The sequence below is a fragment of the Rutidosis leptorrhynchoides genome, chromosome 1 (genome assembly GCF_046630445.1).
Source record: "Rutidosis leptorrhynchoides isolate AG116_Rl617_1_P2 chromosome 1, CSIRO_AGI_Rlap_v1, whole genome shotgun sequence".
In the NCBI taxonomy this organism is placed as follows: Eukaryota; Viridiplantae; Streptophyta; class Magnoliopsida; order Asterales; family Asteraceae; genus Rutidosis; species Rutidosis leptorrhynchoides.
In genome coordinates this window covers 695,929,961-696,074,139 of record NC_092333.1, presented here as the reverse complement: position 1 = coordinate 696,074,139, position 144,179 = coordinate 695,929,961, and the positions used below count along the sequence as shown (strand labels likewise).

General features: G+C 33.4%; 2 protein-coding genes, 2 long non-coding RNA genes and 1 pseudogene across 5 annotated transcripts; 2 read left to right on the top strand and 3 right to left on the bottom strand.

The window, feature by feature from the left end:
* The first annotated feature begins 10,158 nt into the window (after nt 1-10,158).
* LOC139886118 (uncharacterized) lies at nt 10,159-10,934 on the top strand. The gene is made up of 3 exons (XR_011772277.1): nt 10,159-10,270; nt 10,397-10,596; nt 10,759-10,934. It is a non-coding gene; the product is annotated as an uncharacterized lncRNA (long non-coding RNA).
* Nucleotides 10,935-35,334: 24,400 nt separating this feature from the next.
* LOC139886117 (uncharacterized) lies at nt 35,335-37,719 on the bottom strand. The gene is made up of 6 exons (XM_071869864.1): nt 37,588-37,719; nt 37,168-37,407; nt 36,763-37,007; nt 36,630-36,688; nt 35,750-35,778; nt 35,335-35,625 (listed from the first exon to the last, which is right to left on the bottom strand). Exons 1-6 carry the CDS (start codon nt 37,640-37,642, stop codon nt 35,594-35,596), a joined length of 660 nt encoding a protein of 219 aa, XP_071725965.1. The 5' UTR covers nt 37,643-37,719; the 3' UTR covers nt 35,335-35,593.
* Nucleotides 37,720-68,490: 30,771 nt separating this feature from the next.
* LOC139886116 (uncharacterized) lies at nt 68,491-74,871 on the bottom strand. Of its 2 annotated transcripts, XR_011772276.1 has the most exons (8): nt 74,595-74,871; nt 74,336-74,386; nt 73,970-74,105; nt 73,806-73,850; nt 71,274-71,429; nt 70,373-70,502; nt 70,208-70,281; nt 68,491-69,713 (listed from the first exon to the last, which is right to left on the bottom strand). It is a non-coding gene; the product is annotated as an uncharacterized lncRNA (long non-coding RNA). The 2 variants fall into 2 exon arrangements; XR_011772275.1 differs by having other exon boundaries at nt 68,491-70,281.
* An 8,267-nt stretch (nt 74,872-83,138) lies between these two features.
* On the top strand, nt 83,139-85,229 carry LOC139886115 (protein WHAT'S THIS FACTOR 1 homolog, chloroplastic-like). Its single transcript, XM_071869863.1, has 2 exons — nt 83,139-83,438; nt 83,742-85,229. Exon 2 carries the CDS (start codon nt 83,818-83,820, stop codon nt 85,138-85,140), a length of 1,323 nt encoding a protein of 440 aa, XP_071725964.1. The 5' UTR covers nt 83,139-83,438; nt 83,742-83,817; the 3' UTR covers nt 85,141-85,229.
* A 9,673-nt stretch (nt 85,230-94,902) lies between these two features.
* LOC139853030 (BTB/POZ domain-containing protein At5g48130-like) lies at nt 94,903-99,250 on the bottom strand (annotated as a pseudogene).
* Between the last annotated feature and the right edge of the window lie 44,929 nt (nt 99,251-144,179).

Sequence of the window (144,179 nt, the reverse complement as noted above, 5' to 3'; positions counted from 1 at the left end):
TATTATTATTATTATTATTATTATTATTATTATTATAATTTTTAGTATTTCCATTATTATTATTAACATAAGTATTATTATTATCATTAATATGATTATTATCATTATTAAGTATTGTTACCAAAAATTATAATTTTGATTATTCTTATTATTAAACTTTTCATTTTTATTAAAAACTGTTATCATTATTATTATTGTTATAAGTATTATTATTATTAAATCATTATTATTACCATTAAAGAAATCATAAACATTATTATCATTATTGAGTATTATTATTATCATTACAAATATTATTTTAGTATTATTATAATTACTAATCTTAACAAACAAATGATATATATATAAGAAAATATATTTAATACATATAAACAACACAAATTAATATTTTTATATATAAAAAATGAAAATATATGAAACATATAAAAATAAAAAGGATATAACTAATGAATTTATATATATATATATATATATATATATATATATATATATATATATATATATATATATATATATATATATATATATATATATATATATATAAACTTGTTCAATTTCGATTATATGTATTAATATATATAAAACTGATATAGGTTCGTGAATCCGAGGTCAACTCTGTACTTGTTCATGCCATCATACGCATAATTACTACAAACTATCATATCGTATCGTGAGTTCATCTGCTCCCTTTTTATATATATTTTTGGGCTGAGAATACATGCGCAACTTTTATAACTGTTTTACGTTTAGACACAAGTGCTCAAACTTTTATGCTATATACGTGCTTTGGCATGCTAAATCCCCACCGTAATATCGTTAATTGCTGAGGTATAAGATGCAAGCTTAGTTATTGTGAGTAGCGCTACTGAGAGTGACGTCTCTGTCCATTTGACCGTTGGTCTTTGGATACATAATAATGATTCAACGACACTGACAGTACAAGGTGTCACGGGGTAACTTTTTTTAGTCGCGATATTACAAACAGCAACTCTTTCGATTAATATATTTGGTATTAATCAACTTTAAACTGAAATCTTGTGGTCTAATGCTATACTGAACTATTGATTTATGATAAACCTATGAACTCACTCAACCTAGTGTTGACTTTTTAAAGCATGTTTATTCTCAGGTACTTAAATATTGCTTCCGCTGTATATCTGCTGCTTTGATGATGATTGCTTGCTATGCTTGGAGTCTTCATTACATATCATATCAATTAAAGACATTTAATGTTCTAAATACAATGTAATCTATTTATCTTCCACTGCAAAACTCAATAAAACATCTCATATAGAGTCGTTCTCGTTTATACAACTGTGATTTGATATAATTAGTCACAAATATCCCAGGCCCTATTTGGGGGTGTGACATTATACTTATCGTGTTGAAATCATATTAAGATCAAGTTTAAATTTGGTCGGAAATTTCCGGGTCGCCACAGTACCTACCCGGTAAAGAAATTTCGTCCCGAAATTTGAGTTAGGTGGTCATGGCTAACAATAAAAATGTTTTCATGACGTATATGAGTTGATAAATAGAGTTTTATCATCATTGAGTAATATGGATAAAACAATTCGATTATTCGAAGAGCACGAGTGAAATTATCACAAAAGAGTGAAATAAAAAAGTAAAGATTTGTCTTAACTTTTGACGTAGTCAGGTTGAATTCCGGAATTCAAGGGATATAAAGAAAATCTTTGAAATCTAAAAGATTTGATTCTTCGGCGAATAAGGAAATTTGATCTCTATAATTAAATATGGTGATCTGCCTTGATTACTCTGTCTGATATTTCCATTATAAATTAAACTCTTCCATTCCATTATTTTCAGCATTCCTATACTTTCTTTCTTAGTTCATACATCCAAAAGATTGTGAAAATGCTTAATCCAGTTCTAATCCTTGATATTTTTCTAATTATCATTTCTGTCATCCTTCTTTTCAATCTTCCACCAGAAAAGTCTGTTTACTTTTACTATTACCTTGGAGTGATACTATTCTTAGTTCGATCGTGTCTTTATATTGCTATTCGTATTAATATCCATGGTTTGTCATTTCTGAGTTGTTGTTGGGTTTTATATCTTCCCTTATATTTCGATGTCTCTGCTTCTGTCTCCTATAATCATTGTCATCCAAATGCTCTCTTCTATTGCTGCGATTTATACCCCCTTTCTGTTTCGGAGCTTCATGCTTTTGTTTTCTTTTCGCAAGTAATGGTCCAGAATTCATAGGTATGGAGTTTCGAATTATCATAATATACAAGGCAGAAAGGAAAGATAGTAGCACGATTTGATTTGTCAAATTACCAGAATATTCGGAAAAGACCGAATCATCAAGAAAATATTTTCTTGATATTTTTGAGGTTGAATAGAATACAAGAGTCGTGTAACATGGCACATAATGACGTTATGATATGTGAATCATCATGTTCCATTAGAAACTCAACATGACTTACTATAATATAATCACGTTGATCAAGTGTCATTATATTATACTAACTCATGCATCAATTTCCAACACTACTTCAAAACATTCATAATTCAAACTCTACGTTTTCAGAGATTTAGAGACTAAAATAGTTTTCTTTTATGATATAACACAGATAGCGCGGAGAGATTATTAATATCGAACAAGAATATTTATGAAGATATCTTCAGAAATATTGAGGAAATTTGTAAGGAAAAATACGATAGCATCGTAGGATTTTAGATTCAAAGTGTGATGAAGAAATTCATTCACAATGATTTAGAGCGATTAAGGAGTAAGGTATTCGCTAAAGATTTCATCAGAAACAGAATCATCGGGATTCTTTATGTACATGTTTAGTCCTTGTAATTTGTTCAGAGTTTCAGGATGAGAGATCATAATTCTAAGGGATAAATGTTATATGTATATTTAACTTTTGATGTAGAAATGCTGCGAGATTCAAAATACTGATTGCTGATTTCCCGATACTTGGTATGGCAATTCTCGTTACAAGATGCCGATGAGTTCATGATAAGACTTCAATAGATAAATATAGTGATTTGTCGAAGAGATTTAAGTCAAGGAGCAACGAGGTTGCTGGTACATCTGCTGGTAATATGATGGAATATAAAAGGTTCTCCGGTAACAATAAAAGAGCACGCATATATATCAAGGTTATGATAAGGTTGTTTCGAACAAAAAGTCGAAGTTGACTTGCTGGAGCTGTGACAAAATTGGCTAATTTGGAAAGAGATTGCAAAGTTATTTTCGGTAATAATGACGCTAAGGGAATTAGCATAGTTACGTGTTAAACGTTTTACTTAGTTTCCGAGAGTTTTTCAGGTGAATAACTATATGCATCAATATCTTCTTCTGTAGATGAAGTGCGGTTGGTTCATCCTCTCGATTGACGTGTTTTCAAGAATTATGAAAGGTTTGAACGCAGATTGTAATCGTCAAGATACAAATGAGGTTTAAGATGAACTCAAGTGGCAAACTTAAAGAAATGTTTAGTTTCATATGTTATAATCAATATTTTATTTCATTTTAATTGTCCAATGTTGGCAGTCCACAGTTAGCAGTCCACAATTAGAAATTCAATAATTCATATATATATAGTTTAATATATAATATTCGAATTAATTAATACGTATCGTGACCCGTGTACCTGTCTCAGACTCGATCACAACTCAAAGTATATATATTATTATTGAATCAACCTCAACCATGTATAGCTAACTCGATCATTACTGCATATAGAGTGTCTATGGTTATTCCAAATAATATATATAGATGCGTCGATATGATATGTCAAAACCTTGTATACGTGTCCCGATATTTTAAGTGCGTAAAATAAATAACATAAATTAAATGACGATAAATAAAATTGCGAGAATATAAATTGCGATAATTAAATTGTGATAAATAAATTGCGATAAATAAATATAATATGGAATTAACAGTTAGCTAGGAACAGTTAGCTAGGATTTTGTTAGCGTGGATTCTTAACAAAATTTCTCATAGTTAATTTGTTTGTTTCTAACAAATTTTATTTTGTTCAATGTTTTCTTCATTACACCACTTGTTGGATTCTGATAAGTCAAAATCCAAATATGAAATCAAATGGAAATGGTTATTCTGTAGTGAACGGATACGTATGTCTGTGGGTGTAAGTAGGATAGTAAATGACCGTTGAATCGAATTGGAAGAATGTACAGTGTATCTTATTAATGTGAAATCTAAATATTCCCCAGGTATTACCTACCCGTTAAAATATTTCCACCATTAACAGTTTGTACAAAAGAATTTTTAATTACAATCTTTATGAAAACATATATACATATGTATTTTCTTCAGATGTAATCATGGATTTAATGAGTCAATATGATATTAAACTCATTTGATTTACCGTTAGAACGAGAATATATAATCTCTAAAACATTAAAGATTACATAACTGCTATGTCGAACGAAGGTAATTGATGTAGAACGATTCGTAGAACGATGATTATACTCGAGGTACAGAATGAGATGTTGAGGCATGGATTGTTGAAAATTGGGTTGTTGGTGTTACTGGTTATGCTGCTGGTGCTGCTGCTGCTGCTGGTGTTTGTAACCTTTGCACCATATTCTCCAAAGCCACTACCCGAGCGCGAAGCTCGTTGACTTCTTCTATTACACCGGGGTGATTGTCAGTTCGGACGAGCGGATAAATATAATCAAAAATTTGGTATAGTATATAATCGTGACGAGATACTCTGGAAATAAGAGAGAAAATGGTGTTTCGGACAGGTTCGCAGGTAAGTGCTTCAGGTTCTTCGCCAAGAGGGCAATGTGGTGGATGAAAAGGATCACCTTCTTCTTGTCTCCAATGATTGAGGAGACTACGAACCCAGCCCCAATTCATCCAGAATAGATGATGGCAAATCGGTTGATCCATTTCAGTTACACTGCTTTCGGAGCTCGAGTGAAAATCCATATCGGAATAGTTATCAGAATTCGGCAAACTTGAACTGGTTGCGGAATTCATCTTGCACGGTTAGGTAAAGGATTTTATGAAATGATTTTCGGATATCGGATGATATTCGAATTACATAGAATATCTATGTATAGTACAGAAGATCCCGTAGATTACGGAGGAAATTAAGGAAACGTGTCAGACAAAGTCTACAGTAACAGATACGCTAAGATATGGATTAGCAGATACGCTAAGATATGAATTTTGTCTCTACACTATTCATGTAATCAATGCAATAAGAAGTGTCTAGACTAAGAATGATAAGAAGGTAATTTCCTAGGGATGATAAGTAGATGATTTTTGACACAAAATGATAAGCAAAACTTTTGACATGCAGACACGGTCGAAGTCCAGACTCACTAATGCATCTAAAGAACTATCAGTTAGACACACTAATGCAAGACCTGATTCGCTAAGACCACCGCTCTGATACCAACTCTAATGCCCCGTCCTAATCCATCTGGACGAATACATTACATTTGGTTACATCACGAGGTACTTGACCTCTATATGATACATTTTACAAACATTGCATTCGTTTTTAAAAGACAAACTTTCATTACATCGAAAGTTGACGGCATGCATACCATTTCATAATATATCCAACTAATAATTGACTTAATAATAATCTTGATGAACTCAATGACTCGGATGCAACGTCTTTTGAAATATGTCATGAATGACTCCAAGTAATATCTCTAAAATGAGCAAATGCACAACGGAAGACTTCTTTCATACCTGAGAATAAACATGCTTTCAAGTGTCAACCAAAAGGTTGATGAGTTCATTAGTTTATCGTAATCAATCATTTCCATAATTTTAATAGACCACAATATTTCCTTTATTCAATAATCATACACTCGCAAGTGTTTAAAAATCATTCATATGGATTGAACATCTGGTAACCGACATTAACATAATGCATATAGAATATCCCCAAAACAGAAATCCATCTGTATTAATAACTCGAAGTACTAAAGCATACCATTTTCTAGTATGGGGGGAGTCAGGGCCCGTAGATCTACCTTTAGGATTCGCGTCAATTAGGGTGTCTGTTCCCTAATTCTTAGGCTACCAAGCTAAAAGGGTGATATTCGATTCGATAATCCAACCATAGAATGTAAAGCATTTATTCGAGTACTTGTGTCTATTACGTAAAGCATTTATAAAAGCAGCGCATGTATTCTCAGTCCCAAAAATATATATTGCAAAAGCATTTAAAAAGGGAGCAAATGAAACTCACTATACTGTATTTTGTAGTAAAAATACATATGACGGCATTGAACAACTGAACAATGCAGGATTGGCCTCGGATTCACGAACCTATATCATTTATATATATATTAACACATATATTTGAAATCGAACGAAGTTTTATATTATTAGTGATATATTTGTTATTTTAGTATATTATATGTTATATGTATTAAATATAATTTTATGTAACTAATTGTTATTTAGTAAATTAATATTAATAAAAAGTTGTATTAGCTTATAATAATAATAATAATAATAATAATAATAGTAATAATTTTTAATAATAAAAATAATTACAATAATAATAATAATCATGATAATAATAATATTATTAATGGAAATCAAAATAATGATAATAAAAATATTGTTAGTAAAAATAATAATAATGATTGTAAAATAATGATACATATAATAATAATAGTAGTTTTTAATAAAATGATAAATTAATGATAATAACATTAATAATACTTATAAAAATAATAATATTTGTTATAATTCTTATAACTATAATAATAATAATAATAATAATAATAATAATAATAATAATAATAATAATAATAATAATAATAATAATAATAATAATAATTTTAGAATACAACCTTTGAAGAAAACAAGCTCCTAAAAATAAAACGCCATTGCTTGGGCTCGAACCCAAGACCTCTTGGTTAGACCAGATACTCGAACCACTCCTCTGCTGTTTACTTATCTTACAACCCAATTATTATTATCATTACCATGTATATCGGATCACATATTCATCAACATACATCATATATTCATCCCTATCTTTGTTATTTCATGTTTCATTGATTTTTATCCCTTCCGTCATCATAACAGTCCTTTAACCCAATTATACAACATATGCATAATATTATAAGTATCATCATAATCCTCATATTTGTCCCACCCATAACCAACTCGACCCAACAGGAACTTGACGAGCCCAAATCAGTTTAAAAGTCCACTAACCAATCCTAGTTCAAATGGCTATCGGTTGGGTTTTGAAGTCCAACAAAAAACCCGATAACAACTCAATCCTTTACGGCCCATTTCTATATGGAAGTTGTTGGTGTTTGACGATGGTGGTTAATTGATTGTTGATGATTGAAACAGAAACAAAACTCTTAACCTTAAAATGATGGTTCAATGTAACAAGGAAACTGAAGCTTTTGATGGGTGTGGTGGTGTTTATGGTGTCCTCAACTGAAACCGAATCAAGTTTATAGATGGTAGTATGGTGGTTTAGTGCAAGTGGGTTTCACGAGGGAGAACACAAGAAAGGAGTTGGTGTTTCAACGGTTGTGGTCATGGTGGTACGATGTAGGTGTTATGGTAGCGGTGAAAGAAGGGGTGTAGGAAGTGGGTGTGGTTTAAATGGAGAAGAAGAACATATATTGGTGATAGATTCATATACTGGTGTGTATATATATTAATACAATAACATATAATATGTAAGAGTTTCAAAAGGAAAACAGTGGAAAATAGTTAGCAGCCGGCTCCTTGTTTCTTTCCTACCGACGGTTTATCACGAATGGCTATATCGTGTCCATTGCTAAACAGTTAACTTATAAAAGTGTTCCTAACAATCCCAAATTTTTAAATTATGTCCATTTATTTATTTTGGTCATTACCTGTTTGAAACCTGATAAAAAAGATTCGATAATTATTTATTTTCTGTTCCAAATTATATGTACGGAGTACAAAAACTTAGATTGAAATGGTAAAAAAAATGTTTATCAAAACTATTATCTTTTTAATCAAATTTTGGAACAACTTTTATTTTAAAACTTCTTATATATATATTAGACCTATTTTAAAAAAAATTAAACGTCAACCGAAAGTTACAGACATTTACCATATAAGCTCAAAATTAATTATATTAATATACACTATGTATATATATAAACAGTTTTAATAACAAAATTTACTACGCAAATAAATATATATTAAATAATTAAATTAAATATAACAATATATATATATACAAGAAATATACATATAAAATAATAGTTTTTATTACAATGTATTTTATTTTACATATTTGTATATAACAATAAATGTATATAATAGTTTATTAATGTTCATGTTATTATATATATTATACATATATTTATATATACACATATTTATAAATATCCATATATTTACAAGCAATGGTTCGTGAATCATCGGGGATAGTCAAAGGGTTACATGAAAATAGTTCCAAAATTTTGTGATTCAACATTACAGACTATGCTTATCGTGTCGAAATCATATTAAGATCAAGTTTAAATTTGGTCAGAAATTTTCGGGTAACCATCATCTGATCTGATGCTTTACTTTCCTGGTCGCGGTGGTTTCGATTTATTCCTAGGGCTTTGGATTTTGTGACTTTTTGTTTGTGCGATTATCATCTAATCTTAGGGGTTCTGATTTTCTGCCAGCGATTCTACTTTACCCTTATTGTTTTGAACTTCATATGCTCACAGATAGCGATCATCATCTAACCCTAGGGTTTTAATTTCATGTCAGCTATTTGGGATTTGGAAGAGAATTTTGCAGCCCCGTCCACTCTATTACAAGTAAGTTTTTTTGCTTCGTTCTTTTTCTTTGTTGCTACAAAAATTGTATTTTTTTTGTTGGATGATTCTTGGAATTATAGTGATGTATGTATTTGTGGTTTCGGTTATGAATTGTTGGTTTCAATGTATTTTATGTGTTTTGAGTTTGTGATTTTTTATAATTGTTAGTTGGTATTGGTATTGGTAATCATGTTGCAAAGTTAATTACTAGGCCAAATGGGTTCAGGTCATATGGGTTTTGTGAATCTGGAACTACATTTTAGGTGACATTTGTTGCATTTTTTTGCTTATTGATAAGCTTAATTTGTTTTACCTGCTAGACTTAAAATATATCACGTCTTTACCCATTTGTATGAAATAGGTAGAAATTGCCATGTCTAAAGGATAAACAAATATCAATCTCAAAACATAAACGAAATCAAATGACCAAGGTGTATAATATATGAGACTTAACAAACAGTTTACAAGATGTGTAAAATAATATCCTCCTAAAATACATACCTTTTATTTTTAGTCCATCTGGCTCATGATTGAAGACTTCTTCCATGATATATATGTTTTGATCTCTATATGTAAAATTATGATGTTGAAGTCTTTAAACCAGTTGTTGCTCATGGCGGAGATTTGTATATAGAGACACCAGCCCAAAAGATTTGTATATAAATGTAGCTATATACATGGCAACTATATATAAATAACACTTTGTATATAAATGGCAACAAATACTTTCTTTTTCATGGCAGCGATTTGCATATAAATGTACAGCTTTATTGAAGTTATAAATTTTTATACAACATAGTAGATTGTAACTCAGGAGTTGAAGTAATGTTTTGCTGATATTTTATTTTTTGTTGCATTTTCACAGCTTGCTAAATTTGCAATGATGAAATATGTGTACCCTTGGTCACCATTTGGCAAGGCAACATATTAGTTGCAGCCATGGTGACTGATTACATATTTCTGATGCAAATATTCTACTTATGCTGCAGATGTTTTCGGAAATGCCCACAACAACACGGAGTTAGGTTGCCGTCTTAAGACATGGTAGCCTCTTTGTTGCTAAATATTGATTGTAGCAAAAAAAAAAAAAAAAAAAAAAAAAAAAAAAAAAACCTTTGCCATGATTTGCAACACCGTTTTTCAGTTGGATTTTCTATTAGTGACAACGCCTTTTGGTACTCACAACTCAAGAAGGTTTTAATAAGATAGGCTATGATGATTAATATGTAAGAGTTGGGTCGAGTAACGAGAAAAAATGAGTTCGTATCTTGGCGGGGCAATCTAAAGATTGCAGCCAGGGCGATTCATATTCTCTTGCTTGATTTTAAACATGGATCTGAGCCTAATTTTTTTTTCCCTCTGATTAAAAAGGCTGTGAGTTGTACAAAATAGTCATACTGAGGTGTCTGTGACATTCTTCGCTATTATACGACATTTCAGATTGCCACCGACCCTCGAATTAGGCCTCCAAGTAAGATTTTCCAAATGTTGTACGTTGTAACGGATACTTTTGCACACAAAACTCATAATAATACTTTCTGGACTTCATATACATGTGTTCTCAGGACCTAACTTTCATTTTCTATGTTTGTCTTAGGAGCATTATGAACGTATTATATATCTAAAAGCCTTTTTTGCTGTTTTGCTTAACGATCTCCTCATGATGTGTATATATTCTTTCACATGCTTTTCTTTTTTGTTTGGCTGGGAGGCGTCAACGTATTTTAGAAAGGATGGACATGACTAGAGGAATAAGAACAGCCGAAAACAATTGAGGAAGCTCAAGAAGGGCTTACAGTAAGTGTAGACTAAACCAAACTTTCAACTTATTATTCAATATTAACATATTTCCATTTTTACTGCTTTTTTTTTCTTAAATATTTAAGTTCTGAAGGCTTTTTCATTCTTAAAAATTTCATTTGGTCTCATAATAATGTATAATGACCAAATATTGTGCAGGTTGCAACTGACCGAAGCTCATTTGGGAAAATCCCGTGTTTCCATCTTAGATGTGATGTTAGGTTAATGCTAAACAAATCAAAAATTTAATGTTATATTATGAAACTTGCAAAGTGTTGGTTTGTGAACAATATGAATGTTTTAAGCAAATACTTATGAACGCTCTCCCTAGATGAAAGTTCCACTGCAATCAAGCAATCGATTAGTGATACTTCGGACCCTTTTTTTTCTTTTTCATAAAATAAAAGACATTAAAATGTTCCGCACCAATGCGCGGTAAAAATATTTTCTAGTTAAATCCAATAATGGCAAGCTCATTTTGCAAGTATTGAGATGGGTATGTGGTTATACAATTTGAAAAAATCGAAATAACAAAATATATCGAAATGACAAGTGGGGCATAGCAACAATTCTCAACGACATTCAAATTTATAGTTTTCTTGGATATCAAAACGATTTAGAAAAGCGGGCGTTGAATGACATCAATGGTTGATAAATCCAAGCTTCTTCGTTCTTCCTTCAAATCGTGTTGGTGTTAGCTAAATCTCCTTGCTATTTGTCTCAGTGAAACTCCATTAAAATTTTCATTCTCATTTGTTATATAGTTAATGCTTCATATTTATTTCGATTACAGTAGGTTTGGCTTGAATATTCGCTACCAACTGATACGAGTCCGATAATCGCTACTAAAAGAAACCAAGAGCAGCCCATCGGCCCAAAGTGAAGACGTCAAAACCGGTTAAGCTGACTCAAGGATAAACGTGGGATGGAAAGCAGTTTGCTAACACCCTTGATTTATGTCCATTATTTCCTTTATGTTAGAAGAGTGCAACTAGTTAAATATTTAGTGGTGTAACTTCCATTAGTAACTTGCATTTAGTTTACATTTCTTAGTATATAAATATGTACGTAGCCTACTTGTTTTGAGAATTTATGATGAATGAATATTTGGTTTAGTCCAAAGACTGTTTTTCACAAGTCTATTTCTTGAGAGATTAGCCATCTCGAATCGGTCTCTATCTTTGGAGTTCGCAGTGACTCAAATAGACCATATCACCAACCATGTAGCTTAACTATCATGTAAATTCTGTTAACATTCACTTTAAAAAAAAATTATTATTGTAATTGTATGCTTAAAAAATTATTTTTTTGTCACATGATATCAACGTTTAGTCTTTATACTAAGAGCACCAGGAGTCGAGCTTATTTTTCAGCGTTAAGGAGATTTAACGGTGGGGACGGTGGGATCCACGACCCCCGACCACCGTTAAATCGGCGTTAAACCTCGGCGTTGGACACCACCGTTAACTAGGCAACGCTGTGTTTCTTTTTCTTTTTTCCCTTCTTTTGATTCTATTTGTAATTTTTCTTACTTTTGGACTAGATATAGAGGAAAATGTAATATTTCTTGGGCCTCTTGGCTCATGAATCCTTTGTAATTGGTTGGTTGCGGCTTCTCTAGTTTCTTTCTAGAGAGTCGGTGTGTTTTTATAAAATTTTGGCCGTTAAAAAAAAAATATAAACAATTAAATAATGATTTAATAATGATATTTAACATTGAACGTTTTCCCCTATTTTGGCCTCAGTGAAGATTTCCAGCCTACAATCTAGAAGCCCACCTTCTAGATATTCAAAGTAGGCAACCTTGACAACTCATATGAAAGTGGCAAAGTTGATAACGATGACGGCCGCCAACCTTCTCCGTTCACACCATTCCACCGCCATAGAATTTTTACTATAAATAGAGGTGCAAACCTCAGTTGTAAATCATCCAAAATCACTCAGAGAAGTGTAATCACAACCTAGAGAGTGTGTGTGAGTTTGAGAGTTTTTTTTGTAAGAGTTTTGTAATACTCTGTAAATCTATTCTTGTAAGTAATAGAGTTATTTTCTCTCAAATTTGTATCTCCCAACGTCCAGGCGATCCTCTCTTCCTAACAAGTGGTATCAAGAGCTTGGTTAGAGACGTTGGTTGAGTTTTTGGGTCTTCTGAAGTTTTCTCAAAATTCAATTTTGAGTGTACCATTGGATTCGTCTCGTCGAACCGAGTCCAACGCAAAAAACGGCGACTTAAACGGAGTTATAACGAGCCCATAAAACGCGGTCAAACTGTAGCAGTCCTGTAGCAATTCACTGTAGCAGTCCTGTAGCAATTCATTGTAGCAGCTGGCGGTACTGTAGCAGTTCTGAAATTTTACAATTTGGTCCCTGAAATTTTTAGAATTTCATTTTTGGTCCCTAAAGTTTATAACAAATTATAATTTTGCCCCATAAGTGGAATTTAAGCCGCGAAGTGTCTATTTCACCATTTTCAACCGTTCCGGACGTAACGGTGATCTCTGTTTTCTACAATTCAACCCCGTTTATGTTGCAAAAATTATTTGTAAGGTGATAATGTCCACAGAAGACTCAATATCATCTTTCGGAGCTATGATTATGCTCACAACCACAAACTACACGCTGTGGAAACCTCGGATAGAAGATCTCCTCAGCTGTAAGGATTTGTTTGATCATATTGAATTGAAGGGTATAAACCCTGATTCTGCCAAAGAGAAAGAGTGGAAGAAATCAAACCGAAAAACTATTGATCAGATCCGTCAATGGATTGATCATGGTGTCTTCCACCATGTTGCACAAGAGACAGACGCATATGTCCTCTGGAAAAAGTTGAAGGACATGTACCAGGCCAAGACTGCTCGGAATAAAGCCCTGCTGATGAGGCGTTTAGTCAACATGAAGCTCAAAAGTGGAACTTCAGTTGCCGAGCATACTAGTGAGTTCCAGAGCTTGGTCAACCAGTTATTGTCTGTAGAGATACCGCTTGGCGATGAAGTTCAGGCGCTACTGCTACTTAGTTCCCTTCCAGATAGTTGGAAAACGCTGGTAGTAACACTCAGCAACTCAGCACCGAATGTCAAACTTACCATGTCAATGGTCAAGGATGCCCTATTCAGTGAAGAGGCAAGGAGAAAGGACATGGGCACAGATTAGACTCATGCCTTTGTCACAGAGAATCGGGAGAGACAGCGAATGAGTAGCAAAAATCAATGGAGAGGCAGAAGCAAGAGCAGGGGCAGGTCAGCTGATGGCAGAAAACCAACATATAAATGCCATCATTGTGGATTAGAGGGATATATGAAGAAGAACTGCTACAGATTGAAAGAGGAACAAGATCAAAGCAGTTTACAGTCGAAGAACAAGGGTGGAGAAACATTAGTTACTATCACTGGTGATGTAGCTTATTGTTCAACCCATGATGAGACATGCCTTCACGTCTCACGAGAAGATACGAAATGGGTTGTAGATACTGCAGCTTCCTACCACGTGACTCCATACAAGGAATACTTCACAACATACAAAGCTGGAGACTTTGGAGCTGTGAAGATGGAAAATTCCAGTTCCGCTGAGATTTTCGGAATTAGTGATGTCAAGATAAAGACAAGTTCCGGGAGCACAATCACTTTGAAGGATGTCCGCCATGTGCCAGATCTTCGGTTGAATTTACTTTCTGGGATAGCTCTAGACAAACAGGGCTATGATAGTCATTTCAGTAGAGGCACATGGAAATTGTCAAGAGGCGCTATGATAGTCACTCGAGGACACATTTGTGGCACACTGTACAAGACTCATGTGAAGATCTACACAGACATCATTAATGTTGCAGAAAAGGAGGCTTCACAAAATTTATGGCACCAGAGACTCGGTCACATGAGTGAGAAAGGGTTGTCTACCCTAATAATGAAGAAGCTTATCAATGTAGACAAGGACGCTGCACTAGATCCTTGCAATCATTGTCTGTTTGGTAAGCAGCATAGAGTCTCGTTTAATTCATCTTCAACGAGAAAATCAGAGTTACTCAGTATGGTACACTCTGATGTTTGCGGTCCCTTAGAGGTTGAATCAACTGGCGGCAATTGTGATGACCAGGAAATTTTTGACCAAATTTAAACTCAATCTTTAACGTTTCCGACACGATAAGCAAAGTCTGTAAAGTTGAATCTCAAAATTTTTGAACTATTCAATTACCTTTCTATTGTTCTCAACGATTCGCGAACAATTATAGGTAAATAGATACATATATATACCATAACTTGAAAACGTAACAAAGTGTTGAGTATATGATACTGTGCATTAAACTTATTGGTTTGATTATCTGATTGATATATTTAGATACAGAGTTAAAAGATTATGCCAAACGATTGAATTAAAAGATAATTATTGAGTCCCTTAAGGATTATGATATTATTACGGGTCTCTGTTGTAAGGTCCACGTTGATTTGGGAAATCATTCATTCTTAACGGTATTCGGAATAAATGGTAAAGTGTTTGTTTAAATAACGTAATTTGGACACATACAATAATAAGGAATATCAACTGTTGGAATTAGATATATGAATAACTTGCGATATGTATTTTAAAACGTGTTTATTAATATCGAAAATATATATTTAACAATACGATAAAATATAATATTAACTTGGTCATAAAAACGAATTGTTATTATATATATATTAACAAATAGCGAGACGATGATTTATAGAAGTAAATGATCAAAATACTCGAAAGTTTAAGATATACTTTGAGTGGTATAGTTTAGGGATAATTTAAGGTTATATTTTGACAAAGGTACGTGACACGAAATGTAAAATACAAGTTTTCTCAGCGTACGAAAGGACATTTGAAAAACCGGAACCGGGACATAAGTCGAGTGATGACGTACGACTTATAGGAACAAAAATTACAAGTCAACTATGCATGTGAATTTAATATAATATATAATTAATTATATAAATTAAATATATTATATATATTATATAAAATTATATATATTATATAAAATTATGTCGACAAACAAAAAGTTAAAAGTTTGTGAGCTGGATCAGAGGGCCATGCGATCGCATGGCCTTGAAGCACAAATCCCATGCGATCGCATGGGGTGCTTTTTCAGAAAATGTACTATAAATTCAATTGTTTTGCTCGAACATCACACACACTTACACAGATATAGATATATACTCCGTAATATTTATATTATTTATATTATTATATTATTATTATTAATATTATTATTATAATTATTATAATTATTATTATTAAAGATTAATATTAATATTAATCTTATTATTATCAGTAGTATTAATATTATTTTTATTAGTATTATACATAAAATACTACGACGAGGTCATGTTCAAACGATTTCAAAAATGATTTTCGAGTGAATTAAAGCTAAGGAAATTATGGGTTATTGCCAAGGAGGTTATGGGTCATGTTCGGGGGTATAATTGTGAATCAAACTTAGTGTTTATCATCTCCGTTACGTCTACGTACTTTTCTACAATATTGAATCTCAATATTAATACGTAAGCATTTATATTTTATATTTTATAAATTAATAGTGTATACATACTAGTGCTCGAGTGTATATATTTATACATGCTTGTATGCTAAATTTCGTCGTTAAACAGTTTATAATAAATCACGAATTAAATACATATATTACGGGTAAAAGGTATATGATATACATGTTTTCGGAAAGCTGGCGAAAAATCAATAACTTTTCATTTAGATATCGAATAGTTTCGAGGAACGAATCAAAAGATATGGTCAACTGAATTATAATTGACATTAATTGGAATTGCTTTTTGAATCTGCAATTAATACTTAAACAACTTGTTTACGAGATTGATAAAATGGATTTTTGAATATTACCAACCGAGTAAATGAATCCTTATATAAGGTACGTCTCGTTTGTTGAACTATTGTCAAAATTGACTTTTTGAAACAACTTTAAGTAACTTTTGTATGTCAATTTCGAGCATTAGGATTGTGATACACTATGACCTGACCTAGCTTGATAGACATTTATTGACCAACATATGTTCTCTAGGTTGAGATCTACGATTATTTGATATACCGAGTTTCGGTCACATTACGATGAACAACTTTATGTGCTGCTAAGGTGAGTTTCATTGATCCCTTTTTAAATGCTTTTGCAATATATATTTTTGGACTGAGAATACATGCAATTTATTTTAAACACAATGGATAAAAGTACATACTAAATTCTACACTGAGTTTGAACCAAAAATCCCTTAGCTTTGGTAACTAGTAACTGCCAGTTATAAGAACTGGTGGGCGCGAGTAGTAGTATATGGATCCATAGGGCTTGATATCCCAGTCTGAGCTATAGCGCTAGCCTTTTAACGGACGTATGCTATTTGAGAAGCGTACACGTTGGTTTGCGTGTATTATTAAGATGATTATACAAAGGGTATAAAATATATATACGTTAAGTTTAGTTACCAGGGTGTAGTGTTGTAAATCTCCTTATTTCTCCCCGAGATCTCTCTGAGATCTCTTTTTTGGAAGGCCACCGAGACGAGATGTCCTTCTCCCGAGATTTCATGGTCAACAAGGCAAAACTTGGTCATAGCCACGATTTCTAGATTTTACTCGCTCATTTATCGAATATTCTCATAAAATCTCGTGATTTTTCAGATTTTCTCGTTCATTTCTTGAAATTTTCTTGTAAGATCTCGTAAATTATAGATAAATATACATATATTTATTTATATATATTTATAGTATAAAAACTAAAAAGTCAACATAAGTCAACATCCGAGATCTCCCCGAGATTTTTCCGAGATGCCGAGATCTCCCAAAAAATGTCTAAACGAGATCTCCCCGAGATCCGAGATCTCCAACCTTGCCAGGGTGCTCAATTTCGTAGAATATTTTGATAAACGTTTCTGGATGAAACAACTGAAATCTTGTGATCCATCTTTATATACAGATTATGCGAAACATACAAACTATGAACTCACCAACCTTTGTGTTGACACTTGTTAGCATGTTTATTCTCAGGTTCCCAAGAAGTCTTCCGCTGTTTGCTTATATGATAGACAAGCTATGTGCATGGAGTCTTACATGGCATATTTTTCAAGGAAACGTTGCATTCACCAAATCATCACCATGTATCTTATTTTGACTGCTTTGTCAACGCAAGTACTGTTGTAAACTATTATTTATGGTGATTGTCTATATGTAGAAATCATCAGATGTCGAAAACCTTTGATTTAAATATTCATTTATGGTGTGCCTTTTCAAAAGAATGCAATGTTTACAAAACGTATCATATAGAGGTCAAATACCTCGCAATGAAATCGATGAATGACGTGTTCGGCCATATGGATTTGGAGCGATTGTCACAGTTGGTATCAGAGCTGGTTTAATGCCGTTTATTAGCGGGTTAATCATAGAGGGGGTTCTCACAGTGTTACCTGTGACGAAGCATTGGCTCTTACTCCTCGCGGTCCTTATTAGGGTTGGCTGTCGTTGCCGAGAGGCGAGCCGTAAAATCAGTGTCTGAAGTACGCTCCGTGGTCACCAGGCGGTTAGTTGGGAAGGCACTGAGTGGGATGCATCCCCACTATTATCACAGTTGGTATCAGAGCGTTGGTCCTAGCGAACCAGGTCTTGCATGAATGTGTCTAACTGATAGTTGTTAAGATGCATTAGTAAGTCTGGACTTCGACCGTGTCTGCATGTTAAAAGTTTTGCTTATCATTTCTTGTCAGAAATTACATGCTTATCATTCTTAAGTCTAGACACGTTTTCCTGCATTTATTGCATAAATAGTGTATAGACAAAAATTCATATCTTAGCGTATCTGTTACTGTAAACTTTTCCTGACATCTTCCGAAAATTTCTCCGTGATTTATGGAATTTGGTATTATATATACATATGTAAATTATGTATTGAAAAATACCAAACTAAATTCTATAATCTAATTCATATCAAAAATCATCTCCCTAATTATACAAGATGAATCCCGTATCTAGTTCAAATTCCTTAAACTCTGACAGTTATTCCGATATGGATATTCACCTGAATTCCGAAGACAGTGTAACTGGAATGGATCAACCAATTAGCCATCATCTATTCTGGATGAAATGGGGATGGGTTTATAGCCTACTTAATTATTGGAGACAAGAAGAAGGCGATCCCTTCCATCCACCACATTGCCCTCTTGGTGAAGAACCTGAAGCACTTACCGGCGAACCTGTTCGTAATACCATTTTCTCTCTCATTTTCAGAGTTTCTCGTCATGACTATATACTATCTCGAATTTTAGATCTTATTTATCCGCTCGTCCGAACCGATCATCCCGGTATAACAGAAGAAGTCAATGAGCTTCGTGCTCGGGTAGTGGCTTTGGAGAATATGGTGCGAAGGTTACAAACACCAGCAGCAGCACCAGCAGCATAACCAGTATCACCATCATCAACACCAACAGGATCATTACCACCACCAACAACATCCGCACCACAAGCCTCAACATCACAATATGTACCTTGAACATCAACGTCATACGCATCGTAGTTACCAAGAATTACCAGCAACAATAACTGATGAAGTATTAACTCATTTCCCCTGAAGAAATTTTATGTATATATAATATATATGAAATTTGAAATCAAAATAAATCTTTTCGTACTAAGCTATTACATGTGAATCTTAACTGGTAGGTACTACTCGATTAGTTCATATTACTAATATGCAATGATGTACATCATTCCTTAACAACTTAACCATTGTTAACTACAATCTATGTTTCAACCCAATAAATTCCATTTCATAATAAACCAAGTTTATTAATCAATTACATAATTGATTTTACATTTTCAATTTCGATATACTCGAAACTTTTCAGAAAATATCATCTGTGCCTTGTAAGGTTGACAAAAATTCCACGAGCACCAACATCCTTCACCGAGGAATATCAATAAGAATAAATAATGAAGTGTTAATTTCATTAGTGAAAAACTCCGCAAAGATTATGTAATCTTTAATGTTTTAGCGATTAATCATTTCTAAGTCAAGCCGAAAATCAAATGAGCTTAATATGATATTAACTCATTAAATCCGTATTACATCTGAAGAAATATACATACATATATTTTCATAAAGACTGTAATGAAAATTCTTTTGTTCAAAATATTACTTGTGAAATCTTTAACGGGTAGGTAAATCTCGGGAAATATATAAGTTCACAATTAATATGTTATACTGTACATTCTTCAACTTTGATTCAAAAAAAAAAAAATTTATTAACTATGCTCACAGCGATATACAATCGTTTCCATACAAATTCAATTACATATTCTGATATTGACAGAGCAGAATCCAAGTTAAGATTTAACAAGTGACATCATTCTTAGATCTCTACATCTTTCAAAGCTATACTTTGACTTCAAAATGGTGAAAGATACTTTAGCATTGTTATTACCGAAAATAATCTTGCAATTTTTTTTCAAAGTATCCAGTTTTATCACACTTCCAACCAGTCAACTTCAACTTTTCAGATTAAGCCTTATTGTAACCTTGATATATACGTTTTGTTACTGGGGAACCTTTCATGTTCCGCCACATTAGTAGTAAATTTACCAAACAACTTTATTAATCCTTGACCTTTCGAAAAATTCTTATACTCATTGAAACCCTATCATGTACTCATCCACATCTTGTAACAATAATTTCCATACCAACCACCGGGAATTAGCAATCAGTATTTTGAATCCCGCAGCATTTTCTACGACAACAGTTATATATATATAACATCTATCTTCTAGACTTACATACTTCGAATGTGAAGTTTCTGAAAAACACCCCAAACTACGAAACTAGTTCTACGAATTTTGGAAAAATGCTGATGAAGCAGCAAAAACTGTAAACGACCTTAACAGTAAAAAGTTTGATGATAAAGGATAGTGTGCTAGCAAAGCTCAGAAAAAGAGAAAGTTTGGAACTGGAAAACGGATTGAGCAAAGTATGAAAGAGGCTGTGGATAAATCACAAGGACGAAACCTGTCTTCAAAGAATCCAAATGATTCAGTATCTGCTGAAGCCATTAACGAATACATTGCTTCCGAATCTAAACCCGTGCGGACAATATTCTTCATCATCCTCTGATATTAGAAATTCTAAGATATCATCGTATCTTTCATTATAAATATCCTCCATATTTCTGGAGATAATTCCATAATCATTCTTATCAGAAATCAATTTTCTCCTTACGATATCTGTGTTACACCATAAAAGAAACTATTTTAGTTTCTAAATTCTGAAACTTTCAAGTTTAAAATATGAATGTTTTGATGTAGTGTTGGGAACTGAAGCATAAATTAGTATAATATAATGACACTTGATTAACGTGATTATATTACAGTAAGTCATGCTGAGTTTCTAATGGAACGTGATAAAGGTTCACAGATTCCACCCTCATCATGAACCATGTTACATAACTCTTCCATTCTATATAATCTCTAAATATATCAAGAAAATATATTTCTTGATGATTCGGTCTTTTCCGAGTATTCTGGTAATTTGACAAATCAAGATCGTGCCATTACAATTTCTTTCTTAGAACATTAGTATTGTTCATCCAAAACTTCATACCTACAAATTCTGGACTATTATTCGCTTGACTTAAAGTCGGGAAGAGAAAACGAAAGCATGAAGCTCCGAAATATAATGGAAAATATAAAGCCCGAAAACAACCCCGAAATTACAAACCGTGTATATCAATGCGTATAGCAATATAAAGACACGGGAGAATGAAAAACAATATAACCCCAAGGTAATAGTAGAAGAAAATAACCTCCTCTGGTGGCAGATGAAAAAGAAGAATGAATGATATGATAGCCAAGAAAATATCAAGAATCAGAACTGGATGAAGCATTTTCACAAATCTTTTGTAAGTATGAAATAAGAAAGAAGATTATAGGAGTGGTGAAAATAAATGAAACGGAAGAGGTTAATTTATAGCAAAATATCAGACATAGAAATCGAGGCAGATTACGCATTTAATCAAAGGAAATCCTAATTTCCTTAAATTCCGAAGAATCAAATCTTATTTAAATTATGAAGATTTTCTATTCCTTAAATTCCGGAAAACAATCGTTACTACATCAAGAGATAAGACGAATCTCTATTCTCCATTTCACTCTATTACGATAACTTCTCTCATACGCTTCGAGTAATCGGATTGTTTTATCCGTATTATTCAATGGTGATAAAATTCTATTTACCAACTCATATTCGTCATGAAAACATTTTTATTGTCAGCCATGACGACCTCACTCAAATTTCGGGACGAAATTTCTTTAACGGGTAGGTACTGTGATGACCAGGAAATTTTTGACCAAATTTAAACTTAATCTTTAACGTTTCCGACACGATAAGCAAAGTCTGTAAAGTTGAATCTCAAAATTTTTGAACTATTCAATTACCTTTCTATTGTTCTCAACGATTCGCGAACAATTATAGGTAAATAGATACATATATATACCATAACTTGAAAACGTAACAAAGTGTTGAGTATATGATACTGTGCATTAAACTTATTGGTTTGATTATCTGATTGATATATTTAGATACAGAGTTAAAAGATTATGCCAAACGATTGAATTAAAAGATAATTATTGAGTCCCTTAAGGATTATGATATTATTACAGGTCTCTGTTGTAAGGTCCACGTTGATTTGGGAAATCATTCATTCTTAACGGTATTCGGAATAAATGGTAAAGTGTTTGTTTAAATAGCGTAATTTGGACACATACAATAATAAGGAATATCAACTGTTGGAATTAGATATATGAATAACTTGCGATATGTATTTTAAAACGTGTTTATTAATATCGAAAATATATATTTAACAATACGATAAAATATAATATTAACTTGGTCATAAAAACGAATTGTTATTATATATATATTAACAAATAGCGAGACGATGATTTATAGAAGTAAATGATCAAAATACTCGAAAGTTTAATATATACTTTGAATGGTATAGTTTAGGGATAATTTAAGGCTATATTTTGACAAAGGTACGTGACACGAAATGTAAAATACAAGTTTTCTCAGCGTACGAAAGGACATTTGAAAAACTGGAACCGGGACATAACTCGAGTGATGACGTACGACTTATCGGAACAAAAATTACAAGTCAACTATGCATGTGAATTTAATATAATATATAATTAATTATATAAATTAAATATATTATATATATATTATATAAAATTATGTCGACAAACAAAAAGTTAAAAGTTTGTGAGCTGGATCAGAGGGCCATGCGATCGCATGGCCTTGAAGCACAAATCCCATGCGATCGCATGGGGTGCTTTTTCAGAAAAGGTACTATAAATTCAATTGTTTTGCTCGAACATCACACGCACTTACACAGATATAGATATATACTCCGTAATATTTATATTATTTATATTATTATTATTATTATTATTAATATTATTATTATAATTATTATAATTATTATTATTATTAAAGATTAATATTAATATTAATCTTATTATTATCAGTAGTATTAATATTATTTTTATTAGTATTATACATAAAATACTACGACGAGGTCATGTTCAAACGATTTCAAAAATGATTTTCGAGTGAATTAAAGCTAAGGAAATTATGGGTTATTGCCAAGGAGGTTATGGGTAATGTTCGGAGGTATAATTGTGAATCAAACTTAGTGTTTATCATCTCCGTTACGTCTACGTACTTTTCTACAATATTGAATCTCAATATTAATACGTAAGCATTTATATTTTATATTTTATAAATTAATAGTGTATACATACTAGTGCTCGAGTGTATATATTTATACATGCTTGTATGCTAAATTTCGTCGTTAAACAGTTTATAATAAATCACGAATTAAATACATATATTACGGGTAAAAGGTATATGATATACATGTTTTCGGAAAGCTGGCAAAAAATCAATAACTTTTCATTTAGATATCGAATAGTTTCGAGGAACGAATCAAAAGATATGGTCAACTGAATTATAATTGACATTAATTGGAATTGCTTTTTGAATCTGCAATTAATACTTAAACAACTTGTTTACGAGATTGATAAAATAGATTTTTGAATATTACCAACCGAGTAAATGAATCCTTATAAAAGGTACGTCTCGTTTGTTGAACTATTGTCAAAATTGACTTTTTGAAACAACTTTGAATAACTTTTGTATGTCAATTTCGAGCATTAGGATTGTGATACACTATGACCTGACCTAGCTTGATAGACATTTATTGACCAACATATGTTCTCTAGGTTGAGATCTACGATTATTTGATATACCGAGTTTCGGTCACATTACGATGAACAACTTTATGTGTTGCTAAGGTGAGTTTCATTGATCCCTTTTTAATTGCTTTTGCAATATATATTTTTGGACTGAGAATACGTGCAATTTATTTTAAACACAATGGATACAAGTACATACTAAATTCTACACTGAGTTTGAACCGAAAATCCCTTAGCTTTGGTAACTAGTAACTGCCGGTTATAAGAACTGGTGGGTGCGAGTAGTAGTATATGGATCCATAGGGCTTGATATCCCCATCCGAGCTAGAGCGCTAGCCTTTTAACGGACGTATGCTATTTGAGAAGCGTACACGTTGGTTTGCGTGTATTATTAAGATGATTATACAAAGGGTATAAAATATATATACGTTAAGTTTAGTTACCAGGGTGCTCAATTTCGTAGAATATTTTGATAAACGTTTCTGGATGAAACAACTGAAATCTTGTGATCCATCTTTATATACAGATTATGCGAAACATACAAACTATGAACTCACCAACCTTTGTGTTGACACTTGTTAGCATGTTTATTCTCAGGTTCCCTAGAAGTCTTCCGCTGTTTGCTTATATGATAGACAAGCTATGTGCATGGAGTCTTACATGGCATATTTTTCAATGAAACGTTGCATTCACCAAATCATCACCATGTATCTTATTTTGACTGCATTGTCAACAGAAGTACTGTTGTAAACTATTATTTATGGTGATTGTCTATATGTAGAAATCATCAGATGTCGAAACCTTTGATTTAAATATTCATTTATGGTGTGCCTTTTCAAAAGAATGCAATGTTTATAAAACGTATCATATAGAGATCAAATACCTCGCAATGAAATCGATGAATGACGTGTTCGTCCATATGGATTTGGAGCGATCGTCACAGCAATCGATACTTTCTGAAGTTTATCGATGATACTTCTCGAAAGGTGTGGGTATATTTCTTACGGACGAAGGACCAGGTGTTCGATTACTTCAAACAGTTCCATGTCACGGTAGAACGTGAGACAGGAAAGAAGTTAAAGTGTCTTCGATCCGACAACGACGGTGAATACTCTTCCAAGTAGTTCGATGCGTATTGCAGATCATATGGCATCCGACATGAGAAGACGGTCCCACGTACCCCTCAACACAATGGTATAGCAGAAAGAATGAACCGAACAATCATGGAATGTGTTCGGAGCATGCTCAGTATGGCTAAGCTGCCAAAGCCAATATGGGGAGAAGCAGTCAGAGCCGCATGTTACTTGATCAACCGATCTCCATCAGTACCACTGAATTTTGAAGTTTCAGAGAAACTTTGGTCTGGAAAGGATCCATCATACTTTCACTTAAGAGTATTTGGATGTTTGGCATACGCACATGTATCCAAGGAGCTCAGGCAGAAGCTGGATGCAAGAACGTGCTTTCATTCGCAAAAGACGAAGACGAATCTCTTGTTTAAGAATCCCCCGCCCGATTGTTCAATGGGATCGATCGGAGAGACTTCTTTGATCGGAGGAGAAATTCTTCAGGGACTGGGGTCGTTGCGCTCCTACCACCTCTTGGCAAAGTAGACTACTGGGAAAGCCCCCTCCTGTCGCAACGGTGTGGGGCGTCAGAGACTGTTGCCCCGTGGCCAACTCGGAGGGGCTGAAGTTCGACGTTGTATCCGAAGAACAGGGGAATACAAAAAAGTAATAAGAGAGGCGCACAGACCAATCAATCGTATCGGTCGTATTCTTGAATTTGGAATGAAAAGAGGAGTAATGCTTCCTAGCACGGGACACATAATAAGACCACTTAGATCAGAATAAGAAATCTTTAGTTCAATTACAATAGACATGGGTGCTAGCTAGTATGTTTGAAAATATCTTAAACTTATGTTTCGGGATGTCTAAGGGTATGTTTGATAAAACTGAATGATTTAACGTTGAATGGTTTCTAATCAGTATGATTTAAAGGTTCCGAATGAAGTTGCTTGTGAATGAAAATAACCTGTTTGCTAATCATTTTGAACGAATAATCTGAATAATGTAAAAAGTTACCCTTTTAACCGTTAACATGAATATGAACTACAATATAACTATAAACCTATACTTTTTCTGTTTAGATTCATAAAATAGAGTTCAATATGAAACCATAGCAATTTGATTCACTCAGAACGGATTTAAAATGAAGAAGTTATGGGTAAAACAAGATTGGATAATTTTTCTCATTTTAGCTATGTGAAAATTGGTAACAAATTTATTCCAACCATAACTTAATCAACTTGTATTGTATATTATGTAATCTTGAGATACCATAGACACGTATACAATGTTTCGACCTATCATGTCGACACATCTATATATATTTCGGAACAACCATAGACACTCTATATGTGAATGTTGGAGTTAGCTATACAGGGTTGAGGTTGATTCCAAAATATATATAGTTTGAGTTGTGATCAATACTGAGATACGTATACACTGGGTCGTGGATTGATTCAAGATAATATTTATCGATTTATTTCTGTACATCTAACTGTGAACAACTAGTTGTAGGTTACTAACGAGGACAGCTGACTTAATAAACTTAAAACATCAAAATATATTAAAAGTGTTGTAAATATATTTTGAACATTCTTTGATATATATGTATATATTGTTATAGGTTCGTGAATCAACCAGTGGTCAAGTCTTACTTCCCGACGAAGTAAAAATCTGTGAAAGTGAGTTATAGTCCCACTTTTAAAATCTAATATTTTTGGGATGAGAATACATGCAGGTTTTATAAATGATTTACAAAATAGACACAAGTACGTGAAACTACATTCTATGGTTGAATTATTGAAATCGAATATGCCCCTTTTTATTAAGTCTGGTAATCTAAGAATTAGGGAACAGACACCCTAATTGACGCGAATCCTAAAGATAGATCTATTGGGCCTAACAAACCCCATCCAAAGTACCAGATGCTTTAGTACTTCGAAATTTATATCATATCCGAAGGGCTTATTCAAGAACACGACTCTTGTATTCTATTTAATCTCTAAAATATTAAGAAAATATTTCTTGATGATTCGGTCTTTTCCAGGGTATTCTAGTAATTTAACAAATCAAGACCGTGCCATTACCATTTCCTTCTTAGAATATTAACAATGTTCATTCCGAAATTTATATCTGCGAATTATGGACCATTACAAGCGATGCTTAATATTTCTTGATGATTCGGTCTAAAATATTAAGAAAATATTTCTTGATGATTCGGTCTTTTCCAGGGTATTCTGGTAATTTAACAAATCAAGACCGTGCCATTACCATTTCCTTCTTAGAACATTAACAATGTTCATTCCGAAATTTATATCTGCGAATTATGGACCATTACAAGCGAATACTTCGAAATTTGTACAAAGTCACTTCTCAATTCGCATTTGGTATACGAAAGTGCGGAAGGCAAGCCCTTCTATCTGACTTTGGCTTCTCAATTGCTTACTTAGTGTCTTTCCACTTCCGTCGTTCAGGAACAAACACTTCGCCTAATTCTTTTGAATCCCGGCCCGCTTTTTCCCCACTAACTAATAGCGGAGATCGAAGAACCGCCAGGTTGTCGAGGACACGTCTGAAGAGGAGGCCGAGAGGGAACGAGGAATTCTCAACGAAAAAAGTGCTCTCTGAACCGAACGTGAACCACTCCATGTATATTCATAGGCTATGGAGATGAAGAATTTGGATACAGATTATGGGATCCAAAGGAGAAAAAGGTGATCAGAAGTAGGGACGTGGTGTTCCATGAAAGCCAGACAATAGAAGATATTGAAAAGCCCACAATATCTCATAAATCAAATGTTGCTGTTCAAGTGCCAGAGGCAACAACGGAATCATTCATGAGAAATGAATATACAGTGCAAGATGAAATACCAGAAGTAGAAGATAATGAGGAAAATGATGGTGCTGAGCAGGGGGAGTCACAACCCCATCTGCCAGAAGTTCCAGAACCATCACAAGGCCAAGATGATGGTGGATCTCCTCAGAATATTCCAGAAGTTCATAGATCTGAACGAAGTCGGATTCCATCGAGTAGATATCCAGAATTCGAGTACCTTCTATTTACTGAAGATGGAGAACCAGAGAGTTTTCATGAAGCAGTAACTCATAAGGATAAAGAAAAATGGTTGCTCGCAATGCAGGATGAAATGGATTCTCTGCAGAAAAATCAAACTTATGAGATTGTAGAACTTCCACGCGGGAAGAAGGCACTGAAAAATAAATGGGTGTTCAAGCTGAAAAAGGATGGCAGCGGAAAAGTTGTGAAATACAAAGCACGACTTGTAGTCAAAAGATTCCAACATAAGAAAGGGATTGATTTTGACGAGATATTTTCACCAGTAGTCAAGATGACTTCAATTAGAGTCATACTTGGATTGGTCGCAAGTATGAACTTGGAGCTTGAACAGATGGATGTAAAGACAGCTTTTCTTCATGGAGATTTACATGAAGAAATTTACATGGAGCAGCCGGAAGGTTTTGAGGTTTCAGGAGATAACCTCGTATGCAAGCTGAAGAAAAGTTTATATGGTTTGAAGCAGGCACCTAGACAGTGGTACAAAAAGTTTGACTCGTGCATGGTGAGTCACGGGTACAAGAAAACTGCAGCAGATGAGTGTGTCTACATTCAGAAGTTTTCTGAAGGAGATTTCGTTGCTCTTCTACTATATGTAGACGATATTTTAATCGTAGGGAAAGATGCAACGAAGATCAACCAGCTGAAGAAGGAACTCTCTAAGTCTTTTGACATGAAAGACTTAGGACATGCTCAACAGATTTTGGGAATGCATATAACCCGAGACAGGAAGAATAAAAGGTTATGGCTATCTCAAGAGAAGTATATTGAACGAGTGCTTTCACGTTTCAATATGAACAATGCCAAACCTGTTAGCATTCCGTTAGTCAACCATTTCAAGTTAAGCAAGAGTTCTTGTCCCTCATCCAAGGAAGAGATCGGGGAGATGTCTTCAGTACCGTATTCTTCAGCAGTTGGAAGTTTGATGTATGCGATGGTGTGTACAAGGCCCGATATTGCTCATGCTGTGGGAACGGTGAGTCGTTTTCTCTCTAACTCCGGGAAAGAGCATTGGAATGCGGTAAAATGGATTCTCAGATATCTTAAAGGTACAAAGAATCTATGTCTTTGTTACGGGGGAGCTGATCCAATCTTGGAAGGCTATACAGATGCGGATATGGCCGGAGATCCTGATAGTAGGAAATCTACTTCAGAATTCATTTACACTTTTGCAGGAGGAGCTGTTTCATGGCAGTCAAGACTACAGAAGTGTGTTGCATTATCCACAACTGAAGCAGAGTATATTGCTGCCGCAGAAGCTGGAAAAGAAATGTTGTGGTTAAAGCGTTATCTTCAAGAATTTGGAATCAAGCAAAAGGAGTACATGGTACATTGTGACAGTCAGAGTGCTCTAGATTTGAGCAAGAACTCCATGTACCATTCCCGTACAAAACATATTGATATTCGCTATCATTGGATACGCGAGGTAATTGATCGACAACTGTTGAGACTAGTGAAGATCCATACAAAGGAGAATCCTGCGGATATGTTAACAAAGGTGGTGACTCGAGAGAAGTTGGAGTTATGCAGAGACATAACTGGAATGTTTGTGGATTAGGCTGGAGGGGGAGAATTGAAGATTTTCAGCCTACAATCTAGAAGCCCACCTTCTAGATATTCAAAGTAGGCAACCTTGACAACTCATATGGAAGTAGCAAAGTTGATAACGATGACGGCCGCCAACCTTCTCCGTTCACACCATTCCACCACCATAGAATTTTTACTATAAATAGAGGTGCAAACCTCAGTTGTAAATCATCCAAAATCACTCAGAGAAGTATAATCACAACCTAGAGAGTGTGTGTGAGTTTGAGAATTTTTTTTGTAAGAGTTTTGTAATACTCTGTAAATCTATTCTTGTAAGTAATAGAGTTATTTTCTCTCAAATTTGTATCTCCCAACGTCCAGCGATCATCTCTTCCTAATACTCAGTGTTAAGCTTAACACTGAGATTTAACGCTAAACGACTCCTAGTGCTCTAAAGTTCTTAGTGGGATTTTACCTGGACTAACTACTTGTAACGATAGTCGATAAATTTGATTTCATTTAACTGGTTACCTATGAATGGTGATGTAAAAAACAACGTTATGTTAGCAAAAGAGATAAAAGGAAATTGAAAATGTCGACTATTTTGTTTCCTAAAATAGAGATTAGAGACAACTCAATAGTAGCCAACTACACTACACGATGCGCCAAAAAATGCGGTTCATTATTCCATAATTATTGCAAAACAAGGAAGCATCTCAGAAAGCAATGGTCCAAGTAGCATATCACACATGCATGGGGCATATCCTCAATTACAACAAAAGTTGCTTCCTATTGGATGTTACGTACTCCGTATTATCTATTTTATAATTCAAAAATGATTTAATTGAAGATACGATTACAAAACATTTTTTTCTTCTTTTTAATAAAGAAATAAATTTGCTTCTTGTAATTGATACGGTCAAAGAATATCATTTGTTTCGAAAGATAAACAATTATTCTATAACTCTATATATTACAATCCGTCATAGTTAAAGATAATTTTTACTTAGTACTTTTTTTGGGTTAGGGAGTAAACTCCTTAGAGCACTGGGAGTGGTGACTGAGGTCACTTGGCATGTCAGGCGTGAGTTGTTGAGTCAGAAAAAATGGGGAGTGGTGACCTATGTCAGTTAGTGTGTTAAAATAATATTTTATTATATTTAATAATTTATCTATTTGAAGAAAAAAAGCAAAAATGGAAATAAATGGGGTAAGGTCCGTCGCCCATGAGACTGACCAAGGGGGGACTAGACTAAGTGACTAGCAAGGGGAGTGGGGGACTCAGTCACATTGTGTGGGACGAGGTGGTGACATACCACCACTCCCAGCATTCTTATGAACAAGCACAATGATTCCCCCATAAAGAGTAAAACCTCGGGTAATCAAGCTTTTCGAGCGCGAGATCTGATACCGGGTAAATTGCGCATTATGCGCACCCTTTGGTCACACTCTTTCTGAACAATTTGACATAGCCAGGAATTGAACCCGGGTGGTGTGCTTCATTGGGCAAATAGGTGGCCACTCAGTCAAACCTGCGTGGTTAAGTAGCACTTTTTCAACAAACTTTATTATTACTGATCATATCTCTAACGACTAAAACAACGACAACAACAACAAAACTCAATACCACATAAGTGGTGTATAGGGGAGATGAGATGTAGACAATCATTTCCCTATTCAAGAATAAAATTAAGTCATTTCTCCATCCAGAGTGAAAACACTCTCAAAAGTAGAGAAAGTCATCAATCTCTCTATTCGACGGATAGAGAGATTGCTTCCGAGTGGACCTCCGGTCAATAAATAGGAAAAAGTTTTTAAAAAAATAAAATAACATTAAAAATAAAATTGGGATGCTTTGAAAATGGTAAAATTAAATTATCATGGATTTAAATCATGTCTAAAATTTAATTTAGACTTTAAAGTCATTTAAATCGCCTATAAATGGATGGTTCATGTCGACTCAATAATTAGAGCCGACTCAAACTAATAATAACGTGAACATTTATAGAGAGATTAGATACTCTTATTGTGAAATTTAAATAAAATATTGGGATAAAGGTAATGTAATTTTGTATATTTTATTTTACAGTCGGATAAAGAATAGACTTGAAATTGAAAATTAAGGAGTGCACATGGCGTGGGTGGGTTTTGTATATTTTTGCCAAATAAGTACACCAACAGCACATGTTGGGTGAGGTCGGTTTGTACATCTTTGCATATACAAATAGCCAACCCACATCCAAAACCATGTGGACTTCCGCACCAATTTCATATTTATGACGTTTTTTCTTTAGGTGTGTTTGCCATACAAGCTTATTGAAGTTTATGAAAGCTTATTGGAGTTTAAGCTTATGATTTTAGTAAACTTCAAGTTATAAGCTTTGTTTGGTAGATATAAACAGTGTTGTAAAAATTCCGATTACTCGCCGATTAATCTCCTATTAATCATTTTTAAGAGCAATCCGTTCCGATTTTCAAAAATCCGTTTAATTAAACGGTCAACGTCAAGTCATAATGTTAAAGTTTATTTTTATATTTATGGTTTTTTCTATATTTACACACATAATTTTTAAAATTTAACATTTAAATGTATAAAGTACAATCCGATTAGTCCCCGATTAATCTCCGAATTACCGATTAATCCTTCTAAAGTCCCGACCGATAAATCTCCGAATAGCGAATTCTGCAACCTTGGATATAAAAGTAGAACTTATAGAAGTCATAAACTCTTAAAAAATAAGCTACTTCTAATAGCTTCTGAAAAAAAGTGGAGCTTATGAATTAAAAAATAAGCTCCAGCTAGTTTACCAAACACTTATAGAAAGTAATAAGCTGTACCTACCAGTTTTAAAAATAAGCTTCAGCTCCAGCTAGTTTCATCCAAACAAACCCTTAAATTGTATGTCTCTAACTTAATCAAATGTTCCAGCGAATATTTTAACAACTCTTTGATTAGTTCGTTTATACTCGTTCGTAATTAGTCAAATGATTATTATATTATTCTCGTTTATATATGAAAAATTCGTTTATATGTTTTCGGCTATATTAATTATTAATTATAATTTAATTGTTAATTATATTTTATTTATTAAAAGACACAAGTATAACTACGTGTTACAAATATAACATTTTAAACGATAAAATTTGTTCATTTAAAAAAAAAAAAAAAAACAATGATGTTAACACCAAAAAAAGAGTACAGACTACCAAACACGAAAAAAAACAAGAGACCTGACAAAACTGTAGGAAATACAGTACCCGAAATAATATTTGATTACCAAATAAACAAGTTATCATAGAAATACATATGATTAAACATTTAAACATATTCATACCTGAGCTAAAACAAAAGGATATTCATCGATACTTCAATACATGAGATGAGTCGAGATCCGTGTTTAACACGGTTCCCTTAAAACAGTTCAGCCGTCTACACATCGTATGTTTCCCAAGATACAACGGCCGAAGCAGTAGTACTGCCGAACTTGAATACTTGCTTGAAAAAGTTGTCGCATTTGTTTTCTATAAGCTAACTCAAAGATGTGATCCTAGATATACACTCTCTCCACTAAAGCTTACAAACACAACCTGTGAATTTTTGTGTGTAATTCTGTTTAGAGTCATAGCTTCATATATATATATATATATATATATATATATATATATATATATATATATATATATATATATATATATATATATATATATATATAGTAGAGGGATCAAATGAGAACATTTTAGGAATGAGAACCCTGAGAACTAGGTATTCGAGCAAAAAAAATTACGCGGCCGAACAAAAAATTGCCATAGTCGAGCAATTTTTATTTTTAGGGTTTAGATGCATTGTTTGCTTTTATGTAGAACATGATGTAGAACAGCATGTAGAACATGCTGTTCTACACTTGTTCTACATCAATTTTCATCAAATTAAGTTAGGGTTTAGATTTATGGTTTAGATTTTAGGGTTTAGATTTTAGGGTTTAGGGTTTAGATTTAGGGTTTAGAATGAGTTTTTTACACGAACGGTTTAGAGTTTAGGGTTTAGGGTTGAGGGTTTACGGAGTAAACCCGAAAACCCTAAACCCTAAACCCTAAACTCTAAATCGGGCTAAATCAAAAAAAAAATGTTGATTTTTGAAAAAAAAAAAAAAAAAAAAAACAGGTGAAAGTGTGTAGAACAAAAATGTAGAACCAAATTTGATTTTGTGCTTGTAGAATATGGTGATATTCGAACAAAAACACTAGCGGCCGAACAAAAATAGATGAATTCGAGCAATTTTTGGCTAATTCGAACATGTTCTACAATTTGTTGTTCTACAATTATTTGTTCTACAAAATAAAGATGCAGCTCAAATTTGTTCTAATACAACAAAATTGTTCGTCCATGTTCAACAAAATTGTTCGGCCGCGTACTTTTTTGCTCGACTATGAGTTCTCAGGTTCTCACAAAGATTGGAGTTCTCAGGGGATCCCTTCCCTAATATATATATATATATATATATATATATATATATATATATATATATATATATATATATATATATATATATATATATATATATATATATATATATTTGCTTCCCTCCGCTTCCCCCCGAATGGTTACTTCCCTCTTGATCCTACCACTATATATATATATATATATATATATATATATATATATATATATATATATATATATATATATATATATATATAGTGGTAGGATCAAGAGGGAAGTAACCATTCGGGGGAAGCGGGGGGAAGCAAAAACTTTTTTTTTTTTTCATTTTTTGAAAAAACTTTGTTCACGAACATTATAGATGAGATGAAAATATAAATATTTAGTAGAGACACTTTGTGATAAATGTTTTTTTTTTTGCGTGAAAACGCTCAAAGAAGTAATATATAACAATTATCGTGTTTTTCGAGCGTATTTTGAAGTTTTAGCTATTGGGGTTTAGATATTAGGGTTTAGATATTAGGGTTTATAGGGTTTAGATATTAGGGTTTAGAAATTTAGGGTTTATGGTTTAGATTTATGGTTTAGATTTAGGATTTAGATTGAGTTTTTAACACGAACGGTTTAGAGTTTAGGGTTTAGGGTTTGGCGTTTTGGGTTTATTTCATAAACCCAAAACGCCAAACCCTAAACCCTAAACTCTAAATCGGGCTAAATTTTACTTCACAAAACATGAAAAAAAAACGTTCATATTCTTCACGAACAATATTATCTTGAATGTTATTTTTGTCGATCGTTTTTCCGCCTAAATAATAACATTCATCAGGAAGTGTCTCTTCTAAATGTTCATATTTTCGTGTGATCTTGATGCCGGAAAAAAAAATTTCAAAAAAACGAAAAAAAAAAAAATTTGCTTCCCCCCGATTGGTTACTTCCCCATTGATCCTGCCCCTGTATATATATATATATCATCATTGAGAACGAACTAGACAACGAGGACATGAAAAATGCACCAAGATCATGGGTTGATGAGGTAAAACAGAGCAAGATAAGGATCAAGCTGTGGCTCTCTAGCTGGCTGATGCAAAAAGGCAAAAAAATGATAGGAAAGGAAATGAAAATAAGAAATGAAAATAAGTAGTAGAGAAGAAGACAAGTTCATGGGCCATTTTTTTCAAGGCATAACTAACTAGTCATATTTATCGCCATGATGCATCTAATCGGAATCCAAATGTTCTATGAATCTGGGATTCTAATTAAACTCGATTATACTGCAAACACGACTGATATAAGAATTTATTTATGCAAAGATTCTATCAACAACTAGTTTGTAGAACAAAAAATATACTCCGTCCTATAAGATAAGAAAAATATATAAAAGGCATTCATCATATCATATGATATAATATTTCTAATCCATAAGAAACATCTAGAACCATGGATTTTAATACACATCTCAGTCAAAGTCGATAACAGTTCACTAATAAGATACCCTTAGTTAAAATGTAGTCCTGATTCATAAACTTTAAAAAGATAAAAGTTAATAAACGAAGTCATCCTTGGACACCACCACCAAGTATTAATTAATTACACTAATAGCTGTGCTCATCAACATCACCTGCGGCTGCGGTTCCTGCGAGTGCCTCCTGTCATTTATTACGATCGCAACAACATATACTATTAGTTTAAAGGTAATAAATAAATACAATTAAATGAATAGGGATACGGTTATTATGTAACCATTTCAATTGTTTGGTGCTGTAACATTACCTGTTGCTCCTCCAGTTTGACGTGCATTCCTGCATACAAAAACGGCAAAGTCATATCAGCATAAACTAAACCCAATTTATATACTTCATAATATCATCATCAAAGACAAGAGTCAATGATAGTTAAAAAAAAAAAGAGAGGTGAATAATGATCCCAGTAATGCTAATCTGAACAGTGATAGTAAAAGTTTACTGGACAAAGTCAAAGCAAAAGTCAACTGGTGGAGAAACAAAAGAATCAATTTAGAGTGGTCTAGGGGTAATATAAGAGAAGATTCTATTAAGAGGTCTAGAAGATGATTAGAAAATATTATTAGCACCAAACTGATGTCCAAAAAAAAGAAGAAAATATTATTAGCACCAAACTGATGTCCAAAAAAAAAAATATATATATATTATTAGCAAGCTCGTTCGATACCCATTCATTATAAACATTTGGAATGTCACTAATAGAATGGTGATTGCAGCCATGGTCTATTTTATAAGGCAAGAAATGAATTTCAGAGTATTTAGAGAAAGGAAGAGGTCTACTTATTCAAAATTATTATGTTAAAATGAAATTGATGACTTTTAAAGTCGAACAAAGCAAAGATGTGGTCAAAGCTGCAGGAATATGGGGTATGGGATGAGAAAATCAAACGCTATAGTGCTATACTATAACTGAAGTCGAGTAATAGATGTTTTGGCCTTTATTATGTTGGGTCATGTTGTTTTGGGTGATTTTTGTTTCGGGTTGAATCAACGTTGTTTGTTCTTTAAGGGCACGTCAATAAACCCGTGCCTATGTTTGTATCTTTGTTTACTGTTTATCTGATACTATAATAGAGTTTTTTTGCAAAAGAATAAAAAAAAAAAAAAGAATGACGAATAAGGTGGTTTACCCTGTGGTTTGTTGCTGACGGACTCCCGATGCAAGAGATAGGTGTATTTCCAACATTTCCTGTAATAGCAATAAACATCATGTTAAAGTTAAGAAAATAAAACAAAAGTAAAAAGGTAAAAATAAGGATTTACCTCCTCGGTCATGGGCGTGGGTGAACAGAATCGACGAAATAAGGCGGGACTTTTCATCATCTCTCTATAAAAAGGATCTGAATCATACATGCCTTGTATTATATGAGCAGGAGAAGCACCCGAGTGTAGAGAGTATTCAGCGAGTCTAGCAATTCTATGGTTAGCTGTTCTGGGGGGGTTAGCTGCCTGATTTCGGAAAGGGCCCCCAAGAACAATCAGGTAAACATTCTGTCCTCCCCCTACCCCTGTAGCCAGCCAGATAAAATAACACATTTGCACAATTAATTTAACTATCAAGTTTATAATAAATCATAGTATTACATTTATTTATATGTATATATTTTATATGAGTTATAAAATAAATAAATTATAATAATAAAACAAATTGGGAGTAGTAATTAATACCGTAGCTCTCAAGAGTTCGATTGTCCTCCATAATTGATCCATTATAAATCAGACATTGTCGGGCTGTAGGTATTTCAAACTTGTCTTCGACAAGAGACTTAAATGATTCAACAGATGCATAGAGGTCAGTCTTAATGTCGAACTCTGCTTGTGAAGACTGTACATGAACAAACACATTGAAAATACCCTTTTCTTTTAGTTCGGGGAGTAAGGCAGCATACAATTCTTCTGGAGTCATCACTGTTATTCAATTTAAAACCATTAATCAATCTATACAAGGTTTATAATTAACAAATACACAACGATATATACACATCTGGATCTGGATAATAATAATAATAATAATAATAATAATAATAATAATAATAATAATAATAATAATAATAAGACTCATAAAGTTACAGACATAAGTAAAATTACCTGTTGCTCCTCCAGTATTGCTTGAATCGCCAGTCAAAGCACGATCACCGTCCATAGCAAATTGATGAAGACAACTGTAGAATATTGTAAACGGGTAACGTATATTTTATTATTATACTCCGTATTACTACTATATTACTGAGCTATTTATACCTAAATTACATAATACATTCTAAACACTAATTTGAACCTAATGAGCCGAGCCCCTTTTATACAATTGACTTGGACCAAAATTAATATTCTAATCTCTACAAACGCTTCAACATTAATACAGAGTAATAAATATAAAATACATAATACTAACTAACAATGAGAAACTCTGTTCATACATTACTAGCATATATATATATATATATATAACTTAGAGAGAAAATAACAGTATATCATTCAACAACCACAAAACTATAAATATTGCAAACAACAAAAACAAGATGAACAAATTATTAAACAAAACATTAAACTGATCAGGTAGTCACTTTATTTTTTGACATAGCAATGTGTATTTAAAACTGTTTATTAGACATTAGCCAGATAAATTAACAGATTTAAAACTCAAATCAACACTACCAACTTACTGAGCATCCTATTATCCTATTATATAAGACTATAAATCTAAAACAAACAGAACCAAATAGATATATAACAAACAGATTTGCAATAACATAGCACACATAAAATAGAAATCAGAAAAAGAAGTTATAACGGAGAAAAAACACTCAAAGTCAATAACAACAAGATATTTTACCGAAAACAGCAGTCGTGAATTTGGAGTGTAAATGCTACCTACTCTGCACACAACCTGAAAAAAAAAAAAAAAAAAAATCATTAACATCTTTAAACATACATTAACTTCATGAAATATCAATGAAAAGTTGAAAACACAAAACTATTTAACTACTAAAAAACAAACAACAAATGAATGAAATGGTGTGATTCTATCAAAACACACATACAACCAACAACATGGATCAAAATGCAATTAAAAAGTGATTCTCACACACACAAAAATTACAAATAAAACGTAGACATGCAGAATCATTTTAAAAATCAACACCACCAAACACACAATTTAAAAATTCCAGAAAAAAAAAAATCTACATCAAAACCTAAAAACAAATCTCGAATCATAAAAAACCTAGCTCCAAAAAAACACACAAAAAACGACTAGCTGTGTAAATTAAAGCACAGATGTAAAATTTCTCCTTAATTTAATGATATTATCAGTATCGCATTACGAACAGCTTGCAGATGTTCATCAATAAGACGCACAGCCCACATACATCCGTAATTTTATATACAACAAAATCAGCACAAATAAACACACGGAGACAACGAAAACACAAATTTAATTAATTTAAAATTAAATGAACTAACCACCTTCGAATGTCACGGGATTCGCAAGAGAGTATCTGGAACGAATATTGAGGAGATTTTATTGTTACTTTATGACTGAACTATTTATATTACATTACACTACAAAATCATTCTAAACCCTAATCTAAACCTTATGTGCCAAGCCCATTTCATACAATCGAGTTGGATCAAAACTTTTTTAAACCCTATTCTAAATTTAGTGGGTCGAGCTCATTTATACAACCGTGTTATTCTAATCTCTCCACTATTAGAGCACAAGGTGTCCGTGTCCATTTTTCAGTGTTAATTTCAGTGTCCATTTTTGACACTGAAATTGACTGACAGTGTGTAAGGTGGAGGTGTCCACAGTGTCCATTTTAGTGTCAATTTCAGTGTCCATTTTTTATTTTTTATTTTTTAAATTGATTTTTAAATATTGTATTTAACTAATTTAATATAAAAACAAAATAATTAATTAAATACGTTTTAATATTTATGATAAAAATATTACGGAGTAAATTAAAAATGGTTTGGCCCATGTAAAACAAAATAAGCCCAACTTTTACAAAAACCTAAATATCTTCTTCTTCACCTTTAATGTCAACAGCAGCAGCAGTAGAGCTTCAACTTGAAAAAAAAATAGATTAAAAATACGAGTACCAAAATTAACAAGAAGAAAAAAGAAACAAATTCAAAAAAAAAAAAAAAAACCCTCCAACGGTCAAAAAGCCACCGTCGAATTTGGGAGGCTGGAAATCGATGGCGAGGTCGACGCCGTGCCGGTGTCGACCGACCGTCGATCCCGGCGTCGATTTTAGGGGGACGGTCGATTTTTGTACGGATACCGAGTGCTCTTAGACTATTTTAATCGTGCGTTTTCGTCTTTGATCCAGCACGGCGGCGGCATGCCTATAGTGCGGCGTGCCACTGGGTGTCGGTCGTTTTTGTGCTGGCTCCAGGCACTGGTTCAAGTTTGCGTGTTGGTGTTTTTGGACGACGTGGCTCAGTATGATTCGAGGGTATCAAAATTTCAACGAGAATACTATTAAATAAATACAATATTTAATATTTAATAATAATAAAATTATAAAATTTCATCTATAAAAACACTTTCAAACACAAATTTTATACACTTCATCTATCTTTTCTTCTATTTTTATAATTTCTAACTCTCGTTTCAATTTCATCCAAATTCTCCAACTTCATCATGATTTCATTTACGTTCTACATTACTGAACGCGAAACTAAAAACTGAAATGCAAAACATGAAACTAATAACTGAAACTCAAAACTAAAAATTGAAAACTAAAACATAAAACAAAAATATAAAAATGAAACACGATTTTGAAAACTGAAAACTAAGATGCGAAATGCGAAACGATTTCATTTACATATATTTATATATCCGTTGCCATCCCTCCAACCACAAGCCTCCACGTCGCCAAATTCACCCTTGCACGCCTTCATCTTTTCGGTGCTGGTTCCAGCACACCGTCACCTCAAACCACCAGCACGCCGCATTAGCAGCGTGCTTCCGGCGTGTTGGGTGCACATAGGGTGTATGCCAGGCGCGTTAAAGAGGGTCTAAGTATTACTTCTAATAAATTGTACAGTTTTTCTAATCATATTTCACAGTAATTGGCATTGGTATTTAGACTAAAATTGTTCCTAGTAGACATTACACTTTGATTGTGTACCAGAATGACCTATTTTGAACCTGCATTGGTATCTGACCAACCCGTTGTAATTTTTTTTATTTTTTTTGGGACAGAGATTGGGATCATCCGAGGGGGACTAAACCACCAACCCGTTGTAATTTATTATCACCTACACAAAAGTATTCTCCAAACCCTTTGATCATACAGTCATCAACATGGCACTGCATTTGCACCTTTCCCTGCAAATAAGAACCAAATTTCTAAAGTTTTATTAGTGACCAACACTATAATTGTTCTTACCACCTGGTATGTAACACCATCATGCTTCATTCTAAAAAAAAAAAAAAATCTTGCAAGATCCAAATGATCCAAAGGCACGACCAAGTAAAACTCCCCCCACCCCCCAAATGATATGGGAAATGTGCCATGGGTGAATACTTCATGGCAGGGATGAAATTGTGTTTTTTAAAATGTAGCTAACGGGGTCGAACTCCTGACCTCCCCTAAAGGAGGCATGCCACCAACCACTGGACCATATCACAGTATGTGGACATTGTCACAAGGGTGACTTGAATTCACAATTCCTCATGGTTGCTAGATCTAAAGTCCTTTGATTGTCAAACAAACACCAACCAATTTGCTCTATTTTAAAAAAATATAACAGCACAACAGTTCAAGCCATGAACGCTCAATCTACAAAATCCACAACCCTATATATCAATGAAAACAATTTTCTTAAAAGAACGTATGAGGCAATGATAAGTAAAAAGATGTCGGTACAAATATGACAAAACTGAACATGCTATTAATACCCATGAGCTGTCCATCTAATTTACATACTGATCTTTAGATACAAGATATAGATAAACGGGCTCAGCAATACACTAGTCAACGGGTTAAACAAGATGATAATCAATATACAACATAAAATTATGCCATACAACGTATTTCAAAGTTTGATCAGTTAACTCAGAATAACAGAAATTCATCATCACAACCCGTATTTATATAAATCAGTTCCCTTTAGACAAAGAAAGCATGTATATTACCAGTAGCCTCCCCTACGTATGTATATTACCTGATCATCAAATGTTATAAATTACCTCAATGAAAGCATGCGGTGTTTCACTTGAACTTAACCACTTCACAAGATAAATGAGCTCTTGTCGCGCAGCCTGCCTAATACCCCAAAAGATATGGGGGTTACATCAGCTACTGTTGGAAACTTCGACGAGCCCAACACACCCACTATTGAGGATCTAGACTATACTAGACTCACTACACCAACACTTTGACGTTGGTTAGCCTTTAATTTTATAAATCCTTAGTGCACAATGTACTTAGGCGACAGTGTCGACCATATATCTTTAGGCGGTATAACCGACCATGTATTACTTAGGCGGCAGAGCCGACCATATAATAAGAACAACAAAAGTGCACTAAGAACTTAAACACAAACTAAGGCTTGACCGGGAAACTTAACAAAGAACACTTTTATTAATACAAAAATATAATTACAGTATTACTTACTTATAAGTTTTCTTTTCTCTACTTATAAGCTCTCTCTAACTCACACTCTTCTTATTTCACACCTTACTTCACACCTTTTCACACCTTACTTCACACCTTTTCACAACTTCACACACCACAAATGAAATCTCCTCCCATATTTATACTACTCCATGGAACATTCTAGAACCTAGATATTTCCATGGATATATAAATATCTAGATATTTCTACAACCTACAAATATCTAGATTTTTCTTTTACATTTCAATTTCTAGATTTTTCTCTCATATTCTAATATCCAGATATTTTCTTATACATATTAATATCTAGATATTTTACCCATATACATTTACTAATTCCATATTATTCTAAATTTGCATTGTATTTTAACACTCCCCCTCAATGCAAATTTTCTTCCAACGATGTCTTGCAGACCATTCCAAGTGCTTCTCTGAATTTTGTAAACTTCGGTTTACTTAGGCTCTTGGTGAATATATCTGCAACCTGTTCATCTGTCTTTGTTGGCACCATCTTGATCTCCCCTTCAAGGACCTTCTCGCGAACATAGTGATAGTGTACTTCTATATGTTTTGTTCTTGCTTGAAAGACTGGATTCTCTGCTAGACGTATAGCTGATAGGTTATCGCAGAAAAGCTCTACTTGATAGTCTGTTGATTGATGAAGATCTTCCATTAGTTGTTTCAACCATGTCATTTCTTGTGTTGCTGACGATGCCGATCGATATTCTGCTTCAGTGCTTGACAAGGATACTGTTGGTTGTCTCTTGCTGCACCATGATATTACTCCTGATCCAAGACTAAACATGTAGTTGACCGTCGTGTATCATAGTCTCCAGCGTAATCGGCGTCACAATATCCAGTCACGTGACATTCTTTTGTTTTCTTGTACAAAATGCCAAAGTTAATAGTGCCTTTAACATACCTTAAGATGCGTCGTACAACATCAAGGTGAGGTTTCTTCGGATTGCTCATGTATCGACTAACCACTCCAACTGCATAAGATATGTCTGGCCGGCTTAGTGTGAGATAAATAAGACTTCCGACCATCTTTCGATACATGGTAACATCTTGAAGACTTTTTCCTTCATCTGCTCGTAGTTTTGTATTCGGATCCATCGGAGTTGAGATAGGTTTGCAATTAAGCATTCCGTACTTTTGTAAAAGATCTCGCACATATTTCTGTTGTCCCAGAAATAATCCTTCTCTTTTCTGCTCTATTTCGAGTCCAAGAAAATGTTTGAGTTCTCCAAGCTCCTTCATATGAAATCTGATAGACAGATTCTCTCTTGTTCTTTGGATCTCCTCATAGTGATCTCCCGTGATGATTAAGTCATCCACATATACTAGCACTATGGCTAGTTTTCCTTGATCTTGTTTCACAAATAAACTAGAATCTGAAGGAGCAACTGTGAAACCACTTTGTACTAAGAACTCGCCAATCTTCCCGTACCAAACTCTTGGAGCCTGCTTCAAGCCATATAGTGCCTTCTTTAATTTGCAGACATGCTCAGGATGGATCTTGTTCTCAAAGCCTCTTGGTTGCTCCATATAGATGTTTTTGTCAAGTTCTCCATGTAAGAAAGCGTTCTTGACATCCATCTACCACAGCTTCCAAGATTTGCTGGCGGCTAAAGCTAGTAGATCTCGAATTGTTGTGATCTTCGCCACTGGACTAAACGTTTCTTCATAATTCAGCCCATATTGTTGAGAAAAACCTCTAGCAACAAGTCGAGCTTTATACCTTTCAATGGAGCCATCTGATCGAGTCTTCACCTTGTAAACCCATTTACAAAATATTGGTTTTACATCTTTTGGCTTTGGAACTAAACTCCATGTCTGGTTTTCTTTTAGTGCATTAATTTCTTCTTCCATCGCTTTCTGCCATTCTTGACTTTGTGCTGCTTCTTCATAAGTGGAAGGCTCAATAGGTATTGATTCATCCACATGAGCAGCATTGGCATACCTCGGATTAGGTTGCCTCGGCCTTGTTGATCTCCGTAATTCTTGCACATGCTCCTCGGCATCAATTTGGCTTGGACGAACCTCTTCGGATGTAGATTGATGTACCTCAGTTTTCCATGGACTCGTTTCCTTAGAGTACGATCCATCTCCTTCTTTAATTGGATCCGTTATGTGCTCTTTATGTTCTTCTTTCTCTTTTGGAACTTCTTCTAATCCATGAGATTCTGGAAGCTCTATCTTTTGAGGTGACCACCATGAAGAAGCTTCATCAAATACCACATTTCTTGAAGTATAACACTTTCCAGTATTTGGATCACAACATCTCCATCCTTTTCTTGATTCATCATAACCGACAAAAATGCATCGAATTGCCTTCTTATCAAATTTGCTTCGTAGATGATCTGGTACGAAGACGTAGCATACACATCCAAAAACCTTGAGATGGTTGACGGTTGGCTTGATCTTCCATAATCTTTCATATGGTGAAATATATCCCAACTTTGTTTGTGGGAGTCTGTTAATCACGTATGAAGCCGTCCTCATACATTCGGCCCAAAATCTTCCTGGTACATTCTTACCATGAAGCATACTTCGACAGGTTTCAGCAAGATGACGATTCTTACGTTCTGCCACTCCATTCTGTTGTGGAGTATTAGGGCAAGTTAATTGCCTTTTGATCTTGTGCTTCTCAAGATAGATATTGAACTCGGTTGATAAATATTCTCCTCCATTATCTCCAAGTGATGTTTGTTTCACTGGGCCGAAGACATCTGAGTGTATTAGCTCTAGTGGTGTCTTGGACTGATGCACTGACTCCTTGAATGGCAATTGGTGAGCTTTGCCAAATTGACATCCAGCACATATTGTATCTGTTCGGATATCAATTTGAGGAAGCCCATTTACTATGCGTTTCACCATCATCTCCTTTAACTTATTGTATCCCACATGCCCAAGACGTTCATGCCACAGATCAGCCGTCTCATTCTTTCGAGTCTTATCCACATATGCTGTTTCAGCAGATAGTACATAGACCGACTCTATTCTTTTTCCTTGCATAATTGGATTGCCAACCACCTTCACTCTCTTGAATACAGACACATCTTCTGGTCCAAAGAGCACATAATTCCCTTCTACTGTCAATTGTGGTGCTGACAGTAAATTCTTCTTTAGGCCAGGGACAAGATACACCTTCTCGAGTTGGAGCTTATGAGAGTCGCCTTCATTTGGAATTATTGTCTTTCCAATGTGAGAAATAGATAACCTTGAATTGTCGGCTGTCAACATGACTCTCTTTCCTTTGTAATCCTCCATTTCTTGCAGCTTTGTCCCATCGTTGGTCATATGATTTGAGCATCCAGAATCGATGATCCAATCATCTTTGTAGTTTATTTTTGACTTTAAAGTTGTTGTAAGAGCTTGATCATCTATGTCAGCTTCAACAGAGAGTCCAGCTTCTGCATCCCATGTTTCCTCATTAATGGTTGCTTCGAATGTGACCTCTTTCTTCTCATCTCTTGTGGCGGCCACATTTCCTTCGAAAGTTCGCCTTTTGGGGAATCTACAATCTCGAGCAAAATGACCCTTCTTGCCACAATTGAAGCATTCACCATTCTCTTATCATTTTCCCCGTATTGTTGGCGATGATCTCTTCTTCCTTGTTGAGCTCCCCGAGCTCCCCCTGAAGTGTTGCCTTTTGACTTTGGGTGACTCTTCCATCCATATGTCTGACTTTCTTTCATCGCATCTTGTCTTCGAGATGTTGCTTTCTTCTTATTGGTGAAGAGTGCATCTTCTCCATCTTTTATGGTTACTTCATTCATCTGCTTGGCTAATGCCTCTTGATTAGCCAATAAATTCTCCAGCTCTATTAATGATGGTTGAGTAGGCCATCCTCTTACAGCGGCTATAAATCCATTATACTCTGATCTTAAGCCATGGATGATAATTCTCTTCATCCTTGCATCACTCACTTTCTCTTCAGGAGCAAGTTGAGATATCTCACGACAAATAGATTTCACCTTGGTAAAATACTGAGAAATAGATAGACTTCCTTGTGAGATACCTGCGAGCTCATTTTCCAAGAGCTGGAGTCGTGCTTCATTCTTCTTTGAAAATAATTTTTCAAAAGTTTCCCAAGCTGCCTTTGGTGTTTTCTCGTCACGGATGTGCTCCAATAGATCCTCCTCGATTGTAGTCTTCAGTATAAATAAAGCCTTCCCAGCCTTGATGTTCCATTTTCTCAAGCCTTCGGCATTTTCTTTCGGTGGAGGCGTTGTGTCACTGCCAGCAACTATTTCCCATAAATCCTGTCCTTGTAGGTAGGATTCTATACAAGTCCGCCAATAACCATAGTTGTGGTTATTGAGACTCTCGATTCCACTGCTCGTACTTGCAAGATCTGCCATCATGACGTCCAACGTCCAATAAGCTTGGTCCCAGACCGATGAGCTTTCACAGTTCCTAACTGTGCTCCGGCAGAATCTCCCTTAGAGCCTTGGTGAAAACAAGTCGATGTAAACGTCCAACGTTTACTGATTTCCTCCACTAGAAATGGTCCCGAACGACCCGCTCTGATACCAATTGTTGGAAACTTCGACGAGCCCAACACACCCACTATAGAGGATCTAGACTATACTAGACTCACTACACCAACACTTTGACGTTGGTTAGCCTTTAATTTTATAAATCCTTAGTGCACAATGTACTTAGGCGACATTGTCGACCATATATCTTTAGGCGGTATAACCGACCATGTATTACTTATGCGGCAGAGCTGACCATATAATAAGAACAACAAAAGTGCACTAAGAACTTAAACACAAACTAAGGCTTGACCGGGAAACTTAACAAAGAACACTTTTATTAATACAAAAATATAATTACAGTATTACTTACTTATAAGTTTTCTTTTCTCTACTTATAAGCTCTCTCTAACTCACACTCTTCTTATTTCACACCTTACTTCACACCTTTTCACAACTTCACACACCACAAATGAAATCTCCTCCCATATTTATACTACTCCATGGAACATTCTAGAACCTAGATATTTCCATGGATATATAAATATCTAGATATTTCTACAACCTACAAATATCTAGATTTTTCTTTTACATTTCAATTTCTAGATTTTTCTCTCATATTCTAATATCTAGATATTTTCTTATACATATTAATATCTAGATATTTTACCCATATACATTTACTAATTCCATATTATTCTAAATTTACATTGTATTTTAACAACTTAACAACAGAGGATAAATATCATACAAAAATGACATGGAGTGAAATCCAATCGTTAGTTTACCAGTCATACGTCTAGAACTTACAATTTAAGGTCTCTAGTTACATTTCCAACATTTTAGGTACACACTCTTAATATTACCTTTGTCATGCTAAGAGATAAAGATATATTAGTAGTACTTATATACTTGCTTTGAATGTACGGTCCTTGAAATAATGATTTGATGATATAAAGCATAAAATTTGAACAGTTTATTTGCAATTGTTTGTAATTGCATATCTCAAGTACATAAAGCTTACATCACCTTTAAACACGAATAAAACCTTCAAGTATTTCATGACTCCTAGGTTTTAACTCAAGATATTATTCATAAAGAAAAAAGTCATTTTTAGGCTGCTTATGTGACGCTTATTTAAAGCCATGAGCACTTAATGTTACACAATCTCAAACAGCAACCAATTTTCCTAGAACTTGAAAAGCGTATGTAGGACGACACAACTACTAACGTCTTATGCACGGAAGTATATTTTAGCTCATCCTAATCAGTAACAACAGAAATATAGCATAAACTTAAAGTAAATATCAATGTAACATGATCAAATACATACCTTTTTCGCAACTCACAATCATAATTTCAAACCATAGCCCTTGTGACCATTCGTATTAATAATTTCATACCATATAATGAAACTGATCAATATACAATGGCCCAAGAATATGTTGTTCTCCACGCAATCCCTTAATGCAGAATCATCCAAGTTTGACTAGTTGGCTTCTTTCTTTGACGAGGTTTTAACGAAAGTTGGATCTTCTTAAAATGCATCGATAGTCAAATATATCGTTATAAAACGTCGCTGCAATTAATAATATGAAACAGACCACAGTTCTCTTATTTCAAAAAACTAACTAGAAAATCAATCCACTAAAGAAGTAGGAGCAAAAGACGAGAAATTCAAACCACGACATGAAACTGGTCGAACTTCTATGACCCAAGAATATGTTGATCTTCAGAAAGACGTGAAACGATCACACAGAAATAAAGATTAAGTAGGTACAACCTGTAGCAAATGACCTTAAATTTGACTAATTGGGGGCTTATTTCCTTCTGAGTGTTTAACGAAAGACTGATCTTCTTGTAATGCATCAACAGTCAAATATATCTTCAATAAAGTCACTTGAATTAAATCAAACAGTACACATTTATCTTATTTCTTAATAATATGAAACAGACCACAGTTCTCTTATTTCAAAAAACTAACTAGAAAATCAATCCACTAAAGAAGTAGGAGCAAAAGACGAGAAATTCAAACCACGACATGAAACTGGTCGAACTTCTATGACCCAAGAATATGTTGATCTTCAGAAAGACGTGAAACGATCACACAGAAATAAAGATCAAGTAGGTACAACCTGTAGCAAATGACCTTAAATTTGACTAATTGGGGGCTTATTTCCTTCTGAGTGTTTAACGAAAGACTGATCTTCTTGTAATGCATCAACAGTCAAATATATCTTCAATAAAGTCACTTGAATTAAATCAAACAGTACACATTTATCTTATTTATTTCAGAAACCTAACTAGGTTCTAAAGAGGTGGGAGCAAAAAACGAGAATTCTTTAAAACTATATCTTTAAAAAAGTCAACAGTTCGTCTTGAAATGCATCAACGGTCAAATATATATTTTTTTAAAAGTCACTTGAAATAAATCAAACAGAACACATTTATCTTATTTCAGAAACCTAACTTGAAATTCAGTCCATCAAAGAGGTGGGAGTAATAAACGAGAATTCCATACCTCGGCATGAAACTGATCGAATTAAAATGGCCCAAAAATGTACATGAATGTTGCCCTGCCAAGATACTATATGAGTTTGACCGAACCGAAACTTAAACTCGAACTTACCACTTCACGAGATCAACGGGTTCATGACAAGCAGTCAAGGAAGGCAGGCAACCTAATATCCAAAGGTATGGGGTTTCAATCTGTTACAGATAAGATTTCAGTACATTTTTTGCATACAATAGTTTTTTAAATGTACAACACAGATGATATATACAAAAGTGAATAGAATAAGAGTATGCATTACCCATTGATTGTAATAGAGCATGTCATGTCATGTGCTGGCTACTTATCCGTGGATATTCAAAACTGTCTTCTGACCTTCAACTATTTCGGCATCCATGTCATTAAAAAGAAGCAGCTTCTTTCCATAACAAATTTTTAACTAAAGACGGATCCTCTTGAACACCATCGACAATCATCATATATAACTTTATAAAAATCACTTAAATTATTTCAAACAGATCACAGACCTAGCCTGAAATTCAGTCCAATAACGAAGAAGGAGCAAAGACCTAGAATTTCATACCACGGCATAAAACTGATCAAACTGCAATGGTCCAAGAATATGTTAATGTAAACCTATTACCTTTAATGCATAATCATCAAAAATCACATACCAACACAAAAAAAGGTGACTTTAAACACAATTAAAATGAAAGTCAGATCTTCTTGAAATGCATCAAGAGTCAAACATATCTTTAAATAAATTAACTTTAATTAAACCAAACAGAAGACGTTTATCTTATTTCAGAAACCTAACTTGCAATTCAGTCAACTAAAGAAGTGAGAGCAAACACTTGAACTTACCACTTTGCGAGATCAACGGATTCATGTCAAGCAGCCAAGGAAGGGCAACCTAACACCCAAAGGTACGGATTCAAGTTACAGATAAGATTTCATTTTCTGCAATCTGATCATTTTTATAAATGCAGAACACACACAGATGATATGCACAATAGTGAATAGAGTGTGTGTTACCCATTAAAGGTTATATCGCCTGTAAACACAATTAAAACCTTCAAGTATTTGATGACTCCTACGTTTTAACTCAACATATCATTATTAGAGAAATAAGTCATTTGTAGGCTGCCTACGTGATGCTTATTTAAAGCCATGAGCACTTAATGTTACACAATCCCAAACATGCCCCAATTTTCCTATAACTTGAAAAGTGTATGCAAGACGGCACAACTACTAATGCTTTATGCACGGCACTATATTTTAGCTCATCCTAATCAGTAACAACAGAAATATATAGCATAAACTTAAGTAAACAACATTGTAACAACATAAAATTCATACCTTTTTTGTATTTTGGTTGGTAATCTCCAACATAAGAAAATCAGCTTTATCCCCAACTCACAATCATAATTTCAAACCATCACCCTTGTGACCATATGCACAAAGATTATAATAATATAGCTGGTAAATATTATACAGTTTTTGTAATCATAGTTCACACTAACTAGTATTAAATTGACCGGTAATTAAGTAGGTACAAACTTGCATTTATACAACTAGGAAATGGCTGTCTGACCGTCCCTAATCGACGTTTGACTTGTTGGCTTCTTTCTTTGACCAGGTATAATGAAAGCATCGACAGTAAAGAAGGAAATTGAAGTCTAGATCGTCATCTTCTCGAAGTTTGACTTTCTTGATTCTTTCCTTGAACGGGTTTCGAGAAAAGAGTTATCTTGAAAATCATCGAAAATCAGATGTATTTTTAAAAAGTCATTGCAATTAATATCAGAAAGGACACAGTTCTCTTATTTCAGAAAGCTAACTTCAAATTTAGTCCAATAAAGAAGGAGTAAAAAACGATAATTTCATACCACATCATAACTAATCCAAATGCAATTGCCCAATAATATGTTGTTCTCCATGCAATCCCTTAATGCATAATTATCAAACATCACATATCAGCACACACAAAAATATGACTTTATACAAAGAAAGGTTTAAGTAGGTACAAACCTGAAGTAATAAAAGTAGAATATTGCTGCTAGACCATCCCCTCTATTTAAAATTTGGCTAGTCGGCTTCTTTCCTTGACCTGGTTTAACGAACTACAGATCTTCTTGAACACCTTGACGGTCAAATATAACTTGATAATAACAACCTTAACGAAGACGAAAGAAAGAACTTGATATTGGACAACCATAACGAAGACGAAAGAAAAAACTTGATATAACTTAATAGATTTCAAAAATCTGTGAACCTTAACGAGAAAGAAACAACTTGATATTGGACAACCTTAACGAAGACGGAAGATATGAAGAAAAGAAAAAAAAACGAGAAAGAAAAAAAGACGATTACTGAAGAAATGTAAGATTGAACTTGATATTGGAGAAACTTAACGAAGAAGAACAGATATGAAGATTATTTGATTTGATGAACTTAGAAAAGCCCAAAAACATTCAATCCAAGCATAGGCATTCTTAGAACTATCTGCCAAAGAACAAAAAAGATGTCAGAGCAAAGAACAAGAACTTTAGACCACAACATGAAACTAATCGAACTCCAGTGGCCAAATAATATGTTGTTCTTCAAGCAAGACCTTAAAGCAGAATCATCAAACAACACACGTATCATTAAAAATAAATAAAATGACACTAAACAAAAAAAAAAAAAAAATAAGCAGGTACAAACCTGCATTCATGAGACAAGTGTTGCCTAGATCGTCCTCTTCTCGAAGTTTGACTTGTTGGATTCTTTCCTTGAACGGGTTTAAGGAAAGACAGATCTTCTTGAAAAGCATCAACAACCAAACGTATCTTTAAAAAGTCTTTGCAATTAATATCAAACAGATCACAGTTCTCTTATTACTATAAACAAAGAAACACTTGAGTAGGTACAACCTGCATTTATAAGACTAGAGAATTGCTACCTAGACTGCCCACTACTCGAAGTTTGACAGTTGAATTCTTTCTTTGACGGGGTTTAACGAATGAAAAATCTTTATAAAACATTAAAACGTCACTGCAATTAATACAAAGCAAAGCACGGTTATCTTATTTCAAAAAACTAACTTGAAATTCAAACCAATCCACCATAGAAGTAGCAGCAAACTACGAGAATTACAAACCACAAACACGAAACTGATCGAAATGCAATGACCCATGAAATATGATGTTCTTCACGCAAGACCTTAATGCAGAACCATCAAACACCACATATCATCAAAAGAGAAATAAATTATTTCAAACAACGAAAAATTGAAGTACAACCTGCATTTATAAGACTGGAAAATTTCTGCCAAGACCGCCCTCTACTCGAAGTTTGACTAGTTGGCTTCTTTCTTTAACGAAAGTCAGATCTTCATGAAATGCATTGGCAGTCAAATATATCTTTATAAAATGCCACTGCAATTAAAATGAAACAGAGCACAATTCTCTTAATTCAAAAAGCTAACTTGAAAATTAATCCACTAAAGAAGTATGAGCAAAAGACAAGAATTTCAAACCACGGCATAAAACCGATAGAACTGCTATGGCCCATGAATATGTTGATCTTCACGCATGACCTCAAACACCACATAAACAAAGAAAGATTAAGTATGTACAAGACTAGAAAATGACCTACTAGACCGTCCTCTACTCAAATTTGACTAAATGGCTTCTTCCCTTGACAGGGTTTAACGAAAAACGAATCTTCTTGAAATGCATGCATCAGGAGTCAAATATATATTTAAAAAAAGTCACTTTAAAATCAAACAGAACATGTTTATCTTATTTCAAGAATTATAAATCAAAAGGCTAAAGAACCACGACCCACATTAAGTTGCATTGATGGTATCAATTATAAAATTAAACTATTAATTCTGAAAGTAGATACCTTGAGAAGTGATTTAATGGTATTAATCATAAAATATAACTGTTTCTTTGTGATTGTTTGTGATTGCATATCTCAAGTGCATTGCTTATTATCGTCATTAAACATAAGAAGAAGCTTCAAGAATGTGTTGGATCTTCAAGCAAGACCTCAATGCAGACAACAAACACCACATATCATCAAAAGAAATAAAATAACTCCAAACAAACAAAGAAAAGTTTAATTAGGTACAAACCTGCATCTATAAGACTACCAAGTTGCAGCCTAGACCATTCCATTCTCTACTCGAAGTTTGACTAGTTGGCTTCTTTCCTTGACCTGGTTTAACGAAAGACTTCTTGAACACCATGGACAGTCTAAATCAAATAATGAAAACCAAGAATCTTTAACTCATTTGAACATATATGAATTTCTGAGGCCTTTCTTAAAGCCAAATAGAAATACAAATAATTCTTTCCCTTCTGTTACGATCTGAGAGTTCATCTTATCCCATTATATATAAATTTTAAATTAATATTTTTCGTAATATTGTGTTTATCTGTTTGATAGAGTATTGAAAGAAGTGAGGAAAGGGGTGTATAATTGAATGTAAGAAGAAAGTTAAGATGGAACTGATACTTAACGGTCCAAATCTAACAATTGCTAAATCCAGGGTCATCCAAGGGAAAACTTGCAAGATCGGAGTCAACGAAGCCAAAAAATTAGTTTAAGGTCACCTACAATGTTTAGTAATAGAGTCTGCATTACCCATTGATTGTAATAGAGCATGTCATGTCATGTCATGTCATGTCATGTGATGGCTACTTATCCATAGATATTCAAAACTGTCTTCTGACCTTCAACTCTTTTGGCATCCATGTATGCAACTTTTTCTTAAGAAACACAAACCTGAAGTAAACTGATTTAACAGTTTGAATCATAAAAATAAACTTTGGAGTTAGAAATTACGGACCTTGAAATGTTGATTTGATGGTATCAATCACAACATTAAACACTTTCTTTGCGATTACATATCTCACGTGCATATAGCTTATTATCGCCTTTAAACAGAAGAAGAAGAAGCTTCGAAATTTAACGAAAGACAGATCCCTCTTAAACACCGTCGACAAACATCAAATATAACTCTAAAAAAGTCAATTCAATTATTTCAAATAGATAACAAACCTAACTTGAAATTCAGTCCAATAAAGAAGAAGTAGCAAAGACCGAGAATTTCATACTACGGCATGAAACTGATCAAACTGCAATGGCAAAAGAATATGTTGATGTAAACACATTACCTTTAATGCATAATCATCAAACATCACATATCAGTACAAAAAAAAAAATGTGACTTTAAACAAAGAAAGGTTTTAAGTAGTAGTAGGTACAAACCTGAATTTATAAGACTAGAAAATTGCTTCTAGACAGTCCTCTACTTAGAGTCAAATACGGAGTATATTTTTTATAAAGTCACTTGAATTAAATCAAACAGAACACATTTATCTTATTTCAGAAACATAACTTAAAATTCAGTCAACTAAATTAGTGAGAGCAAAAACTTAAACTTACCACTTTGCGAGATCAATGGATTATGTCAGGCAGCCAGCCAAGGAAAGGCAACCTAACATCCAAAGGTATGAGGTTACAATCTGTTGCAGATAAGATTTCATTTTTATAAATGCACAACACACAGATGATATACACAATAGTTAGAAATAGTGTGTGTGTGTGTGTGTGTGTTACCCATTACTTGTAAAGTTGGAATAGAGCATGTCATGTGATGTCTCTATGTCTACTTATTCATACATAGATATTCATAACTGTATTCTGACCTTAATGCAGACATCAAACACCACATATCATTAAAAGAAAAAGAAAGAATGACTCCAATCAAAGAAAGATTTATTAATTAGGTACAAACCTGCATTTATTTATAAGATTAGTTGGCTTCTTTCCTTGACCTGGATTAAGGAAAGACAGATCTTCTTGAATCTTGAACAACATTGACAGTCAAATATAACTTTAAAAACTGTGATTTATAATATCAATATCGAATTATGAAAACCAAAGATCATTAACTCATTTGATAATTTATGAAATTTTGAGGCCTTTCTTAAAGCCAAATAGAAATACAAATCATTCCCTCCCTTCTGTTACGATCTGAGTTAATCTTATCCCATATATATATAATTTTAAATTAATCTTTTTCAAACAAAAATCAAGAACTTGTGTTAGTGAAAGAAGTAAGGAAGGGGGTGGATAATTGAACGTGACCGAAGAAAGTTAAGATGGAACTGGTATTTGAAAACCAAACGAAAATTGATACTAATAGATTGATTTCAACAATCTGTGAACCTTAACAAGAAAGACAGAGAGACGATTACGGATAAAGTTAAGTTCCAATTGATATTTATAAACCCTAACGAAAATTGATAGATCTTTGACGAGAAAGAAACAGAGACGATTACAGAAACAAGTTAAGATCGAACTGTTATTTGAAAACCCTAAATAAAAATTGACAGATTCCAACAATCTGTGAACCTTTATTTACAAGAAAAACAGAGAGACGATTACCGGAGAAAGTTAAGATCGATCTTTTGGCATTTGAAAACCCTAACGAGAATTGATGGATTTTTGACGAGAAACAAAGAGAGAAGATGACGATTACGGAAGAAAGTTAAGATCGAACTGATATTTGAAAACCCTATAAGAAAATTGACATATTTCAACAATCCGTGAACCGCAACGAGAAAGAAAGAGAGATAATTACCGAAGAAATTGAAGATGAAAGTGATATTCGAAAAGAAGATGATGAAGAAGAGATGATATGAAGATTATTTGATTTGATGTGCTGATTGAAAGAATTCACTGGTATTTATAGGGTGTGTGGGGTATACTGATTCACCGACTCATGTCTGCGTAATTTATACGCAACTAACGGTAACCCACCAAACTAATTTTAGTAAACTTTTCTTCGGTTAACAAAAAAAAAAAAAAAAAAAAAAAACACAAATTTGTAAGCATATCATCGAAATATTTTATTTTACTTTATTTTTATTTTATTTTTAGTTTCAACTTTCAAATAACATTTTTAAACTTTTAATTTATAATCAAAAAATTAAACTTTTATTTGTCACCACAAAATATTTGTCATAAACTGAATTCGAACTTGAGACATATAGCATTGAACTCAATTACTGGACTATCTTGTGATAATTTTTTTAATTTTAATGTTATTTTTTAAAATGTTTAGCTGTTATTTTTTTTATTTATATAATTTATTTTTTATATATAAGAAAATGGTAGTAATATTTCCACACTCAAATTTTATAAATCCACCGCATTTTCAACACATTTTCGAAAATACCCGTATATCCTAATTCCTAATTGTTTATTATATGTCTCCGTTAGTGTAGCCTAGTGGTTGGAGCTGCTAAAGGGTAGGTTTATCCCTTTTTTTTAGTTGTTTATTATACACAATTTTATTTTACAATACTTCTTATTGTGTCGTATGAATATTTATGAATCTTAACCACATCGTTAAGCAATAGCAAAAATGTAAATAATAATTAAAAAGATTAACTAAGTTAAATCCAAAGGTAAATCTACAATACACCAAATAAACAGACATGAGTTCACTTCAATACATTAGATTTTAAATTAATTAAGTAGGTACATAATGGAATTAAAGGATGGAAGTTCACTAACCTCTCGAATTTATTTTTGCCGGAAAAAAAAAAAAAAAAAAAAAGGAAATAAAAAAAGGCGTTCAAACTTTCTAAGCCAAAAGATGACATAATATAGCTCAATAACATAATACTCAAAATCTTAGTGATAATAATAATCTCACTCAAATGAAAAGCATTTCACATATTTACAACCGGTTAACCAGAACTACAAATTACAACTCTTGTAACGTCTTAGTTCACAACTACTTAAACAAAGAATGAGTTACATGCAAGGTTGCAAAATTCGATATTCGAGAATAATCGATCGGGACTTTAGAAGGAGTAATCGGCAATTCGAAGATTAATCGGATTATACTTTTTTTATACATTTAAATGTTATATTTCAAAATTATCTGTGTAAATATAAAAAAAAATCATGTACATAAAACTAGATTTTAACATAGTTATCTATAATCGTTCATTTTATTCAAACATTTATAATCCTAGTTGAAATTCACGTTAAAAAGTTGACTAATTTGACTTTGACCGATTTTGATCAACAAATCCAATTTTAACCATTTAAGCGACATTGACCGATTAATTAATCGGATTTTGAAAAATCGGAACGGAATGTTCTTAAAAAGGGAGTAATAGGAGTTTTTATCCAACAGTAGTTGCATGCAATGAATGTAAAATAGAGAACTTTTCAATAAGTTACTCTTGAAAAGTTGAAATTGGTTACTATTAATAAACCTCAGGAACTCAACACATATCATATACTCCGACAAACGTACCATAAGGTCCCAAAACTTGTAAAACCGAACACTATGATTCAAGTTGACTATGTCTTCTAATAAATTGTTAAACTGAACTAGACATTAGAAATCACCATCAATGTTGTCATGTATCCTTGTACCATAAAACCTTATCTTGCTGACCTTCTGAATCAGATAGTAAACATGCTTACAAAATGTTCATGAACATGCTTCTTTTAATCTAAACCTCCTGTCAAATTGTATGCATTTGATAAATATCTAAGGCAAACTTATGCACCTCATTACCTCATCCAAACTTCAGTCTCTAAATCCTACAAATTACGATATAAAAGAGATGAAAACAAATGATAAAAGAGATACAAACACAAGCATGAATGTTTTTTGCAACAATAAAAATAAAAAGTTGTACTGTAAATATGCAATCTCTTATAAGTTGAGAATAACTTAAAGCCCAAACAATAGTTGGCCAATAGTCTACATTCTACATTGGGGCCTCAACTTAAACGTTGTAACATTTCCACAATCCGAATTTAAGATTTAAGCACTTAAAATTCGCATCTATGGCCGAGAGGGCTCACAAAAAAAAAAAAAAACACATTATCATACCAACAAACAATGAACCCTCAACTAGATTTTAAATAGATGCTCAAAGCAGGGTGAATCAACAAAATAATCATATAAAGATTCATATAAAGTTATACATACTAACTAAAATCTTAACAAAAGAGAAAATCTCACATAAAGACCATTCACATAAGCATGGAGATTTCTCAAAACAATACAATTCTTTGTTTCATAACAGCGGATAATCAACTTGTGTTTCGCTGATGACCTTTTTATATTTTCGTATGCGGATGTACCTTCAATCAAGACAATTAGCGAATCTTTAGACCATTATAAAGAGTGGTCGGGCCTTGTTCCTAGTATGCCAAAAAGTAAAGCCTATTTTGCAAATGTCCGCCAAACGCTTAAGGATCAAATTATGGATATTCTACCTTTTGAGGAAGGTACACTTCCGGTTAAATACCTTGGAATTCCATTGATTTCATCACGGTTGTACTATAGGGACTGTAAAGTCCTTGTAGATAATGTTCGTAACAGGGTTGAAAATTGGAAAAATCGTTCTCTGTCATTTGCCGGTAGATCACAATTATTATGTTCGGTGCTATCATCTATGCAAGTTTATTGGCAGTCTGTTTTCATCCTACCAAGTGCTACTCTAAATGATATAGAAGCTTTGATGATGAAGGTTTCCTATGGTGTCAAGGAACTGTTAAAAAAGGTAAAGCAAAAGTCAAGTGGAAGGATGTGTGTTTACCGAAATTTGAAGGAGGGTTGGGAATTAAAAACCTTACTGAATGGAACACAACCCTTATCTCGTCCGATATATGGCGATTGTTATCTCGTGTAGTTACTTATGGGGGAAAAGCTTAAGACACAAGACAAGTTAAAGCAGTGGGAAGTCACGAATAACACACCGTTACTTTGCGCTCTTTGTGACCAAGTTTTTGATTCCCATGATCACTTGTTCTTCGCTTGTCCTTTTTCATTGCACGTATGGAATCGTATTAAGGCCCATATGGAATTTCCAATTTTTAGTGACTCGTGGAGCGATTTTACGCTGTTGGTTAGCCCATTTGCTAACCGTAGGACAGCTCGTATCATCGTTGTTAAGCTGCTTTTGCGGCTACGGTTTATAGCTTATGGCAGGAACGAAATAACAGGTTGTTTAAGAAGAAGAAAATATTGGTGGATCAAGTCTATAAAGTTATATACGCTACGGTTCGATTGAAAATTATGTCTATCAAATGGAAGATGAATCCCTAAACGCTTAGACTAAAGTCAGATTGGAAGATTTCTTAATTTGTACTTTAGTTGTCTTTATATGTGAGCTATGAGCTCGTGTAGTTTGCTAATTTGGTTAGCTTGGTCGTTTTGTGAGGCATTAGGACCCTCCTAGTGTCGTTTGGGCTTCATAACATTCTTTATTCTTTTTAATAAAGTTCGCCGGGTAACCCCCATTACCCAAAAAAAAAAAAAAAACAATTCTTCGTTTCACGCATAGATGTCCCGGTTTATTTTAAGAGTCATAAATTTGCATAACATAAAAGTTTGAAAAACTTTATTTTACAGACTTGAACTCCACAAAAGTGTTACGAAATTCTTTTTCCAAATCTTTAATGCCCTTCAAAGGAAGCCTTAATCTCTTGAGTCAACAATACGAAATGTCGAAACTAAGCCCAAAATATGCCTATGAACACAACAGCTTTAGAAGTTGATATTTGGTAGTACTCTTCAGTTGTTTATAGAACGGCTGGCAAATTTTTGGTCAAAATATAAAGAGAATAGTCAAATCTATAACAAAATTCAGAAGGTGAGCACAATTAGTCAAAATATTAGACATAAAACATAAAACCTTAACTAAAGTTCGCTTACTTGAAGGAAACATATAGTAATACACTCATTGATCGGGGCTTTACACAAAGTATATACCGATGATATATCAGAGGTGTCTTCGACTATAGGCAAGATAGACAACCGCTTAGGGTCCAAAATTTTTGAAGGGCCCAAAATTTTTGAAGGGGCCAAAATTTTGAATATGTAAATATTTTTCTCAATATATATTTAATTAAATCAAATAAAAAATTGTCAATTAAAGTTAAGATACTTTATTTTTAATAGTTAAATACAATGTAAGTAAATATATAGATAAATTTGTGTATAATTTTTTTATGCATAGAAAAAAAATTAACGTATATGTGGGCCCATTTTTATTTTCGTCTAGGGCCTTAAAATTGTTGAGACGTCCTGGATATCTATATAGTCATATAAAGCTCTAAAATGATGATGTCATCATTAAACTAATTACTCTTTAATTTTCATAATGATGAGGTCATAACTATATATTAATTTAATTTAAAAAATAATATTAAATTTTTTATAAAAGAAAATACTAATCTCTCATAAATTGTAATTTTAATTTTCTAAGAAAATTTAAAAGGTATTTATATAATAATTATTATTATTATTATCAAAAATATAAATACTCAACTTTGAGCGAACTTTATTATTATTATTTACTCTTAATATAATAATTATAATTATAATTTTTAAATTATTAATATTCAAATATGGATTCTTTTTACGAAATTAATTACGTTACATATGTATGCAAAAATACATGTTTCTATATATTTGTAAAAACAACGACAAGTTTATTAGTCAAACGGGTCATTAAAATAAATGATTTCAGCATTTACATTCACTTAATACCTAAAACATGTCATTAAATTGTTTCGTTTAAACAAACCCGTGATTTCACGGGTCATTTTACTAGTAATATACTAAAAAGGTGAAATACTAAATTACAATGGATATTATGTGAAATCAAAAAGATGGGGCGAGTGATTACATACACAAGGGCTTTCATATCTCTGAATTTAACTTCCCTTTAATTGGTAAAAGTTTTTTTTAACCTTCGCATCAGTAGCCACATATTAAATTTCCTTAGTATCAAGACTAGACTGCAACACCCTCTAATCAACAACTCGATCTATATTTCATCTTATTATTATCAACACTATACACACCTTCCCCTGGACCCACAACAACGCCTAGATAATAGAATAGGAGGATATTGGCAAATGTAACAATCAACAATATCAAGAACGACGATATAATTACTACATTAACATTGAACAACCACACTGAACTTTGAGATAACAGAAGATATAGAGTTTCATAAAACCAACAGAAGCCTACTAAACAAAATTAAAAGAACCTTTAAGAAACGTGAACAGAAGAAATAAAATGACAAAATTGCACCGTTGGTACGGTATCTTTGTATCAAAAAGCACGAATAACATTTATCTATTTTTTTGACGTCGTTGACCCTCATCTATCGTTATTTAGCACCGATGACCCCATCCATAAACGCTGTTAGTTTTATCACGTTAAGTTTCTTCACATGATAAGCACGTGAGGACAATATAGTTAACTACATTTTTTCTTTGTTGGATACTAGTCATGTACCTGGCACGTGAGTTTAAGTCTTTTTAAACTTTCCCTATTCCATTTGAGTCCTCCGTCCCCAATCTTTGAACCCTAATTTTCAATAACAGGCATAATCATCTCAATCAAAATCCAAATTAAAATGGTTTGTGCATTGAACAGATTACATATTATTAATTTATGTATCTACATTTCAAACTTAGTTAATATACGGCAACTGTGACAACCCGAAAATTTCCGACCAAATTTAAACTTTATTTTTATATTATTCCGACACGATAAGCAAAGTTTGTAAAGTTAAATCTCAAGAATTTTAAACTGTGTTTATACATTCATTTAACCTCGACCAAACTCCGACGATTCATGAACCATTATATAAATGAATATGATTATATATATATATATATATATATATATATATATATATATATATATATATATATATATATATATATATATATATATATATATATATATATATATATATATATATATATATATATATATATATATATATATATACATTATAACTTGAAAATGTTAACAAAGTATTAAATGTATAATACTTTACATGAACGTATTTGTTTCAATATGTTTATCGATGGAATTAGAAGATGATATCAAATAATTGAATTATCAGATTCATTGTGCTATGATTACGGGCCTTTGTAGTGAGGTCCACTATGATTTAAGAAATCTTTCACTTTTTAACGATATTCAAAATTATTAGTAAAGTGTCAATTAACGGAAACTAGACAAGGGTTAGTGGAGTTTCCTGTTCGATTTTCCTATATAGCTATTAACTAGTTAACTTTCACATTATTTAAGGTGACAGTGAAATTGGGAGTGTAGATAATTAAGAAAATAGATATCGACGTTTTACCTTAAATGATTTTATACGTTCATATAACTTTGGACTTTATCTCACGCTTCATCAATATTTGGTAATTTAAAAACTTGAAATATATTATATATAATTTTACTTTTCAAATACGTTTTATGATATAATGATTTCCATTATTTTTACCTTTTAAATGATTCTTAATTATATTTAGTTTTATAAAACAAAATTATCATATTTATTTGATTTAGTTTCAAACGTACGAAACGTTTTCAGTTTAAAAAGAACTTTATTATTAAAACGTTTTATAAGATGAATTGTTTATGAATTTTGAAGAATTTAATTAAAGCTTTGTATTATAAATTTGCAAATATATTTTTTATTGTTTCAAAAAGGTAAAAGTAACACTAAATAATAAATTCGAAAATATTTTAAATCAATAAATATTGAAATATAATTAGTTTTGAAAAACTAAATATTATTAAATAAATATTTTAATAATATGTACAGATTTATATTTTTAAATGAAGATGTATATATATAAATATATATAGATATATATATATATATTACAAAGTGATTAATTATAATATTAACTAGATATAAAACGTTTCGATTTCAAAGAATACCATTATATATATATATATATATATATATATATATATATATATATATTATAATATTAACGAGACGATGATTTAATGAAGCAAATGACCAAAACACTCAATTGTATAAATTACATTTCTTGTAAGATGAATTATTGGCTAATATGTCTAATTATTAATACGGTACATTACACGAAACATAAAGTACCAGTTTTCTAAACGTACGAAAATGCGTTTGAGGAACCGGAACCAGGACATTGGTCGAGTGTCAACGTGCGAATCATCGGAACTAAATTTACAGGTTAACTATGCAAGTAAATATAATATAATATTTAATTAATTATATAAATTAAATCTATTATATATTAAAATATAAAAACCGTCGGCCGCCCACGTTTAATTCGAGTGTGAGCTGGAAAGAGGGGTGCCGCAATTGCGAACCTTGTGTGTATAAACCCCCCGCAATCGCGGAGCTTGTGGATCCCAGGTTGGTGTATAAAGCTCGATCACTTCGGCAGAACGAATTCACAATTCAATATCTTTCTATCTCTCTCGATATATAATATATATTTATATATTATTATTATTATTATTAATATTAAGATTAATATTATTATTAATCGCATTATTATTAGTAGTATTATTATTAGTATATACATAAAATACTACGACGAGGTCATGAGCAAGTTATTTCAAAACGGGTTATTCGAGTGGAATAGAGCTAAGGAAATTATGAGTTATAGCTATGGAGATTATGGGTATGGTTCGAGGGTATGCTCGTGAGGTCAACCTAGTGTTTATCATCTCCGTTGCGTCTACGTACTTTCCTGCAATATTGAATCTCAATATTGATATGTGAGCATTCATATCTTATCGTTTATGTATTAATAGTGTATCCCTGACTAGTGATCGAGTATATATGATTATGCATGCTTGAATGATTAATTTCGTCGTTAGATAGTTTACGGTGAATCATGAATTTAATACATATGCTACTGAGATAAGATATATGATATGCTTGTCATTGGAAAGATGGCAAAAAATTAATAACTTTTCATTTAGAAAGCGTATAGTTTCGATGAACGGATTAAAAGATATAGTCAACTGAATTATCATTAATTTTAGTATTATTATTAAAATGATTATTATTATTACGATCGTCGTTATCGTTATCGTTATCGTTATCGTTATCATTATCGTCGTTATTGTCATTATTATTATTATCATCTAATAATTAATATTATTATTATTATCATTATCGTTATTAATATAAGTATTATCATTAAAAATTGTTATTGTTATTATTATTACTATCGTTTTTATAATTAAGGTTATTATTAATATTATCAACATTATTATTATTATTATTATTATTATTATTATTATTATTATTAAAATAAATAATATATTTATCAAAACTATCATTTTATTATTTTTATCGTTATTATTATTATTAAAAGTATCATTAATATTAAAACTATCATTTTTATTAAAATTATGATAGAAATATCATTGTTATTATTAAATATCATTATTATTATCATTTTAGTATTATTATTATTAAAAATTATCATTTTGAATAGAATTATCATTTTTATAAAATATTATTATTATTACAGTTAATAGTAAAAAGTATCGCTATTATTAAAAATATCATGATTAGAATAATCATTTTATTATAATTAATATCATCAGTAGTAAATATAAATTTTGTTATTGTTATTATTAGTAGAATAATAATAATTATTATTATTATTACAAAATAATACAACTTTTACTCATTATTATTATTATCAATATTATTTTATCAAATAAATATGTGATACAAAGACATTTTTACCACACGTAACATAATTACATTAATAATACATATCACTATATTTTTATGATATTAAGTGAACTTAATAAATTTTATTACTTGAGATATATAAAAATATATTTTTATCATATATAAATTTTAATATAATTTTTATTAATAAATGACTTGTATTAATTACTCTAATAAAATCTGATAAATATATGTAAATACATATAACGACTATATTTAAATTATATAATAAACATGTATAGATTTTGGATGCCATTTTGGGTCAAGTTGACTTTTGTTGACTTTTGCATGATAATCTTGAGCATTAGGATTGTGATACACTATGACTTGACCTAAATTATTAGACAGATATTGACCAACATATAAATATATACAATTTGTGATGACCCGAAAATTTCTGACCAAATTTAAACTTAATCTTTGTATGATTAACATTTCCGACACGATAAGCAAAGTCTGTAAAACTGAATCTCAAAATTTTTGAACTACTTTTATATATTTAAATACCCTTCGGTTATTTTCGACGATTCGCGAACAATTATATGTAAATAGATACATATATACTATAACTTGAAAAGGTAATAATGTATTAATTATTTGATACCGTACATTAAACTTATTGGTTTAAATATCTATTTGAATATATATGATAAGTTGAAATATTTATTATTAAAATTTATTTATAAATAACTTCCAATGTGTATTTAAAAACTGATTTATGTATATTAAAAAGATATATACATATATAATTTCAAGTTATTTAGTAAACGATAGTAACATTTTCAAATTGCTACAGTACCCAAAATGCTACATTGTTTTCGAAAATCACTATTTGCTACTGTGAAATTGACTTTGCTACAGTAAAAATTGACTTTGCTACAGTAACTTTGCTACAGTGTATAGTTTATGGATGATTTAAGACTATATTTTGACAAAGGTACGATTCACGAAACGTAAAGTACAAGTTTTCTCAGTATACGATAGGACGTTCGAAAAATCGAAACCCGGACATAAGTCGAGTGACGACGTACGACTTATCGGAACGAAAATTACAAGTCAACTATGCACGTGAATATAATATATTATATATATAATTAATATAAATTATATATAATATATATTATTTTTAAAATATGTCGACAAGTTTGATGACAAACAATATGTGAGCTGGAAGGGGAGGCCATGCGATCGCATGGCCACAGGCCTTCAAACCCATGCGATCGCATGGCAGTGTTTGTCAGGCCACATCTATAAATTCCAGTGTTTTCGCTCGATTAAAATCACACACATACACAAATATATATACTCCGTAATATTATTTATTTATTTATTTATTATTATTATTATTATTATTATTATTATTATTATTATTATTATTATTATTATTATTATTATTATTATTATTATTATTATTAATAATAAGATTATTATTAATCGTATTATTTTTTTATTATTAGTGTTATTATTTTTGCGATACAAAAATAATAATGTACATAAAATATTACGACGGAGTGCTGTCCAAGTAATTTTCAAAACGAGTTTCCGAGCGAGCTAGAGTTAAGGAAAATACGGGTTATTGCCATGGAAATTATGGGTAATGTTCGGGGGTATTTTTGTGAATCAAACCTCGTGTTTATCATCTCCGATGCGTCTACGTACTTTCCTGCAATATTGTATATCAATATTAAACTGTGAGTTTCATTTGCTCCCTTTTTAATTGCTTTTGCAATATACATTTTTGGGCTGAGAATACATGCAATTTATTTTAAATGCAATGGATACAAGTACATACTTAATTCTACACTGAGTTTAAACCGAAAATCCCTTAGCTTTGGTAACTAGTAACTGCCAGTACATAGGATGTGGACTGGTGGGCGCGAATAATAGTATATGGATCCATAGGGCTTGACATCCCCGTCCGAGCTAGAGCGCTAGCCTTTTAACGGACGTGTGTTATTTGAGTTTAGGACACGTTGGTTTGCGTGTATTAAAACGAATGGGGTATTTATCATTATAACGTTAAAGTTTAGTTACCAGGGTGCTCTGTTATGTAGAATCTATTGATAAACGTTTTTGGATGAAACAACTGAAATCTTGTGATCCACTTTTATATACAGATTATGCGAAACACTAAAACTATGAACTCACTAACCTTTGTGTTGACACTTGTTAGCATGTTTATTCTCAGGTTTCCTAGAAGTTTTCCGCTGTTTGCTTATATGTTAGACAAGCTATGTGCATGGAGTCATACATGGCATATTTTTCAAGGAAACGTTGCATTCACCAAATCATCACCATGTATCTTATTTTGACTGCATTGCCAATGGAAGTACTATTGTAAACTATTATTTACAGTGATTGTCTATATGTAGAAATCATCAGATGTCGAAAACCTTTGATTTATATATTCATTTATGGTGTACCTTTTCAAAAGAATGCAATGTTTACAAAACGTATCATATAGAGGTCAAATACCTCGCAATGAAATCAATGAATGACGTGTTCGTCCATATGAATTTGGAGCGATCGTCACACAATTAATATAGGTTCGTGAATCCGAGGCCAAACCTGCACTTGTTCAGTGCCGTCATTTGCATTATTGCTACGAAATACTGTATTGTGAGTTTCATTTGCTCCCTTTTTAAATGCTTTTGCAATATATATTTTGGGACTGAGAATACATGCGCTGCTTTTATAACTGTTTTACGAAATAGACACAAGTACTTGAAACTACATTCTATGGTTGAATTATTATACCGGATATCACCCTTTTTAGCTTGGTAGCCTAAGAATTTGGGAACAGACCCCCAAATTGACGCGAATCCTGAAGATAGATCTATGGACTTTGACACGTCCCATCCAGGTTATGGATGCTTTAGTACTTCGATTTTTATATACAGATGAGTGTACCTGTATATTTGAGGATATTCTAGATGCATTTTGTTAATGTCGGTTACCAGGTGTTCACCATATGAATAATTTTTGCAGATGAGTGTTCCTGTAGTTAACTATGAAAATGAAATCTTGTGGTCTATTAAAACTATGGAATGATTGATTACGATAAACTAATGAACTCACCAAAATTTGGTTGACACTTCTACGCATGTTTATTCTCAGGTATTAAAGAAACCTTCCGCTGTGCATTTGCTCATTTTAAAGATATTACTTGGAGTCATTCATGACATATTTCAAAAGACGTTGCATTCGAGTCGTTAAAGTTAACAAGATTATTATTAAGTCATTTATAGTTTGGATATATTATGAAATGATATGCATGCCTGTCAACTTTCGATGTAATGAAAGTTTGTCGTTTAAAAACGAATGACATGTTTGTAAAATTTATCATATAGATGTCAAATGTCTCGCGATGTAACCATATGTTATTGTATTCGTCCTTATGGATTAGGACGGGTCGCTTTAGCAACACATAGAATACTGAGTATATTTGATATCATGTGTTACCAAATTAAGTCACTTGACAAATGAACCATTAAAATGGGTCAAAAATGCAACTCAATGACACACTGAAGACATGATACTCTTTAATGTTGCTTTTGGTCATGACGCAGTGAAGACATGACACATGATACTCTTTAGACTTTGTGTAGTTCTGACTTTATATTCAACAATAGGCATCTTTTACCTTAACACAGATAAAGTCAATTAATCAGCAGAAGTGCAGAACCATGGTTGTTAAATGAGGACAGTTTTTGCTCGATAGCACTGTTTTGACTCATTTTATATCAAAATATAACTGTGTTGACCCATATATAACTGTTAAACGAAGAGTTTTGACTCATTTTATATCAAAATATAACTGTTTTGACCCAAATTGAGCATATGAGCACTGTTTTGACCCAAATTGACCATATAATTCCATCAATTTTTCGATTCCATATTCGGTTCTGATAGAATAGTATGAATCAATCATCTTACTTATTTTAGATCGTAGTTTTTTTTTTTTTGGTTATAAAAGTCGTAGAGTTTATTGCCATGAAACAGTTGTCTGGCAAAGGCATGGCAAACGAGACTTACATCATTTAATCCAATAGTGACTGGACGATTTTGCCCTTACATGGCAATCACCTGACTTAACGGTCACTAAACTAACATAAATTAGGCTGAAGATCATCGGTGCTAAATAACGATAGATGAGGGTCAACGACGTCAAAAAAATAGATAAAGGTTATCCGTGCTTTTTGAAACAAAGATAACGGACCAACGGCGCAATTTTGTCAAATAAAACTGTAAAAACTTACCGGACATATTCTTATGTCAGTTATCAGATCCTCTTAAAGCAACACCAAACAGTCTATCTGCAGCTTTGACATCTAATAAACGAGTCAGTTTTTGGAACATTCAATTTAGTGACATATTTTGTTGTTGACGAATCATAAGCACCGTTGATTTACACCGTTGAAATGCTGTCTATAAGCTTCATAAGTATTCATTTTGCTTCGTCGATCAGAAACTAAGTACTGTAAGTGATTGAAGGACCAATAAGAAAATGTAGACTTCAATAGTGTTTAGTTCATATATATAGTAGAATTCAGAAGAATAAGCGAAGGTTCAAGAGCTAGACAACAGAATATCTTCTCATTATACAAACGGAATAGTGATAAAATATAATAAGCAGTTGTCATTTCAACTACAGCTCATTTCAAACCTACAAACTAGAAGTATCACAACCATAGATAGAAATAGAAATGATTATGATTATTTATGACATATATATTAGTGAAGAATAAACCTTGTTTCACACTATTCATTGAATTAACCCAGTATTTGCACCATTTTAAAAACTGTCAAACAAGTAGGAGTTAGCAAATAGGGAACAACTTTATAATGAACTGTACTAAAGAATACCACAACGAGTTTGAGCAAATTCGTATCTGTTGAAACACATATATTGATTGTTCCATGTGAGTCACTAATTTAGTAAACGAAACTGGAACATACTTGCTCATCCACATCTGTGCAACAATCATCCCTGCAATTATGCTCAAGAGCTAGGTAAAAGAAAATTCTCTCATTAGTAGAACTATACTTGGCAATTGAGACTCATACTCTAAAATTTGGATCAATTGGGTCAAGCTTTTGGGTCGATTGGGTCTTGAACAAAAAAGCTAGCAATGTAAACAACAAACCTTATAAAAATAAGGTCCAATGGGTTTCCCTCAAACCTATTGGGTCCTATAGAAAATATAAATAAACGGGTCTAATGGTATCAATTCCTAAAACTCAATAAATAGAGATATGTTTAATGGGTCTTGTGAATGGGTCAAACTAAGAAACACGTTTGATCATTTTATAAGTCAAACCTGCTCAACTGATAAAAACAAACGATGTACTATTACATAAAACTTTGAATCATGCGAACCAGCGAACATCATAAAGTTGGTAAAATCTCTAAACCTCTATTTCAAAGAGTACTTGCAAGCAAGTTAGATAGTTGTCATACACCATGTAATATGCAGTTACTACCTTTTATTTTGTACAGACAGGTTGCATAATGCTTCTCTAATGCTTTTGCTATCGATGGCAAACAATCTTTCTACCTGCACAACCATACTTCATATACATCACAAGGGAAACATATACATCAAATGGCAGGTCCATTTATAAAGGGTAAAACCGCCAATTTAATACCTGAAGAGTTCGACCATTAACTTTCTTGTCTGTTTGAATTCGGTTGCTATAAGAGTTACAAATGTGAGCATATATTATTCTATTGATCTATTATTATATTATGGTAAATGACTTCCGCTGCAGCATTTACCTGCAGAGTGACATTTTAAACTATATATATCAGTGGTAGAACAAACAAATCAAAAACATATATATTTATTGTATTGATCTTTTATTATATTATGGTAGCAGCTTTTATCATATTGTTACAATGAATTGGTATTTGTATCAAGAGTAGCCCCTCAATTCAATTATATTTACTAGTTACTCCATGAAAAGTGCAACAAGTGTTTTACGGCCCCTATCAAGATAAAAGCATTTGACAAGTCAAAGGGAATCAGAACGACACCTTGTTGCAAAATCATAGTCATTCTTGTATTGTTTTCATTTGTAAATAACATTAGGGTTGGGCCGGTTACGAGACAAAAGTGATGCCATTTGTCCGTGTATTGTGTACACAAAATTGGCATCCACTTTAAGTTTGTTTGCTGCATTATGTACACAAAAATGTCCTTGATTCATTCCAATATCGTCTAAGAAGAATGTTAGAGGTGGATGGATGTGCAGTGGGATAACGGGTAAAATGGGTTTGGATGGAAACTGGGCTTACCAGCCAAAACCTTTTTGTGGCATTATAAACTCATTTAATGATGATAGAATTACAATTTCGTGAACAAAAACGCGTTATGTTTTCGTTTGTTTTAAAAATAAACTTTGTACAATCTTCAATCCGTTTGACTTTTACCAGTTTGACCCGTTAGAAATACACCACAACCTGGAATCGACCCATTTATCGGTAAACAGGTCGAAATTATCAGTTCTAAATAACTAAATGTAAAACGAATCAAGAAACTTGGTATACCCATTTTGTCCTGCACAGTTGCAGATCTGTTCGGCTATTCGATCTGGCAACGACACTCCCAGTCAGTCGAGGAAGAACTCTTTGTTGGTTCCATTGCTGACTCACCAGATAGCATCAGTACACTATCTAACTGCCTAGGAGACATCAGCTACCTTACTGCACATATATGGAATGTATTATTTTAATACGAAAAACCACCATTAAGTTTAAATTAAAAAATCAATATAACTGGGCCAAATATAACTGCAAAACCTAACAAAAACTTGTTACAAAATTGGAATGACGCACTGAAGTATAAAACCTTCAGAAGCATAAGTGAATGGATAACCTACTTGCAGTTTATTAAAGTAAACAACTGCTGCTAAGTGAATGAACTTCTGAATGCAAACAGAAAAAACTAGTTTAGTGACCCGAAATTTTACGGGTTTTTTAAAGTAATCTTTTAAAAGATATTATCGTTAAATTTGTTAGATTATATACATCATGTATCATATGTTACATCATAATCGTAATCATAATAACTACTCCGTATAATTTAAAAGTTAAGAAATGATTAAATCAAATTACAAACATGGCTACTAAAGAAAACAATATCAAAATTTTGTTTACGACATTAAGGTTTTGTATAAATAGAATACAAAGCAAATATACCATATAATGCAAATTAAAAATCAACTACTAATGTATATCCTCATAAACTACACATTCATTACTTTTAGCTTCATGACAGTATCAACGAATCCAATCGACAACCATAAGCTAACTTGAAGATAAATGCAAGCATGACATACATAAGGAAAATAAAGACTACTTAGCAATCATCCAATAGTATAATAGTTATATATTATAGTTATAACTATAATTATTCATTAGAAGATTGAGAAACGGAAATATGAAAGAAAGCAATAGAAAAATAAAAAGCAAACACAAGGCTAGTGGGGGTTTCATTTATGTAACACTCTGGTACATCATTCATTACACACAAATGATAATCCAGAACTCATATATCTTTTTTATTTCTTCAAACGAATATCATAGGCACCATACTTTCAAGACATAATAACAAAAAAGATAAAAGGGATATATCCATAAGCAAAATACATTTGTGTTCAAAATGTCAGCATAAACCCATGAGTATACAAAATGAGAGAGAAACGTACAAAATAATTTAAGCATAACTTAATATCATCTTCTTCATTATTTAGACTATTGACGTCCAGGCAAATTGTGTACTTTTTGGCCAAAAAGTAAAATTTGTCTATGACGTGGAAATGTCAAGTTTTGACCTCCATTAACCCCCATGTCAGATTTTTGTCGATAAACTATCAAAAAATAAAAAAACTAATGCATAGTGCGAAATCTCAATAAAATAATTAGACTTAAAAAATAAAAATAAATGGAAAACGGATATATATATATATATATATATATATATATATATATATATGTATATATATATATATATATGTATATATATATATATATGTATATATATATATGTTGCCAAATGGCTATAATGCCTTGATCAAATCAGATATCGCCACGATGCATTTGACCTTTTTCCCGTCAGTTTTTTAACTGATGCCCCGGTTTGGTCAAATCTGACGCCCCGTTAATGGCGTCGAGGGCGTCAGATTTCGCCAACCCAGTTGACAGATCCATTTTGACACCGCGATGCAGATAATCTTAAGAATTTACCATCATAAATAGATGTGGTACATGTCTAGTAAAATAAAAATCAGTGCATTACAAAGATGATAAAATTCTACATGTAAAAGAAAAGAAGTTGATTGAGAAAATCGAAGAATAAAATCTAACTTTTCATCTTAATAAATACACCAACAGAAAGAATAAACCATGTCAAGTTAACAAAGGCGTTGATTCATTTAACTTTTTAATAAGAATCAACCAATAAAACAAAAGCTTCAAACTTTGACTTTTTGAGATACTTAAATCAAACATATGAATGAAAACAAATAGTTTATTTATGACCTTGGCTGGCCAAAGAAAAAAGAATTTAAATTATAAATAAAAATTGTTTATAAATAACGAATTTGATAGAATATATCACAGAATGGATTTGAGAACGGATTCAATGAATGAAATGCCCAAATTGGCAGATTGGGCATTAGGTCCAAATGGGCAAACTTTTGTAAATATGAATTTAGAAATGCAGTAATTAGTTAAAGTGCCACTGGCCGTGCTTCCTTTTAGTTTAAACTAATTACTTATTGGAAAATACAAGCAAGTATCAAACTATCAACTATCAAAGCAATTAGTTAAAGTACACTTTTCTCTCAAATCAACTGTAAACCCACAACACTCACTAACACTTAAATCTTTGGTCTGGACTAAAACTAAGCAATACATGTATAAATCTAATAAACAAAATGATTATCAAAATGTTGCATTTGTCATAGACATATAAAAAATATCATTTTCCAGTCAAGCAACTTTAAATATTTGGCTAATGATGTAGATTATAAAGCATATCAATACCATAAAACGATTTCATAGAAAATAGAATTTTACCTTGAGCCAATTTGTTTGAAGGACCAGTTATCTTACAATGAACATCTGCAACAAAAAAAATCAGAATGCAGATGGGTTAAGTTTTTCAAAACACCAAAAATCCATCTAAAGAACACCTACAGTTCAGTTCTTTACATATAAAACGGAAAAGATCAGAGACTTACCTTACTTATTTCAGTCAGCCGATGCTAAAAAGACGTTGCTTGAAAAATTTTCCCCACAACCACAACTATTACTGCCCACGAGACGAAATCTCTTTCAGTCATTTCATCAAACACCATGTGTGCGTTCAGCATACACCTACACGCCAAGAAGATGATCAATACATGATTTAAGCTAAAATTTACTATAAAGACTAACTTCATGAATCAATATCCCGATGTCTTGAAAGAAGCTTTTAATATGTATAAACCACAATCAAAAATCCAAGTTAGCGATAAAAGAAACCACAATTATCAACATCCAATAAAAGCATAATTGAAAAACAACCAAAAATCATTAAAATTAATGCGATGAAAAAAGATACTTACCATATTTGGGACTAAAGCTGAACTCCCCTCCATCATTTATTCGAACACCATCTGTATATAAAACAAGAGACACATCATTCTCCTAAATTCCAAAGACACATATTATTGCAATTATTTAAGAATAACATAAACAGAACATTCTTCAACTTTCAAAAAAGCTAATAACTGACGAAATGATTTATAATCTATGAACATAACTGCAAGCCTCATATTTAAAAAAACCCTAAATCAATGTTGACTATGAAATTGAAATTATTACCTGTTGAAGCTTAAAACAATCGCGATATAATCGCACCTTCTGATTGAATCTGGTGGTGGTGCCTGTTTGCGGTGCTGGTGGTGATGCATGTTCTTGAACCCGGAGATGGTGGCGGCTATAGATAGAGGGAGTGGTTGTTTAGGCGATGGTGATGGTCTGAGTGTTTTCTTTAGGGTTTTGATTTTGAATTCAAATGTAAGAAAGAAAGTTACGGAGTATTGAGTATTGAGCAGAAAAAGAAAAAGTGATTGTGAAAGATGGAGATGATTCAATTATAGTTCCAAGGCAATTTTAAATTATCAAGAAATTGGCACTGATAGCAGATAAAGGCGATCAGTTTTTAATAAAAAAAATTTATATATTTTTTTTTTTTTTACAGATTATGGATGGATTTTTTTTTTTTGTGTAATGTATTATTATTTTTAATTCAAATTTAATTTGATATATGACATCATGCAAATATCTTAGAATTTTTTCTTTATCTTTTTTTATTTTTTTTAACAAAGGAAAAGAGCTATTTATGATGTCATCTAAATATTGCTTTATAAAATACTAATAGACACAGAGGATATCCCAACCAATGCACATTTAAAAACAACTTTGATCCTACATTTTTTAATCGAAATGCTCACACATATAAAATAGACCAATAGTATAGAGGAAGAGAAAGAAGATAGCGGAAAACCTTGAAATTGGGTGATTTTTACTGTGAAATTTGAGTGGGGCGCTATCATTGCTTTTTTAATTTGTCACATCACAGATAAACAAAACCCAAAGCAGTTCATCAGCTCGGCAGACGTATTTTAAGTGCAAAAGAAATTTTAACATAAGAAAGTTTTTTACAATAAATACTAAACGACCAAATTATTCATTCCATAATTCATGTGGAAGCAGCAAAAATAATAAAAATAAACGCTATCATTGCTTTTTTAATTTATCACATCACAGATAAACAAAACCCAAAGCAGTTCATCGGCTCGGCAGACGTATCTTAAGTGCAAAAGAAATTTTAACATAAGAAAGTTTTTTACAATAAATACTAAACGACCAAATTATTCATTCCATAATTCATGTGGCAGCAGCAAAAATAATAAAAATAAAAAGATAATAAAAAAATTAATAAGACATCTTCTTTAGCATTTAGAATTCCATAGGATGTCCAAATTGTTCATTCTTGCAAACTATAGTATATTCTTATTCAACATTTAGACCATCTTTATCCCTGAAGGGGCATGTTGGCGTGTTGCTGGGTGGGGATGGGGTGCTTGATGAGCGTGCTAGTAAACTGGTAAATAATGGGGTGGAGTGTTAAGTGGCGTGTTGGGTGATGTGTTAAAATCTGATTGGAAGTTAGGTGAAATAGTGGATAAAAAATAATTAAAAATAAAAAACTAACCAATAAAAAAAAGGAAAACCGTGGCACGCTGCTTGCTTCTACGTGCAAGTTTGACGCATGCCAGAAGCACACAAACAAACACGCTAGGGCTATTAGGCGTATTAGGCAAGCACGGGTGCAGCACGCTTGCGTTAAACTCGGTCTGAAAGTTGTCATTTTGCAAACTATATTAGAATGAAATAATATTGTTACAAAGATGAGTGTTGGTGGCACTACAGACAAGCAAATAAATTATGAATATAAAACTTGGCCACTTATTGAAGGATCAAAGACCGCTCCAAAAATCAAGTTAGCACTTGGATTCACATAATCGTATATGACATCCGCTGCAGCATTCACCTGCAGTGGTCGAACAAACAAATCATAGGCATATATATTTATTACTAGTGAAATGACTCGTGAAATCACGGGTTTGGTTAAACGAAACAGTGATATATTTTAGGAATTAAGTGAATGTAAATGCTAAAGTCGTTTAGTTTAGTGACCTGTAAAACCACGAATTCTGACTAAAAAACTTGTCGTTGTTTTTACAAACATATAGAGACGTGTATTGTAATGACCCAGAAATTTCTGACCAAATTTAAACTTAATCTTTGTATGATTAACATTTCCGACACGATAAGCAAAGTCTGTAAAACTGAATCTCAAAATTTTTGAACTACTTTCATATATTCAAATACCTTTCGGTTATTCTTGACGATTCGCGAACAATTATATGTATATAGATACATATATATATACTATAACTTGAAAATGTAGCAATGTATTAATTGTTTGATACCGTACATTAAACTTGTTGGTTTAAATATTTATTTGAATATATATGATAAGTTGGAATATTAATTATATGAATAACTTGCGACGTATATTTAAAACGTGTTTATGAATGTTGAAAATATATATTAACTTGGTCATAAAACGATTTGTTATTATATATATATTAACAAATAGCGAGGCAATGATTTATAGAAGTAAATGATCAAAACACTCGAAAGTTTAAGATACACTTTGAATGATATAGTTTATTGATAATTTAAGACTATATTTTGACAAAGGTACGAGTCACAAAACGTAAATTGCGAGTTTTCTAAGCGTACGAAAATGCGTTCGAGAAACCGGAACCGGGACATAAGTTGAGTGACAACGTACGAGTCATCGGAACAAAAATTACAAGTCAACTATGCACATGAATTTAATATAATATATAATTAATTATTTAAATTACATATATTATATATTATAAAATAATATGTCGACAAACAAGAAAACGAAAACATTTTGAGCTGGATCAGGCGGCCATGCGATCGCATGAAAAATACACTAAAAACCCATGTGATCGCATGGGCATCAGATTCCAAAAAGTTGCCTATAAAAGTTCAGTTTTTGCTCGAGTTTTGTTTACACATACAACTCCTTCTGTAATATTATTATTATTTATTATTTATATTAATATTATTAATATTATTATTATTATTATTATTATTATTATTATTATTATTATTATTATTATTAAGATTATTATTATTATTTATTTTATTATTAGTAGTAGTATTATTATTATTACTAATTATATCACTTAAAATACTACGACGAGGTCATGAGTTCAAAATGGGTTTTCAAGCGGGATAGAGCTAAGGAAACTATGGGTTATTACTAAGGAGGTTTTGGGTATTGTTCAAGTGTTTTGCTCGTGAGTTAAACTAGTATTTATCATCTCCGTTGCGTCTACGTACTTTTCTACAATATTGAATCACAATATTGATACGTAAGCATTTATATCTTATCTATTATATATTAATAGTGTATCCCTGACTAGTGCTCGAGTATATAGGATTATGCATGCTAGTACGATTAATTTTGTCGTTAAATAGTTTATAATAGATCACGAATTTAATACATATATTACTGATATAAGGTATATGATATGCATGTTTTTGGAAAGCTGGCGAAAAATCAATAACTTTTCATTTAGAGATCGCGTAATTTCGATGAACGAATTAAAAGATATGGACAATTGAATTATGATTAACATTAATTGAAATTGCTTTTGAATCTGCAATTGATATTTAAACAACTTGTTTATAAGATTGATAATTTGGATTTTCAAATATTACTAATCGAGTAAATGAATTTCTATATAAGGCACGTCTCGATTTGTTGAACAATTGTCAAAATTGACTGTTTTATCATATTTTAAAGCTTTATAAAACTATAGTCTAATTATTCAAGAATTGGGAAACCATGTGAAATGTTAAACTATTTTCAATTACCATGATTGATGTCAAAGCTAAGGTATACGAAATAGTTTATATTTTACTAGGAAAAACTATTAAATACGATACAATTTTACACAAGATATTTATTTATTTATAGAATGGATATACTTAAACCTTGCTACAACACTTATAGGCAGTGTACCTAATCGTACAGTAGTGTAGTTTTTAGTAAGTCCGGTTCGTTCCACAGGGAAATCTTTAAACAAAGCGTAACGCTATATTAGTTTACTTTTATAAAAATACAAACATATATATAAGTAATATTATTATTATAAAGGGGGGGTTTTACCGTTTAATGACCGGTTTGTCGATTTTAAAACTTTAGTCGCAGTTAAAACCTAATGTAAAATATTAAATAAATAAAAGACTTAATTTAAAGCGTAAAGTAAATAACGATAATGAAATTGCGAATAATAAAAGTGCGATAAAATAAACTTGCGATAATTAAAAAGTACGATAATTAAAAATGCAATTAAATATAATAACAATAAAAATGCGATAATTAGAAGTGCAATTAAATATAAAATAAAGGAAATTAAATATGAAATAAAAGAATTATGCTTATTTAAACTTCCGTAATCATGATGTTTGACGTGTTGATTTTAGTTTTATGCCCATGGGTTAATTGTCCTTTGTCCTGGATTATTTAATATGTCCGTCTGGTTTTTGTCCATAACAGTCCATCAGTCATAAATATAAAGTGCGAGTGTCCTCATCAAATTATTCTTATACCCGAAGTTAAATATTCCAACTAATTGGGGATTCGAATTGTAACAAGGTTTTAATACTTTGTTTAATGAATACACCAGGTTATCGACTGCGTGTAAACCAAGGTTTTACTACTTTGTTAACAATTACACCAATTACCCTTGAATGTAATTTCACCCCTGTTTTAATTATTCTAGTGGCTATTAATCCATTCCCGTGTCCGGTTAAATGAACAATTATTCGTACATATAAATACCCCGCCCATCGTGTCCGATTGAGTGTATATGGTAATTTATAGGGACGCCCAATTGTAAATCTTTATATTAACATTAACAAACTATCATTTAGTTAAACAAATATAAAGCCCATTAATAGCCCATAGTCTAATTTCCACAAGTGTCGTTCTTTTGTCCAAACCCCAATTATGGTACAAAGCCCAATTACCCAATTTTAGTAATTAGCCCAACATCATGATTACTTCGTTTTAAATAAGCATAATAATAACTTAGCTACGAGACATTAATATAAAAAGGTTGAACATAACTTACAATGATTAAAAATAGCGTAGCGTTACACGGACAGAATTTCGACTTACACCCTTACAATATTCGCTAACATACCCTTATTATTAGAATTATAATTAAAATTAAAATATAAATTATATATATATATATCGTTTACATATGATAAGAGAAGAAAAAGATTATATTTTGCGATCAGAATTCGGTTGGCTTTATAGGGATTTTCGATTTTTGGGGCTCCGCGACTCGCGGTGAATTTTGCCTTCAAACTCCGCGAGTCGCGGAGGTTACTTTTACAGCTCAGAGGAGTTTGGCTCTTTGTTTACCGACGGTTTATAATATATATATAATATATATATAATTAATATAATTAATTATATATTATATTATATTTATATATATAGTTAACTTGTAATTTTTAGTCCGTTGCGTCGAGCGTTAAGAGTTGACTCTGGTCCCGGTTCCGGATTTTCGAACGTCCTTGCGTACAATTTTATATTTTGTACTTTGCGTTTTGAATCTTGTACTCTTGTAATTTCGAGACGTTTCTTATCAATAATTGGAACCTCTTTGATTGTCTTTTGTTCTTTTGAGCTTTTTGGTCGTTTGCGTCTTCAATTCGTCGAATCTGTCTTTTGTCTTCACCTTTTATTATTTAAACGAATATCACTTGTAAATAGAACAATTGCAACTAAAAGCTTGTCTTTCTTGAGGAATAATGCTATGAAATATATGTTCGTTTTTAGCATTATCAATGATCATTCAAACTATAGTATAGATTTTAAAAGATCATATTGGGTCAGGTTGACTTTTTGAAATGACTTTTGATAACTTTTGTATGTCAATATCGAGCATTAGGATTGTGTTACACTATGACCCAACCTAGCTTATTAGACATGTATTGATCAACATATGTTCTATAGGTTGAGATCTACGGTTAATTTTGCATTCCGAGTTTCGGTCACTTTTTGGTAAATGACCTTATGTGCTGCTAAGGTGAGTTTCATTTGCTCCATTTTTAATTGCTTTTGCAATATATATTTTTGGGCTAAGAATACATGCACTTTATTTTAAACGCAATGGATACAAGTACATACTAAATTCTACACTGAGTCTGAACCGAAAATCCCTTAGCTTTGGTAACTAGTAACTGCCAGTTATAAGAACTGGTGGGCGCGAGTAGTAGTATATGGATCCATAGGGCTTGATATCCCCGTCCGAGCTAGAGCACTAGCCTTTTAACGGACGTATGCTATTTGAGCAGCGTACACGTTGGTTTGCGTGTATTATTAAGATGATTATACAAAGGGTATAAAATATATATACGTTAAGTTTAGTTACCAGGGTGCTCAATTTCGTAGAATATTTTGATAAACGTTTATGGATGGAACAACTGAAATCTTGTGATCCACTTTTATATACAGATTATGCGCAACATTAAAACTATGAACTCACCAACCTTTGTATTGACACTTTTAAACATGTTTATTCTCAGGTTTCTAGAAGTCTTCCGCTGTTTGTTTATACGTTATACAAGCTATGTGCATGGAGTCATAGATGCTTTATTCAAGAAAACTTTGCATTCACAAAATCATCACCATGTATCTTATTTTGACTGCATTGTCAACGAATGTAGTATTGTAAACTATTATATACGGTGATTGTCTATACGTAGAAATCATCATACATCGAAAACCTTGGATTTATATATTCATTTATGGTGTGCCTTTTCAAAAGAATGCAATGTTTACAAAACGTATCATATAGAGGTCAAAACCTCACTATGAAATCAATGAATAATGTATTCGTCCAAAGGGATTTGGAAGGATCATCACATGTATTTTCGCATACATATGTAACGTAATAAATCCCGTAAAGAGAATATGAATATTAATATAATAATAATAATTATAATTATTATAATAATAATAATTACATTTAATAATAATAATAATAATAATAATAATAATAATAATAATAATAATAATAATAAAGTTTTCTTAAATATTGAGTATTTATATTTTTAATATGAGTGTTCTACTATTGCACATACCTGTATATTCTGGATTCATAACCTTACGAATAACGACTCATGTTAATGAAAATAAAATTCATTCCTGTCATTTTATCGAACATGTGGTATGCATCCAATAAATTAAGATAAGTAAAAAACTATAAATAAAAAAATTTATGATGAAATACATTTATTCAAATTCAAAAATATCATGAACCAATAATTGGTAGGAGCCCAAAACTCATAACCAAGAATTAAACAAAGATAATCTAGTTGATAAACTCTTTAATCAAAAGATTGATTCACCTAAAAAGATTTGTGATGAATCTTAGAGTAGATGAAAAGATCCATTAAAATATGATGTACAAGACGAATAAAACTATTTTTTGAGGAGATAAATTTGAATTCTTTGTAAAAGAGAGTAAGTAAAGGCGTACAATTCGTTTGATTTTTCTAGTGTTTTAATTTGATTTGGGAAAATGGAGATATTTTGAGGACGGTGATTTGTATCCGTACATGCTTTTTAATTTAGCGAAGATATTGAGGAGCATGGGGGTAATTTTATTTACCATATAAAAAAACAAATACTCCGTAAATTACAAAAGGAATAAAGGCTACATCTTTGTTAATTTATATCTTAATCATAATTAATTGTAAAGATTAAATTTTAATTGTAAATTAAATTAATTTATGATGTCATTCAAGTGGGTTAGATTTTTTTCTATTTTCTTTTTGATTTTTTTCAATGAAAGAAAATAACTATTTATGATGTCATCATTATAGCATTTTAATATTAACTAGTGAAATGACCCGTGAAACTACGGGCTTGTTTAAACGAAACAGTTTAATAATATGTTTTAAGTATTAAGTGAACGTTTATGCTAAAGTTATTTAGTTTAATGACCCATGGGAGCACAAAGTCCGACTAAGAAACTCCTTAACTGAACATTTCATAAAACACCTAAAATGTATATTAAACAATCAACATCCAATCATAAGATATAATATTGGTTGTCATTTCATTTTAAATGAGTAAATTAAAATATAACTTTAGAATTAGTTTCCTTCTGCTTAGATTTTATACATTCTCGTACTCAATTCAAAATAATTCAAAATTATTTAATTTTAATAATTAAAATAATTTAAAATTATTTAATTTTAATAATTAAAATAATTATTAATAAGATCTAATAATAATAATTAATTAATAAGATTTAATTTTAATTTAAAATTATTTAGATTAATAACATCATCCACTATGCTTAGATTTTTTTTTTTTTTTTAATAAAGAAATTAGTCTAATAATGACATAATCATTATATGATTTTAATATTAAAATAGACTAGATAAATGGATCAGATACATATTAATCTATTAATCTATCATAATTATTACGGAGTATTATGGTACCAGCTGTTTCAATTAGCTATAGAATAATTGGTATTTACATCAAGTGTAGCCCTCAATTCCATAATATTTACTATGTTACTCCATTATAAGTGCAACAAGTGTTTTACGGCCCCCTTATCTAGATAAAAGCATTTGTTCATAATATTGGAGTATGTTACTCCATAATATTTACTATGTTAAGAGAAAAAAAGATAGATACCCTACACTACACATAATATAACCAAATTCATCCAGCATGAGTTTTGACTTTTGAGTCATGATTCATGAAACAAACATCGTATCGTGAAGAGAAAACAGATAAATTATAAAAAGTTCCTTACAATAATTGAGCATTGAGAACGATTCGTCTCCAAGCATCCTAGAATTCAATCGTCGATAATACTGATTGTTCCCAAAGAGTTCTATCTGGTGGTTGCAAGTTACTACTTTGAATATTACCTTCATCTATTTGTATCTTTTTATTTAGTGCACCATTTGAGGCCCATGTCCACTTCCATACATCACTCCTACTATTTGCAGGTACAATGTTTTGAATGCACCATTTTGTGTTTTCTGTAACGATTTAAAGACTGGAGAACAAGGAGACTTTCAAAATTCGATTTTTTTTTTTTCATCTTGATACATGAAGGTATCGTTTCTTGTAAATAAAATGAAGATATCGTTTCTATGTATGGGCTTCGTATGTGAAATGAGATGATAATTTGTACCTCTGCTGTTTATGCACACCAAGTGTTTGATAAAATTCCCATTAAGAACATTACGATTTACTATACTAGATTCTTTAGTTGTTATTAGAACCTGAATTCATTGCTACGTGTTTAGGGTTCCCCTTGGTCAGTTCATCAGTTAGGCATTTCTACAAACACCTAATCAACTCCCTCATGTTTTTCTGATTACAATGGCGAACCACCTTTTTAAACCAATTTCTTCTGCAACCAACATCACCAAATCATTCGAAAATCCTTACTACCTAGCATCTCATTTACGGTTAATGACAACGAGCAAACGAGTTCAAGACCGAAGCCAGCAGAAACGAGTGCACGCTCTGGAAGTTGCTGTCGAAAAGCAGAAAATTGCCTCGAAAATATTGTTTTTGTTGGAACTGTTAAAGCATGAACCTGAACATATCATACCAATTAGGTCCCTTGATCAACACAGACGTCCACTTAACTTACCAAAACCTCACAAGATATCAGACTTCATCCGAAAGTCGCCAAAGTTGTATAAGGATCAAAGAGGTACAACGTGGGTTGGATTAACGGAAAAAGGTGAAGAATTGATTGAAGAAGAAGAAAAATTAATAGCAGAAAATGAAGAAAAAGCCTCTGAACATGTAACAAGGTTGTTAATGATGTCACTGGATAAGGTTCTACAATTGGATAAAATTGCTCATTTTAGAAGGGATTTAGGGTTTCCATACGATTTTAGGAAGAACTGGGTGCATAAATATCCAGACGTTTTTCGGGTTTTCAAAAATGAAGATGAAGTTGAGTTCTTGAAGCTTGTTTCATGGAACCCATCTTGGTCGGTTACTGAAGTCGAAAAAAAGGTTTTGGGTATCAAAAAACAAGCCGATCATGTTCCTGGTATGCTCGCATTACCGTTTCCTATGAATTTTCCTCCCGATTATAAGAAAATGTATAGATACAGTGGGCAAATTGAAAATTTCCAAAAAAGGGAATATCTTTCTCCTTATGCAGATGCTAAGGAGCTTAAGGCAGGATCTGTAGAGTTTGATAAACGAGCAATCGCGGTTATGCATGAGGTGTTAAGTTTTATGAACGAGAAACGATTGGTTACTGATCATTTAACTCACTTTAGGAGGGAATTTGTAATGCCTCAAAAGCTAATGAGGATATTATTGATGCATTTTGGGATTTTTTATGTTTCTGAAAGAGGGAAGAGATTTAGTGTTTTCTTAACCGAAGCTTATGAAGGTTGTGAGTTGATTGATAAATCTCCGTTGGTAATTTGGAAGGAGAAAGTTTTGAGTCTTACTGGTTATAGAGGAAGGAAGAAAAAGATTGAAACTTTTGATGATCTGTCTGATTTGGATGATGATGATTATTTGTATGAGACTGATTCTGAGGATGAAAACACCTTTCAAATCGATCCATTTTTTAAAGAAGAGGACACAATGAGTAATGTTTTAGATGATTTGAGTCCAAAATACTCTGAAATGGAGATTGGAGATATTCAGAACGCATATAAAGATGCATAACACTTGGAAAGGTTACAAATCTTGTATTTGTTAGCACTTGAACTCATCTTTTACTTATTTTTGGATGGATTATTAAGTAGTATTTCAATTTCAATAGTAATAAGCACTTAGAAGCATAGTTATTCATAATTGTTTGAAGCTTTGATGCATTATGTCATATATATACCTTCTTGCTTTCTGTTAGTAGTCTTACTTCGGCTTTTACCATAGAAAAAGTATTATGGTTATAAATCGATTTATGAGAGAAAATTCAGTAACTGAATGAATTTAGAATTTGTGGAATCCATGTTGAAATTGTTAAAGATAAATTAGTTATATAGTAATATTTAAACATATTTAACTATCAAAAAACAGTGCACTAATGAAGACAAGTGGGAGTTCAATACAATGATACAAAGGTTGAAACTTGATTATCTTTTACAATATTGGTTATTTAATCCAGATTATCATTTTTAAATTTACCGATAGCTATCATCATCTCTATATATTTAATATGAATATAAATATATAAGAAATAAGATTTCTCTTTGTCTTAGTTTTGCAACTTCAAGAATCCCTCCTATTCCTCAAAATCTTTCTGAATTTAACTTATCATCTTGCTTCAGTTTTTACACAAAATGAAAATTGTCTATATCATATTCTCTTCATTTGCCAGTATACTAATACTAATCACCCTAGTCTTCTTTTTACTAATCATTTTAAAAATCTATGTCGGAAAGTCAACCCGAAAACCAAAATACGCCCCAGTTGTTGGGACCGTATTCGGTCAACTCTACTACTTCAGTACCCTTCATGACTACTTATCTGATATTGCTCAAAAACATCGTACGTTTAGGCTTCTTGCCCCTGATCAAAGCGAATTATACACAACTGATGTTCGAAATATCGAATATATACTTAAAAACAATAGACATAATTAGAGACTTGTTTGGCAACGGGATATTTGCTGTCGATGGTTCTAAGTGGAAGCAATAGAGAAAGCTTGTAAGTCTTGAATTCTCTACACGAGTTTTAAAAGACTTTAGTTGTTCAGTTTTTAACGCAACAAAACTGGTTCGAATTGTTTCTCAATTTGCCAAAACGAACGAAGTCTTTGATGTTAAAGTAAGTCAACTACAAAGTTTAGTTTCTCAATTTCAAGAAAATTATGTTGTTGCTTTATCAGATTTTTTAAATGAGTTTTTGAATTTAAAGAATGTGTTTGTTGGACAGAGTCCAAATTGTTGATAAACATTTATGTTGTCAAATTGAATTTTGCATGTTGTTAGCAAAGTCAAATTTGTTAGTTACATTTACATGGAAATTTCAAAGAAAAAGAAAAGTTTGATTTTTGCATTGGAAAAGTCATAAGGTGGCTATAACTTATTTATTGGTTTCACATGGATGTAGCAAATTGTGACTTTTCATGTTAGGCGCATGATGAATGGTATGGTTGTAGTTGTTGGCCGATGCTTTCATATATGCCATTCACAAAGGAAAATATCTATAAATACATGAGTATGTAGAAGGTGAAAGGCATCCAAATGGATCCAATCTAGAAGGATCATATCACAAAGGGAAAACACGGTTGATCGATAATATCAACGGAGAGTGTATTTGTGAGGTTGAGAGTTTTATTCTTGTAAGAAGTGTAAAAGAGTGTACGGGAAACTTAGATTTTATACTAAAATTTAAGGGGCTTGGGTTTGAGTTTAACTCATAGTGTACTTTTTTTGTACCGGGTTCTTTTATATTATAAGAATAAAGGAGACTCTTGGGGTGGACGTAGGCAGGGTTTTGCCGAACCATGTTAAATCGTCGTGTTATCAGTTACTTTATTTGCTTTCTATTATTTCTCGCAAGTTTGTCTCAAACAAATTATATCCTCGCTTCCGCTGATGTGGGTGCGCTAGGCAAATTGTCATAGCAAGTGGTATCAGAGCGTATCCAGGTTTATCGGATAGTTTTTTGTTTGGAGATGGTGGGAAATAGCAGTATGCAGTTTAAGGTTGAGCCATTTGATAGAACCGGGAATCTCGCCTTGTGGCAAGCAAGGGTGAAGGATGTCCTGGTTCAATGGGGCTTGGCAGAGCTGTTAAAGGGTACAAAGGACGGCATGCCTGAAAATATGACGGATGATGATTGGAATATTATTAAACACATGAACGTGTTTAATGGTCTGGTGGATCAACTTGAAAAGTTGAGGTTTATGTTGAGGAAGAAGATAAGATCCTTATTCTTCTTGCCTCTTTTCCCAGTTCGTATGATATTTTGGTCACTACTATTCTTTACGAAAAGGCTACTATAAAGATGGAGGATGTAGTACCGGTAATCTTATCACATGATTAGAGACGAAGATCCAGTGACCATTTTGAGCATGGGTTTGCTATGGTTGGTCATGGAAGGGGAAGGTTTGCCGAGAAGAGATCTAGTGATAACGGTAGGTCTATATCTGGAGACGGCGTGAAGGGTGTCCAGTGCTTCAAATGTCAAGAGTGGGGTCACTACAAGAAGGGTTGTTCACTCTGGAAGAATGGTGAAGATAAATTCGGGGGTTCATTAGCTGTAATAACAGTTAATGAATCGGTTAATTTGGGAGATGTTCTCACAATCTCCAAAAGTTCTACTTCTGCTCAAGATGAAAGGATTTTAGATTCTGGTTGTACGATGCATGTGTGTTCCATGGAAGCTTATTTTGATAAGCTAATGTTAAAGAAAGCGGGGTGTTGACTTTAGGTGGTGGATCGACATGTGATGTTGAGGGTGTTGGCATGGTGAAAATAAAATTATTTCACGGAGCTGCTTACACGCTTGGTGGTGTGGCGTACGCACCAAAGATGTGTAAGAATCTAATATCCTCAATCCAGTTGAATTCTTAAGGATATGGCTATTCGGCCGTAGGTGGAGTTATGAAAATCACACGTGGCGTGAAGGTCTTGATGAAGGGAGAGAAGTATGAGGGTTTACATCGTCTGGTGGCGAGTACAAAATGTACTCGTGTCTCGAAGGTTTTGAAAGCGTGCACGTGGGAAACAGATCGGGAACATGTTGGGACATGTTTGACGTAGACGATGGTAAGAAGGAAAATCCTACTGTGGTGGAAGAGGTGATTCGAGACTCCTCTTCGGTGTCAACTAGGTAAGTTGACAGGGTTAGCTGCACATGATTATTGGCCAGTTTATTTGAATCAGGGTTCAGGATCGAGGTGATTCAAGGTGTGTGCAGCGGTGATATGGAGGCCAATGATGAAAGTACTAGGTGATAGTATTTTCGGTGACGAAGAAGATAAATGTTCGTCAAGGTGGAGATTGTTGGACAGAGTCCAAATTGTTGACAAACATTTATGTTGTCAAATTGAATTTTTCATGTTGTTAGCAAAGTCAAATTTGCTAGTTACATTTACATGGAAATTTCAAAGAAAAAGAAAAGTTTGATTTTTGCATTGGAAAAGTCATAAGGTGGCTATGACTTATTTATTGGTTTCACATAGATGTAGCAAATTGTGACTTTTCATGTTAGGCGCATGATGAATGGTATGGTTGTAGTTGTTGGCCGATGCTTTCATATATGCCATTCACAAAGGAAAATCATCTATAAATACATGAGTATGTAGAAGGTGAAAGGCATCCAAATGGATCCAATCCAGAAGGATCATATCACAAAGGGAAAACACAGTTGATCGGTAATATCAACGGAGAGTGTATTTGTGAGGTTGAGAGTTTTATTCTTGTAAGGAGTGTAAAAGAGTGTACGGGAAACTTAGATTTTATACTAAAATTTAAGGGGCTTGGGTTTGGGTTTAACTCATAGTGTACTTTTTTTGTACCGGGTTCTTTTATATTATAAGAATAAAGGAGACTCTTGGGGTGGACGTAGGTAGGGTTTTGCCGAACCACGTTAAATCGTCGTGTTATCAGTTACTTTATTTGCTTTCTATTATTTCTCGCAAGTTTGTCTCAAACAAATTATATCCTCGCTTCCGCTGGTGTGGGTGCGCTAGGCAAATTGTCATAGCAGTGTTAATTTAATGAGAGTTGGATTGGATTCCATATTCAAAGTTGGATTTGGAGTGGATTTATATTGTCTAGAGGGATCTAACGAAGAAGGGAACTCATTTATCAATGGCATTTGATGATTCAAATACATTGAATTACTGGCGATACGTAGACCCCTTTATGGAAACTCAAACAGTTTCTTAACATTGGTTGCTGGAAACTCAAAACAGTTTCTTAACATTGGTTGCGAAGCTTCTGTTCGGAAGAACATCAAACTTCTCAACGATATTATTTTCAGATTGATAAGCAAAAGAAGAGAACAGTTAGAAAATCAACAAAATAATGTAAGTAAACAAAACACTGTAACATGATAAAATTCATACCTTTTTCGTATTTTGGTTGGTAATCTCCAGCATAAGAAAATCAGCTTTATCCCTTGTGACCATAAGTATATTCAAATATTATAAAAAATATTGCTTGGAAATATTAGTATACAATTTCTGTAAGCATATTTAACACTAACTGGTACTAAATTAACAGGTAATTAAACTGAAAGTGTTTTTAGTAGACATCACACCTGGCCAGGCGTACTGTTTCATTGTGCATCAGATTAGCCCGTTATAATTATAATTTAATATCACACCAGATATATATACACACAAAAGTTTGTTCCACACCCATTCACGAAAAACATAGACAGTCAATTATTATTATATCTAGTAAAAAGTCAGTACAATTAATATCAAGATTGTTAAAATATTAGTGCAATTTAATTAAATGGATTCTATTGTCACAAGATATATTTTGTAGAGATTGTGCATATCTCTTATATATGTTGTATTTAATTTAATATAGAGATTGTGTATATCTCTTATAGATCTTGTATTTAATAAAGAGATTGTCCATATCTCTTTTATTAAAGCTAGTTTGTCATTTACTCTTGTAATGTAGTATAAATACTAGAGAAATTATCATGGTGAAAGAATAAGAAAATTCAACCCATTACTTGTCTAGTTTTCAATTTTTTCATGCGTGTTTGTTTACTTAACTTTCATTCTAGCAAGTTATTTATTATTGTATGGTATCTAGAGCTTGGTTTTAAAATTAATCTTTGTGTGCAAATACTCAAAGTTACAAAGCTAAATTCTTGTTATCAAAAATGGAAGTCTCAAATGTAAACATTGGTGGTATGATCAACGGCATGGAAAGACTTGTAGGCAACAACTACAAGTATTGGAAGATGTGTATGGAAGCTTATCTCCAAGGTCAAGACCTATGGGAACTTGTGGCCGGAAGTGATGCCATAATTCCCGTAGAAACTCTTGAGCAAGGCGAGTCACGAAGAAAATGGAAGATCGTGGGAAGGCTCTCTTTGCGTTGAGGACATCAATTAGCAAAGAGTTCATAGAACATGTTCGTGATCTTAACTCGCCAAAGGAGGTTTGGGATACTCTTGAGAAACTCTTTACCAAGAAGAATACCGCACGGTTTCAATTCTTGGAAAATGAGTTAGCAATCTCAAGATAAGAAGGTATGCCAGTTTCTGAATATTTCTTACGATTCAAAACTCTCTGTTCTGAAATTTCAGAGATTGATACAAACGAGAAAATCAGTGAATCTCGGTTGCGAAGATATTTAATTCGCGGTTTGAAGAAAGAGTACGTTCCGTTCATAACCTCTATTCAGGGGTGGGCTACTCAACCTTCGGTTGAAGAATTGGAGAATTTACTCTCTAATCAAGAAGCTTTGGCCAAGCAAATGGTCAAAGGATTTGAAAATGATGCGGTATTGTTTTCAAAAGGGAAGAACTTCAAGAAAGGTTCTTCTAGCAAAGAAAAAAGAAGAAGAGCAAACTAGTTACAAAAGTAACTATGAGAAGAAACCTCCCACATGTTACAAGTGCGGGAAGGTTGGTCACATCAAAAGATATTGTCGTTCTAAAGTCACAAAAGTAAACGTGGCTTGTTCAAGCAACGATGATGACGAAGTCAAATGGGATCAATGTTTTACCGTTGATACGGTTGTTAAGAAGAATCAATGGATTATTGATTCGGGTTGCTCTCATCATGTGACCGGTGATGGAACTCTTCTTCATGACGTTAGAGATCACAATCAAAATCCAGTTGTAATCACGGCCGACAACTCAACTCATCCGGTTAAAAAGGAAGGTAATGCTATTCTTGACGTTAATAATAATACTTTAGAAGATGTTTATCTTGTTCTTAAATTGACCAAGAATCTAGTTTCGGTACCTCAAATTACCGAATCTGGAAAACATGTTCTTTTTGGTCCAATGGATGTGAAAGTCCTTGAGAATGTCAAGGAGATTGTGGGTGATGTTCTTTTCACGGGAGAAAAGAAAGGTTCTTTGTTTATGTTGTCTGCATGTGAGGCTTATGTGAAGAAAACAAGTCAAACCGACAACGGAGCTATTTGGCATGCTAGACTAGGCCATGTGGGATATCAAATGTTGCAAAAGATATTCTCACATAAGATAGTTGATGGAATTCCTCAATTAAAGAATGTTCGTGAGGAAGTAATATGCCAAGGATGTCAATATGAAAAGTCACACCGACTTCCATATAAAAAGTCAACAAAGCGAAAACAAGGTTTGCTTGACTTAATTCATACGGTCTTGATGGGGCCAACAAAATCACCAAGTTATAGCGGTCATCGCTATGTAATGGTGTTAATTGATGATTATTCTCGGTTTACTTGGGTGAAATTCCTAAAGGAAAAAAGTGAAGCCTTATCAAAGTTCATAGAGTTCAAAGAAGCAGTAGAATCAGAATTTGGGAGAAAGGTAAAAGCTCTTAGAAGTGATAATGGTGGAGAATTCATATCAAATGATTTTTTTACTTATTGTAAAACAAATTGTATTTCTCGCCAAATGACTTGTCCGGATACTCCACAACAAAATGGGGTTTCAGAAAGAAAGATTGCTTACCTTGTTTCAATATGCTTATCTTGGTTACATGATAAAGGGTTGCCTAGGGAGCTATGGGCGGAAGCACTTCAATGTGCTTGTCATGTGTCTAATCGGTTACCATCATGGCCAGGTACACAAAAATCATCTTTTAAGCTAGCTTATGGTCAAAAGCCAAATGTAAGCTATTTTAGGGTGTTTGGTTCTATTTGTTATGTTCATGTTCCAAAAGCTAACCGAACCAAACTTGAACCCAAAGTTCGAAAGTGTATTTTTGTTGGTTATGATTCTTACAGGAAAGGTTGGAGGTGTATGGATCAAGAAACAAAGAAGTTTACCACTTCAAGAGATGTGGTATTTGATGAAGTGTCTTCTCAATTTTCTGAATCAAGCAAAACTGGTGAAGAAAATAGAGATTATAAATTTATGTTTCCTAGCTTCAACACTCAAGAAGAAAGTGAGAATGATGGTGTTTCTCAAACTCAAGAAGAGACACCTAGTGAAGAAGTACCAACTCAAGTTAGAAGGTCAACAAGAGAAAAGAGACAACCAAGACATCTAAGTGACTATGGGGTGAACACAGTCACAACTTGTTTCTTTTCAGGTGGCTTAACCAAAGAACCAACATGTTGTGAAGAAGCTAAACATTCTCCGGATTGCAGAAAAGCAATGCAAGAGGAGATTGATGCATTGGAAAAGAATGAAACTTGGGAGCTTGTCAAGAAACCGGAAGCATGTAAACCGGTTACTTGCAAATGGGTCTACCGTTTGAAGAAGAACTCGGATGGAACCATTAATAGGTTCAAGGCTCGGTTGGTGGCTCGTGGCTTTTGTCAAAGTTATGGGCTTTATTATGAGGAAACTTTTAGCCCGTGGCTAAAATGGTAACGGTGAGAACAATAATCTCACTAGCGGCTTACAAAGGGTGGAAATTGTGGCAACTTGATGTAAAGAATGCTTTTCTATATGGAGAGCTTGATCGCGAGGTGTTCATGGAACAACCTATTGGGTTCATTTCAAATCAATTTCCAGAATATGTGTACCGGTTAAAGAAAGCTCTTTATGGCTTGAAATAAGCTCCGAGAGCTTGGTATGGTAAGGTTGCACAATACCTTGTCTTTTGTGGTTTTAAGATTTCTGACGCGGATTCTAGTTTGTTTGTATAGAAAGAATCAGGTTTTCATGTTTTGGTGTTATTATATGTTGATGACATGATTATCACTGGAGGAAACGAGTCAGAAATCTCTCGTTTAAGTGATAATCTTTCGGTTCGTTTTGAAATGAAGAATCTGGGGGAGATTGGATGTTTTCTTGGCTTGAAAGTTGATAAATTAAAAAACGGATACTTTATCTCTCAAAGGGGTTATGTAAGAAGTCTCTTGGAACGTTTCAACATGGGAGAGTCAAAGCCTATGACTACTCCAATGGAACCAAACCTCAAAATGAAGAAAGATCAAGGAAAAGAGCTTAAGGATGTGAAGTTGTTCCGACAAATGGTTGGGAGTTTGATCTATCTAACCATCACAAGTCCGGAAATTGCTTACTCGATTGGCATTGTTTCACAATTTATGCAATGTCCAACTAATGTTCATATTGATGCAGCAAAAAGGATCATTCGTTATGTGAAAGGATCAATAGGCCACGGCTTGTGGTATAAGAAGTGTGATAATGTTTTGTTAAATGGTTTCGTGGATGCAGATTGGATGGGAGACGCAAATGATAGCCATTCAACTTCGGGTTACTGTTTTAACATGGGTTCCGATGTTATTTCATGGTGTAGCAAGAAGCAAGATGTTGTTGCTTTGTCTAGCACGGAAGCGGAATACATAGCTGCAACAATGGCGGCTCAAGAATGTACTTGGTTAAGAAAATTGATTGGTGACATACTTGAAAAAGTAGATTATGTTGTCAAATTGAAATGCGACAACGAAAGTGCAATCAAGCTTGCTTCGAATCCTGTGTTTCATGCCCGTACTAAGCATATAGAAATGAGATATCATTTTATTCGTGAAAAGGTTCTTAGCGGGAAAATCGAGCTAGCAAACGTAAGGACAAATGCTCAAGTAGCCGACATCTTTACTAAAACTCTAATGAAAACCAAGTTCATGGAATTTCGAGAAACGTTGGGGATTATTGATCGAGAGTTTGCACTAAGGGGGAGTGTTAAAATATTAGTGCAATCTAATTAAATGGATTCTATTGTCACAAGATATATCTTGTAGAGATTGTGCATATCTCTTATATATCTTGTATTTAATTTAATATAGAGATTGTGTATATCTCTTATAGATCTTGTATTTAATAAAGAGATTGTCCATATCTCTTTTATTAAAGCTAGTTTGTCATTTACTCTTGTAATGTAGTATAAATACTAGAGAAATTATCATGGTGAAAGAATAAGAAAATTCAACCCAATACATGTCTAGTTTTCAATTGTTTCATACGTGTTTGTTTACTTAACTTTCATTCTAGCAAGTTATTTATTATTTTAAAGATCGAATTATAATCAAATCCCATTTGATCCAATATCCAGATGAAAAGTTTATACAGTTTTTGATCCATAATTACGTTGAATCCACAAGCCAGTGACTTGAAACATCTGGCTATAAACCCATTGAAAAACAAATCATTCCTTCCCTTCTATCATGATATAAATTTTAATTTTCAATTAATCTTTCTCAAACTAACACAAGAATTTGGGGTTGGATTGTATAGGTGAATGTAACAAACAATCGATTTACCGACTGATATTTGGAAACCCTAAAGAGAGAAGCAAAATTGCTTATGCATTTCAAGCGTCCGGGTTGCTTTTGCATTTAACTGATATGGTTTTATTCCGATCTAAAATTAAAATGGGCATACTCACGATCTACCACGCATATACAGATACGCACAATATGTACACACTGTCGGAAGTGAGACTTGAACTCCCAAGTCCCAATTCTTAAAAAGTTGATTGGTATCAAGCCCTTTGACCATCAAACAAACACCAACAACTTCAGCGATGTGGCTGATTGATTTAATAATGACAAAACACAACATTTCAAGCCATATATGAACACTCAGATTACAAACAGCATGGGGCTAAGATAAGTACAAACAGTATGTTGACACCCCTAAACTTCCCATTTACTTTATCTACTGATTAGAAGATGAAAGATGTAGATGAGTGGGCTGAGCCCTACACTAGTCAACGGGTTAAACACAAATATAAACTAAATACAATATAAAATAATGATCAGTTGATAAAAAACCACCATGGCTGCAATAAGCACAATGAGATAGAATGTACCAGACGTCGTGAATGTTGCCATGCCACGATACTATATGCATCTCAAAGTTTGACCGAACCGAATTCATCATCAGAAGCCATATTTTGCACAGATCAGTTCATCAGTTCCCTTTTGACAAAAAAATAAAAAAATAAAATAAAATAAAAAAGAAGGAAATGAAATAAGAGTTGATTACCAAAAACATCCTCTAAGTAAGTATATTACACGATCATCGAATGTATATCAAACACTGCAAAATTCTCAACAAACGCATCTATGTGACTGCTTAATCTCGAACTCCCCACTTCACAAGATCAATGGATTCATGTCAAGCAGCCTAATATCCAAAGGTATGAGGTTACAATCTGTTACAGATAAGATTTTAGTACATTTTCTGCATTCTGAACGTTTTTTAAATGTACAACACAGATGATATGCAATAGTGAATAGAGTGTGCATTACCCATTGATTGTAATAGAGCATGTCATGTGATGGCTACTTGCATAGATATTACAAAATGTATTCTGACCAACTCTTTCGGCATCCATGTCTAATGCATTGTTTCTTTTCAAGAATATAAATCAAAATGCTTAAGAAACACGAGCCCGCACTAAACTGATTTAACGGTATCAATCATAATTGGATTTGGAAAGTACGGACCTTGAAATGTTGATTTGATGGTATCAATCATACAATTAAACTCTTCCTTTGCGATTGTTTGTGACTGCATATCTCACGTGCATATAGCTTATTAGCGTCTTTAAACAGAAGAAGAAGCTTCTTTCCCAAGACAAATCCTCTTGACCACCATCGACAATCATCAAATACAACTTTAAAATAAAGAATAAAGAAGCAGGAGCAAAGACCAATATTTCAAGCAGATCACAAACCAAACTTGAAATTCAGAATAAAGAAGCGGGAGCAAAGACCAAGTAGATATCATTAGCTGGAAATAGGACTTTACCACTGTTTCTATATCATCCGCACATATTTTGTTGTTGACGAATCATGAGCACCGTTGTTTTACACTCTCGAAATGTGCTGTTTATAAGCTTCATATGTATTCATTTACTTCGTCGATCAGTAACTATGTACTATAAGCGATTGAAGTACCAATAATAAAATGTAGACTCCAATAGTGTTTCAATGAGTTCCGTGAATCTTTTCGAGCTCATTTTTGTGTCACTAGCTATACGTGATAATTCTGCAACTACGGAATGATAAGGCGAAGGAATATTGCTATTTGAACACATATTAAACGCGCCATAAGTTGAAAATATGCTCTCCATGGTAACCATCTCAATGCTACTTGAAAAATCATACATCTTATTATTTTCTGGTAAAAGGATATCTTCAACTTGAGCCATATGCAACGCACCAGATATTTGATTTTGCAACCTTATCGTATACTCTTTACCTAAATCGAATTTTAGTGTTTTCGAGAGTAAACTGAAGTAGAATCCAACTGGAATGACTCTACTACCCTTCTCTCCGATATGAAGTAAATCAAGAACCTTGTTTAACAATAAAGCTGCATCTTTATCGCTGTTTTTTCAACCGAAAGTACCCAATTCGAGTAGAACAAAATGACCGGGCTAACATACTTTTCTTTCATACCTTGTCTTCTTAACGACCCGATGACCCGTTTGAAAACCCAAATGGGATAGCGATAAGGTCTTTGATCCACACATCTTGGCTCATGATTTCTTGAACCATTTCAGAGCACCATTTTTGAGTGCTTAAAGCTTCTAAAGTGACAACAGGTTGGTCTCTTCTTCCTTCTGGATCAAGAATCTCCATGTAAGCAATGAAGGCTACAGACTCAATGCAACGCCTCACAACTAAGAGCTCCTCAGCCCATTGGTTAAGTGATTGACATCTTTGAAGGACGATAAGTGTGTCATCCCAACTTTGTAACACCTTGGTTCAAGTATATGTCGAACCGTTCACATAAGTTCCCCAAGCTATACTCTTCTGTCATTTCAAGATACTCAGCCGCACATCTTAGAGCTGCAACGTTAAACGGGTCAACTAAGGTGGATGAGCCATAGATAAAGAGTGAGATCATCTCAAATGTCTCGGGTCCGGCTGGGAAATCATGTGGCAGCTCAACTTCGTTTGACTCGTTTAGTTCTCGGTTAAAATATCCACTTCTTGAAAACAGTGGATACTGCAAATAATATAATGGTCATCAGTAAATTTCGTTTGACTCAGTATACAATGAGTATACAACAAAACACGAACATCTAATTTGTTCAAACCGCACGGTTTGACATTAAATGTCCGAAAGGAAATGTTTGGGTATCAATTACCATTGAAATAATCACATCAACAATCTGTTCAAGGAACTGAGAGTATCGCAACGGTATCCAAAACAAGCAACTCCCAGAGTAAGTGACACCATTCAATAATGCATCAAAACAGTACGCATGGCGATTTCAAAAATCCATAGTCAAACCTCGAAAAATACATAGCTAGAGGAAAGACAAACTGTAATCAGAATAACGTATTAGATCACAAAAACGCTAACTCAATTTATATGACAGCAGAACATAACGCACTCGATCATCCACATCTGCAATAATCATCTTCAATTGGCTTTCTCAAGGTGATTCCGATAAAATAAATCAAACAAAATTAAAGGTGATAACAGATTTAGTCCATATAGTAGAATCAGAAGAATAAAGGAATGTTCAAGAGTAAGGCAACAAAGAATCTTCTCATCATATGAACGGAATAGTGATGAATATATAACCAGTTGTCATTTCAACTATAGCTCATTCTCAAACCTACAAATTAATAATATCACAAATATAGATTGAAATGGAAATGATTATTTATGATAGATAAAGTGAAGACTAAACCTTCTTTTTTATATAATACTAAAACTTACAGAACCATAAGTCCGAAAAAAAAAAAAAAACATTCTTTTTGCAGAAAGAAAGACATGAGGAGAAAATATAAAAGCGTACCAGAAACATTCTTATGTCATAGTTTGGATCATTCCACCTCCGCAACACTAAACAGTACGTGCGTGCGGATGATACAGAGAAAGCATTCATTCGACTTCGTCGGAAAGTAAAGGAGAGCAAGCCAGTAAGTGACTAAATGACCTATAAGAAAATGAAGACTTGAACAGTGTTTATCCCAAGTAAGATGTGTCACCATTCGACAATGCATCAAAACAGCACATAAGGAGATTTCAAAAATCCCAAGTCACATCTCAATAATCATCTTAACTTGGCATTCTCCAGGTGATACAGCATAATAATTTATATATTTCAAGTATTAATTGATAAAGCAAAATAAGGTTGGTTAATGGTAGTGCATTTACCTGTGATATTCCTTTTATGTCAACCAAATCTATTGATTCAATGACATGTATGATTCACTACTTTTTGCTTCAGTGAGAGGCTTAATGTCATCACCTGTAAAATTGTATTTCGTGGGTCTTCCTCTACGGTTGTATGAAACAGAGTTTTGGCTGTGCTTAGCTGTGAAATTTGAGAATATATCACAAGGTTTAATATTTACATAGTGCATACTATTAACATGTAGGAATTGAAAGTAAGGTATAACCTGGTATCCTGATTTCATCATCTACTGGTAAGTTGAAGGGAACGACGTTAATGTCGTCTCCAGTGGTGGACTGAATCATTTGCTGAATACCTGAAATATAAATGTATTATTATGTTCCATACTAAGAATTAAGAATGATATTATTCAGGTGATGGGCAAATACTACATCAAATCCTCAGCATGTGGCATATTAGAGTGACAAACTGTAGTAATAGTTACCTTCAGTGGTGGATGTGGAAGTTGATGTGAATTTGGAACGCGTTTTGATCAACTTGAAGTGTGGTTTTCATATTTGGTGAAAAATCGAATTACTTCAAATTACATGAGCTGGGGATTCGGTTTACATAATCGAACGCCATATCTTTAACTATCCCCTAGATCCATATTTCCGTATAATATAAAAAGATCATCGCAATTAATCTGAACACCATCTAAATAAACTGATTTAAATGATGAATCACCTAACATATGGCAATATATCAGTTAATTCAATCAGGACATAGACGAATTTGAAAATAAAAAGTTTTGGAGGTGTATAGAATAAATACAAACCATATGAGTAAAATTTAAACCAAAATTGTAATTGTGATGTGATTGAATACTAATTTTAACTTACAGAAGGATTGGGTTGTCAAGAACTCAAACAGTCCGTCTGCTGCTTTAAGATATAAAAACAAGTCAGTTTGAATCGTCCCATCCCGGAAACAAAATGACATTACGGCAACTATATAACGAAACATGAAAATCAGCCCAGAATCATCCCTCTAAGTGAGTATATTACATCATCAGACCCCATCTTTTACACAGATCAGTTCCCTTTTGACAAAGAATAAAAAAGAGATGAAAGAAGAAGAGTTAATTACCAGAATCATCCCTCTAAGTGAGTATATTACATCATCATCGAATGTATCTCAAATGCTGCAAATTCTCAACGAAAGCAGCCTTAATATCCAAAGTATGGGATTACAATCTGTATAGATAAGATTTTAGTACATTTTGGGCATTCTGATCATTTTTTAAATGTACAACACAGATGATATATATGCAATAGTGAATAGAGTGTGTGTTACCCATTGATTGCAAAAGAGCATGACATGTGATGGCTACTTATCCATAGATATTTAAAACTGTGTCCTGACTTTAAACTCATTCGGCATCAATGTCTAATGCATCTTTTCTTTTTCTTTTAAAGAATAAATCAAAATGCTTAAGAAACACGAACCCACACTAAACTGATTTAACGGTATCAATCATAACAAAATTAAACTTTGGATTTGGAAAGTACGGACCTTGAAATGTTGATTTGATGGTATCAATCATAAAATTAAACTGTTCCTTTGCGATTGTTTGTGATTGCATATCTCACGTGCATACAGCTTATTATCGTCTTTAAACATAAGAAGAAGCTTCTTTACACCGAAATTTAATGAAAGACAGATCTTCTTTAACACCATCAACAATTATCAAATATAACTTTAAAAAGTCACTTCAGTTATTTCAAACAGATCACAGACCTAACTTGAAATTCAGTCCAATAAAGAAGGAGCAAAGATCTAGAATTTCATACCACGGCATGAAACTGATCAAACTGCAATGGCCCAAGAATATTTTGATGTAAACACATTGCCTCTAATGCATAATCATCAAACAACACATATCCGCACCAAAAGAAAAGTGACTTTAAACAAAGAAAGGTTTAAGTATGTACAAACCAGAAATTATAAGACTAGAATATTGCTGCTAGACCGTCCTCTACTTAAAAAGACGAACTTGGAAAAGCCCAAGAACATTCGTGTCCAAGCATGCATAGGCAATCTTGGAACTATCTGTCTGCAAAAGAACAAAAGAAAGATCAGTCAGTAGCACGTGAAACCCAACAGTCATACGAAGAAATATGAGCAACAAAAAAACCTGAAATAGGTTATCATGACGTCTGGACCACTGGCAATCAACAAACAGAACACACACACGGTTCTTTTAGTTGAGAAAGCTAAGTAGGAATTCGGTCAACTAAAGAAGTAGGAGCAAAGATGACAACTTCAGATCACAACATGAAATTGATTGAACTGCAATGGCCTAAGAAATTAGCTTTAAACAAAGAAAGATTAGATAGGTACAACCTGCATTTATAAGACTAAATAATCACTGCACTTCTTTGACGGGGTTTAACGAAGCACATAAAACAAAGAAGTCAGAGCAAAAAACAAGAACTTTAGGCACAACATGAAACTCATCGAACTGTTTCTTTGTGATTGTTGGTGATTGCATATCTAAAGTGCAAATAGCTTATTATTGTCTTTAAACATAAGAAAAAGATTCAAGAATGTGTTGGATCTTCCACGCAAGACCTTAATGCAGACAGCAAACACCACATATAAAACACATATCATTAAAAGAAAAAGAAAGAACGACTCCAATCAAAGAAAGATTTAATTAGGTACAAACCTGCATTTTATAAGACTAGTTGGCTTCTTTCCTTGACCTGGTTTAACGAAAGACAGATCTTATTGAATCTTGAACAACATTGACAGTCAATTATAACTTTAAAAAACTGTAATTTATAATATCAATATCGAATATGAAAACCAAGAATCATCAACTCATTTGATAAATATATGAAATTTGAGGCCTTTCATAAAGCCAAACAGAAATACAAATCATTCCCTCCCTACTGTTACGATCTGAGTTAATCTTATCCCATATATATAATTTTAATTTAATCTTTTTCAAACAAAATCAAGAACTTGTGTTAGTGAAAGAAGTAAGGAAGGGGGTGGATAATTGGATATAACCGAAGAATGTTAAGATGCATGGAACTGATATTTGAAAACCAAACGAACGTTTGAATCTTCCGCGGCGCGAATCTCTTGAGAAATTGTACCTCGTTTCAGATCGAGATGCTCGTTTCACTTCTAGACTTACAAAAAGCCTTGGGACCACGTTTAGACATGAGTACAGCACATCAACCACAAACCGACGGACCAACCAAACATACGATTCAAACCTTGGAAACCATAATACGAGTTTGCGTTATCAACTTCAAATTTACTTGAGAAAAGTATTTGTCTTTAGCCGAATTCTCTTACTACAATAATTTTCATTCGAGTATTAACGCCACACCTTTCGAAAACTCATATAGCCGCAATTGTCGTTTTCTTAATTGTTGAACCGAAGTAGGTGACAAGCAAACCACCGGACCCGGACTCATTCATGAAATAACCGTTAAGATTCGTTCAAATCCCAGAAAGGCTCAAGACGGCCCGTAATCGCCACTATATCGATGTTAAACGTAAACCTCTCGAATTCCAAGTGGGTGGCCGCGTAATGTTAAAAGTCGCACCTTGAGAAGGTGTAATCCGTTTCGGGAAATTTTCGAAAGCTAAATCCGCGATATTTTGATCCTTTTGAAATCTTGGGGCGTATTGTACCCGTTGCTTACCGTTTCGAACTCCCAACTCAATCAAATTCCGTTCATCCTACATTCTGTGTATCAAACTTAAATACGTGTCTTGCGAAACAAGAACTTGTTATCCTTTTGATGAACTTCCTATCGATGACAAACTTCACTTCCTAGGAGAACCGGTTGAAATTATGAATCGTGAAACCAAACACTAAAACAACGTAAAATCCCGACTGTCAAAGTTCGTCGGAATGCCCAAGGAAGTACTGATAATGCTAAAAACGAACATATATTTCATAGCATTATTCCTCAAGAAAGACAAGCTTTTAGTTGCAATTGTTCTATTTACAAGTGATATTCGTTTAAATAATAAAAGGTGAAGACAAAAGACAGATTCGACGAATTGAAGACGCAAATGACCAAAAAGCTCAAAAGTACAAAAGACAATCAAAAAGGTTCCAATTATTGATAAGAAACGTCTCGAAATTACAAGAGTACAAGATTCAAAACGCAAAGTACAAGATATTAAATTGTACGCAAAGACGTTCGAAAATCCGGAACCGGGACCAGAGTCAACTCTTAACGCTCGACGCAACGGACTAAAAATTACAAGTTAACTATGTATATAAATATAATATAATATATAATTAATTATATTAATTATATATATATTATATATATATTATAAACCGTCGGTAAACAAAGAGCCAAACTCCTCTGAGCTGTAAAAGTAACCTCCGCGACTCGCGGAGTTTGAAGGCAAAATTCACCGCGAGTCGCGGAGCCCCAAAAATCGAAAATCCCTATAAAGCCAACCGAATTCTGATCGCAAAATATCAATCTTTTTTTTCTTCTTATCATACGTAAACGATATATATATATATATAATTTTAATTTTAATTTTAATTTTAATTTTAATTCTAATAATAAGGATATGTTAGCGAATGTTGTAAGGGTGTAAGTCGAAATTCTGTCCGTGTAACGCTACGCTATTTTTAATCATTGTAAGTTATGTTCAACTTTTTTATATTAATGTCTCGTAGCTAAGTTATTATTATGCTTATTTAAAACGAAGTAATCATGATGTTGGGTTAATTACTAAAATTGGGTAATTGGGCTTTGTACCATAATTGGGGTTTGGACAAAAGAACGACACTTGTGGAAATTAGACTATGGGCTATTAATGGGCTTTATATTTGTTTAACTAAATGATAGTTTGTTAATGTTAATATAAAGATTTACAATTGGGCGTCCTTATAAATTACCATATACACTCGATCGGACACGATGGGCGGGGTATTTATATGTACGAATAATCGTTCATTTAACCGGACACGGGAATGGATTAATAGCCACTAGAATAATTAAAACAGGGGTGAAATTACATTCAAGGGTAATTGGTGTAATTGTTAACAAAGTAGTAAAACCTTGGTTTACACGCAGTCGATAACCTGGTGTATTCATTAAACAAAGTATTAAAACCTTGTTACAATTCGAATCCCCAATTAGTTGGAATATTTAACTTCGGGTATAAGAATAATTCGATGAGGACACTCGCACTTTATATTTATGACTGATGGACTGTTATGGACAAAAACCAGACGGACATATTAAATAATCCAGGACAAAGGACAATTAACCCATGGGCATAAAACTAAAATCAACACGTCAAACATCATGATTACGGAAGTTTAAATAAGCATAATTCTTTTATTTCATATTTAATTTCCTTTATTTTATATTTAATTGCACTTCTAATTATCGCATTTTTATTGTTATTATATTTAATTGCATTTTTAATTATCGTACTTTTTAATTATCGCAAGTTTATTTTATCGCACTTTTATTATTCGCAATTTCATTATCGTTATTTACTTTACGCTTTAAATTAAGTCTTTTATTTATTTAATATTTTACATTAGGTTTTAACTGCGACTAAAGCTTTAAAATCGACAAACCGGTCATTAAACGGTAAAAACCCCCTTTATAATAATAATATTACTTATATATATGTTTGTATAAAAGTAAACTAATATAGCGTTACGCTTTGTTTAAAGATTTCCCTGTGGAACGAACCGGACTTACTAAAAACTACACTACTGTACGATTAGGTACACTGCCTATAAGTGTTGTAGCAAGGTTTAAGTATATCCATTCTATAAATAAATAAATATCTTGTGTAAAATTGTATCGTATTTAATAGTTTTTCCTAGTAAAATATAAACTATTTCGTATACCTTAGCTTTGACATCAAGTATTTTTGGCGCCGCTGCCGGGGAACACTCTTAAACGCCGGAAGCGCAACGCTAATATAAAAAAAAAGGATTTTTTGTTTACTTTTATTAAAATTCGCTTTTGTAAAAATACGTTTTAAATATTCGAAAATATAAAAAGAAAAACAAAAATATAAGTATTTTTAAGATTTTGTTAAATATTTAAGTTTTATAAGTTTCTTTATTTTTAGTTTAGTTTATAAAAATATAAGTTTTATTTTAATATCTTTTATTTATTTAAAAACAGAAAACAGAAATAAAAAAAAAATATATATAAATAAAGAAAAAACGCGTCGAATTTGAAACCTGTCAGCTGAAATTTGAAACCCCGCGACTCGCGGAGTTTGATGCTTTAATTGCCGCGACTCGCGGAGACTTTCTGACAGGCGACAAAAAAAACCCTAATCCAGCATTAATTACGGGTATTAATTAATTATTATTATTATTTAACCCTAATTATTATTATTATTATTATTAGTTTTATTTTAACTTTTACTTTTTAATTAATTTGTATTTTTAGTTTAATTAATTTATTTAAATTGTAAAATTAGTAGTTTTATTAAATAAATAATATAAAAATAATATTTTTATAAAAATTGTAATTTTTACAACTTTTTGTATATTTTTATATTTTGTCCCTTTTTAATCGTTGTAGCATAACTTTTGTATTTTTAGCTCATATTTAATTTTAAACTTAGTTTTTGCTATAGTTATTTTTACTCCTAGATTTTTAGGCTTTGCCGTAGAATTCCTTAAGTGCTTTTTCTTTAGACTAAGATTTAGGTGCTTTAGAATTTTGCGACGCCTTTTTAAGTTTTAGTTTCTTTTTAAGTTATTTCCATTTGGGATTTAGTTTTTCTTGTAAGCTTTAATATTTTTAGACACCTTTTACTATGTATCAATTATCATTCCAATTAGTAATTTCAATTTGCGATTATAATTTTAAGTTAGTTGTAGTAATAAGGTTAGGTTAGTTAAGTATTTTTAAGTTTTGATAAGTTTCTTTTATTTTTTTTCGTCACTTTTTTTTCAACCATTTTTTCTTTTTCTACCTTTTGCGACGAACTCTTTTTCTCTCTTATTTCTCGCCATTCTAGTTTTTAGGACTTAGAATTTTTTCTACTTCTTATCTAAATTTCTTAAAATTACGAAAATTTATTTTAAGTAGTTAAATTAATAGACATCAAAATTTTCTGGTTCGTAGTAATAGTTGGATTTGTACGTGGACCGGGTTATTGGAGCCAAACAGTCCTCAATTATATTGAGACCAAACGAATCCTGCCCCTCTGCTGCATCTTTTGGCTATTCGAAACGTGGGCAAAATCAGAAAAGTCTATTGATTAGATAACTTATTATAATTTTTCTTTCCTTTTTAAAACTAATAGGATATTCAGTGAATACACCGAGCAAGACGTTCATCACCTTTTGTACGTTCACCACCTGTAACTAGATCAAGACATTTAGCAAATATAACCGCCGTTGATTTTTCTTTAGAATCGTCATCCAGTCGACCAAGTACTTCAGTTCAAATTTCCGATAATCCATTTTTTGAACCCGACATCACAATTGAGAATCCGGAAAATATTCAGGAACGGTTCGTAGATCCTGAACCACTAAACTTTCCTCCGGAACCACTAATCATTCAAACAGAGATTGTTGAGGAACGCACCATTAAATCAGAATCATCTAGTGATACCGATTCAACAAATTCAATTATGGAAAATCTGGAACCTTTAAGTATGGAAGACCGAATGAGAGCTAAACGCACTGGCCAAGGTCACGCAATTACTCATCCAGACATTAATGCGCCAGATTATGAAATCAAAGGACAAATTCTACACATGGTGACTAATCAATGCCAATTTAGTGGTGCGCCGAAGGAAGATCCAAATGAACATCTACGTACCTTTAATAGGATCTGCACACTATTTAAAATCCGAGAAGTGGAGGATGAACAGATATATCTCATGTTATTTCCCCGGACTTTAAAGGGAGAAGCCAAAGATTGGTTGGAATCGTTACCTGAAGGGGCGATCGATACATGGGACGTTTTAGTTGACAAATTTCTTAAACAATTCTTTCCTGCATCTAAAGCCGTAAGACTTCAAGCAGAAATTGTTACGTTTACACAGAAACCAAATGAAACTCTATATGAGGCGTGGACAAGATATGGAAAGTTGTTAAGAGGATGTCCGCAACATGGTTTAGACACCTGTCAAATAGTACAAATATTTTACCAAGGATGCGACATCACTACAAGGAAAGACATAGATATAGCAGCTGGTGGTTCTATTATGAAGAAAACCGAAACTGATGCTTACAAAATTATTGATAACACTGCTTCCCACTCACATGAGTGGCACCAAGAAAAAGATATCGTTAGATCATCTAAAGCAGCTAGAGCCGATTCTAGCCATGACTTAGATTCCATTTCCGCAAAGATTGATGCTGTGGAGAGACGAATGGAAAAGATGACTAAGGATATTCACTCAATACGAATTAGTTGTGAGCAGTGTGGAGGACCACATTTGACAAAAGATTGTCTCAGTATTGAATTAACAATGGAACAAAGAGAGAATATTTCATACATAAACCAAAGGCCTGGAAATAATTATCAGAATAATTATCAACCGCCAAGACCGATTTACAATCAAAACCAGAATTATAACCGAAATATTCCATACAACAACCAACAAGGTCCTAGCAATCAACAAGTATCCAATAATACTTACAATCAGCAAAGACCAAATTTTCAAAACAAACCACCACAACAGACCGATGATAAAAAGCCGAATTTAGAAGATATGATGACGAAGCTAGTTGAAACTCAAACGCAGTTTTTCACATCTCAGAAACAAACTAATGAACAAAATGCTCAAGCATTTAGAAATCAACAAGCTTCTATTCAAAATCTGGAACAAGAAGTAAGTAACCTAGCAAGATTAATAGGTGAAAGAAAACCGGGAAGTTTACCAAGCGATACAAATGCTAACCCCCGGAATGAAACAGCTAAAGCTATTACCACAAGAAGTGGTACAACACTTAAACCACCTGAAATACCTGTAACTTCTGATGAAACTATTCCTACTCCACAAGAACCACAACCTGATCAAGATAAGGAAAAAGAACCGGTAGTTGAAAAAGTTAATGAAGATAACACAGTTAAGGATAAACCTTATGTTAAACCATACTAACCACCACTTCCTTACCCGAGTAAAATGAAGAAAGAAAAACTTGAAGCCGAGCAATCCAAATTCTTGGATATGTTTAAACAGATAAATGTAAATCTTCCTTTCATTGATGTGATTTCAGGAATGCCAAGATATGCTAAATTCTTGAAAGATCTAATCTCAAATAGAAAGAAAATGGAAGAACTCTCGGCTGTTACTATGAATGCTAATTGTTCAGCAGTGCTGTTGAATAAGATACCAGAAAAACTATCTGATCCAGGAAGTTTCACAATTCCATGTTTTCTGGGTAGTCTTAGTTCAATAGAAGCATTGGCAGACTTAGGTGCTAGTATAAATCTAATGCCGTATTCACTATACGCTAAACTAGACCTTGGAGAATTGAAACCAACAAGAATAAGCATACAAGTAGCCGATAGATCAATAAAATATCCTAGAGGGATAATGGAGAACATGCTAGTTAAAGTTGGTACTTTAGTATTTCCAGTAGATTTTGTTGTTTTGGACATGGAAGAAGATTCTCAAGTTCCTCTCATATTAGGAAGACCATTCTTAAACACGGCTAAAGCAATGATAGACGTGTTCGGTAAGAAACTGACCCTAAGTATAGAGGATGAGAGTGTTACCTTTTCAGTTGATAGAGCAATGCAACAACCACAATCTGCAGATGATACATGTTATTATATTCAAACTATAGATGCACATGCAGAATTATTAGAAGAATTTCCAGAATTACAAGGAACAGGAGAATGTTCTTTAGGAGAAGGTAATGAACCAATTGATGAAGCTGAAATGTTAGCTACACTTATAGCTAATGGATATGAACCAACAATAGAAGAAATTCAAATGCTAAAAGAAGAAGACAGATATCGATATAAATCATCGATAGAAGAACCTCCGAAATTAGAGTTAAAGCCACTTCCAAACCATTTGGAATACGCTTATTTACATGGTGAATCTGAATTACCTGTAATAATATCATCTTCTCTTACTGAAAATGAGAAATCACAACTCATTTCTGTGTTGAAAGCTCATAAACCAGCCATTGCATGGAAGATTCATGATATTAAAGGAATAAGTCCTTCGTATTGCACACATAAAATCTTTATGGAAGAAGGTCATAAAACGTATGTGCAACGCCAACGAAGACTAAATCCTAATATGCAAGATGTAGTTAAGAAAGAGATTATTAAACTGCTAGATGCAGGTTTGATATATCCAATTTCTTATAGTCCATGGGTAAGCCCAGTTCAATGCGTACCTAAGAAGGGTGGCATGACTGTCATTACAAATGAGAAAAATGAGCTTATTCCTACTAGGACTGTAACAGGATGGCGTGTATGTATTGATTATAGAAAATTAAATGATGCCACCAGAAAAGATCACTTTCCCTTACCTTTCATAGATCAAATGTTGGAAAGATTAGCCGGAAATAGTTACTATTGTTTTCTAGATGGATTTTCCGGATATTTTCAAATTCCAATAGCACCCGAGGATCAAGAGAAAACCACATTCACGTGCCCTTATGGTACTTTTGCTTACAAACGCATGCCATTTGGACTTTGTAACACCCCTGCAACCTTTCAAAGGTGCATGATGGCGATTTTTCACGACATGATAGAAGAATGCATGGAAGTATTCATGGATGACTTTTCAGTCTTCGGTGATACATTTAAATCATGTCTAGTTAATCTGGAACGAATGCTAATTAGATGCGAAAAATCAAATCTAGTACTTAATTGGGAGAAATGCCATTTCATGAAGTTTATGGGCCTCAACTAACAGCAAGAAAAGTTTATGAAGCTGGATTCTATTGGCCTACAATTTACAAAGACGCACACCTTCTTTGCAAATCCTGTGATGCTTGTCAAAGGGCCGGAAAAATAAGTCAACGTGATGAAATGCCACAAAATGTCATCCAAGTATGTGAAGTATTTGACATTTGGGGTATTGACTTTATGGGTCCATTTCCAAAATCTAATAATAATCTATATATACTCGTAGCCATTGATTATGTATCTAAATGGGCGGAAGCACAAGCTCTCCCAACTAACGATGCACGAGTTGTAGTCAACTTTTTAAAACGTCTTTTTGCAAGGTTTGGAACACCGAAAGCTTTAATAAGTGATCGGGGTACTCATTTCTGTAATAATCAACTTGAGAAAGTTCATAAAAGATATGGAGTAACTCATAAAATCTCCACCGCATATCATCCACAAACAAGTGGACAAGTTGAAAATACCAACCGAGCTTTAAAACGTATTCTAGAGAAAACCGTAGGATCAAATCCGAAGGAATGGTCCATTAAATTGGAGGATGCACTCTGGGCTTTTAGAACAGCCTACAAAACTCCAATTGGAACCACACCTTTTAGACTTGTTTATGAAAAAGCATGTCATCTTCCAGTAGAAATTGAACACAAAGCATTTTGGGCTTTGAAGACATGTAATCTTGATTTACATGAAGCCGGACGTCTACGATTAAGTCAACTAAATGAATTAGAAGAATTAAGACATGAAGCATACGAAAATTCGTTAATCTATAAAGAAAGAACGAAGAAATGGCATGATAAAAGAATCATAAGTTCAAAAGAATTTAAAGAAGGAGACAGAGTTCTTCTTTTCAATTCACGATTCAAGCTATTTCCTGGAAAATTGAAATCAAGATGGTCTGGACCATTCATAGTCAAAAGAGTTTTCCTATACGGAACGATAGAATTAATAAATTCAAATGGGATTGAATTTAAAGTTAATGGTCACAGAGTTAAACATTACATACATGGTCCGATGGAAGTCGACAACGAAGTTAATCACAATTTCAACACCACAGCTAACTAAGTGTGGGGAGAATCAAGTCTTTAAAGGATAATATATATTTCTGTTAGAGTTAGATTGTCTGTTTTCGTGTAAATCTCGAAAATGGAACCCGAATGGTCTTTCCCTAGCAGACCCTAAAGAACTAGTCTTCTCCCCCCATTCTGAATTTTTATTTTTTTAGGTTTTTACGAAATGAAGACTGCCTGTGAACTAAACCATGGTCTAATGCTACACGCTTTGATCACTAAACGTAATAATGACATACTACCGAGTGAAATAGTATCAGTAATCAGAGAAAGAATGGACGGAGTTAGAAAAGAATCCAGATGCGAAGATAATAAGTTACAATTTGGTAAAGGAAAATCAAAATCCGCAGCAAAAAGAAGAGCACGACACCTAGAAAGATGTCACAAATGCGGAAAATGGTCACATGGAGGTAAATGTTCAAATAATCAAACCTATTCAAATACCGAATTTGTTACTTTATGCAGAGACGGACCGTTCATATGTTTAGAAGAAAAGACACTGAATGCTCGAGGTTACGCCTATGTAGCCATGGAAAACCAATTAAACCGACTATCTTATGAATGGGATAGATCATATAACTAAGAAATCTATTTCACAGGTATGTCTGTACAGTTTTTATTTTTATTTTTATTTTTAACCTTTTGATAATAAACGCTAATTTGTTCGCTAAAAAGTATTAAATTGGTATTAAATAAAATTAGGTTTGGCGACCGAAATTATTGATATCATTCAAAAATTTATTACATCACTGCGAAATTTAACGTTTATTCTTAAGGTATAAATATCTTTAAACAATCAACCCAAAATATTTCAAAAATTCGTCATGAGTTAAATTAGGTCTTGGAACCGAAATAACTTTACCGAAAAGAGGGGCGCATATTTTTGATAATATTTGATTGATTAAAGTGGGATAAAAAGACAAAAAGATTTTTAATTTTATTTTTACCATTTTTTTTAAAATTAATATAAATCTTAAATTAATATTGTAAACTTTGTAAAAACAATATATTTAAAATTGTAAATATTTGAAAAATTAATATAAGTTTGGTGTGAATTTATAATATGAATTTTTAAATTAAGATTGGTGTGAACTTTTAATTTTTAAAATATGAATTTTTAATTTTATGCATTTCAAATTTTAAGTTTGGTGTGAATTTTTAATAATAATTTTGAATTTTATATTTAAGTTGTGTGAATTTAAAAACAAAAATTTACTTTATCTCATTAAGTTAAGAATATGATTTTTAAAATTCGTCGTAAGTTGAAGACTAGGTCTTTGAACCGAAATTGCTTTACCCGAGGGAGGGACGAGAACTTTTATTATCATTATTTTTAATCTTATTGAATTAGAGTATGCCAAAAACATTGAAAAAACCCAAAAATCTTAGCTTTTAAAACAATCGCTACAAAAAGACAAATTTTAAAATTTTATCGAGGGACGGACTAGGACATCGATCCGAAACGACCTCGTCCTAAATAACAAGGGAAACAAAATTTTAAAATTAAGTACTTAATTGTTTCAAAAGTTAATGATTATAAAAAAAAAAAAAAAAAAAACTCCGCGAGTCGCGGAGTTTGAAGGGTATTTCACCGCGACTCGCGGAGGGGCCGGATTACAGAAAAAAAATAAAGAGCTGCAACAGCTCAGTTTCATACTCCTCAACTCAAACAACCTGCGAAAATAGCTGCGAAAAACCCGAGAAAAAACCCCAAAAATCACAATTTTTAACCGTTAATCACCAAATCTTTTGCTAAAATCATGTTGAGAAGGATGCTATCTAAGAATTACTCAAGAAAAACGGTAAATTTCTACACCTAAACACCATTTAATTCAAAATTTGATGTTCTTGAGCAATTTTTTTCCCCAATTTAATTTTGATGCTTTTTAGTGTAATTAGGCTTAAATTGTTTATGTATTATGCTTGTATAACCTAGATTGATGCTGTTTAACATGATTAGAAGCCTTAAACTTCAAATTTTGAGTAATCTAGGGTTTGTGTTCTTGAGCAAATTTGGGGCTTTTTGATATAAACAGGTTATGGCCGATTTTTGTCATGAATTGTTGCTAAATTGAGTAGTGTAACATGTCTAGGTAGTTAAATGATCCAAACTTTGAGCCTAAACATGATTTTGAGAATTAAAGTGGACTTTTTCAAGTCTAAAATTCATGAACTTGATTTTTGAAAGATAATGCCATTTGAGACTTGTTTAATTGCTAGTAATGATTATTTTGACATGTTATTTGAGTTGAATGCTTATGAACTTGGCGAACATTTTCGTATATGCTTATTTGAAAAAGTGTAGATTTGATAAAAATGTGAAAATGAGCTTAAGTTTGATATAAATTGATAATGTCATTGTAATTATTTTGATTGATGATTTTGCTGACACTAATGCATATTTGGATGCACAAAAATTGTGTTTGATGTGTTTTGCAGAATGAAAGGGGTGAATCTTCATCCCAAGCCCGCAATGCTCCTGCTGAGAATTTGGAACAACAGGAGGTGGATAACTACTACAAGCAGGATATACCTCATCCAGTCATGACCTTTTCCGAAAGTCGGGGGGGATTATTAGTAGAAGAACCGGAACCCCGCGATACTATAGGTTTAAATGTATACCATGGTGCGAAAGTTTTGAAGAGGCGAAATAACGCCGCAGTACGATACCATGGTAGACATCCACAGGTGGAGAGAAACCAGCAGCAAGGTAATGTAGGAGGGGGGAATGAGATGCAAGAAATGCATAGGTTTATAGCTTCTCAGGAATACGAAAATGCTAGACAGAGAGCATTTGAAGATTGGCAAGTTCATCAGAACCAAATCATAGCTCATTGCCAACATATAGGTAGAAACTATATTCCTACACCGAAACCCATCTTCCCTCCTTGGTCTATAGAGATGCAGCCACCATATCCTACGTATGACCCTGCCGAAGCATTCTATAGCACCTATGGTTATGCCTGGAACCCCTATTGGTACCAATATCATCCTTAGTTTACTTATTTTTTTTTTATTTTGTAATTTGTAATTATTGATACGTTTAATACTTTTGTTAATATTGTAATCATTTTTATAATTATCTAACTTTTATTCTTAGATTTTAATAATTTTTGAATGTGGGGTAATATACCAAACTTCAAAAATATGTATATATGTTTGCAGTTTATCTTATGTACACAACAGGGTAAAACAACGCATTTTCAAAGACTGGCATTAAGTTCAGCAAAAGCAACTAATTTTGACGACAAGATGCAAAATATATGTGAAATAACAACAAGACGGAATGAACAAATGATGTGCACCATTTATCATTCAGCAAATAAACGCTAATATATTTGGAAACTTTGGTAAAAATTTAATCAATTTCACACAAATCACCCTCAATAATTTAAATTGTTACTGATTTCTTGCAAATGAGGGCATTGCAAGATCTTAAGTGTGGGAAGGGGTTAAATTCTTTCGGATTTTTAAAATTTTTATCTTAAACACTTGGTTACCATTAAAAATACTAGTAAAGCAGTAGTTGTATTAGAATCTAGTGCTCTCTGATAAAAAAGAACAGCCCTAGTCTTATATACTGACTACCCAAATCTAGTAAAATTTTTCAAAATTTTCAATTAAATGAATTCAAAATCATGTTTATACATATTTATGAACGATAAAACTAGGTTTTAACACCGAAATTATTGTTACCTCAAAAAGGACATAAATTGAGAAACAAACCAAAATGTTAAAATTCATTTAAAATGGAATAGAGGACGATAAAAAGAAAAATAAAAAGCCAAGTGTGGGAAAATTTACCAAGTTATTTTAAACATATGTCACATATATCTGTAACAAATAACTGAAAATACTTTTGCTTTGGACTAAACTAAACTGTTTTACCCGATGAAAGAAAAGAAGAGATGGATCTACACGATGAATCAATTCCATCATTAAAAGGAAGTAAAGTCTTCCGAAAAAGACACGCGCTTCTTGATTTAGGTCATGAAGTTGTCGTCCAGACCAGCTGTAGGTTGACGAAAAATCTAGAAAAGTCATCACTAAAATCGGTTGGAAATCCACGGACCTCAGCATTAAACAGGGTTGCCAAGTGGTCAGATTTATCCTAACCATGAGAAGGATTTATCTCGTACAATGGGGGGGCACCATGCAAATTAGCTGGACAAGACTAATGAATCAGATCCCCAGAAAGGATAATCTCCTTAAAGATTAAAAATCAGCTTTTAAGACTGATATTACTCAATCCTAGATATTGACCTTAAAGATTGAGAATTCAAACTCATGGAATTCAATGATATCTAAACTCGAGCTTGAACGAGAAAATATTTTGATCAAAATTATAAACCGATTTGTTTTCTGAAAACCCTATTTTCAATGCGTTCATTACCATTGAACGTAAAATCCTAGGAATTCACCTGGAATTCATTAGGTCACCTGAACTAAATTGGGTGTCAACCGTAAGAACGGTGGTTGCATAGTGGTCAAAGACAGGACCTTGTGCCAGACCGAAAAATTATAAGGGTGAGCTTTACTATTGCTCCTACCAAGGATAGTAATTGCGTCCGACACGTTATAGACCATAATCAAAAGCATGTCACGGGACATTGCTTAACAGTTGCTTGTTCAACGCTTTCCTTTACAACCGGACGGTAGTTTGCCGAAAGGTAATATACGGAACAAGTAAACTGGACGTGTTTCTTTCCTAATACAAGGTTAGCAAGTGGGTGACACAAAACAGCAAGTTTTGAGCTAAAATTTTCAATTCTGAAACCCACCAAACCCACAAAAATATTTTGCAAACACCGGTAAAGGGTTATCCCGGAAAACTTATCTAGGGTAAAACTAGATTTAATTTTCAAAAGATCAAATGTTTTCATAAAGATCCAATTTCCTTAATGGATCTAAATTTTTATAGTCATGTGGGACTGTAAACCATATCGTTACTACCATTGTTTATACCGCCGTATAGAAATCACTGATGTACAAAGTGTGAAGAATAAAGAAGTGATTCTAGTATTTCAAGACGATATTGCTTGAGGACAAGCAACGCTCAAGTGTGGGAATATTTGATAATGCTAAAAATGAACATATATTTCATAGCATTATTCCTCAAGAAAGACAAGCTTTTAGTTGCAATTGTTCTATTTACAAGTGATATTCGTTTAAATAATAAAAGGTGAAGACAAAAGACAAATTCGACGAATTGAAGACGCAAACGACCAAAAAGCTCAAAAGTACAAAAGACAATCAAAAAGGTTCCAATTATTGATAAGAAACGTCTCGAAATTACAAGAGTACAAGATTCAAAACGCAAAGTACAAGATATTAAATTGTACGCAAGGACGTTCGAAAATCCGGAACCGGGACCAGAGTCAACTCTTAACGCTCGACGCAACGGACTAAAAATTACAAGTTAACTATGTATATAAATATAATATAATATATAATTAATTATATTAATTATATATATATTATATATATATTATAAACCGTCGGTAAACAAAGAGCCAAACTCCTCTTAGCTGTAAAAGTAACCTCCGCGACTCGCGGAGTTTGAAGGCAAAATTCACCGCGAGTCGCGGAGCCCCAAAAATCGAAAATCCCTATAAAGCCAACCGAATTCTGATCGCAAAATATCAATCTTTTTTTTCTTCTTATCATACGTAAACGATATATATATATATATATATATATATAATTTATATTTTAATTTTAATTTTAATTCTAATAATAAGGGTATGTTAACGAATGTTGTAAGGGTGTAAGTCGAAATTCTGTCCGTGTAACGCTACGCTATTTTTAATCATTGTAAGTTATGTTCAACTTTTTTATATTAATGTCTCGTAGCTAAGTTATTATTATGCTTATTTAAAACGAAGTAATCATGATGTTGGGCTAATTACTAAAATTGGGTAATTGGGCTTTGTACCATAATTGGGGTTTGGACAAAAGAACGACACTTGTAGAAATTAGACTATGGGCTATTAATGGGCTTTATATTTGTTTAACTAAATGATAGTTTGTTAATGTTAATATAAAGATTTACAATTGGGCGTCCTTATAAATTACCATATACACTCGATCGGACACGATGGGCGGGGTATTTATATGTACGAATAATCGTTCATTTAACCGGACACGGGAATGGATTAATAGCCACTAGAATAATTAAAACAGGGGTGAAATTACATTCAAGGGTAATTGGTGTAATTGTTAACAAAGTAGTAAAACCTTGGTTTACACGCAGTCGATAACCTGGTGTATTCATTAAACAAAGTATTAAAACCTTGTTACAATTCGAATCCCCAATTAGTTGGAATATTTAACTTCGGGTATAAGAATAATTCGATGAGGACACTCGCACTTTATATTTATGACTGATGGACTGTTATGGACAAAAACCAGACGGACATATTAAATAATCCAGGACAAAGGACAATTAACCCATGGGCATAAAACTAAAATCAACACGTCAAACATCATGATTACGGAAGTTTAAATAAGCATAATTCTTTTATTTCATATTTAATTTCCTTTATTTTATATTTAATTGCACTTCTAATTATCGCATTTTTATTGTTATTATATTTAATTGCATTTTTAATTATCGTACTTTTTAATTATCGCAAGTTTATTTTATCGCACTTTTATTATTCGCAATTTCATTATCGTTATTTACTTTACGCTTTAAATTAAGTCTTTTATTTATTTAATATTTTACATTAGGTTTTAACTGCGACTAAAGCTTTAAAATCGACAAACCGGTCATTAAACGGTAAAAACCCCCCTTTATAATAATAATATTACTTATATATATGTTTGTATAAAAGTAAACTAATATAGCGTTACGCTTTGTTTAAAGATTTCCCTGTGGAACGAACCGGACTTACTAAAAACTACACTACTGTACGATTAGGTACACTGCCTATAAGTGTTGTAGCAAGGTTTAAGTATATCCATTCTATAAATAAATAAATATCTTGTGTAAAATTGTATCGTATTTAATAGTTTTTCCTAGTAAAATATAAACTATTTCGTATACCTTAGCTTTGACATCAAGTACCTTCACTCATTCGTAGAATTGGCAACACAAGATTTCGAGGAAGAAACAATGACTACTACTTCCAACTAAATTTTGGGACGAAATTTCTTTTAAGGTGTGGGTAATGTAACAACCCGACTTTTTCCGTTTATTCATTTTAACGCCCGTCTTTTTTTTTATAATATCTTTCGTTATCTAAATTCGTACCTTTCGTTAACTAACGTTCTTAATATTCCCGTTATTGGATTATAACATCTTCCGTTTACTCTCGCGTGTTTAAAATAATTCATTCGTTAAATTCACGCACTCGCTTTTAAACTTGAGGGTGATGCAGAATCCATAGATAATAGTGGAGCACGAAACAAATGGGGCCAAGTGTACTGCAGGAGATCCAATAACCAAGTTGGGCTGCATGAATATTTTGGAAAGAAAATTGGGCCAAGGGTGACTGGTGGCCAAAGTTAATGAATGAGTCTCCAGCAGAAAGGCAGAAAGGCAGAAGACTGATCATTTCTAATTCCTATTTAATTTCCTTGCTTTATTGCAAGTTTATCTTTAATTCTGTTTTAGTATAAATAAGGGTTTTTCTTGTGAGAAAGGGGTGTTCTATTTATCAATTGAAATAAAGAAGAAGAAAAAAAAGAAAGGCTGAATGCCTTCTTTTTGGTTCCTGTTCTATCAGTTGTATTGTTCGGTTATTGAGATACTGTGCATTATTTGGTATCCAGAGTTCAGGGATGGCCGAACATAATTTTCGTGGTGGTTTCAGACGTGGTGGAAATTGCAGAATCCCTAGAAGAGGTGGCGATCAAGATCCGTATGCTGAAATCTAGCGATTGCAAAGAAGGATTGCTGAACTAGAATTCAATCGAGACCATGATTTCGAGGGAAGTATTTTGGATCAGTCAAGCGATCAGTTGACTGATATAAATCCCTTCGGGAATACAGATCACCGTAGGGATCAACGTGAAGATCCTCTACATCATCTAGGAATGAAGGTGGAGATCCCAGAATTCACGGGAACTATGCATCCGGACGATTTCCTGGATTGGTTGAGCACCGTTGAACGTGTGTTTGACATCAAAGACATCCCCGAACACCTCAAAGTGAAGCTTGTAGCTATCAAACTACGCAAACACGCTTCCTTGTGGTGGGACAATGTTCGTAAAAATAGAGCATATGCTCGAAAATCCAAAGTAGAAACATGGGATAAGATGAAAAAACTTTTACGTGCCAAGTTTCTTCCTCAGAATTATAGACAGGAAGCTTTCTTAGAATATCATAACTTGCGCCAACGAAGCATGAGTGTGGAGGATCTTATTCAAGAGTTTGACCGTGTTCGTATGCGTTGTGATGTTTAGGAAGAAGAAGAGCACACGATTGCACAGTTTTTGGGTGCATTGAACTCTAACATCGCTGATGTAGTCAGCTTACAACCCTACTGGACGTATGGCGATGTATGTAGTCTTGCATTAAAAGTCGAAAAACAACAGAAGGGGAGAGGGAAATTCTCGATTTCGAAGAACACTGCCTTTTTGACTCCCAAAACAGGAGCTGTTGCTCCAGACAAGGGCAAAGCTGAGCAAAAATCAGCAACACCAGCAGGTCCAGGTACTAGCAGTCGTGGTCCTAAGTGTTTCAACTATCAAGGTTTGGGTCATTATTCGCGGGATTGTCCTAATCGCAGGCCTGTTAATTATTGTGATGACTTTGAGGAGCCTATTTACGATGACGAGGGAGAACATGAAACTCTTCAATATGATCAGGAAGAGGTGATTTACCCTAACCAAGGGGAATTACTCGTAGTTCGGCGGTTACTCAAAACAGCCCCTGTACCTTCAGACGATCAACTATGGCTTCGTAATAACATATTCCGAACCAAGGTCACCGCAAAAGGGAAGGTGTGTACGATGATTATTGACGGGGGCAACTGTGAGAATGTTGTGTCCACTGAGATGGTGGACAAATTGGCGTTAACAGCAGAAGATCACCCCGAGCCATATCAATTAACTTGGCTAAAAAGGGGAAATCACATAAAGGTAACAAAACGTTGCTTAGTTCAATTTTCGATCGGGAAAATGTATAAGGATGAGGTTTGGTGCGAGGTAATTCCCATGGATGCGTGCCACCTCCTTCTAGGGAAACCGTGGCAATATGATAGAAAAACGAAGCATGACGGGTTCCGTAATACTTATAGTTTTGTGAAGGATGGTGTTAACATCACTTTAGCCCCTCTAGATTCAAGGCGTAGTACGGGCGCTGCATCTACGTTGATTCTTAATAAGTCTGCGTTCGAGGATGAGGCTAAAATGAAGTCGCTCGTATTTGCCCTTGTTGTGGAAGAAGTTAACGCTGATGTGAATGAAATTCTAACCATGATCAGACCCTTGATGACTGAATATGGTGATGTTTTTCCGAACGAGATACCAGCCGGGTTACCTCTTATGCGTGATATACAACATTGTATTGACTTTATACCCGGCTCAATCATCCCAAACAAACCCACGTACCGGTTAAATCCAAAGGAGTTTGAGGAACTGCAGAGATAGGTTAATGAGCTGTTACATAAAGGGTTGATAAGGGAAAGCATGAGCCCATGTGCAGTACCCGCCCTTCTTGTTCCCAAAAATGGTGGTTCGTTTCGTATGTGCATTGATAGCCGTGCTGTCAATAAAATCACCATAAAGTATCGGTTTCCCATTCCGAGGTTTGATGATCTTCTTGATCAGTTACACGGTGCCATGGTTTTTTCGAAAATTGATCTGAGGAGTGGTTACCATCAGATACGCATGAGAACAGGAGATGAGTGGAAAACCGCTTTTAAAACGCGGGATGGTTTGTATGAATGGATGGTGATGCATTTTGGACTTTCCAACACCCCGAGCACCTTCATGCGTCTCATGAATCATGTGTTTAAACCATTCATTGGTCATTTCGTTGTTGTCTATTTCGATGATATTCTTGTTTACAGTCACAATGAAGATCAACACTTTGAACATTTGCGCCAAGTTTTTACTCTCTTGCGGGATCAAAAGTTATATGCGAATGGCAAAAAATGCCATTTCCTGGCTCGGGAAGTGACATTTTTAGGGTATGTAATCTCGGGTAACGGCATACGTATGGACGAATCCAAAATTGAGGCTATCACCAACTGGCCGATCCCATCTACTATACATGAGATCAGAAGTTTCCATGGGTTGGCATCCTTTTACCGTCGTTTCATTAAGAATTTCAGCACCGTGATTGCGCCAGTCACCGAGTGTATGAAGGGTGGACGTTTTACGTGGTCGGAAGAAGCAACACTCGCCTTCAATTCTTTGAAGGATAAGGTAACTAACGCCCCTATACTCGCGTTACCTAACTTTAATGAAGTTTTTCAAGTTGAGTGTGATGCATCGGGAGTCGGTATCGGTGGGGTGCTTAGTCAAAATACACGCCCTGTTGCCTATTTTAGCGAGAAACTCAATGAAGTAAGACGTCGGTACTCCACGTATGATCGCGAGTTCTATGCTATCGTGCGATCCCTTAAAGTGTGGCGCCATTACCTGTTACCAACCGAATTCGTCTTATATTCAGACCATGAGTCTCTCAAATACATACATGGCCAGCATAAGTTGAACCCAAGACACGCTAAATGGGTCGAAGCCTTGCAAGACTTTACTTTTGTCATTAAACATAAGGCAGGTGTCTTGAATCAGGTAGCAGATGCTTTAAGCAGGAGACACACACTACTCGGCACCCTGCAGATTCGCGTCACTGGATTTGAACAATGGCGCGAGCTTTATGAATCTGATCGAGATTTTAAGCATATTTGGGAGAAGTGTAAGAGTGGTCTCAGTCAGTTCGTTCTTTGTGTGTGACGGATTTTTATTTAAACACTCACGATTGTGTGTTCCCGGAGGGTCTGGTCGCGAGGCTATTATACTCGAAACACATGCCGGGGGATTGGGAGGACACTTTGGCATGAATAAAACACTCGCTGGTATTAAGGATCATTTTTATTGGCCACACATGGAGAGAGACGTCCATCGAATTGTGGAACGTTGTCGGGTGTGTCATTTAGCTAAAATGCACGGGAGTAATGCGGGGTTGTACACTCCATTACCGGCGCCTAATGGTCCTTGGGAAGACATCAGCCTTGACTTTGTTCTCGGTTTACCAAGGACCCAACGTAACAAAGACTCGATAATGGTAGTTGTTGATCGTTTTTCGAAAATGGCTCACTTTGTCCCGTGCAACAAAACGTTTGATGCAAGTCAAGTGGCTCGTCTGTATTTTGCTGAAATTGTCAAGTTACATGGAATTCCAAAGACTTTAACCTCTGATCGGGACGTTAAATTCATTAGCCATTTCTGGCGTACGTTATGGGCACGAGTGGGGTCAAAGCTCCAATTTAGTAGCTCGCACCACCAACAAACGGATGGGCAGACCGAAGTCGTCAACCGTAGTTTCTGAAATTTATTACGAAGTCTCATTGGTGACCATCCCAAACAATGGGATCTGACTTTGCCTCAAGCCGAGTTCGCCTTCAACTCTTCGGTTAATCGTACAACTGGTCGTAGCCCTTTTGAACTCGTATATGGCAGAAAACCTGCCACTCCTCTCGATTTCTTGCCAAAACGAGATGTGCCTGATATGTCACCTGATGGATTGGACCTTGCTGATCAAATGAAATCGTTGCACAAGCAAATTCATGAACGTATCTCTACGCAGAATGAGTTGTACAAGCAGCGGGTAGACCAACGTCGCAAGAAAGTCATTTTTGAAGAGGGTGATCTCGTATGGATTCACTTACGAAAAGAGAGGTTTCCAGGTGGTCGGTTTGGTAAGCTACAACCACGGGCTGATGGACCTTTTCGTGTTATCAAGAAGATTAATGATAACGCTTATAAGATTGAGTTGCCTGGCCACTATAATGTATCAGCTACCTTTAATGTGGCAGACTTGTCCCCGTACATTGGGGATACTGACCAGGGACTTGACTCGAGGTCGAGTCCTTCCCAAGGCGGGGAGGATGATGCAGAATCCATAGATAATAGTGGAGCACGAAACAAATGGGGCCAAGTGTACCGCAGGAGATCCAATAACCAAGTTGGGCTGCATGAATATTTTGGAAAGAAGATTGGGCCAGGGGTGACTGGTGGTCAAAGTTAATGAATGAGTCTCCAGCAGAAGGCAGAAAGGCAGAAGACTGATCATTTTTAATTCCTATTTAATTTCTGCTTTATTGCAAGTTTATCTTTAACTCTGTTTTAGTATAAATAAGGGTTTTTCTTGTGAGAAAGGGGTGTTCTATTTATCAATTGAAATAAAGAAGAAGAAAAAAAGAAAGGCTGACTGCCTTCTTTTTGGTTCCTGTTCTATCAGTTGTATTGTTCGGTTATTGAGATCCTGTGCATTAGAGGGACTAATAGTGTCAAGTGGTCAAAGTGGTGACTAGGTCAACTAGTCAACCACTTCACCTCCTCCATTCATTTCATTTCTTTTTCTCTTTTCCATTCTCTTTCATACAATACTTCCATTTTTGCATCTTTTTCATCTTCAACAAAGATTCATCATCTATTTCACATCTAGGAAGCTTACAACAAATCCGATTGCATATTGGGAATCCTCTCTTCGTCCTCTACATTTTGATACTAACTTCATCACTTTTGGGTAACTTTCTAAAAACTCTAGATTTCTCTAAATTCGTTTTATAGACTTGAAATGGTGTTAATTAGTGTCTATGGCTCATTGTGATGTCGTATATGTAATTTGTATGCTCGATCTCGTTATTTTGAGTAACTAGCATGAACATTTGAAATGGGTTTGCCAAATCCTTAATTTTGATTGATTAAATGATGTTATATGTTAAAGTTCATGTGTTAATTATGTTACTAGTATCATTAGCTTCGATTTGGTATGTTGGATGACTTAGAAAAACTTTCTTAACATGATTATTGAATTTGTGATTCTTGGTTAGGGTTTAGTAGCTTTGAATGTGATTTTTGATGCATTAAAAGCATTGCAATGTTGTTTGTAAGTGTTTAGTAGTATTGTATGCGTAATTACCTACGAAACGGAGTATTATATGTGTGTATTAAGTTCCCGAATCATCTTATGCGTTTTATGAACTTGAAACTTTGATAACGAGCTTTAAATGATCATTCGACGAGAAATCGGTTATTGTAAATGATGTTTTTGTTTGATGAAAATTGTTTAGTTGTATTCGTCGTTAAATTCCCTTTCCAACGATATAAGATACGAGTTTTGAATGTTTACGGTTCGCGATTTATGGTTATTTGAAGTTTAATTCGTGCATACCACAAGTGCAGCAAATAGCTGCTGGAAGACTAAGCTTCGCGATCGCGAAGTCTTAAAGGGGAGGAGTCTCGCGATCGCGAGATATCCTCTGACCACTCCCACTTTTTGATTTTTACAATTTCGTTCCCGCTTACTTGCAACTCCGTTTAACATGAAATTTTGCCAACATGCTTATATATGACTACGTCTTTATGTGTGATGGTCGGAAACCCGACCCGACCCCGTTGACTTTGACTTTCACTTTGACCAAGTTTGACTTTTAGTCAAACTTAACCAAATACGCATGCAATCGTTCTAACTTGCGTTTATACTTATATCTTGCATGAAACTTGACAATTTGACTCACATGCTATATTAATCGAGTCGTAACGAGCCATAGGACTAATTGAACACATTTCGACCGACCTTGTGTCGTAACCGGTAATTGATACAACTTATTTGTTTAGGTCAAGGCTAAGCAACTGATAATGCTAAAACGAACATATATTTCATAGCATTATCCCTCAAGAAAGACAAGCTTTTAGTTGCAATTGTTCTATTTACTAGTGATATTCGTTTAAATAATAAAAGGTGAAGACAAAAGACAGATGCGATGAATTGAAGACGCAAACAACCAAAAAGCTCAAAAGTACAAAGTACAATCAAAGTGGTTCCAATTATTGATGAGAAACGTCTCAAAATTACAAGAGTACAAGCCGCAAAATGCAAAGTACAAGATATTAAATTATACGAAAGGATGTTCGAAAATCCGGAACCGAGACATGAACCAGCTTTCAACGTACGATGCAACGGATCGGAAATTATAAATTAATTATGTATATAAATATAATATAATATATAATTCATTATATAAATTATATATTTATATTATATTTATAATAAAATTCGTCGGCAGCCTTGGATTCCAAAAGTGTGAGCTGGAATCCACAGCTCCGCACTTGCGGAGCTTTGAAGACCAAAATGCACCGCACTCGTGGAGCACTCTCTGCCTATAAAAGAACATGCAATTCGACGATTTTGATATACCTTTTATATTTATATATATTTTTCTTTCCCCATTTTTTATGTATCAAGTATCACTCCAAATCGTAATCTCAATTTGTAATTTTAATTTTAAGTTAGTGATAATAATAAGGATCGATTAGTCGAATGTTTTAAGGTTTTGTAAGTCGAAACTCTGTCCGTGTACCACTACGCTAATAACACCCACTGTAAGTTATGTTTATGTTTGATATTGCTCTAAACATACATATTATTCGACGCAATATCACTTATATTTCATAGGTTTTCACCATCTACAAAGACATTCAATGAGCATTTCACGAGAAAAACGACAAAAGTGGACAAGAGCTTGAAGTTTGAAGAAACGATGATAAAACGATAGTTTTAACCAAATTTATATCAAGAAACGTTTATCCGAATGAAAGTACAAGATAATGAAGAAAAGAGTTCAAATGGAAAGTGCCAAGTCAGTACACGTCAGTACGGGATCAACAAAGAACAAACGAAAAGAAAAGAAAAATGAAGAAAACTGTCGATTGTACTTACACGAACCGTGTAACACTACACGAAACGTGTAGCATTTTGGTCTTACGCGAATCGTGTAGCCTCTACACGAAACGCGTAATGTTAGGCCGAGTTTAATCATGGATCAGAAATGGGGCGGCTGCTTTTGAGATTAAAAACTATTCTTTTTCTTAGTGCTACAGCAAATAGGATGGCTTTTGACTCAACTACTACTTCTATTTCAATGATAAATAAGGAGATACATAAGAGATATTAAGGACACATATCATACAATTATTATACACACATACAAATTATTGTCATTTATTTTTAGTACTCTGTATCATTTTCATTTTAATCTCAAGGTTCAATATTTAGGATAGTTTCAAATATTAAGGGTGTATTATTCGTGATTAAGGGTGTTATTGTACGCGTGAAAGGGGTGTTATTATTGTAATTTTCTACCGTTTGAAGTTAATGAAAGTGAAGATATTTTAGTAAGTTTACTCTGTTAAAATTATCGTTGTTATTATGTTTGCATATCCATATTTTTATGTTTACCCTAGCGTAATGAATAGCTAAATTTTCCATAGTGTTTGCTTAGATGTAGAGCCCCTAGTGGAATGGATTGTTATCAATTGTAAAAGTTAAAATGTAACTTAGGTATTTTTAATATTGAGCCTAGTTAAAAGAACCATTATTGTGTAATTAGGTATTTAACCCTTGCCACTTAATTTATTAAATTTAAATAACGAAAGTTGTTTTTATTTATATAAATTAAGCTTCAACATTAAAATGATCTAGACGAAATTATGGATAAATTATTAACACCAATTTAGAAATAAACTTCGGTGGTTTGGGTAATATCAATAATTATATGATAGTGAAATTGTAAAAAGGGAAACCGTTACGATTTGGGTATTGGCGAAAGTCAAAACTAGGCTAGGTCTCAATTTAAATACTTAGGGAATAGTAGCTATCTAAAAAAGAATCCGATGAAAATTAGATTTTATTTAGTTAGTCGTAACCTTATATTTACTCGAAAGAAAAATATAAAGTTAATACTAAAACATTTTAATAGGGCTTAAAACTCAAAACAATCCATGAACCTAGGGGTGACACATTTAAGTAAATACTCCCATTTATCCCATTCATATTTATTGTAAAAGTATTTTTATTATTATTTACGAATTATTATTACAAAATATAAAAAGAATACATAAAAACACTCGAATCTGTACCAGTTAGTTTTGTCACATCGTATTACTCATACGCGAATCGTGTATGGTCTACACGAAACGCGTATGCCTGTTTATCAAACTGTACGATCAGATCTACACAATTCGTGTAAGGTTTAAGATATACGCGATACGCGTATAAATACGCGAAACGCGTACTGTATAAACACGGCTACAGTACCAGCTAGGTTAAAAATTAGGGTTTTAGTTATTTAATTATTTATATTTAGGTTATTACTATATAATTAGTATTAGTTATTATAAAATACCTTAATACATGTTTTAATCCTAAAAATTAGTATTAATTATTATAAGTTTATAATTTGTAACTAGTTTATAATTAGTTAATTAATTTAATTCCTTTTAATTTGTATTAATCTCATTAAAAATGTCTTTTAGTTAATTTAAATAAATTTATATTATAATTGCTCAAAACAAAATTCTAAACATATAGTTTTATTAAAAATTACTATTTTACTAATTACCATTTAGTAATAAAATTAATGCATCCTAATTAGTATAATCTCATTTAGTTCCTTTATAAGTTAATTATTGTAATCTTGTAATTTTATTTAGTAAATTAGTTAAGTTATTTTCTGTTACTGTTATATTATAAATTCCTAATCCAAAACCCCCTTTAATTAAGTTTGACATCAAAAACTATTAAAAACCATTAAACACTCCATCTCCCTGTGGAACGAATCGGATTTACCAACAAACTAAACTACATGAATAGGACTAGTTGCCTATATATGTGTGAAATCAACCTGAATTCAATAAAATACCACATATACAATAAATCAATTCGTGTAACAAAACAACTCAAATCCGTTCATAAATAAAGGTTACGATCCAGCACATCAACTTTTTGGCACCGCTGCCGGGGACTTGGCAGTTAAATAAATAGATAATTTTTCTGATTCGTAGTAGTAGTTGGATTTGTACGTGGACCGGGTTGTTGGATCACCAATTTTATTGGTCAATAGAAGGATCCTGCCCCTCTGCTGCATCTTTTGGCTATTCAAAACGTGGGCAAAATCAGAAGAAAAATCTGTTTGTTTAAGGGTTTTTATCATTGTTTTTATGTTATTCGATCCTCTCGAGGAAATTCATTTCCAAGAAAGTTCAAAGTTTATGAATAAATCCTTTAGTTCTTTGTACAATTTCTCAAATTGTATGATCCGTTCAATCCTAAACTCGTTAAACTTAATCCGGAACCTCAGAGAATTAATAAAAGTCAAAAACAACAAAAAGAAGTACTAGTAATTTTAAAACACCGAAAAACACTAAAAAAGAAACAAGTAAGTAACACTAGAAAAGCTTTTGGTGTTATGATCTCATAATAGAAATTAATGTATGAACTTACGTTCCTCCAACGCTAAATTAACTCCTTCACATCCTGAGCCCGAAAGAAAATTCCACGAACGCTTAAGAGCTCAAGAAGTAGAATCTCTTGCTAAAAATTTAGAGTCACTTTCCTTAGAATCCGACTCTGAACCAATAATTCAACCAATCATAGAGCCGATTATTAAAGAAGAAGAAGAAATGGCTGATACAAATCAAACGATGGAAGCATTAATGAAGGCCACAAGAAAAGGTCAAGGCCACGCAATCATCCAACCCATAATGAGTGATGGCTTTGAAATAAAAGGTCAATTTTTACACATGGTGACTAATACATGTCAATTCGGTAGAGCCCCAAATGAGGATGCTAACGAGCATCTTCGTAAGTTTGTAAGCATTTGCAAGCTTTTCAAAATCAAAGATGTCACCGATGAAGTTGCATGTTTAAAAATCTTTCCATGGTCCTTAAAAGATGATGCAAGAGATTGGCTAGACTCATTACCAGAAGGTTATATTGAAAACTGGAATGATATGATGGATAAATTTTTGTCAGAATTCTTTCCTGCTTCAAAAGCAGCAAAATTACAAAGTGACATAAATCACTTTAAACAAAAGCCTAATGAAACTCTTTATGAAGCTTGGACCCGATTCAATAAAATGCTTCGAATATGTCCTCAACACGGGTTGAATACATTCCAAAAGGTCCAGATATTCTATAAAGGAGTCAATGTGGCAACTAGAAAAGATATAGATGTTGCAGCCGGAGGTTCGATCATGAAGAAAACACCTGAAGACGCTCACACAATCATTGCTGATTTAGCTTCCCATTCCCATAATTGGCATCAAGAAATAGAATTCTCTAGATCATCAAATGTTGCTAGTATTGAAAGCAATGATGAAATTGCTTCTTTAAAAGTTCAAATAGCAAATCAAGCAAGGCAAATCGAGAAAGTAACCAAGGAAATGCATGCTATCAGAGTAGGATGTGAACTATGCCAAGGTCCCCATCTTACTAGAGATTGTGATCAAAGTACAATGGAAGAGCAAGCAAATTTCTTAGGTTACTTACGAAAAGGTGAAATGAACTTCAGTGATTTTCCAGCTATAGAAGCAAACAACCGAAAATATCCTCCTATAAACAGCTATCAAGTAGGAGGACCTTCAGGATCAAATCATAATAACTATCAAAATAATAATAACTATCAAGGAGGAAATCCAGGTTACCAAAATAACCGGAATTTCCCAAATCAAAATCAAAGAAATCCGCCACCAGGCTATAATAACCGAAATCAACCTCAACGAAATTATCAAAATAATTTCCAACACAATCAACCACAACCACTAGCACTTATGCAACCACAACCATTAGCAATTATGCAACCTCAACCTGAGAGGAAATCTGGTTTAGAAGATCTCTTAAGAGATTTTATGGTTAAGCACGAACAAAATGCAGAGCTCCAAACTCAGCAAATCCGAAATCAACAAGCCACAATACAAAACTTAGAAAGGAATGTTGGAAGGATATCACAGTTACTATCAGAGAGACCACCAGGTACTCTCCCCTCAAATACTCAAGTGAATCCCAACAACCCCCAAACAAGGAACGAGCATGTAAATGCTATAACTACTAGAAGTGGTTTAACTACTAAACCGGAGACTCTTAAGTCCCCGGAAGTTCCTTTATGTCCTTCTGTTTTACAAATTCCGGTTGATGAAAATGAGCAAGTTGACAAAGAACAAGAGAAAGATGATCCACCTGAGGTCATACCAAAGAAAAGTGAAGAACCAACAGTAAAGGTGCATAAGGAACCCATTCCATACCCAAAAGCATTAAAAAAAGATAGACTCGCGAGGCGATATGAGAAATTTGCGGACATGATTAAGCAAATTAGCATTAACATGCCACTCGCAGAGGTTCTTAGGGATATGCCCAATTACGGGAAGTTTTTAAAGGATCTCATATCCTCGAAGGGTAAATACCACGACGTTTCTGCCACATTCCTCCATGAGGAATGTTCGGCCATCTTAAAGAAACAAAATGTACCTCCAAAATTAGGAGACCCTGGTAGTTTTATCATACCATGTATGATGGGTGATTCGGTAGTGTACGATGCACTAGCCGACCTAGGTGCAAGTGTTAACCTAATGCCTTACTCGTTATATTTAAAACTTGACTTAGGAGACTTAAAACCAACCCGAATGGGTATTCGATTAGCAAACCAATCATTTGATACTCCCATAGGTATAGCCGAGGATATACTTGTAAAAGTTGGCTCACTTATCTTTCCCGTCGACTTTGTTATTCTAGAAATGCAAGAGGACACAAAAGTTCCTATCATTTTAGGACGTCCTTTCCTAAACACTGCAGATGCTATCATTAATGTCCAAAAAGAACAATTGAGTCTAGGTGTGGGAAACGAGAGAATAATTTGTCACATTGACAAAGCCATGAAAAGACCCACTTCTACCGATGACTCTTGTTTTCAAATTGATGTTATAGATCTTTGTGTCGAGAATGAATTGAAGGAGCTACTTAAAATTGATATCCCGGGGTTAGTCCCGGTAAGTGAGAATGAATACTTCAATATTGATAAAGATTTTGATGAGTTGATGAAGGTGGTCACGGATGACGAGACCATAATAGAAAAAATTCCCAAGGAAGAGGAATCGTTTGAGGAAATCAAAAATGAAGATAGATTTCGTATAAAAAATTCCTTAGAAGAACCACCCGTACTAGAGCTTAAAGAGCTACCCAAACACTTGGAGTATGCTTATCTCGAAGGTACATCTCAATTACCAGTAATTATTGCTTCACATCTTTCAGATAATGAGAAGGATAAGCTAATTTCTGTATTAAAAACCCATAAAAGGCTATAGCCTGGAAAACAACCGACATTCCGGGAATAAACCCGTCTTATTGTACACATAAAATTCTCCTTGAGAATGACTACAAACCCGTAGTACAAAGACAACGCAGGCTAAATCCCAACATGAAAGAGGTTGTTAAAAAGGAGGTCGTCAAGCTTCTTGACGCCGGGTTAATCTACCCCATCTCCGATAGTCCATGGGTTAGTCCAGTACAAGTAGTACCCAAAAAGGGGGTACAACTGTTATATTAAATGAAAAGGACGAACTCGTCCCAACTAGAACAGTTACCGGCTGGAGAGTCTGTATTGATTACAGATGTCTAAATGATGCCACTAGAAAGGATCATTTTCCGTTACCTTTTATTGATCAAATGCTTGAACGATTAGCGGGAAAAGAATATTATTGCTTTCTAGACGGTTTCTCCGGTTACTTCCAAATTCCAATTGATCCCAACGACCAAGAAAAGACCACATTCACTTGTCCTTTCGGTACCTTTGCCTATCGCCGCATGCCGTTTGGTTTATGCAATGCACCCGGAACCTTTCAAAGGTGCATGATGGCAATCTTTGATGACATGGTAGAGGATTGTATGGAAGTCTTCATGGATGACTTTTCCGTATTTGGAGACTCCTTTGAATCGTGTCTTTTCAACCTTGAACGTATGCTTATCCGATGTGAGAAAGCAAACTTGGTCCTAAATTGGGAAAAATGCCACTTCATGGTGAAGGAGGGCATTGTACTTGGTCACAAAATATCTCGTGCGGGAATAGAGGTAGATAAAGCTAAAATTGAAGTTATCTCTAAGCTACCTAAACCATCAAATGTTAAAGCAATTAGAAGCTTTCTTGGTCACGCAGGATTCTATAGGCGATTTATCAAAGATTTTTCTAAAATCGCCCGCCCATTGACCAAACTTCTTGAAAAGGATGCTCCATTTGACTTCGATTCTAATTGCGAGAATGCATTCTCGATTCTAAAGTCAAAACTCACACAAGCTCCAATTATGGTATCTCCGGATTGGAGTATGCCATTTGAGCTAATGTGTGACGCAAGCGACTATGCTTTAGGTGCTGTTTTAGGACAACGTCCCGATAATCATTTTCTTCCGATTTATTATGCAAGTAAAACTCTAACGGGAGCCCAAATTAATTATACCACCACGGAAAAAGAACTCCTAGCGGTTGTTTATGCATTTGATAAATTTCGGTCATATTTGGTGTTGTCCAAGACCATTGTTTACACGGACCATTCGGCACTTAGGTATTTATTCTCGAAACTAGATGCAAAACATCGTCTCATACGTTGGGTTCTTTTACTTCAAGAATTTGACATTGAGATACGTGACAAGAAAGGAGCTGAGAATCTAGCTGCCGATCATTTATCCCGACTTGAAAACCCCGAATTAGATAAACTTGATGACACAATCATCAAGGACACATTTCCTGACGAATCTCTAATGAGGGTTGAAAAAGAATCTGAAATCCCATGGTTTGCCCATTTTGCAAACTATCTTGCTTCAGGCATTCTACAAAAAGGACTTACTTATCAGCAAAAGAAGAAATTCTTTGCGGATTTAAAGTCTTATTTCTGGGAATACCCAGACCTATTTCGTGTTGGTGCGGATCAAATAATTCGCCGTTGTGTGTACGGACAAGAAGCTCAACAAATTCTTGAGCATTGCCATCAAGGGCCAACCGGCGGTCATTTCGGACCAAACCACACTGCAAGAAAAATCCTTGAATCGGGCTTTTATTGGCCCATGATCTTTAAAGATGCCCATGATTTCGTTCGGACTTGTAACGCATGCCAACGAACGGGTAACATCACGAAAAAGGATGAGATGCCTCAAACCGGCATCCAAGTTTGTGAAATCTTTGACATTTGGGGAATCGATTTCATGGGACCCTTTCCAAGTTCACATAAGTGCAAGTACATACTAGTAGCCGTTGACTATGTATCCAAGTGGGCTGAAGCAAAAGCTTTGCCTACAAATGATGCTAGGGTGGTGGTAAACTTCTTGAAAAATCTTTTCTCACGCTTTGGAATCCCAAAAGCACTCATATCCGACCGAGGAACACATTTTACCAACAACCTTCTTGAAAAGGTGTTGAAGAAGTATGGCGTAACTCATCGTTTCTCTACTTCGTACCACCCGCAAACAAGTGGTCAAGTGGAGAACACGAATCGTGCCTTAAAACGCATACTTGAGAAGACGGTTAATAACAACCCTAAAATCTGGCAACGCAAGTTAGATGACGCGTTGTGGGCTTTTAGGACTGCGTATAAAACACCAATAGGTACCACACCATTTAGACTTGTATACGGTAAAGCGTGTCATCTACCTGTTGAAGTTGAACACAAGGCGTACTGGGCTATGAGAGAATGTAATACTGACCTTGTACAAGCCGGAGAAAATAGGTTATCACAACTTAACGAACTAGATGAATTAAGATTACAAGCCTACGAAAATTCTAAAACATATAAAGAAAAAACTAAAGTATGGCACGATGCACGATTAAAAAAGAAAGAATTTGAACAAGGGGATAAAGTATTGGTATTCCAATCACGTTTCAAGTTTTCACCTGGTAAACTTAGATCCCGATGGAATGGGCCATATATAATAAAACAGGTTTTTCCATCTGGATATGCAGAGTTGTATGGTAAAGACGGTGGAACTTTCAAAGTGAACGGACACAGACTCAAGTTATACTTTGAAGAAATCAATACTACGGAAAGAGACGAAACCACCTTCTACCCTAAGGACAAATAAATTCAGGGTAACTCTAAGGTTTTAAACTCCATTCTCGATTTTTATTCTTATCTTTAAGAGTGGGGTTAGATTGGTCTTTCCCTAGCAGACCCTAAAGAACTAGTCTTCTCCCTCCATTCTACCTTTTTAATTTCTTTTTGTTTTTATTGTGTAATTTCAAGATGCGCAGTCAGTATATCTACAACCATTTCATTTTAAAGTGCGATAAGATTTTACCGAGGGATGTGGTGTTAGATATTAAGAAAAGATGCGATAAGGCGAGGAAAGAAGAAAGACAGAAACTAAATGAGACAAACTATGCAAGAGGAAAATCTAAATCAGCTAAAAGGCGTAGAGCACGTCATTTGGGTAAATGTGTAAAATGTGGAAAACCGACTCACTCCGGAGATTGCCCAAAGAACCAAACGGACTCTAATTACGAGTACGTAACCTTATGCCGAGAAGGGCCTTTAAAATGTGCAGAAGAAAACCTCTTAAACCAGTGAGGTTACGCCTACGAAGCAATGGGGAGCGAAATAATGCGACTCCACTACGAGGCGAGCCAACGAGGCTTCACTCTTTAAATCTTTTTCTCGCCAATTATGTGTTTGTGCATTTTTTGTGTGTAATGTTTTGGTGTGTTTGGTTTGTTTTTGTTTGTTGTATGTTCTATTAAAACGGTCTACCATTTAAAAGTGATGAACCTTGAGTTCAATATGTTTTCATTAAAAACGATAAATGTTAAGTGTTACAACTGAATTATCGTTTTTCAAAATTGCACGAAATTTCTTATTGGATTCATAAGATATCTGTTAAATAGTAAACCACGAAAACAAAATAAAATTTAAAAAAAAAAAAAAAAAAATCCTTTCTACTAAATTGAAGGTGAAACGCCTTGAGTTTAACTTGTTTCTTTGAAAATGAAAATGTTAGGTGTCACAACTGAATTTTCATTTTTCAAATTGCACAAATTTTTTTTGTTAAATTCTAAAAGTCTACAGTAGATTGCAAAATATACCTTTTTATCAATAACCGTAAAAATATATAACTTGTAAATCTTTGTCGTGGATAATGATAGGTTTGACGACCGAATTTATCTCTACCTAATCGATAGGAAACAAAGTTTTAAGTTTGAAAATTAGTTGATCTAGGGGTATACAAAAAAAAATAGAGTGTATTTTAATTTGTGTAATTTTTATTTTTCATGTACTTAAAATTAAAAATGTTAATAATTTTAACACAAAAATAGAGTGTTTTTATTTTATTTTAAATTTGTTTTCGAAAAACATTAAAAAACTTTAACTTTTAATGGATTGAATTTTATAAATTGAAATTAAAAATTTATAAACGGATTAAGATCAGGTGTAACAACCGAATTTCCGTTATAAATATAAATCTATAAAAGATATTTTAAAATCAATTGTTTATAAGTTGAAAAAAAAAAATACAGACAAAGCATACGCGAATCGTGTAGACCTACACGAAACGCGTGGAATACAAAGCTTACGCGAATCGCGTAGACCTACGCGAAACGCGTAAGGTCAAAAATAGCTGAACATAACAGATCGAGCAGCAGACAGTTTTCACACTCCCATTTTTTTATTTCTGCTGCTGTGACGAAAACCCAACACAAAAACCCGAAAATCACACCCAAAAACTTAAATTAACAATTCCAATCTTCCCCAATCCTTCAATCTTTCAACATGCCTAGATTGGTAAGGGTCCTAAACCCATTTTACCTCATGTTCTTCAAGTTTTTCATTATTTTTCTTTATAGCTTTAATCCGATTTATATGCATGTTTTTGTTGAATTTTGCTTGATTAATGCTATATCTATGTTGTTAGTAGGATAATAAACCCGATTAGCATAAAAAAATTGATGTTTAATTGGTTATTAAAAAATTAGGGTTCATACAAAATTGGGGAAAATTAGGAAATTGATACTGAGGTGTGTTATTTTGGTTGTAATTAGTTGTTTTTGAGTGTTTTGTTAGTAGTTAGAACTTTTGAACATGATTTTGATTGTTTGACTGTGTGATTTTTAATTTTAGCCTAAATTTGTTAATTTTTTGCAAGTTCATTTTAATGAATCAAGTATGAACTTTAATGCTATTAAGGATTGTTTAGAAGTTGAAATACACGCAATGTGATTGAGTTGAATTAGATACACTTAGATAAATTGCGTGTTTTCACTTGTGAATTAAACTATGCATATGAAACTTGATTTTTGAATTATGATTTTTGGTTTGTTTCTGCTTTATTTTGAATTATAGAACTAAATCTTCCAATGTTGTTGAAATAGATTGATTCATGTGGTGATGAAACAAGCTTGTTTGTTGAATTTAAACTCTTTGCTAACATTGACACATCCTATTGGGATGATTTCCTTGTTTTTAAAATGTTATGCAGGGACCTTTTAGAATGAGGGCATTTAACCAACAACAAGCACAAGATCAAGTTACCCCCGAAATGGAACAACAACTCTTGAACCTACACCCGATCCTGCAATTTCCTAACGAATTACATCAAAGGGTGCAAAAAGTTAAGGATTTACTCATTCTGGTAAATCGAACCATCTCTCCAGTTTACGTTGTTGATTGGGATCCCCTAGGAGACCCAGTCAATTTAGATACACCGATAAGGGAAATTTTAACCCAAAGTTTCACGAATGAATTTGGGGAAATTAGGTATTATAATGACTTTGAGAGATTGTTTAGGTTAAATTCTCCTGTATATAGAGAATGGTGTTTAGAATTTTATTCTACCGTTAGGATGAATATACACCCGGAAAATATCGAAGATACTAGTTTCTTACAATTTAGATTGGGTGGTGTAGATAGAGTAATGTCCCTAGGCGATATGACTATGGCCTTAGGGATTTATGACGGTAATGAGATGAATGCTCCAGGTTTTTGGGAATATATTTTTACAGGAGCTAGGTATACAGGAGATTATGATTCTTTGAGTGTCTGGCGCTCTTTTTCCCAAAAGAATACTTATGTAGCAGGCCAAGAATCATACCTTAAGATCACTGATGTTCGCTATCGAATAATTCATAAATTTATAGCGAACACAATTAACCAAAGGGCATTCCTTAATACAGATAAGATTAATTATGTTGACCTTTGGTATTTAGATGCAATCAGAGATAGGGATACATTTATTAGTATACCCTATGGAGTGGCCTACTTTTTAGCCCACTTTGGTAAGGGTGCTCGAGGATCCAGTGACATGTCGGGGGGTCACTATGTCACGTGTTTGGCAGCCTGGTTCGGTCTCGACCCGAACGAATTTGACCCTCCAATCCAACCAATAGATCAACCGGTTCGTAATTTGGGATTGGAGGTGTATAGGACAGCTAAGGCTATACGTGTAAGGGGTGGGGTACGTAGTTTAAGGCAACAGGAAGTTGCTGCTCACGCACCTATGGAGGAGGATGATGAACCCGTGAGGGAAGCTAGGAGGAGACGCAGAGAGACAGATCAGGCTAGCTCGTCTCATACAGGTACTTCTGATTTCGATATGCTCCAAAACTCGTTTAACGCATTGAGTTTAGATGTACGTAATTCATATCAAAACTGGGGAGCGAGATCAGAAGATCAGTACACTGCTTTATCTCGGCAATTAGGGGACATTAGGCATACCCAGCTAGATCAATATAATATGCTGTCCAACATCCGATATGATCAGAGGGGAATGGGAAATCAATTAGAGTGGGCGCACCAACAGGCATATCTATACGCGTCCAACCCGCAAGCTTACGCACCCTCAGCCTTTCCATCATATCCCCCATGGCAATCACCCGATGACCCTCTACCTCCACCATATGACCATAACGCCGCCATAGCCGCGAGTCAGGATGCATATAGGCGTTTCTACGAGGAACAACGCCTAAACGAGCAACGGCAGCGACAGCAACAGGAGGAGGGCGAACGAGGAGGACCATTTTGGAGCCCATTTGACTAGTTCTATTGTTTTAAACATTTTTATTTTTATGGTGTGTAATAACGTTATTGTATGGTGTGTTTTAATACTTTTATGTTTCTTATGTTTTATTATATTTTAGCAAGAAAGTAGTGTGGGGTAAAATTGTTTTGTACGATTGATGTACAACCCCATGTTTTGTGTGCTTTTACATGGTTTTGACAGGTACAGAAGAAAATGCAATTAGACGAAACGAAACATCGAATTACATTGTGATACAAACGTTGGATAAAATCATAGGTAAAACAATTTGAAAATCCAAATCGGTTAACAAAGGAAGTTCCAAATACTTCACACTATTTGCCCTCTCAAATTTATACATTATTATCTGATTTTATGTAATGAGGGCATTACATAATCTTAAGTGTGGGGTGGGAATATATAAATTCTCGAGAACTTATAAGTTATTGGTTTTTATGAAAATTTGAAAATCTTTAAACAAATATAACAAATAAATTTTTAAGGTAACTACGAGCGATTAAAGCATAGGTGTCAAAAACCGAAATTATCGTCTCAATACATTAAAAACGCATAAGTTTATTTGTTTAAAACCTATAAAAGAAAACCAAGTATAACAAGAATTTATAAAACCTTATGTTGAGAACCATATATCACATGTTTCTATGAAGTTATTGCAGATATCATTGCTTTGGAACGTATAAACCTGAATATTCCATTATTACGAGTAATAGAGGATGAATCTAGTCCATCCCGTAAGGAAGTAAAGTCTTCCAAATTGACACACTTGCTAACTTATGTTAGAAGATGTAGTCCAGAACAGCTGTAGGTTGACGAAAAATCTTGTAAATTCATCCCTAAAATCGGCTGGAAATCCACCTAACCTCAGCATCAAACAGGGTTTTTGGTGGTCAGACTTATCCTAACCATGAGAAGGATATGTCTCGTACAATGGGGGGGCACAATGCAAATTAGCTTTTAAGACTAATGAATCTAATCCCCAGATGGATAATCTCCGTAAAGATTAACCGCATCTATGTTTGACCGCGGTCAACATACATATGCCATAACAAATTGAGGTGTGCAAACTCATGGTTCACCGATGATATTTGGACACGATATAATTTTGTTCTAAAAACTTATGCTATTTTATGAATTATATTTGTGTAAAACTATTTTTGGACATTTGGCTTCAAGTTCCATGATACTACAATCATGGGGGCGAATAGCTTGCTAATCGCCGACTGAGACTTCGGTTTTCAGTTACCCTCAACCGGAATTTGAGGTTAAAACCGGAAAACGTGTCTAGTGTAAAAACTAGCATGACATTTTAATAAATCATAAAACGTTTTCACAAGGTCCAATTTTCCCTAAGGATCCAAATTTTTAAACCCTAATCACGAGTTTCATGTTTGTTTCTGTTGTCAGAATTTCGTTTCGTGTGGTGTGCGTGTGATCCAATAAATACTGTGTTGTGTAATATATTTCATATAGCGTGTGTTTCATTTCGTGTAGTGTGTGTTGTGTGATCTAATGTTCGATAATAAAGATATATATAATGTTCCGATTCTGTTCAAAGATGTAATTGCTTGAGGACAAGCAACGTTCAAGTGTGGGGTATTTTGATATTGCTCTAAACATACATATTATTCGACGCAATATCACTTATATTTCATAGGTTTTCACCATCTACAAAGACATTCAATGAGCATTTCACGAGAAAAACGACAAAAGTGGACAAGAGCTTGAAGTTTGAAGAAACGATGATAAAACGATAGTTTTAACCAAATTTATATCAAGAAACGTTTATCCGAATGAAAGTACAAGATAAATGAAGAAAAGAGTTCAAATGGAAAGTGCCAAGTCAGTACACGTCAGTACGGGATCAACAAAGAACAAACGAAAAGAAAAGAAAAATGAAGAAAACTGTCGATTGTACTTACACGAACCGTGTAACACTACACGAAACGTGTAGCATTTTGGTCTTATGCGAATCGTGTAGCCTCTACACGAAACGTGTAATGTTAGGCCGAGTTTAATCATGGATCAGAAATGGGGCGGCTGCTTTTGAGATTAAAAATTATTCTTTTTCTTAGTGCTACAGCAAATAGGATGGCTTTTGACTCAACTACTACTTCTATTTCAATGATAAATAAGGAGATACATAAGAGATATTAAGGACACATATCATACAATTATTATACACACATACAAATTATTGTCATTTATTTTTAGTACTCTGTATCATTTTCATTTTAATCTCAAGGTTCAATATTTAGGATAGTTTCAAATATTAAGGGTGTATTTTTCGTGATTAAGGGTGTTATTGTACGCGTGAAAGGGGTGTTATTATTGTAATTTTCTACCGTTTGAAGTTAATGAAAGTGAAGATATTTTAGTAAGTTTACTCTGTTAAAATTATCATTGTTATTATGTTTGCATATCCATATTTTTATGTTTACGCTAGTGTAATGAATAGCTAAATTTTCCATAGTGTTTGCTTAGATGTAGAGCCCCTAGTGGAATGGATTGTTATCAATTGTAAAAGTTAAAATGTAACTTAGGTATTTTTAATATTGAGCCTAGTTAAAAGAACCATTATTGTGTAATTAGGTATTTAACCCTTGCCACTTAATTTATTAAATTTAAATAACGAAAGTTGTTTTTATTTATATAAATTAAGCTTCAACATTAAAATGATCTAGACGAAATTATGGATAAATTATTAACACCAATTTAGAAATAAACTTCGGTGGTTTGGGTAATATCAATAATTATATGATAGTGAAATTGTAAAAAGGGAAACCGTTACGATTTGGGTATTGGCGAAAGTCAAAACTAGGCTAGGTCTCAATTTAAATACTTAGGGAATAGTAGCTATCTAAAAAAGAATCCGATGAAAATTAGATTTTATTTAGTTAGTCGTAACCTTATATTTACTCGAAAGAAAAATATAAAGTTAATACTAAAACATTTTAATAGGGCTTAAAACTCAAAACAATCCATGGACCTAGGGGTGACACATTTAAGTAAATACTCCCATTTATCCCATTCATATTTATTGTAAAAGTATTATTATTATTATTTACGAATTATTATTACAAAATATAAAAAGAATACATAAAAACACTCGAATCTGTACCAGTTAGTTTTGTCACATCGTATTACTCATACGCGAATCGTGTATGGTCTACACGAAACGCGTACGCCTGTTTATCAAACTGTACGATCAGATCTACACAATTCGTGTAAGGTTTAAGATATATGCGATACGCGTATAAATACGTTAAACGCGTACTGTATAAACACGGCTACAGTACCAGCTAGGTTAAAAATTAGGGTTTTAGTTATTTAATTATTTATATTTAGGTTATTACTATATAATTAGTATTAGTTATTATAAAATACCTTAATACAGGTTTTAATCCTAAAAATTAGTATTAATTATTATAAGTTTATAATTTGTAACTAGTTTATAATTAGTTAATTAATTTAATTCCTTTTAATTTGTATTAATCTCATTAAAAATGTCTTTTAGTTAATTTAAATAAATTTATATTATAATTGCTCAAAACAAAATTCTAAACATATAGTTTTATTAAAAATTACTATTTTACTAATTACCATTTAGTAATAAAATTAATGCATCCTAATTAGTATAATCTCATTTAGTTCCTTTATAAGTTAATTATTGTAATCTTGTAATTTTATTTAGTAAATTAGTTAAGTTATTTTCTGTTACTGTTATATTATAAATTCCTAATCCAAAACCCCCTTTAATTAAGTTTGACATCAAAGACTATTAAAAACCATTAAACACTCCATCTCCCTGTGGAACGAATCGGATTTACCAACAAACTAAACTACATGAATAGGACTAGTTGCCTATATATGTGTGAAATCAACCTGAATTCAATAAAATACCACATATACAATAAATCAATTCGTGTAACAAAACAACTCAAATCCGTTCATAAATAAAGGTTACGATCCAGCACATCAATGTTATTTTCATTAATGTCTCGTAGCTAAGTTATTATTATGCTTATTTAATGCCGAAGTAATCGTGATGTTTGACTAAAAATATTAAAATTGGGTAATTGGGCTTTGTACCATAATTGGGGTTTGGACAAAAGAACGAAACTTGTGGAAATTAGACTATGGGCTATTAATGGGCTTTATATTTGTTTAACTAAATGATAGTTTGTTAATTTTAATATAAAGATTTACAATTGGATGTACCTATAAATAACCATATACACTCGATCGGACACGATGGGCGGGATATTTATATGTACGAATAATCGTTCATTTAACCGGACACGGGAATGGATTAATAGTCTATGGAATTATTAAAACAGGGGTGAAATTATGTACAAGGACACTTGGCATAATTGATAACAAAGTATTAAAACCTTGGATTACACGCAGTCGATATCCTGGTGTAATTATTAAACAAAGTATTAAGACCTTGTTACAGTTTAAGTCCCCAATTAGTTGAAATATTTAACTTCGGGTATAAGGATAATTTGACGAGGACACTCACACTTTATATTTATGACTGATGGACTGTTATGGACAAAAACCAGACGGACATATTAAATAATCCAGGACAAAGAACAATTAACCCATGGGAATAAACTAAAATCAACACGTCAAACATCATGATTACGGAAGTTTAAATAAGCATAATTCATTTATTTTCATATTTAATTGCACTTCTAATTATCACATTTTTATTTATTGTCATTGTATTTAATTGCACTTTTAATTATCGCACTTTTTAATTATCGCAATTTTATTTCATCGCACTTTTATTTATTGCAATTTCATTATCGTTATTTATTTTACGCTTTAAATTAAGTCTTTTATTTATTTAATATTTTACATTAGGTTTTAACTGCGACTAACGTTTTAAAAATCGACAAACCGGTCATTAAAAGGTAAAAACCCCCTTTTATAATAATAATATTACTTATATATATTTGTATTTTTATAAATTAAAACTAATATAGCGTTAAGCTTGTTTAAGTGTATCCCTGTGGAACGAACCGGACTTACTAAAAACTACACTACTGTACGATTAGGTACACTGCCTATAAGTGTTGTAGCAAGGTTTAGGTATATTCATTCTATAAATAAATAAATATCTTGTGTAAAATTGTATCGTATTTAATAGTTTTTCCTAGTAAAATATAAGCTTTTTCATATACACCTCTACGCACATCAGCAACATTCATTGCGCAACATTTAAATTACAAGTACTTTGGCATGTAACTACGGTGAGATCCTAGTCCCACCTTTTCAACAACTTTTACTCTTTAAATTATGGGATGAGAAACATATACGTATCATACCTTTATGCTTTGAACACAAGTACGAAAACAAACATTCCACGTGGGGTTAGAACAAAAAGGCCTCAATTCAATTATCATTAGTTACACTTGCAGGGTGTAAACGTGAACTTATGTTGTGTGGATCCATACGGGCTTGACAAGCCCTCATTCGGACGGTTCGCTACCGTTAGCGGATGAAATATATTTTCGAGTATATAGTGTAGGTTCTAACACTATGATAACAGGGTTCGTAAACAGTTAAGTTTTGATAATTGGGTGCTCCACAAACGTACAACAACTTTGGAATGCAAACGATTTGGATAATCAACTATACAAAATCTTGTGGTTCAAAAACAACGTTTACAATTATACCTATGATTTCACCAACGTTTTTCGTTGACAGTTTTCTATATGTTTCTCAGGTTCATACTTGGCTACCTGATACATGCTTCTGCATACTTTGATTACTAGCTTGGGGTCAAGCATACATGCATACGCTAGTGATAGCACCTTTGGATTCAAATTTAAAGCATACATACTTACGCTATTTATAGAAATCGTGATTTTCAAATTATATTATGTCGCAAGTCATTTCATTTATACCTTATAACTTATGTAAACTTAAACCTTGTCGAACCGTTTGGTAACTTAAACTTTGCAAGTCATACACGTTTCAAATGAATGCGACATAATTTTGGTCAAACGCGTCTCATTTAGGGACTATGACCACGTTACGGGACCTGAGTTGACGGCGCCGTCAATGGCGATTTTGTCGGATCGTTACAATTAGGTTCCCAATAGTATCTCGCATGGCTAAAGATAACTTATATTAACTTTTTTACATCATTATTTTATAGTATTATCGTTATGAGTTGTATTTTTTTTTTCCCAAATATATTGGCGATACAAATTTTCATCGTTGCAACAGAGTTAGCTTTTAGCACGAGCGGTCGTGTTCTTGACCCATATAGATCAAATTTGTCACCCGTCATTGTTGAGGCTTTGATTTGTACACAAGATTGGGTGAGAAAGTCGAGGAAGCCAATTTTAGATGAGACAGATGATATATTACATGATGACGATATCGTTATAGGTAATTAAAATGAATTATGAACTTAGTTTGTATCTTACCTTCCGTATTGGTAATGTAATTTGTTTTTCATTATAAATGTAGCAATTGAAAACATGATAAACAATCAAAATGCAAGAGGAAAAAGGAACCAAGCGGTTGAGGATTAAGAGCTTTTTGAA

Bases quoted from the DNA above. Each gene is read 5' to 3' on its own strand.
- LOC139886117 (XM_071869864.1), bottom strand. From the start codon at position 37,642: ATGGACGGTGATCGTGCTTTGACTGGCGATTCAAGCAATACTGGAGGA. The intron at 37,408-37,587 runs GTAATTTTACTT...ATTGAATAACAG, and splicing joins CAATACTGGAGGAGCAACAG to TGATGACTCCAGAAGAATTG. The intron at 35,779-36,629 runs GTAAACCACCTT...TTTTGTATGCAG, and splicing joins CGTCAGCAACAAACCACAGG to GAATGCACGTCAAACTGGAG.
- LOC139886115 (XM_071869863.1), top strand. From the start codon at position 83,818: ATGGCGAACCACCTTTTTAAACCAATTTCTTCTGCAACCAACATCACC.